This window comes from Sorex araneus, chromosome 1 (assembly GCF_027595985.1).
Source record: "Sorex araneus isolate mSorAra2 chromosome 1, mSorAra2.pri, whole genome shotgun sequence".
Lineage (NCBI taxonomy): Eukaryota > Metazoa > Chordata > Mammalia > Eulipotyphla > Soricidae > Sorex > Sorex araneus.
Genome location: NC_073302.1, coordinates 90,844,224 through 90,961,516, shown reverse-complemented (window position 1 = coordinate 90,961,516; position 117,293 = coordinate 90,844,224). Strand labels below are relative to the sequence as shown.

Genomic DNA, 117,293 nt, shown 5'->3' with positions numbered 1-117,293 from the left:
GACAAGATAGACAACATAAAAGAATTACCATAACACGTTTAGGATAATATTATCTTCATAATAATCAAAAAAAATCTATCTGACACCTAAATCAATCAAACCTCATCTTTTTAATGTTTGGGCTTGGGGCCATGCCCAGTGGTGCTCAGGGCTCCCTCCTGGCAGTGTGCTCAGGCCTCACCCCGGGTGGCCTCAGGAGACTGTATGTTGGTGCTAGAGATGGAACCCAGGTCAGCTGTGTGCAAGGCAAGCATCCGACCTTCTGTACAATCTCCAGCACCAAATTTCATCTTTTAACAAGAAGAAAGATGAATGCATGTAGAGTTGGGGGTAGTTCACTGCTAAGAACTTAGAATGAGTTATCTTCATGTTTAAACAGAAAAAAAATACATGACAGAAATTCTCTTTAAGGAATAAATCCTCTCTTATTAATATATCCCATACCATAGTCATAACTAAATATATGTACACATGATTAAAGTTTGGCTTTAGTTAATTGTACTTTATGCCAAATTAAACCCCAGTGCTATGTACTTTACATGCTAATAAATTGGCTTACATAAAAGTTATTTGGGGCAAGACTTGACCTAGACAAAATTTTTTATCTATTGCAGCACTTTAACATATATATACTCCAGCCTCCAGCCTTCCCTTTTAAATAAAGTAGTAACTTCAATTCTTGTTTCAATAACTTCCTTTTCAAAAGTGAATTGATTATATGGCTTTAATTTGTTTAATTTGGGGGGTCATACCCAGATGTGCTCAGACTTACTCCTGGGTACCTGTGCTTTTACCAGGGATCACTTCTGGCCCTCTCAGGAACCATGTGGAGGACCAGGGAATCATACCCAGGTGGGCCACGTGCAAGGCAAGTGCTTCATCTGCTATACTGCTTCTCTGACCCCTGTTGTTTTCTAATTTTATTTCGTCACTCCAGTTCCTCTAGTGCTTTTCTGACCCACATTCAGTGATCGTTTACGACCTATCATACGAAGTTGAAGTCCGTCAACAGCATAGAATGTTCCTAAGTTAGTCACAGGAAGTCTTTTCAATCCTGGCTCCCCCCTTATCACCCCGCAAAAAGTCACTCTTCCCTTGGACCTCAGTGAGTTTTTCATACTGCTTTGTATAATCTGTTAGAATATCTAATCCTCCAGCTGAGCCTGAGCACAGATGTCGCCGCTTCTAGCCCTGAATCTGATGCAGTAAATCGATTTATTGCAATATTTATTGCAATATTGATTTATTGCAATAGATCAATAAAACATAGGTGATTGCTATTCACCCAGTGAGTGTGTACTAAGGGAGGCTCAGCAAACTTTGATGCAGAACTAGATAATAAATATTTGTGGGGGCTGAAGAGATAGTACAGTGGATAGGTTGCTTACCTTGTACGTGGCTGATAGGTTCAAACCCTGGCTCTCTATATGGTCCCCTGACCACTGCCAGAGGTGATCCCTGAGCGCAGAGCCAGGAGCAATCCTTGAGCACTGTGATAGTGGCTAAAAAACCAAAACAATAAAAATTAAAAATTAATAAATTGTGGGGGCATCGCAAGTCATAAAGTCTATCATGCTACTAGCTGCATCATGGCATGAAAGCAACCTCACAGAACATATAAAAGAACAGGAATGACAGGTTCCCATTGAATTTTATTTTAAAACATAAATAGGGGCTGGAGCAATAGCACAGCGGGTAGGGCGTTTGCCTTGCACGCGGTCGACCCGGGTTCGATTCCCAGCATCCCATATGGTCCCCTGGGCACCGCCAGGAGTAATTCCTGAGTGCAGAGCCAGGAGTAACCCCTGTGCATCGCCGGGTGTGACCCAAAAAGCAAAAAAATAAAATAAAATAAAATAAAAAAATAAAAATAAAACATAAATAATTGGTAGGATTTGGCCAATTGGACATAGTATTTTTGCTGACTCTTTTTATAGGCAAATACAAGTTGAGAGTAAACATTTTATATTATCATAAATACCTTTTCCCCTCCCCGCGCTGAGCAGAGTGCTGGCAGCCAAAAACCTCCAGAACCCAGCCACAGCCATGCTCAAGGCCCCTCTCCACACATTCGGATGAGCCTCACACATGAAGGAACTGGCAGAAGGACCCAGGTGTGTGGGACCCGGGGCTGAGATCTCCAAGCCTGTTTGGATCAGGACTGGGCCTTTTCCACCCAGATCCCCCATTTTCCAGTAGCTAGGCGGTCACACCCAGAAACTGTGTAATCCCATCAATAGCCAACATCCAGAGACTATAAAAACCAAGCTCCTGGACATCTTATAGCCTAGTTCTTCCTCTTGGAGAACCTGGCAAGCTGCCGAGAGTTTCCTGCCCACCTGGGAGAGCCTGGCAAGCTCCCTGTGGCGTATTCATATGCCAAAACCAGTAACAATGCTGGGTCTCATTCCCCTAACTCTGAAAGAGCCTCCAATGCAGCACTGTTGGGAAGGACGAGTAAAGAGAGACTTCTAAAACCTCAGGGCTAGGACAAATGGAGATGTTACTGAGACCACTCGAGAAAATTGATGATGAATGAGATGATGATGATGATGATGATGACCTTTTTCCTGTACCATCTTAAGGCCCTGTGGGTCTCAAATATTATCCTTACTTCTTTCTTAACATATTAGGTAGTTGGTAATTTCTCAGCATCTGGGCCAGTTGGCTCTTGTCCTATCATAAAGAGTGGAAGTAGATGGAGTCAGAAACAGGAAACTTTCCTGGGGCTGGAGTGATAGCACAGCGGGTAGGGCGTTTGTCTTGCATGGGGCAGACCCAGGTTTGAATCCCAGCATCCCATATGGTCCCCTGAGCACCGTCAGCGGTAATTCCTGAGTGCATGAGCCAGGAGTGACCCCTGTGCATCACTGGGTGTGACCCAAAAGGCAAAAAAAAAAAAAAAAGAAAAGAAACAGGAAACTTCCCTCCATATCTGAGAATCTGAAAGCTTACCCCAAATTTTATAGATTCAATAGTCAACCAAAAAGATCTAGGAAGAGACCATAATCAATTCTTTTGAGTATCACCTGTCCAGCTAAATTCAAAGTATAAAACTTCAAGCTAAAATTGTGGCTCAGGGTGTGCCAGAATTTTATCATTCACCTAAAATATCTCGAAAAATCAACACTTTGGGAAAAAGTGTTATGTTTCTTTCCCTCTCTTCATGCTTTCATTTGTGGAAAGAGGACCTGGCCAAGTGAAATACTGTGAGTTCCTCCACTACCTTCATCTGATTGGTACGTTTGGGGAGGATAGACTGGGCATGATCAACTCAACTCTTGATCTTATTTCTTTTTCATGCTCTCTTTTTTATTAGGTCGAGAGAACAGATGCCCAGGAGGAAAATATCATGTAGAGACTCCCAGGTTACAAAAGCATAGCATTTGCTAAATCTTCCTGTGTCCATACAAAAGGACATTGCTCTGAATAAGCTATGCAAAGGACTCAAGGAGAAGAGAAAAACAATATATACAAGTCAAGAGAACACAAAGAAAGAAGTTACTAATAAGCACAGAGGAATGGAACACTGTGAAGAGAGTAACCAAATAGACCTAAACTACCTGAGGGACAGATAGACAAGTTATTCTACAATGTGGGCTCCTGTAAAAAGAGTCTTAAGAAAGCTAAATAGATTCCTGTGGTCTGTCCTGGGCCAATTCCTCACAATATATACATACATCTATATGTAGGATAACACTGGTTTGTCCTTTCTGCCTTGCCCCTGGGAACTTAGGTTTATTGGGTTACTCCCATCACAGTGCTCCCATTCCTCTGTGTTTATTTGTAACTTCTTTCTTTGTGCTCTGTTGACTTGTAAATATTGCCTTTCTTTTCTCCTTGAGTCCTTTGCATAGTTAATTCGGAGCAATGTCCTTTCTGTGTGGGCACAAGAAGATAGTTTATGCTATGCTTTTGTAACATGGGAGTTAATTGACTCCAAATGATATTTCCTCCTGGACATCTGTTCTCTCAACTAAGCCTCAGCTGCCCTTACTTCCTAGTATCCCAAAAGCAGGGTCCCAACGAGGGACTGGAAGAATTTAGGGCAAACGGTGAGTTATGTGCTACCCTGGCATCGAGATCAGCCTGACCAAAGTGCCTAATGCTTAACTATAAGTTAAGAGCTTGGTCATGGACAAATGCTGTCATGATCCCAAAAGTAATAATTAGATTTGGACCCTGCTAGGGTTAGGAATGATTAATCTGGCCTGAGCACTGTAGTCTGAGTCTGTGGCGAGATGTTCCCAGGAGAGCTGCCCTAAAAGTCTCAATGTATCTCTTACTGTATCCTTACAAAAATAAATAATATTAAGAAGTAGAACTAAGATGTTAATCAAGGGCTGGAGTGATAGTACAGCGGGTAGGGCATTTGCCTTGCATGCAGCCGACCCGGGTTCGATTCCCAGGATCCCATATGGTCCCCTGAGCACCGCCAGGAGTAATTCCTTAGTGCAGAGCCAGGAATAACCCCTGTGCATCGCCAGGTGTGACCCAAAAGGAAAAAAAAAAGATGTTAATCAAGATGTTAATTAAGTTATTGGATTGAGGAGAAGAGGAACACCCAACACCCCTAGACACCCCTAGTTGTGTTTCCGCCCTTGATGGGCAGTCAGGAAGGGCTTTCTTATGTTGATTTTGCTACAGGACTGGGTGTAGCCTGGGCCCAGAGTGCTGGGGGTTAGAGAGATAAAAGAGTTGGAGAGAGAGAGAGACAGCAGGGCAGCAAGATGGAGCATGGAGAGATGAGCAGGAGAGACAGGAGGAGACAGGAATGAGGGGCAGTGTGAGGCTAGAATGGGAGCTCAGAGAGACTGGAACAGGCGAGTGGGGAGAATGGAATAAACGGCAACTGACCAATCAACTGGCTTGACCCTCGTTTCCTCCTCCGTCTGCCCCATGGCCTGGGCCGCCCATGGTGGGGGAGTGGTCCAGGACCACCCAATCCGGGCTTCGAGGGGGAGAGCTGTTGGGTGCTCCCATGGCCGCCCTGGAGATTACACACACATTATATATATAAATATGTGTTTCCAGTAGCTAAACAGTCATACCCAGAAACTGCCCCTGGCACTGTGTAATCCCATCAACGGCCAACATCCAGAGAATATAAAACCAAGCTCCCTGAAGAGAGAGATGCAGAGTCTCTTGCCCTCGTGCCTGGCTGTCTTCACTGGGGCCCCTTCAAGGGGGTGGGTTGAGTCTCCCTCCCCGCCCTGAGCAGAGCCCCCCCTCACCCGAAGATATCCGGAACCCAGCCACAGCCATGCTCAAGGCCCCTCTCCACACGTTCGGACGAGTCTCACACATGAAGGAACCAGCAGAGGAACCCAGGTGTGTAGGACCCGGGGCTGAGATCTCCAAGCCTGCTTGGATCGGGACTGGGCCTCTCCCGCCCAGATCCCCCATTTTCCAGTAGCTAGGCGGTCACACCTAGGGACTGCCTCCCCCCCCCCCCCTTGCCGGGCCCGTGTAATCCCATCAAAGGCCAACATCCAGAGACTATAAAACCAAGCTCCCGGAAACCAAGCTCCCTCTGGGAGAACCTGGCAAGCTACCGAGAGTTTCCTGCCCACATGGGAGAGCCTCGCAAACTCCCCGTGTCGTATTTTTATGCCAAAACCAATAACAATGCTGGGTCTCATTCCCCTGACCCTGAAAGAGCCTCCAATGTGGCACTACTGGGAAGAACGAGTAAAGAGAGGCTTCTAAAATCTCAGTGCTGGACGAATGGAGATGTTCCTGGGCCCGCTCGAGAAAATCGACGATCAACGGGATTATGATGATGATGATGATATATTAAAAAAAAAAAAAAGCCTGATCCATGCTTTTGGCTTACTCCTTCTGGCTGAGGGCCATCCCTGGTCCTTCCTCGTGTGATCCTGCACTGTGCTGGGACTGTGAGTAACAAGCTGCTCGCGAGTGGCAGTCTTCTGATCTGGTGGCCTCATCACAAATACCTGAGTAACCGCAAAAGCAACATTTTTAAAGAGTTGCTATTCTCTCAGAAGTCCCAAGGGAAATCTCCCAGAGGATGCAGAGTGAGACTTTGTATCAGGGTCACTGACTGCATTTTCCTTTATTTCCTGTCATCTTTTCCGGTGGTGCTGGGGGCTGAGCCCCAAGCCTCATATATCTGAGGTTGTACTCTTACCAGTTAGCCACACCCACCATTCCTGCCTTATTTCTATCAATGGGCGTTGTTGAGTGGGGAGGTCTGGGGGCCACACTGGCAGGGCTCAGGGCTTACCCCTGGCTCTGCGATCAGGGGTCACTCCTGGCAGTGTTCAGGAGATCCTGTGCCAGGGATTGAGCCAGGACTGACTGTGCCGGGCAAGCACTGTAAACACTGTACCAAGTCGCTAATCCCCATCCTTTCTTTTTAAAGCAGGAAGAGGGGAGCAGAATTATTCAAACTAGCCCAACCCTGATTAGCAACTGTGCTCTGCTGTGAAGGAAGGCTGTGGTCAAAACCATCAGTTAAGAGGTCAAGGAAGGCACAAGACAGGGAATAAAGTTATCTGAACAAGACTGGGTGGGATGTAGTATAAGGGATGGTAGTCTGAGTAAGAGGTTGTTGGACTAAAAATAGTAGGATTCACTGGGCCTGAACGATAGTACAGCGGGTAGGGTGTTAGCCTTGCACATGGCTGATTTGATCCCCAGCATCCTATATTGTTTATCCAGAGTGCAGAGCCAGGAGTAACCCCAAAGCATTGCCGGTGAGACCAAAAACCAAAAAAATACATAACAGAATTTGGGGTCTATTTCCATGAACAAACTGAAGAGAATCGGAGGGATCTGAGGATATGGCTGGCTTCATCATCATGTGGTGGCCAAGATCTTTGTAATTCAGATTCCCTACTAAGATGAAAAATAATGGTAGCAGTCTAGTAGGTTGCGAATGTGTGCCTTTCGTAAGAGGCTGCGCTGGTGTGTTTGTGAAAAAGATACAGAAAGCAGGAGAAAGACATTCTCAGCCAATTACGCTTGTTTTCTAGTTTCAGGTTTTGAAGTTCAGCATCTTCGACCATTACAGTGAGTGAGGGTGAGGCAGCAAGAGTCAGCATGGGCATCTGGGTAAGAGATGTCATATGCACCTTACAAACATTTGTGGACTATCTGTAGAGAGAGTATGTTTGAGCCCCAGGCAGGGGTTAGCAACAGAATGTGATGGAAGCCATTGTAAATCATTCTGCTGCCAAGGAATAGCAACTAGCTCTAGCTTTTATTTAATTATGTAAATTTTTTTCTTTTGGTACTAGGCCAGGAATTGAGTCCAGGCCCTGCACAGATCTATTTTCTAGCCCAAACTACCTCTGGTTTTAACCAGGAAGAACAAGAAAGTCAACATGAAAATTCACAAGGAAAATAGTGAAAATTAATAAATTTTGCTCATTCCTAGGTTTGAAATAGAAGAAATTTTAAAAAAACCAAATAAACAAAACAAAACTCAGGATTTCCTGATTGTGGAGATATCTACCTGAACTTACACTGACCTCAAATTTGTCTTAATTTACAATGTATCATGGAGTGAAAGAGGAAGTTTAGCTAAATTGGAAAAAAAGGGTTGTTTTCTTTGGGGGTTCTCACTCAGCAGTGCTCAGGGATTACTCCTGGCTCTGTGCTCAGGTTTAATTTCTGGTGGGGCTTGAAGGATCATAAGTGGTGCAGGAAAACCTTTATCAAACTCAGATAAACCACATGCAGGGCAAGTGCCTTACCTGCTGTATTCTCTCACCCCTGTTGTTGTTTTCTAATTTTATTTTATTTTATTTTATTTTTATTTTTTTTGTTGTTTTTGGGTCACACCCGGTGATGCACAGGGGTTACTCCTGGCTCTTCACTCAGGAATTACCCCTGGCGGTGCTCAGGGGACCATATGGGATGCTGGGATTAGAACCCCGGTCGGCCGCGTGCAAGGCAAACACCCTACCCGCTGTGCTATCACTCCAGCCCCTGTTTTCTAATTTTATTTAGTCACTATTTAAAGTAAGTTTCTGGCCATACAGAGTTCCAACACTGCTACTGCCACCGAGTGTCAGTGTCACTCCATCAAGTTCCCTTCCCACACAGTACCCTCATCAAATTTGGTTCTGTAAACTGATTCTCAGGATATGTTGCCATTAGACATTTGTTATTTGCTTTTTATTTTTTTATGGTCAACATATTAGAAAGATCATAAGACATTTGTTTTCTTTCTTTTTTTTAAATGTAGGAATACTGTTTTTTATTCAGCCATTGATTATGTTGATTGAATGGGGCATGAACTCCATATTACATTTTTTCACTAAAAGAAAGTTTGAATGGAATATCCATGAGATAGACATTTACAAAGCTGCTCATAGATGGGCTTCAGTCACAAAATGATCCATCACCCATCCCTCCACCAGTGTCATTTCCCACCACCAACGTCCCCTGTTTCCCCACCACCAACCCCCAACACTCCACCCCCACCTCAGCTTCCCTCTATGGGAGGCACTTTCCTTCTTGCTCTCTCTCTCCTTTTCCTTTTGTGCATTATGGTTTGCAATACAGGTGCCAAGAGGCCGTGGTGTTTGTTCAGGACATTCAGTATTTCTATTGGGACAGTAAGGCTGGAGTAGCTTTTCAGTTGGGTGGCCGCTTACAGGTGTGGATGTGACTGCTGAGGCTTCTGTAAATACAGGGAAGTGGTGGAGATAGCCCATCCCGACCCCGAGAAAGCCTGGAGATTTCAGTCACAAAACCCACATACCCGGATTTTCAGCAGATTGTATCTTGGGGAGGTCCGTCCTGAGACGGTGGAGTCAGGCTGGGGGGATGGTGGCGATTTTAGATTGTGGAAGCAAGTGGCCATCGGGGCTCTCTTGGGCAGGCTTCAGGCCAACCTGCCTTCCTCCGGTTTACCCCACTCTGTTTGGCCATGCGCGGGTCTGAGCTTAACTGCAGTTTTTGATCTTTTTTGAGATTTATTTATGGGTTTCTGAAACAAGGACGGCAGTAGAGCTTACGTGGTAGCGCTGGAAACGATAGTGTCTTGGGGCAGGGGAGGTGGTGTAAAGTGCTGCAGTGCGTTGTTTTTCGTGTGGAGGGCCCATGTTCAATAGTTCAATACCCAGTACAGCATGATTTCCTCATACTGTGTGCATAGCCCTGGTAGCCCCCATACTTTGGGTCCAAGGGCACTGCACCAGACTCAAATACTGAAACTTCAGACCTGAATATCCAAGCCAGGATTCATGAGGAGTGGTCTTTGGGTTCAGGAGATAACCCTCAAAAATAATATTTTGTAATAATGTTTAGCGAGCATTAAGTGAGATCATATGTTTGCATAAGTACATACATCTTACAATGAAGTCATAAGCAGTCTATGATCAATGTTTTTATTATTGTATGTATTTTTCATAAATCTAACTTACCTTTTAAGTACTTCAGACAAATTGCTATTTAATCATGGAGTTCAGTAACCCTTATATGCTCCATCCTATGATTATTGAACCAGAGTACTTAAGTGCAGTAGAGACTAAAACTAAAGAACTCTAAGCAGTACTGTCATCAATCTCTAATGTTTTTGTGCCACTTTCTGCATCGTCTCTCATTTGTAAAATAGAGGAAGAGAGAGAGGAGAGAGACAGAGAGAAAGAGAGAGAGAGAGAGAGAGAGAGAGAGAGAGAGAGAGAGAGAGAGAGAGAGAGAGAGAGAGAGAGAGAGAGAGAGAACAAAAACAGAATAGCAAAATAAACAAGAGATAATCCCTGAAATAACTTCCCTGGGAGTTTCTGCTAGGGCTGCCTGAAAAGAGAAAGAGTAACAACTCAATGGGGGTAAGTTCAAACAATGTGTTGAACTTGGACTCTTGGATTGAGAAACTACAGATTCCATGTATTTTGCTGCTAATCTCCTCCGATGTCAACTTCCTGTGATATAACGAGCTTGTGTGCTCCAAAGTTAAAAGACTAATCCAGCTCACTCTTGGATTTTGAACTATGATGCCTCTTCATAGTATATACATTGGTGGCCAAGAGCTATGAGCATATAATTAATTCCAAGGTAAATGCAACGACAAGAACACACCAGGTCACAGAGTTGGTTGTCTATCTCATGACAGAGTAAGCAAGGTGATCAGGAGGCCATGTACTTGTCACGGTCAGGATGATTTGGGCTCCAAACCAGTTTTTAAGAAGTGCTGCTACTTTGCCTTGGCAAGTTACTTTACTCTCTAAAGCCTCATCAATATGAAGGTTAAGACAAATGAAATCACTGACAAAATATGCTTTCAAAACATTTTAAAACATGAATATCATAAAAATATAAAGTGACCATGTGTTTAAGACATTTAACATGCTATTGACAAGATGGTGAGGTGAGTTTGATTCAAAGAATATTGGCAATAAAAATTCATTTACTGTAACTGAAAATAGATTTGGCTAAGACAGCTAATGTAGACACACACACAAAAAGGTTAATAACTCAACTTTTATGATTATTTAAAATTTCTTTTTTTTGATTTTTGTTTTTGGGTCACACCCAGCAGTGTTCAAAGGTTACTCCTGGCTGTGCACTCAGGAATCACTCCTGGCAGTGCTTGGGGAACCACATACAATGCTGGGGATTGAACCTGGTCGGTGCATGCAAGGCTGATGCCCTACCTGCTGTGCTATCACTCTGTCTCTATGGTGTGGTTGGTGTGGTTTTCTTGTTCGTTTGTTTGTTTTACCAGATAAATTGCTTGCATCTCTTGTGGAAAATCCAATTTTCCACAAGAATAACTTTGTCAGTAGTTGTTCTCAGCCTGGGGTCACGTTGTCGTCCAGGGCACGGCTTCTCAGCATTTCCTCCTGACCATGTCTCCTTCCTGCACCCTCCCCCCCAACCTGCCCCTAATTCCCTGCCATGTGCCCCTCATGTAGAGATTTTCCCCCTGGGAGTTGCTGAGGGGAGCCTGATTGAGAACTGCTGCTCTCAAGTACAGCATTAGTGAATAAGGTGACAGTAGTGAATAAGGTCATTTTCTATTGTCACAGATGAAGGGTCCAACGAGATGCTGTTGGCATCTAGGAAAGTGGGGGTGAGGGTGGGGTGAAGCCAGAGTCCTTCATGCATGGGACAGCACCTCCTCTCCACCAGAGCAATCATCAGACTCCAGTGCCAGTGGTGCTGCGGTGAAGAGACCCAGGCCTTCAGTTTCCACACATTCCCACCTGCCTGAACAGCAAGGCAAATACCACTGTATCACTGTCATCCCATTGTTCATCGATTCACTAGAGCGAGTGCCAGTAACGTCTCCATTCATCCCAGCCCTGAGATTTTAGCAGACTCTCCTTACTTGTCTTTCCCAACGATTGGAGGCTTCTTTCAAGGACAGGGGAACGAGACCTGTTGTTGTTACTGTTTTTGGCATATCAAATATGCCACAGGGAGCTTGCCAGACTCTACCATGCGGGTGGGATACTCTTGGTAGCTTGCTAGGCTCTCCAAGAGGCATATATATTTATTTCCTTCTATGAAGCAGCTGCGTGGTCCAGGAATATGTTCACTCATGTGTGAGGCTCAGCCTGAGCGAGTGGAAAGCGGCCTTGAACGTGGCAACAGTTGGCTTGTGGAGGTCGGCTGCTGGGGCTGGGTCCCTTGGGGTGGGGAGGGCTCTCACCCGACCCCCTCTAGGTTGCCCTGAGTGAAAACAACCTGGTGCAGAGTCCAGTCGCATGGTTATGGGGACCTCATTTTTCAAGGCATAGGTTAGCTATGCATTGCCTACATCATCAGGAAAGGACCAATCTCTTCTGCTTTGGAAAATACATATTTGTGCATAGGTATATGTTTATTATAGAAATAAACTAGGAACAAAGGATTGGCTACTAAGAAGTACCAAGAATGATGAAAAAAGAGACAGATACAGAAATAGTCACTTTTCCTAGGGCTGAGATGAAACAGCCAGGAAAAGATGTAGTTTTTCTATCCACTCTCTACTAAGGAGTCACATTTTGTTGAAGAAGGCACAGCTAAAGGCCAGAGAGACTGGACAACAGATAGGACATTTGCCTGGCACACAGCTGTCCCGGGTTTTATTCCTGGTATCCCATATGGTCCCCTGAGCACCGCCAGAGTAATTCCTGAGTGCAGAGCTGGGAGTAAGTCCTGACACTGCTGAGCGTGGCCCCACTCTGCTGCCTCTCCGCCCAAAAGGGCACAGCCAAGGCTCCCGAATAGCAGAGAAGCGGTTATGGTGCCATGCCTGCCAACTTTGCTGGCAACCCATTCTCTAAGAATTTATGGAAAAAAGCAGACCGTAGGGAGGCACTCTGTAACAGTTAACGTCCAGAGGAGACAAAATTCGAAGTTCTTTTCAAATCATTTTCTCTTTTATGCCCTCAATTAACCAAACTGGCAAAAAAAAAATAATTAAAGAACTAGGTTTATTTCACAGATGAGGTGAGAAGGGGAATTTGCAGCTAAGAGTGAATTATCTCAAATAGTTTTCAAGGGTGAGGTCAGAGAAATAGTAGAGTGGATAAGGTGCTTGCCTTCAGCATGGCCGATCGGGTTCCATGCCTGGCACCCCATATTGTCCTCTAAGCACCAGAGGAAGCCTTGAGCATCACCAGATGTGCCCCAACTCCCCCCCTCCCCAAAATAAGGGGAAAAAAAGAAAAGAAAAGGAAACCTAAAACTGAAGAAAGTGTCAGAAAGCCTGCCAGTGTGGTGACAGCTGGTTCTTTTCATACATTTCTGGGTTAGAGAGATGGTACAGTAGGGAAAGAATTTTCCTTGCCTGCAGCTGACCCAGGTTCAATCCTCAGCACCTCATCTCATCCCCGAGCACTGCTAGGAGTAATCCCTGGGTGCAGAGCCAGAAGTAACCCTTAAGTGTCACCAGGTATGTCCCCAAACCAAAAAAAATAATAAATTAAAAAATAAATTATTGTTCAAGGCAAATATGTATTATGTTTAGGGGTTAATAAGACATAAATTCAGGCCTGGAGTACCCAAATAATAGGCAGTGTGAACTGCTGTATTTAAAAGCTCTTTGTCCTTTATAGAGAAGTATATCTGAAAGTGTGGTCCCTACATCAGCAATGATCAATTTCACGATGGAACTTCTTAGAAATGCAGATTTTGGGAGCCAGAATGATAGTACAAGGAAAAAGGTGTTTGCCTTGCATGCAGCTGACCTGGGTCTGATTCTCTGTATCCCACATGGTCTCCCAAGCCCTGCCAGCAATGACCCCTGAGTGCAGAGACCAGAGTAAGCTCTGTGAGTATTACTGGGTGTGGTCCCCCCAAAAAATTTAAATGAAGATTCTCGGGTTTATACCAAACGTACTGAATTAGAAACTCTGGAGTCAGGGACCTGCCACCTGTGTGTTAGCAGTCTCCAGTTAATACCAAGATAATCTCTTGATTCATACCAAGGCTTGAGAACCACTGCTATGATAAGAAATTCTAGGAACTAGAATTTGCTATGCAAGTTTAAAGGAAACAGTCAAATAAAGGGATATTTTGCTGTTCGTTTTAATCAGTTTTTAATTTTGAAGAAGACAATCTAATTTATTTAAATTATTTAAAATCTATTATTTAAATAATTTATAGTATTGTAAATGCTTTATTATTATTGTTATTGTTACTTGTTATTGTTATTGTTATTGTTACTGTTCCTGAAGTGAGCAGATACCATTGGGCTACACTAGCACGTGACAGGGGCAAATGGAGACGTTACTGATGCCCCCTCAAGCAAATTAGAGATCAACGGGATGATAAGTGATACAAGTGATTGTTACTGGTGCCTGATTGAGCAAATCGATGAGCAACGGGATGACAGTGACAGTGATTGTTATTATTTTGGTCTTGGGGCCATACCAGGCTTGCTCAGGGCTTACTCCTGGCTTTACACTCAGGGCTTACTCCTGGCAGGGCTCAGAAACTCTATGCTCTGTCAGAGTTGGTTGCCTGTACTGTCTCTCCAGCCTGTTTATGCTTTAGGCAAACAAATTTGCTCACTGCCACTACACCAAAGTCCCCCAAAGCTTTCACTAATGTCCTCAGGTTTTTATTAATTTGCCTTATCCTCCCCGCACAGAGTCCAAGAGTTTGCTCTCCTGGTACACTGTGTCTTCCTTTTCTTTCATTTTTTTGGCTTTTTTGATCACACCTGGTGATGTCTAGGGATCAATCCTGGCTCTGCACTCAGGGATCAATCCTGGCAGTGCTTGGGAGACCATCTGGGATGCTGGGGATCAACGTGGGTCCAGCCGCGTGCAAGGAAACGGCCCTCCCCACTGTACTATTGCTCCGGCTCTTTTTCCCTTTGGTTTTTCATGTTCTGCATAAGAGTGAGATCATCTGCCATTTGTTCTACCTCACTTGTTATGCTTAATGTGACACCCTCTAGTTCCATCCGAGTTGTAGCAAAAGATAAGATTCTACTTTAGGGCTGAGTGATGTGGCACTGTGATCATGCACATCTCTGTCCGTTCCTCTGTCACTGGGCATTTGGGTTATTTCAAGGTCTTGGCTACTGTCTACAGCCAGCAGGGAACCTATTACCGATAGCTCAGAGTTGACATTGATGATGCGTTTCTGAATTCATGAGCATGACTGCATTGTAAATTGCTCTCTGGTGTAAAATTTGATATTTTCAAATAGGTCCACACCCAGGGTCTCAGTGTACATGGGGAAGCCCTAGGGTTAGGCACACCCTGTAGTACTCAGCGGCTCTGGTGTGCCAGAGATCAGCCACAGGTTCTTATACATACCAGATTTGCGCTCCACTCTCCTTTTGGAGGGGGCCACACTTAGAGTTACTCCTGGCTCCGTGATAGAGGATCACTCTGGCCAGGGCGTGGAGGACCATCTGTGGTGCGGGGAATTGAGGCCAGTTGGGTTGTGTCCCTACCACTGTACTATCACTCTGACCTGTGCTCCACCCCTTGGAGCTATGTCTCCAACCCCAGAAATTCTGTTTTTGACCGTCTTATCCAAGTCACGTGATGAGGCTCTCAAAGCTGTAGGTGCAATTAAAGTCTATTTCTGTCTAGGCACAAAACCGATTAAGTCCTCACTCTTCCTTCCCCTACCCTGCTTGTTCCTAGCTCTCCACTCTAGATAGTGTTGAAAGGCCAGACAGAGCCACAAACCCAAGGTCAGTACAGCCTGTGGCACGGAGCTGACATGAGCTCATCTCTGCTTCTTGGCCTGTGGGTAACCTCATGAGTTGGCTTGCCTCCTCGGCTAAACTCCAAAAGCTTTATTTTTCCCTGACACAGCTTTTGCCTTTCCAAGGTCCTCACTTGGCTTTCTTTAAAGAAGGGAGGGAAAAATGATGTATTTTAGCAGATAAATTTTCTGTCATTCATTACTTAAAAATTTTAAAATATGGCTGGAGAGACAGCATAGGGGAGTAAGGCACTTGCTTTGCATGCTGTGAACCTGACTTTGAAGTCTGGCACCATATATGGCCCCCAAAGTTCTGGTAGCAGAGCACCCTGAGTGTGTCTGGGTGTGGTCCCCCAAACAGGAAGCAAAATTTAAATGTGTGTGTGTGTGTGTGTGTGTGTGTGTGTGTGTGTGTGTGTGTGTGTGGGTGCGTGCACATGTGCGTGTCTGTGTGATGTAAGACTTGTGGGTTGGCCCTGCTTCCACCCCTAATAAATTACATGGACCCGGGAGGGTTACCAGCTCTGGCTGAAATTTCCATACTAAAATATAGAAGCAGCTGGCACTGCTCCAACATTTCACAATCTCAGGGATTATCACAAGCAGATTCTTGAAAAAGTAAATCCTCAGGCTTGAATCTCATCCTTTGGTGTAACAGTCTGTGCGTGAGGTTCTCTTTTAAACTCCTCTTCTATGCTTAATTTTAAGCTCAATAAAGTCTTGCATCAAATTTACCCTAAAGGGGTTGGTAACTTATGCACAGAAAGTGAAGGGTTGAGCAAACTTGCCTCCTTGCTCCCTTTTTGATAGATAAGACTTAGGTTTTTGTTTTCGTGTTTTTTTTTTTTTCTTTTTAGGTCACATCTGGCAATTCTCAGGGGTCACTCCTGGCTCTGCACTCAGGAATTATTCCTGGCCGTGCTCGAGGGACCACATGGGACACCAGGTAATTGAACCCAGGTTGGCCGTGTGTAAGGCAAAAACCCTGTCCACTGTACTATGGCTCCAGCCCCTTGACCCATGTCTTTCTAACTAGATATAATATACCATTAACTGTGTTGGTGAGAGCAACTAAAATGTAAAACTGCACAAACAGAAATAAAACATTGGTATTCTTTGTTTGTTTTGGGGTCACATCTGGTGACGCTAAGAGGTTACTCCTAGCTCTGCACTCAGGAATTAATCCTGGTGGTGCTCACGGAACCATATGGGATACTGGGAATTGAACCCTGGTCAGTCACTTGCAAAACAAGTGCCCTACCTGCTATACTATCTCCCCAGCCCACCACTGGTATTCTTATTTCAATTCCTGGTTTATTAATCACTGATACTATTAAGCAAAAATATATTTATTTTTACCCAAAATGCTTTGAAGCTTTCACTGAACATTTGCTGTTTTTGTGTGTGTGTGTGTTGTTTTATGTTGCATTTTGTTTTTTCTTCCAGTTTAGAGTCTTTATTTTCACAGCTGAAACTAGGAGAAAAGTGTAATGCTTTTTCAATCAGCAGGGACACACCTCTCTGTGGGGAGAAGAAGAAAAGAAGGTATTTCAGAAATTTTATACTACTTTTTTTGATAACACCAATGACAGCAATCCATTCAGATTGCTGTATTTGTAAAATCATGGTCAGCAGAATGTAACAAAACTTTGTGGTTGACCCTTCAATTACTTACTGCTTACCTTTTTCTTTGCTAGGAGAGTCTTCTTTATTTTTGCTTTTTTGGGTTACACCTGGGGATGCCCAGGGGTTACTTCTAACTCTGCACTTACTCCTGGCTGTGCTTGGGGGACTATATGGGATGTTGGGGATTGAACCCGGGTCAGCGGCATGAAAGGCAAATGCCCACTTGCTCTGGTCCCGTCTTCATTTTGATCCTGTGGCAACATGTAGCCAATGAATCATAAGCAATTCTCATTTCTTTGCAGTGAGAGGTGATCTTGTGAGCCAGTTTTGACCCCGGAGACACAGAGGGAGTCAATCTGAGACTTTTTTCTAAGGGAAGTGGGTACTGGGGACACACCGGGTAATTAAGGCTTACTCCTGGCTCTCTCTTGGAATCACTCCTAGCAGTGACTCAGGGCTGGTGGGGAGAGGGTGGCACATGTGGTACCAGTGATCGAACCTGAGCTGGCTGTATACAAGGCTAGTGCCCTACCCACTGTACTCGCTCTCTCTGGATCCACTCTTAGGTGATTTTGGAAGGATGTGCCAAAGTTTTGTTTTATTTTATTTTGGGGCCACACCTGGTAATGCTCAGGGGTTACTCTTGGCTCTGCACTTGAGGATCACTCCTGGCAGTGCTCAGGGAACCACGTGGGGTGCCAGGGATCAAACTCAGGTCAACTGTGTGCAAGGCAAATGCCCCACCCCCTGTCCTATTGCTCTGGCTCCACATACCTGTTTATCTCTCTCTACCCATCTTCTTGTTTTTGTTTTTTTTTTTTTTTTGCTTTTTGGGTCACACCCGGCGATGCTCAGGGGTTACTCTTGGCTCTGCACTCAGGAATTATCCCTTGCAGTGCTCGGGGGACCATATGGGATGCTGGGATTCGAACCTGGGTCGGCCACATGTAAGGCAAATGCCCTACCTGCTGTACTATTGCTCCAGCCCCACTACCCTTCTTCTTGCCTGAGAACTGGCACTGTTGCCTTCCTGGATCATCTGGAGACAGAGGGGTCCATACACCAAGAATGAGAGACTCTGGCTTTTTTGTTGCTCTTTTGAGTAACCACTCACTAGTAAATACAGGACTGCCTATTCAATTTGAATTTCAGGAAATCAGAGACTGTAACAAGTATAATATTGAAGCTGAGCAAACTAAAAGGTTATCTCTTCTCTGACACTCAAATTTAACCGAGTGTTCTCTACTTTTGATTTTTCCTCCTAAACTATTAACTAGTGCAGCGAGTAGGGCGTTCACCTTGCATGCGGCCGACCCGGGTTCGATTTCTCTGCCCCTCTCAGAGAGCCTGGCAAACTACAGAAAGTATCCCGCCCGCACAGCAGAGCCTGGCAAGCTCTCCGTGGCATATTCGATACGCCAAAAACAGTAACAAGTCTCACAATGGAGACGTTACTGGTGCCTGCTCGAGCAAATCGATGAGCAACAGGATGACAGTGATGACAATGATGAAACTATTAACTATGGGTAAGCTATGGCTTGCCTCTGAGTTTCCTGTGATACAAAAAAAACAACCAACTAAACAAAATCAGAACTCCCCAGTGAGTTTAAGCTACTATAGATCAAATAACACATACTTAGATATACATCATTGATACACACATAGTCATTTCATTACTGCTATTGTAATTCCTAAAAATACGTAGCATTTTGTGTCTATGTTTGTTGTGTGTGGAACAATTAGCTGCAACATTTTTGTCATTAATCACGGGGGTAGGTGCGGCCTTCATGGAGCCTGCATGCTGGTCAGAGAGACAGCTACAGAAGGGACCGTTCTGTAAGGGGCAACGCAAGTAGAATTGTGGTCAGAGCTCTAGAGAAAAATAGGGAAGCATTAGGATCGCTTCAGGGAATGTCCTCCTGAAGTGGCACTTTAGAGGATTTTTTTTTTTTTTTTTTTTTTTGCTTTTTGGGCACACCCAGCGATGCACAGGGGTTACTCCTGGCTCTGCACTCAGGAATTACCCCTGGTAGTGCTCAGGGGACCATATGGTATGCTGGGAATAGAACCCGGGTCGGCCGCATGCAAGGCAAACGCCCTCCCCGCTGTGCTATTGCTCCAGTCCCCTTTAGAGGAATTTTAGTAGGGATCCTAAAGACAGAAACTTCAGGGAATGTCAGAGAAATTTTAGAAGGAAGAGTAGGAGTCCAAAGGCTGGCTGGGAGAACGTTGTGGAAATTTTCTCTGATCGCTGAGCGGGCAAGGTTTGCAATGTTTGGGGAGAGAGGTTCCCAATGACCGGACACAGCCGGGCTCAGCAGAGTGATAGGAAACAGAGATCGAGGGCCTGAGAGAGAAGACAGTGGACAGGGCACTTGCCTTGCATGTTGCGACCTGGGTTCGATCCCCAGCACCACCCCCCATGGTTCCCTGAGCCCCACCAGGAGTGAGAGCAGGAGCTGATGTCAGCCCTTCCTGGTGGTGGTCGTAAACAAACCAAAACATAATCAAAATTATAAGAAAATAATCAAAATAAAAAAAATAGGCATTCAGAAGTTTAAGATGCCCTAAAGTAGCGTGGGGAGCACCGTAGGGATTACGTTAAGGATTTCAAACTTTATCTTGACTCACTACTACCCACAAACAAAGTATGCTGATAATGCAGCCTTCAAAGAGGACGGCCTCCAACACCTCTCTTCAAAAGAGGAAGTAAGGTCTTTAACCGGCTTGATTAAAGCCATTGAGCTAATAAACAGATGACCTATAATTTGAGCTCAGCCTTTTGTGTGTAGTATGTCTGTGAGCGGCAACAACACCCTTAATCATCAGAGTGTAAGGTAATTACAAACTGAAATCATGAGAGCTGATCAAATGAGTTTACAGAGGACATTTAAAGTTAAGGTAACAATATAGTTTATATTTGTTAGGATTAAGAGAGTTGTGAGGAATATTTTTTTTCTGTTTTTTTTTTTTTTTTGGGGGGGGGTGACATTCTGCAGTGCCCAGGGCACTGGCTCCTGGCTCTGTGCTCAGGGATCATTAGTGCTGATGCTCAGTGGAACATTTGCAGTGTCAGGGAGTGGTTCAGGGTTGGCTCATGCAAGGAAGGGGGGTTAATCTCTGTGCTATTTCTTTGACCCTGGATTTTTTTTTTACATCCAAAAATTAATTGTGGTGCATTTGAAAACTCTGGTAATAACATTACTTTCTGAAGATAGGTGTTGGTATAAAATGATGATTCACGATTTTTTTAAATTAAAAATAGGAAATTAAGAGGGCTGGAGAGATAGTACAGTGGGTAGGGTGTTTGCTTTGCAAGAGACTAACCTAGGTTGGATCCCTGGCATCCCATGTGGTCCCCCAAGCACTACCATGAGTAATTCGTAAGCGCAGAGCCAGGAGTAGAGAACTGAAAGAGTTTCACAAAGTGAGTAGCTGCAGTAGAATTCATATTTCGGAGTGTTATCTCTAATTCAGGGAGAGAAATATTGTTGCCATAAATATTTTCTTTTGTATCAAGGGAGTCTAACTGAATGCTTTAATTTTGGTTTAGAAATTCAACAGTAGGGGCCAGAGCGATAGCACAGCGGGTAGGGCTTTTGCCTTGCACGCGGCCGACCCGGGTTCGATCCCCGGCATCCCATATGGTCCTCCAAGCACTGCCAGGAGTAATTCCTGAGTGCAAAGCCAGGAGTGATCCCTGAGCATCGCTGGGTGTGACCCAAAAAGCAAAAAAAAAAAAAAAAAAAAAAAGAAATTCAACAGTAGATTTACCATATGCCTATTTCGTAGTTCATATTGGAGCACAATTTTGTTTTTTAATTTTTTAAAAAATTATTTGGGCCACACCTACCAATGCTCAGGTGTTACTCCTGGTTCCACACTCAGGAATTACTCTTGGTGGTCCTCGGAGACCACATGGGATGCTAGAGATGGAATCCTGGTCAGTCGAGTGTAAGGTAAATGCTCTCTATTGTACTATCTCTTTGGCCCCTGGAGAAACACAGTTTTGAGTGTAGTATTTGTTCTTTTTCTTTTTTCTCTTTTTGGGTCACACCCAGAGATGCTCAGGGGTTACTCCTGACTGCATTCAGGAATCACTCCTGGTGGTGGTCGGGGGACCATATGGAATGCTGGGAATCGAACCTGGGCGTGCAAAGCAAATGCCTTCTGGCCCAGCATTTATTTTTTGAAGGATACAAAATGTAAAAATATTTACATTATTCTTCTTTTTTTTTTCCTTTTTGGATCCCACCTGGCAATGCACAGGGGCTACTCCTGGCTCTGCACTCAGGAATTATTCCTGGTGGTGCTCAGGGGACCATATGGGATGCTGGGAATTGAACCAGGGTCAGCCATGTGCAAGGCAAATGCACTCCTCTCTGTGCTACCACTCCAGTCCAAAACATTTATATTCTTTAACTAATTTTAAACTAAATTTAACAAATTTTAAACTAATTTTAAACTAAGTTTAACAAATTTTACTTTTGAAAAAAAATTTTTTCTTTTTGGGTCACACCTGGCGATGCACGGAGGTTACTCCTGGCTCTGCACTCAGGAATCACTCCTGGCGGTACTCAGGGGACCATATGGGATGCTGTGAATTGAACCCGGGTCGGCTGCGTGCAAGGCAAATGCCCTACCCGCTGTTCTATTGCTCCAGCCCCTGAAAAAAAAATTTTTTTTTTGCTTTTTTTTTTTTGAGTCACACCTGGCGGTGCACAGGGGTTACTCCTGGCTCTGCACTCAGGAATTACCCCTGGCGGTGCTCAGGGGACCATATAGGATGCTGGGAATCAAACCCGGGTTGGCCGCGTGCAAGGCAAACGCCCTACCTGCTGTGCTATCGCTCCAGCCCCCTGAAAAAAATTTTAATATAATTCAAAAAGAGAAAAAGAGCAATATGTACTGACACTTTTAGTGTTATTTGTCAAGGTGAAAAACTAGTACCAAGTGATCACTTTACTTGTGGTCCCATTGCTCATCAATTTGCTCGAGCTGGCACAGTAACGTCTCCATTTGTCCCTGTAGTATGCTAGTGTAGTCCAATAGTGTCTGCTCACTCCAGGAACATGAAGAGCATCACAACCTCTCCTTACTCGTCCTTCTCAATGCTGCCATATTGGGGGCTCTTTCAGGTTCAGGGGAATGAGGACCATCGTTGTTACTGTTTTTGGCATATTGAGTACGCCATGGGTAGCTTGCCAGGCTCTGCAGTGCAGGCAGGATACCCTCAGTAGCTTGCTGGGCTCTCTGAGAGGGACGAAGGCTTTTAGGGCAGCCTCTAATTGTCCTTACAGGTGCTCCCAGTCTACCAACTGCAAGTGATATAAATTTTGCCCCCTCCAAGAGGGCCCCGGTGAAGACAGCCTGGCATGAGGGCAGGAGGTTCTGTGTCACTCTCTTCCGGGAGCTTTGTTTTATAGTCTCTGGATTTGGCCATTTATGAGATTACATGGTGCAGTTTGTGGGTGTGACTGCCAAGCTACTGGAAAATGGGGGATCTGGGTGTAGAAGGCCCAGTCCTGATCTGAGCAAGCTTGGGGATCTCAGCCCCGGGTCCTGCACACTTGGGTTCCTCTGCCAGTTGCTTCATGCATGAGGCTCGTCTGAACGTGTGGAGAGGGGCCTTGAGCATGGCTGTGGCTGGGTTCCGGAGGTCTTCAGCTGCTGGGACTCTGCTCAGTCGGGGAGGGAAACTCAATCCATCTCCCTCTGAGGGGCCCTGGGTTAGCCAGCCTGGCACGGGGGCAATTAGTAGTAATTATTACTGAAGTATAATACTATTTTATTAAAACTAGTAATGATACAACAGTGGATAAATGGTTCCATAATCTCTCTTGAATTGGTGTACTATTGAGTATTACATTTAAAATTTAATATAGAAAAATATCAATACTGAGGATGTGGCATCATCTTTCTCATATGCATTGAAATGCCAACAACATGGCCTGATAATTCATTCTTTTACTTGGCCGTTGTGGGGACAGTGTCCGGGGGAAGCACCATGTTTATTCCCTCCTGGAAGCCTCTGCTTTCGCACTTGAGCCACAGCACTGGCTGGATAAAGCCAACTTTATCCAATGTCTCAAATCTTGCTTCTTAAACTGTGGATCACAGCCCTGTGTTGTAACTGAATGTGGGCACTACGAAAATACTGGCAACAGTAAAAGGTTTCTGGACCTGCAATGACCAAGAATAGAAACAAACGTGTAATGAACCAAGGGTGTTTTAGACAGTGCTAGCCTACATTGCATTTTTTTGGGTGAAAGGAATTATGAGTGGAAAAGTCTAAGAAATGCTGATCTAGGGCTGGAGTGATAGTACAGTGGGTAGGGTGTTTGCTTTGCACGCGGCCCACCTAGATTCAATCCCCAGACTCCCTAATGGTACCCCCAGCATTGTGGGAGTAATTCCAGAATGTAGAGCCAGGAGTGACCCCTGAGCTGACCCAAAAAAGAAAAAAAAAAAGAAATGCTGATCTAGTACACAAGAAAAATAGCCTTAGATAAGGCATACATGAGGTTCAGGGATGATAAAGCAGCCCTGTAAATGAGAGGCTCTGGGTTTGATCTGCATGATTGCATAAATGAAATAAATAAATGTGTCATGTTCCAGGGCCCGAGAAATAACTCAATGAGCTGGAAAGCATGCTTCAAATTCAAGGACACCTGGGTTCTAGCTCTGGTACCACATGGCCCCTCAAGCACGCACTGAGTTGACAGTAGTCCACAAGCATCTCTGGACGTGACCCAAAAGCCAAAACAAAAAGGCATAGTTGAGTAGTTCCTTACTGACCTCTGGAAAATAGGGAAGATGAGGGTGTCACACAGGTACTTCTGATGGGCTTCAGAGCCCATTAAAAGCTGCCATCAATTCTTCTTCTTTTTCTTTTTTTTTTTGCCTTTTGGGTCACACCCAGCGATGCTCGGAGGTTACTCCTGGTTCTGCACTCAGTAATTACTCCTGGCAGTGCTTGGGGGACCATATGGGATGCTGGGAATTGAACCTGAGTCGGCAGCATGCAAGGCAAACGCCCTACTCGCTGTGCTATCGCTCCAGCCCAGCCGGCAATTCTTGGGATTTCTACCAGATGGCAAAATTGGTATTTGATATGGGATTAACCCATACAAAACTGTGTGTGTGACATAACCCCTTAATCTTTGTCAGCACAGGCCACTGTCAAGAGAACGTAGAGGTAAATGTGTCCAGCAGCTGAAACGCTCCTGGAAATTCTCACTAAACCCAGGAAATGAACCAGTAACACTTGGAAAATGGTTTTGGCTTGCGTGCCATCATTCATGAAAGTTGAACTCTCTAGATTATTTTTCTGTTTTTGGGCCATACTGGCAGTACTAGGGGTTTCTCATGGCTCTGTTCTCAGGGGACCACATAGGTGCCGGGCATTGAACCTGGGTTGGCTGCATGCAAGGCAAATGCCCTACCCACTGTACTTCCCTTACCCCATTTGATTTTTTACTCTCTGTCTCCGTTCACGCTGGTGCCCCGAGTTCACTGTGGGAAGCCTGCCTCTCACCAGCTAAGCAGATGGCAGGTGTGGGTAGGGATATCTGTGGATAATTATAAATTACTGGAAGCCATATTCAAATGGTTCTGGAAATTCTTCAAATGATTCATAGGGACATAAAGGGCCGATTCTGAAATCTGGAGTAGTGGAGGACAAACAGGCTACCCTGCTGGTCTCGGTCTATTTGTCAGATAGGAACTTTCTGAGAATAAGGGAAATCTAATTCTGAGATGATCACATTTGGGCAGTGGAGCGCTTCTCACTAAAACTATATGACATTCTTCATCGTTGGAGCGACTCCCATTTTTGAGCCAACGAATGGCTGTTTTGCTATGTTGGTTATGACAAATCTTTGATTTTAAAATGCTCACTTTGAGCTCTGCATTGTTGTTTTGTCTTTTTCTTCCAGCATCCATTATTCTTCTGGTTTGTATCTCCTGTCCTGATCTTTCTACCTTGGGAGAATTTCTACCCTTAAATTAGGTCCCAGGAGAGGTCCTCAATGGCAGGGTGAGAACAATCCGAGTCCTAGCCACGCAGGCAGAGCACGCCAGCTGTGGACAACGTAGATTGGGCTTGAAAAACGTCACGGGATCTTGGAACACACGAATTCTTCCATGAGACTTTTCAGCTCGCCAAAGGTGGAGAACTCTTTTTTCTTTTTTGGTGGGGAATAGTATTTTTGACTCCACTTGGTGGTGCTCAGAGCTTATTCCTGGCTCTGTGCTCAGAGATCACCACTTTGTGCTCAGGGAACCATGTGACGCTGAGGATTGAATCAGGGTCAGCCACATTCCAGACGAGTGCCTGAACCTCTGATCTATCTGCCTTAACCTCTGTACTCTCTCCCCAGCCCAAACACTTCTTTTCAAAACATGTTTAAAAATAAATGATTGTGTGAGCCCCTTTCCTTCTCCAGGGCTGCTGGGCTGGGAGGTGCTGACATGTCTGTCGTGGGGAGAGCTTGGCTTTATAACAAACCCAAAGCAGAATATGGCACGGAGACAGAGGCAAGTGGACCCTCTTAAGCTCCTGCGTCCACTGGAGCTGGACATCTCTGACACGGGCGTGCTTGCCTTCTGCCTGGCCAGATTTAGGAGGATTCCCTTTACATGCAAAATATGTCACTCAATATGAAAACCTTAAAAAACACACGATCACTCCGCCAAGATGCGACCCGCTCTGCGGCTGATCAACCATGATCCGGAGGCCAGCTAGACTACTTTTGGTATCAGCAGCTGCTTGCAGAGATGTCTCTAGACTGTGAACTAAGCCATAGCCCCATGCTGCCTCAGGAAGGGAAATGATGCAATTTCTAACATAAATCTCCCGGACTTATTTACTAAAATATTAAAATACAGAAATCCCAACCCACGCAGCCACGATAGTGGCCTCGAGACTTCATATCTCTTCATTCTCAGCAATGGAAAACTAATTATAAAATGCTTCCTTTTCAGCAGGGCAGTTTTTTGGGGAGAAACTCCAACAACAATAGTGAATTTTGTGTTGAAATATGGAATGTAATCAAGGTAAAGAGAAAGTGAAGTGAAATTTATCAGCTACACAGGCGGGGGTGGGAGGTATACTGGGGTTTTTGGTGGTGGAATATGTGCACTGGTGAAGGGATGGGTGTTCGAGCATTGTATAACTGAGACATAAGCCTGAAAGCTTTGTAACTTTCCACAGGGTGATTCAATTAAAAAAATAAATAAATAAAAACACAATCAATAATTTTAAAAATAGTGTTTATTTTGGAAGTATTTGCAAAACATAAATACAAAAACTTCTTTAAGAGGGTTAGAGGAGAAAGAGGAAATGTATTAGACATATTATAACAAGGTCACCAGCATTTTAATTTTACTTTCCCAAACATTAACTTCAGTTCTACTGAAATAGCAGCTATCAGCTAAAAATTTTATTTTATTTTTAGCTAAAATGTTAAAATAACATAAATATCATTATGAGATGTAACAAAGGGTTAATATTTTAACCTTAAAATACCCTTAAAGTACCAATATAACAAAATAATCTATGCCTCAAGCTTATCAAAGCCTCTGATTTGGAATTATTTCCAAGGAGGTGAATGAACAGAAACAATCACTTCTATATGAGCACTCTTGTATGCTACTCTTGACTATGTAATGAACTAGTTTCTTGGTTGTTCCTTCACCAATCAATTCGACAGGGCCGTGGAACAGTTTTGCTTTGACAGTTCCTGCGTGAGATCTTCATACACTTGTGTAAAGAGGTCTTCTTCAGATTTCATTCCATCCAGGTAAACTGAGGAGAAAAGAAAGCAGGCTACAGTGTGAGCAAACTTTTTGCTAGATGTTTACTCTGGCACTCTCATCATTTGAGAATATTAAGCACTGTAGCACTGTCATCCCGTTGCTCATCAATTTGTTCAAGCAAGCACCAGTAACGTCTCCACTGAGAGACTTGTTGTTACTGTTTTTGGAATATCGATTACGCCACGGGTAACTTGCCAGGCTCTGCCATGAGGGCAGGATACTCTCGGTAGCTTGCCGGGCTCTCCGAGAGGGATGGAGGAATCAAACTTGGGTTGGCTGCATGCAAGGCAATGCCCTACCCTCTGTGCTATTATTGCTCCAGTCCCAGATGAGAATATTAAGAAGTTTATTTATTTTATAATTTAGGGGGAATAGGGTTGAGCCACAGCCTGTGATACTCAGGGGCTTTTCTTTTTTTTTTTTTTAATTTTTCATTAGAGAATCATTGTGATGTACAGTTACAAACTTATGAACTTTTGTGCTTGTATTTCACTCATACAGTGACCATTTACCCATAGCTCCACCAGTGCCCATTCACCTCCACCAATGATCCCAGTATCCCTCTCACCACCCCCACCCCATCCCCACCACCCCACCTGCCTCTGTGGCAGGGCATTCCCTTTGTTCTCTCTTCTTTATGGTGTTATAATTTGCAATAGAGGTATTGAGTGACCTTCATGTTCGGTCTATAGTCTACTTTCAGCACGCATCTTCCAACCCGAGTGGGACCTCCCAACATCCTCTACTTGGTGTTCACTTCTGTATCTCAGTTGCCTTTTCTCCTAGCATGTGAGGTAAGTTTCCAAGCTGTGGGGAAGACCTTCAGGGGCTTTTCTTGATTCTGTACTCAGGAATCACTCCTGATGGTGCTCAGAACACTGCACGCAGTGCCTGGGCTCAAACTTGAACTGGCTGCATGTAAGGAAAGCACCTTCCCTTCTGTACTATCTCTCCTACTCCAAGGATATTAATATATTTAACCAAAGAGCCTAGACTAAGGGAAGCTGGGGGGCAGGGAGCCGCTGGGTATGGCTCACGAGAGGCCCAGTGACAAGAGCAGAAAGTTTCAGCAAGGGACACACTTGACAGGGCCACTGATTCCAGACTCAGGAAGCAAGTACTGAACAGAGAACAGCAGAGGGACAAGACTGGGCCACTGCCCGCTGGAGGTGAGCAAGTGGTGAGGGACAGGACAATGACACCGATATCTGGACTGGGCCTCAGGAGGGACCTTGCTCCTGGGTAGGAGGAGAGGCCTGGGCATACCTGGGTCCATCTGCTTAAAACACGCAATACGTTTCTTAAGCATCTGAGGTTCGTATGCGAATCTTTCATCCAAATTCTCAAGAACCCAGGGGCTCAGGGGTACATGCACTTTCCCACTGACACTCTTCTCTACTACAGATACTTGCAGCTGCTTTCAGGCGTTCTTCTCTTTCCTCTCTGGCTTTTGGTGTGTCGTACCACCTTTGGGGATCCCCCGCCTGCCCAGCAGACACTCCTTTGTTCAGTTACACCCATGCAAGTGTGGTAGAGAAGTGGCTTCCCAGGCGGGTAGGCAGTGCAGAGTGAGGGAGTACTGGCATGTGTTTGACCTGGGCTCGATTCCTGGTACCTCACTGTCCCCTGCGTACTGCCCCGTCCCTGCTGGGTGTGGCCCAGAGGTCCCCAACACCGGCAGCGGGACCTCCTGTGGTCCTTGCACTGACCAGCTGCTCTTGTTGGCTAGGAACAGCCAGACAGCACTGCTTGCAAGTCCCTCCACACCCTCCCCGGTGTGGCCAACTCGAGGAGGCCTTCCCTCACCTCTGGGACCCAGGACGTTCCTGTCGCAGGACTTAATGCACCGGAACACACAGCCAGTGTTGCACATGCACTAACTGGTACTGGAACGGGGCTTTCATAAAATTAGGGCTGTTTTTCAATTTATGTCCTTTGTTGTCACCAGGGTGATAAAATACTTGTTGAATGAATGGCGTCTACAGATTGACAGGCGTTGGCAGAAGGCTTGTAGTGGGGAGAGAAGGGGAGAGGAAAAGGGAGTGGGAGAAAGAGGAGGGGGAGAGAAGGAGAGGGAGGAGGGAGAGGGAAGGGAAAGGGAGAGAGAGAGAGACAGAGGGAAGGGAGAGAATGAGAGCAAGAGAGAGAGAGAGGGAGAGGGAGGGGGAGAGGGAGAGAGAGAGGGAAGGGGGGAGAGAGAGAGAGGGAGAGAGAGGGAGAGTGAGGGAGAGAGAGCGAGCGAGCAAGAGTGAGAGAGAGCGCTGAGCCTGGTGTTGAAAATGAGCTTCAATGCAGAATGTTCCGGCTTAAAGAGTCCCCTGGGAATGGCCTTTTTGGGAAATAACAAAACTAAGGAGGAATTGCCCCGCCCTGAAGTAGCCCAAAGCCATGAGGATCACCTCCATTTGAGATGAAATTCCTGAGCTCTTTGGAGGTGGAGAAACCGAGGCACCACCCAGAGGCATAAACCGGCCCCCTGTCCTCCAGGGGAGTGACCCCTCAGACTGGGGTTCCAAGGAGAACCCCAACGTGCTGATAAGCATATTGAAGGACCATCAAGAGTCCAAGGCTTTTTCTGTAAACACCCGGATTAACTTTTTGTTTACTGTTTGATTTTGAGGTCACACCCAGTTGTGTTCAGGGCTCCTCCCGGGGCGTGTATGTGGTACTGAGGCATGAGTCCCAGGGCCCTGCCTCCTGTACTGGCTCTCTGTTATGCATGTGGGAAGCTCTAGACTCAGGCAGTCTGGAGAAACTGTATATAACCTTCTCCCAAAAACATTCTCTACTTTTTCTCCTCCGGAGTGGCCCATGTTCTCTCTTGAACATGCATCTCTCTTTCTCTTCCCTCACATTTCTGTAAGTAAATTACCTTCAATAAAACAATTCCACTTCACTCTTCGAAAAATGAGTCCTTACGGGGGCTGGAGATATAGCACAGCGAGTAAGCGTTTGCCTTGCACGCAGCCGACTGGGTTCGATTCCCAGCATCCCATATGGTCCCCTGAGCACCACCAGGAGTAATTCCTGAATGCAGAGCCAGGAGGAGCCCCTGCGCATCGCCGGGTGTGACCCAAAAAGCCAAAAAAACCTTTAAAAAACCCCAAATAAACAAAAACAAAAATGAGTCCTTCAGGGGCTAGAGGAATAGGACAGCAGGGTAGGGTGTTTGCCTTGCACTCTGGCTGACCCGGGTTTGATTCCTAGACTCTCATATGGTCCTCTGAGCACCTCCAGGAGTAATTCCTGAGTGCATGAGCCAGGTGTGATTGGCGGGTGTGACCCAAAAAGAAAAAAAAAAAAAGAGTCCTTTAATAAGTGAATGTATTTAAAACGCTTCCCAAAGTCCTCTCATTTGTGTAGTGTAGAGTAGTTTTCAACCTCCTTGGAGGTCGGCAGTGCTCAGTGCTAACTCCTCCCCAGCTGCGTGCTCAGACATCACTCCTGGCAGCGATGGGGGGAAGCCATCCTGGCAGATACCAGGAACTGAATCTGGGCTGGCCAGATTTTGAGTGCAAGGCAAGCAGTCTACCTGCTGTCCTATCACCCCGCCCCCATTTTCAACCATTTACAGATGTGGGCAGCACTGGCCTGTGGACCGAGGGGGAACATCCTGCACTGAGGCAGAGGCCGTCAGGAGCTTCCCTGGGAGGAGAAAAGGCACTCACCGATGTCCCAGGGGACGTGCTCCACTTCCTGCCTGTGTTTCAGGTACATGGGCCAGACGTGGCCGTCAAAGTACCCCGGGGGATCTGGAGGCTCATAGACACGGGTGCTGTTGGGACAGATGGGGATTGTCTGTTGCCGGGAACCACATTGATGTAAAGTGACACAATGATGGTGAGGGTCACAAGAGCACCCAGAGACTGAATCCAGACTGAATCCAGACAGGACTGAATCTACACACACATTAGGACTCAGAATGGCAAGTCAGAGATTACAACATGGATTTAGTTCTCTGGCCTAAGAAGGGACTTTGTTAAGTACATATTTAGAATTCATAATTAATAATGGATAAAATAATTAAGGGCAGGGTCAAGGCTGTGGCTCAGTGGCAGAAAATATGCTTGGCATGTGCCAGATTCAATATCTGGCACCACAAAAAAAAAAAAAAAACCAAAAACCACAACCTCTAAACAAACAATAGAAACAATTAAGGACAAGTATCAATGGAAACCATGATGGAAATACTGGTACATTAGCTTGTTTTAAATTAACTGGTATTGTAGCTGCTGCCAGAATACAGAACCACCATCTAAAAACTCACATGCAACATGGTGATCGCTTCATTTGAAGACTGAGGGAGAAAATAAAAGCCATAAACCTCATATGAAGGTCTCAGAAAAGTCATCTATGATACCCATGAACGACCATTTATGGAAAACGGTTCTGCTCCTTGTGTGAAACACTCGTGCTTCCCTTGTTTCAAAAATGACGCTTGCTGTCTGATACCGTGCTTCCCTTGTTTGTCCTAAATTTTGTTTTCTGAATTTCTACCCACAAGGTTGATTTCCAAACATACCTCCTCCTCCTCTTACATTCTTCATACGGGATGCTCAGGAAATAGCTTCTGTTCCAAATTCTGTCCAGGGGCCTAGAGTAAGAGAATATTTAGTTTACAATTCCTTCTCCCTTCATTCACGCGTTCATTCATTATTAGAGTGAGGTTTCTTACTTGTAATTAAAGAGAAGGAAGCCTTCGATGATTAAAATAGGAATGTCCTCAGTGCTGGCCCAGTCCGCTACTGGGGATTGCCTGGGGCTCTCCATCCAGCAGGAAATGGCTGACATCATTTTTTCCATGTTAAGGGCTTCAAGCACTTTAAACAAACATACAAACATATGAGATCAATATAGCAAGGAATTTTGTGGCTCAGACTTCTAATCAAGAGAGTCTCTTGCCCGAACGCCTGGCTGTCTTCCCCGGGGCCCCTCGGAGGGCATGGGCTCCTTTCGGGGCTGGAGCAGTAATACTGCGGGTAGGGCGTTTGCCTTGCACGAGGCTGACCTGGGTTCGATTCCCAGCATCCCATATGGTCCCCTAAGCACCGCCAGAAGTGATTCCTGAGTGCATGAGCCAGGAGTAACCACTGTGCATCGCCGGGTGTGACCCAAAAACCAAAAAAAAAAAAACACAAAAAACAAAACCCAAAACCCTCTCATCGGGCCAAAGAGATAGTGTAGCAGGCAGGGTGTTTCCCTTGCATGTAGAAACCCAAGTTCGATCCCTGGCATCCCACATGGTACCCCCATGCACTACCAGGAGTAATTCCTGAGTTTAGAGCCAGGAGTAACCCCGGAGTATCGCCGGGTGTGTAACCCCTGAGTATTGCCCCAAAAAGCAAAAAAAAAAAAAACATTCTTTCATTCTTTTAACTTAAAGTAATTTTCTCATTATTGTTTTCTATTTTATTTATTTATTTATATTTTATTTTTTTTGGTTTTTGGGTCACACCTGACGATGCACAGGGGTTATTCCTGGCTCTGCATTCACGAATTACCCCTGGCGGTGCTCAGGGGACCATTTGGTATGCTGGCAATCGAACCCGGGTCGGCCGCATGCAAGGCAAACGCCCTACCCGCTGTGCTATCACTATAGCCTCACTATTTTATTTTTTAAAATCATCATTTCTCTAAAAATTATTTTTCTGGCTTTGTTTTTTTTTGGAAGGGTGGGGGGAGTGGGCCCCCTGAAGGTGCTCAGGGACGGGGCAGGACACAACTACTACTTCTCAGCCCAGCGGGCGGTAGGTTCAGTGTAAAGACCGGAGGATGGGTGCTGCTGGGCACTGCAGTGCTTCGCCACCCGGCTGTGCTGAGGCCCTCCAGGTCTGTACCCGGAGATGCTTGGGGGACAATGTGCTGCCGGGGAACCCAATGAATATGGGGCACAGCAGGCATGCGCTCTAACCACAGAACTCTCTGAGGTCTTGGCCTCAACACTCTCCGTCACATCCTCCACGCCCCACTCCAGAATGGTGCACACCAGGCAGTGCCAGGGATCAGACCCAGGAACTCATACATGCAAGGCACATGGTTTTACCGCTAGGCCACATCCTGCCCATCCTTTGACATATAAGTCCCTGTCTTTTCAGCCATTGTTGGGGGGTGAACTCTTTTTTTTAAATTTTTTTTAAATTTTATTGTATCACCATGTGGAAAGTTACAAAGTTCTCAGGCTTATGTCTCATTTATACAATGCTCAAACACCTGTCCTTTCACCAGTGCACATATTCCACCACCAAAAACCCCCAGTATACCTCCCACCCCCCACCCCCGCCTGCATAACGGATAAATTTCACTTCATTTTCTCTTTACCTTGATTACATTCCATATTTCAACACAAAACTCACTAGGGGGGTGGACTCTTGAGCAGGGCGAGGCCAGCAGGGCTAACTCTGGCAGAGCTGGGGGGGACGAGAAATTACACCCAGGGCCTCCACATGCCATGCAACTGCATCAGTCCTTTGAGACATTACCCAGCTAGCAACTGCTTTTTAAATATTTCACTTATTTATGAATTGAATAGACATATATATATATATATATATATATATATATATATATTCTGGTGGCTATCACAAAGATTTCAAAATTACCTTGACACACCTTAAATATTTTGCATTTACCTAATAAGTTCAGATTTTTCCTAAAGACCAATTCTGTGAGATACTTGTACATATTAATGAATCTTTTTAAATTTCCATTTTCTTTCTTTTTTTTGTTGTGGTTTTGGTTTTGGTTTTTTGTTCCATACATGTAGCGGTAGATGACGGACAACAGACAGATTGGGCGAGAGTTGTCGATGTCGTGGATGTCTCCCTTCTTGTACAACAGAACGGTCCTGCTGGTTTTCCACTGAGATGAAACCTTGTATTCAGACAGGTAGTGTGTGAAGAGTCGGGCCAGTGTATTGATGAGTACTGGTGGCAGATTCTTCAGGTGTTCGGGTCTGACCTTGTCTGGACCAGGTGCTGTATGCGTCTTTACCAACGAAATGGCGTGTTGGATTTTGGAAGGGAGGATGCTGGGAACGACATATCCATCCTGCGGAATTTGGTATGCTGTTTGTTGTCTACAAGTTATTCACTCGAGTCATCCTGAATAGAATAGGCAGAACACTAGACAAAGGACAACCATGTGAGCAAGCAGGGTTCTGAAGGGGATTCAGCATGATTGACCATATCCACACAGTGACCAAACTCATTGAAGTTTCTCGAGAGTTCAAGATGCCGCTCTGTCTAATGTTCATCGACTTAAAGAAGGCCTTCGATTCTGTTGAGACTGAAGCAGTCATCGAAGGCCTAGCCAAACAGGGCATTCAAACTCAGTATATCAAGATCCTCCGAAAGCTGTACTGTGGATTCACCACCAGGATCTCACCATTCTACAAGGAAGTGATCACTGATGTAAATAGAGGGGTGTGGCAGGGTGATACCATTTCACTGAAACTCTTCAGTGCCATCCTCGAGAACATCATGTGATGAATGGAATGGGAAGGAATGGGAGTGAAGATAGACGGTCGGCAATTACACCACCTCCACTTCGCTGATGACATCGTTCTCATAACGCCAAACATTAGCCAAGCAGCACAAATGCTGGCCGACTTCGACCTCGAGTGTGGAAAGGTCGGGTTGCAGCTGAATCTCAACAAGACGATGCTCATGAAAAATGAACTAGTCCCTGAAGCTCCATTTGCTCTCAATGGAACGAACATCTCTGAATGCAGCAGCTATGTGAACCTGGGTCGAGAAATCAACACGAAGAATGACTTGGCGCCAGAACTGCGCAGGAGGAAGAGAGCAGTGTGGAATGCTTTCAAGAGTGTTGAAGAAGTGATTAAGAGGATGAAGAACCTCCGACTCTGGGCACATCTTTTTGATTCCACCGTTCTTCCTGCACTAACGTACACCTCAGAGACCTGGGCCCTACGCAAACAGGATGAAAATGCTATTCGGATATTCCAAAGAGGAATCGAAAGAGCTCTGCTTGGAGTATCACATCTTACTCAAGTGCGAGAAGGAATCTGGAGTTTTGACCTCCATCGATGGTCAAGAATCAGGGATGCTGTCTCGTTTGCCAAGGAATCAAAAATCAGATGGGCTGGACATGTAATGCGATTCAGAGATGACCGCTGGACTAGAGCTGTTACTGACTGGATTCCATGGGACATCAGAAGACCATGTGGCTGCCCACCAACTAGATGGTCAGATTTCTTTGTCAAATCCCTGAATGAATAATTTGAGGCTCTTCCTGTTCCTGGAGCAAGCAGATATCATGGGCTGCACTAGCACGCAACAGGGACAAATGGTGATGTTATTGGTGCCCGCTTGAGAAAATTGAAGATCAATGGGACGACAAGTGATACAAGTGAAGTGATACATGTAGCAGTCAGAGCTTACTCCTGGCCCCCTACTCAGGGGCCATTCCTGACTCGGGGTGTGGGCTGCTGGGCATAGAACCCTAGCTAGCCCTGTGCAATGCAAGTCCTCTCCCACTGTATCATCTTTCCACACTGTTCTCATGAATCTTTCAAAGTCATTTTGCTCTTTATCTCAATCTCATTTCCAGGCAAGTTTTTTGTTTTTTATTGAGTTGGTGTCATCATTAGATAACTGTTATTGCTTAAAAATTAATTTACTAGTATAGGGGAAAATAATTTATAGTTCTTTGACTGCATTTGAGATTTACTTTTTATAGTATTTAATCGAATTGTATTTAATATGCACTGGGAGCTATGTAATATTTAATCATCTTTTCTAGATATCTATGAAAGGCTTTGACAGTTTTCAGTTAGAATATCAATGTTTTTCTTAGTGGTTTGAAAAACTTGTTTAAATTAGGAATGATTCTTTGTCAACTGTTGAACTTTTTCTTTTTTGTTTACTTCTTATTTTGTAATAATCTTACTTGCTGTCCAAAGTAAAAAGGGAACTAAAGAAAGAAATCCTGGCTTCATCTCAAGTTGCTAGAACATGGTATCCCTTCTAAGAAGATTTTCTCTCTTTAAACTATTAAGTGTCTTAAGAACAAAGTGATTACATAACTTTTTTCTCTACGGTAAAAAATAAAGAATATGTTTTCAGCTCTTGAAGAGGGTTTTCTCTGCTGATAGTTTGCAAAAGTTCTCAATGATCATCTTAATCATGAAAGTTGATAAGACTGTTAAACATAGTTTTGCATGATATCCTCTGCAGGAAAAGAAATGTTTTTCTGATGAATTTTTATTCATTTAGCTTCAGAGCAGTACTAGGTTGGGCAAAAGACTGAGGTAAATTCATTTAAAAATATTCACCAGTCTTTTTCTTTTTGAGCCACAGTAAAGAGTTAAAAACAAAACCCAACCTGCAGCCCTGTACTTACTTTGGGAAGGAAAGTTCTAGGAAAGTTTCAGGGAAAGGTTGGAGGAAGGAGCCTAGCTGATCATTCCCAGGCAGACAAGTAATATATCATTCGCAAGCCCATCTTGAAGAAAAATCTGCATCATTCCAATATTCTCCATTTTAAGTGTAAAACTAGGAAGAATACCTATTGAAATAACTGAAGACAAGTCATAAATGTTTATAAAAACAGGTTTAAAGTGTATTTAATTCATTTTTAGGCTCTCCATAGCTAGCCAGATTATTTTAGGTTTGAAAAAGAGAATGAACATGAGCAAGTAAGTTACAAACACATCTACTTACCATCGTACTGCAGAAATCCATTTTTATCTTTTTCTATCTCAGACTCTGGCTAGAAAAGTAATAAAGTGTCCATCAAAACTCTGCAGTACAGAAATAATATAATTATATAACTGATTAATATGTGATGGGCAGGAGATATACATCAGGTAAGGCGTCTGCTTTGCGTACCTTTGACCTGGGGGGTTTGTTCCCTAACACGGCATGTGGTCCCCCGAGTCCCGCTAGGAATGATCCCTAAGCACAAAGCCAGGAGTAGGCCCTGAGCACTGCTGGGTGTGGACCAAAACCAAAAACAAACATATGAAAAATGTCTAATCCTGGCTTTGGGCGATCAAGCGAATACCAAGATCAGCACCAATTAGTAGTGCCACCTAGTGGACACACCACACTACTGCACCGGGCCTATCTTCACTGCCCAAAAAGACTTTTTGGATATAATTCCAATAGATTTGCTGCTACAACTTTTTTTTTTTTTTTTTTAAAGATTGTTTTTGTTTTGGGGCCACACACAGTGATGCTCCTCAGGGGTTACTCCTGGCTCTGGACTCAGGAATTACTCCTGGCAGTGCTCAGGGGACCATATGGGATGCTGGGGACTGAATCTGGGTCCGTGGGGTGAAAGGCAAGTGCCCTCCCCGCTGGTCTATGGCTCTATCCCCTCCACTAGAACCTTTTTGTGTGTGAAACACACTGTCAAAGAAGCTTTACAGGTACCTTAAAGAAATCATCTTGAGATATGACACTGCAGTTTGGCAGGCGCTTCTGCAAATTCTTAGCCAGTGTCGTCTTTCCGCCATTTGTCACTCTACAGTGTAGAGGGGAAAAAGGGAAAGAAATTATTTAGAAAATATGACAATATGTATACAAAAACCCCCATAAGTCATTTAAAAAATGACCTTACAAACATATAAAACATGGATGGTCTTTAAAGCGTAGTTTAGAGCTACTCCCCCCCTGCGGGTCCCGCCACGGGTCTAGGGAGATTGCTTGATCGCGGGGTGGGACAGGGCGCTGCACAGGTGTGCTGGCAGGACCAGGCCCAGATACGATACTGCAAACAAAAGCCTTTTTATTTTTATTTTTCTTGTCTACGGTGGAACATTTACCGGTTTCTTAAGCATCACAGAGAATACAAGCTACACATTTTAGGGCTGTCCTGAAAGTTGACACGTGAATGACATGGTTTGGGCACGCGAACTCACTTATATGTGAATTTTTTCCTGCCTCCTCCCCCAGCACCCTGCACCTCGCACAGCCCATCTCCATCCCCCAGCCGGCACTCTGCTCTCGTGTCTTTAGCCCGGAGCTGAGGAGCTGCCAGAGATGTGTGAACGGACGGGGTCTTGGTGGACTCGAATGGGAAAGTGACATCTTCATTTCCCTGCATTCTAACACATTTCACTTCCCTTGAATTATACGGGTAGTGAACAGTAGTGGTGCTAAAAATGCCCATGGCAGGAAGAGACAGTTCAAAGGTCTAAGCACATGTGTGAGGCTCGGGGTCTACTCCCCAGCACCACTTGGTCCCCGAATGCTGGGAATGACTCCTGAGCACAGAGCGCCCCCGAGCATCACTGGGCGTGCCCCAAAACCAGAAAAGGAAAGTATAAAAATAGTACCCATGGCTTCATCATTAATAGAAGTCACAGAGATTTTCATATCAAGTTGCCACTGGGGGCAGATATTGTGAACAGATATGCCAGATGGTATTAGTTAAAATTTAGGGCAGTTTTTAGATCACCATCAGGACATTGCTATTTAGTAGCAACAACAACAAAAACTCATAATTCCATAATTTGTTTCTAGTACGCATGTTCATGTGTGTGTGTGTGTGTGTGTGTGTGTGTGTGTGTGTGTGTGTGTGTGTGTGTGTGTGTGTGTGTGGGCCACTCCTGAGCTGACTCTTGACTCTCTGACTCTCTGATCAGGGATCACTCATGGAAGTTCCCAGGGAAACATACTTGATGCTAGGGCTAGAGCCTGGTTGTGGCAAGCCAAGTCCCCTGCCTCCTGTACTATCTCTCCAGCCCATTTCTAATGTATTTTAGAAAAATGCCGCACTATATCCCAGCACTTCATGGTCCCCTGAGCATGGCAGTGGGCCCAGAGCCCCAGGTGAGGTCAAACCATCCTCTACCCCCCTCCCCCGCAATTCTGTGCAGGGCTGGGAGACAGTACAAGGGCTGGAGACTCCCAAATCACATTCCATCTGCTGTATTTCCCTGTACCCCCTGCCCCCAGCATCACTGGGTCTCATCCTGGTGACCCTATGCACTGCCCATCTGGCATACTGTAAAGTCCGAGTGGCATTGTATCCTCGGAGCCTGGCATTCAGCCCTCCGCGGTCTGGTTGACCAAGGGTAGCCAGGAGGAGGTCAAAATAATTTAAGTGTAATTGGCTTTACATTTGTTCCTGTATTTTACTTTGTACATCTGAAACTGTTTAGCTGCGATGTCAAGACATTACTATACCAACAGATAATTCACAGAACACGAAGCACCTTCTGCACAATGACCGAGCCTGTGCTACTCCCACGTGAGATGAGCTATAAGGCTTATAGTCGAGAAAAGGAAGAAAAGAACTAATATTCATCAAAACTGGCTTACTTGATACAGTTCCGTTATTGACTAAATACCTTATACTGACAAAGCAGAAAGGATTTGGTTCACAAGAGCTCTTGTTTATCCTTTGATAACGGGGAGAGTGAGTGAGTGTTACCTTGAGAAAATGGTTTTCCCCTGGGCCTTATATATATATATATATACATATATATATATATATATATATATGTAACACCATAGACTGCTAAAAGAACCTGATGGTTATGAATCCTTTCCCCTAACAAAACAAATATGCAGCAAATTCCAAGGAAGGCCATGGATTCTTCCTGAAACCTTCCGAACAATCACTCTGCCTTAAATAATTCCTTCCTGGCAGCCCAGGGACAGGCCCTCGGTGCCCCCAGCCCGAGATGCCAGAAAGGCAGCAGAGAGAGGCGGCGGCAGCTCTGGAAACACCATGTCGTGGTGCCTGGAAGAAGTTCTCGGGAGCTGCGTGTAAGCCGTGGGGGCAGTGCCAGGAGCAGGCCAGCAGGTCTGCCGGGCGAGGGCGTGATGGCGCCACCATAGTGCTGGGAGGAGGCGAGTGGAGCTCAGAAAGCAGAGAGTGCGGGGCCCAGGCACCCACCCGCCCCAGCTCCATCCCTGGGGGTGGGCGGGGGCTCCTGAGCATCACTGGGGTGGCACTGGGGGTCCCCAGCAGGCAGTACCTGTTGTTCAATCTTGCTGGGAATGGCTGGGCCCTGGGCTGCCTGAGCACTGCGTGGAGCCCCCAAGTCTCCCCCCCCCCGCCCCCTCCAATAATACCAACAGAGAGTGGGGGCAGCCTGGGGGTGTGCTTCAGTGGTAGAGAGCTGGTCCCTGCATCTTCTCGTTGTTGTTTGTTCGCTTTGTTCTGTTCTGGGGCCACACCTGGTGACCCTGTACTCAGGGATCCATCCCACAGGAGATGCCGGGGATCAAACCCGGGTTTGCCGCCTGTAAGGCCAGCTTGCTACCCTCCGTACTCTTCATTGTGGCCCTTTGACTCGAGTCTTAATCCTGAGTTCAAGCCTCAGGACTGTAAAACCACAATCAACCAGCCAATGAAAACAAAAGCAGAAAAGGACAGTGCTTACAGCACTTGCCTTGCACACGGTGACCCGGGTTCATCTCTAGCATCTTGTGGGCTTGCCCAAGGCCCATCAGAAGTAATTCCCGAGGACAGAACCAGGAGTGACCCCTGAGTATCACTGGACGTGACCCAAAAACTAAAAAACAAAAACAAACAAAAAAAAGGAGCCAACTCTTGGGTGAACCCAGATGCAGAAAGATGAGGAGGAGAGATGCAGCAAAACAAATCTTTGGAGACAAAACTGCACTCTGGGCTCAAACCTTCCCGAAGCCTGTCTAGCCCTTAAGCCAAGACATTTCTTCTCTTGTTTACCAGTGGCCTCCACAGGCAAGGGCATTCAGATTTCACTCTAGATAACTTAGAATCAGACAGTAAGAATGAACTTTGATTAGATAATTACAAAACAAAGACTAAACATGCAGTCTATGTAAAAAAGGCTAGAACTAGAAGTGAGAACTTGGGACGGAGCGCCTGTGGAAAGGAAGGTGATCGGACGAGCACTGCAGAGGAACGTGGGTCTTTGGTTCTCAGTCCACAGGAGCGAGAAAAGGCACTCTGGACATTTGGCTCACTCAATGTCACTTCTGATTACAACAGTAATGTAGCACTGTAGCACTGTCGTCCTGTTGTTCATCGACCCACTCGAGCGGGAACCAGTAACGTCTCCATTGAGAGACTTGTTGTTATTGTTTCTGGCATACTGAATATGCCATGGGGAGCTTGCCAGGCTCTGCCATGCGGGTGGGATACTCTCGGTAACTTGCCGGGCTCTCCGAGAGGGATGGAGGAATCAAACCTGGGTTGGCTGCATGCAAGGCAAACACCCTACCCGCTGTGCTATCACTCCAGTTCACAGTAGTGTAATATAACAATATTTCTTCCAAATTACCAACTCCTAATCCTGTCTTCAAGAGAGGTTACTATCTTTTTTTAGGTTTTGGGGTCAACCCCTGCTGTGCTCAGGGCTTATTCTTGGCTCTACACTCCGAGATCACTCCTGGCAGGGCTCTGGGGACCATGTGTGTTCCAGGGATCAAGCCTGGGTCAGCTGCATGCAAGGTAAGTGCCCCTCCCATTGTACTATTGTTTCGGCCCCCAAATTTTATAGTTTTATTAAAAAAAATTTTTTTTTTTTTGGCAACACCCAGCAATGCTCATGGGTCACTCCTGGCTCTGCACTCAGGAATTATTCCTGGCAGGGCTCAGGGGACCATACAGGATGCTGGGATTTGAACCTGGTTGTTGCGTGCAAGGCAGGCCCCTGTCTGCTGCGCTGTCGCTTTGGCCCCGAAGGTTTATTAACTGTAGCACATGTATCACACACACTGGGAGTGACTCAGAGTAACGAGGAATGTGCAGGAAAGCCCATGCTGCCTTTGGGGAGCTGTCCATGGCTTATTTTCCGGTGCAGCTCTGGCCTGGGGCAGAGGGACTGGAGCAACGCCACCTGCCGAGAACAGCGCGGGGGATGGGCCTCCTGTTTAAAGCTGGGCATACCCCGAACGCAAGGATGAATTTTCTCTGCCCTGCTCAAGGTGCGGCCATCTGGGTGGAGAGTGAGACATCACCATGAGCCAAAGCAGCGTCCGAGAACCGCTGGCCTCTGGGGTCAGCCCCAGGATGACGGGAGTAGAGCAGGAAAATTATCTCCTGCCTCCTGTTTCAGCTCCGGGCCATCCCCGCCGCCTGCTGGCACTCAGGGAGCGACACTCCTGCTCTCCAGGACTCGGGGGCCTTTCTCCCGGCTTCTCTATCCCACCCCCCTTATACTCATAAGAGACCTTCTTTTTTTTTTTTTTTTTTTTTTGCTTTTTGGGTCACACCCGGCGATGCACAGGGGTTACTCCTGGTTCATGCACTCAGGAATTACCCCAGGCAGTGCTCGGGGGACCATATGGAATGCTGGGAATTGAACCTGGGTCAGCTGCGTGCAAGGCAAATGCCCTACCCGCTGTGCTATCGCTCCAGCCCCGAGTGACCTTCTTGAAAATCTAAACCAGTAGCAAAATTACTCACCCCCCAATTCCAATGACAAAGGTTTTCATAATTAGCTTTGAAAATCACGTCTTCCTAAAATTTAAGAAAAAAAAAAAGAAAAGAAAATGAATGCTTATCATTAAGATGTCTCAGGGTCAAAGACTCAGCCTGAGCTTCACAGGGTCAGCTGAGGGAGGGTGATGACCGAGACATCTGTGGCTTCCCGGCCCTGGGTGACCCCCTTCCCGCCTCCCGGGGGCACCCACACAGCCCACCCTGCAGAGGGCCCCAGGACAGCTGGCCCTGCTGACAACACATAGGATGGCGTTTTCCATTTGTCTATTTTTTGGGGCTTGGGGCACACCCGGCACTGCTCAGGGCTTACTCCTGGATCAGTGCTGAGAAATCACTCCCGGTGGTGCTCAAGGGACCACATGGGGTCGGGGGATGGAATGCAGTCTGGCTGTGTGCAAAGCAAGTGCCCTGCGGGCTGTATTATTGCACCGGCCCTTTATTTGATTCCTTAGTGAAGCCGTAAGGATTTCAGAAGTGCAGTGAGTAATTCAGTTTTCTGAAGAGGGCTTACAGGCCTCAAAGGTTTGGGAACCTCTGATATGCCTACTTCTGGTCACACTCTACTGCCAAGTGCTGGCATGCTCAGGTGTAGCCAAAATCCAGGAACTGAGAGGCCTCCTGTGGTCCTGATCCTGGAGGTTTGTTTTCATGAGGGGGAGGATCCCTGGGCCTCAACACAATGAGGTTTCAAGCTCCCCCGAGTTGGCAGCGTGACTGATCCCCTGAGCTGACCCAGCAACCTGCAGGGCCTCTGCCTCTCTCCCCTCTTTTGCAACGGGGGAAAGGTGGCCCATTTCCTTACCAAGCCTGGTCTAGGGAGAAGATAGAAAAACGATTCTGGAACTGGTCCAAGCAGTACATGTGTGAGATTTGTGGACCAAAAGGCAAAACCAAAGTTATCATGCAGGTGTTTAGATCACTGTCACTGTCATCCCGTTGCTCATCAATTTGCTTGAGCAGGCACCAGTAACATCTCCATTGTGAGACTTGTTGTTACTGTTTTTGGCATATCGAATACACCATAGGGAGCTTGCCAGGCTCTGCCGTGTGGGTGGGATATTCTCGGTAGCTTGCTGGGCTCTCCGAGAGGGATGGAGGAATCGAACCCAGGTCGGCAGCGTGCCCTACCCACTGTGCTATTGCTCCAGCCCTAAGTGTTTAGATAACAAGAGATAAACCAGATTATTTTTGGTGGTGCTCGGGATTGAACCAAGATTCTCATAATGCACTACCATTCCCACTCCTTCCACCTATTTTTTTTTTTCCCAGGGGTCATATCTGTCGATGCTCTGGGGTTACTCCTGGCTCAGTATTCAGGAATTACTCCTGGCAGTAGTTGGGGGACCACATGGGAATGGCATGCCGGGGATCAAACCTGGTGTGAATGGCAAGTGCCAAAAAAAAAAAAAAACCCAAGAAAGGAAAAGAAAGGCAAGTGCCTTACCTGCTGTATTATTTCTCTGACCCCACCCCCTCCACTCTTTTTAAAAAATGAAAGTGAAAACAATAATAATTCAGTCCAGTCTTACTTTTCGGGAATGCATGAGTGTTAAGGATAGGAACAGACTTTCTTATTTAATTGGGATTAGCATGTCCCTTCCTAGACTTCAAAGGCAATGTTGCCATTCACGCAACTGGCTGCCGATATCCTGGTGAAGAGTCACAGAGTGACCACAGGCCCTGGTCTCGTGTGGAGGGCCTGGACGGCTGCTTCACACTACAAACTCCACCCCAGGGAATCTTAGAATACAGCTCTACGGTGGCTGCCCATGACCGATAATGTTCTTTATTCCTTCAAGAAGGTCGGTTCGGGTGGGAGCAACAGCACAGCAGGTACGGCGCTTGCTCTGCACGCAGCTCGCCCGGGTTCAGCTCCTCGTCCCCTGAGCTGCAAGTCCCAAAAACAAAACAAGCAAGCCTGGGTGAGACAAGAACCCAGCACTGACATCAAGAGAATCGGGCAGGGGGTGCCGCTGAAGCACACGCCTTGTTCAGTCCCTGGTACCGCGTGCCCTCCCCTCGCACCGCTGGGTATGGCCCCCACAAGCCCCACAAAATTAGTAATAGTGACAAAAGTCTTGTGTTGGGGCCACACCCACTGGTACTCAGGACTCACTCCTGGCTCTGTGCTCAGAGAATCATTTCTGCTGGATAGCCGGGGTTCAAACCCAGGTTGGCCATGAGCAAGGCAAGCGCCCTACCCACCATTCTATCACTCCAACACGTTTGAGGTTTTGTTTTGTTCTGGGGTCACACCCAGCAGTTCTGGGGACTAATTCCTGGCTCTGCATTCTGGGGTCACTCCTAGTGTGCTCTGGTGATTCATACGGGTGCCCGGGATTGAACCTGGGTCAGACGGGAGATCATCTTTCTGGCCCCATGCCACTACTCTTGCCCTTATCCTTAATGGTATCTTTCCTGCTATTTTGGTAATAAATGTCCTTTCTCCTGTAAAATGATGTGGGCAGTAGGTAGCCTCCGTGGGGGTGGAGCTCCCAGGAACTTGGGCATTTGCATGTGCTCCTTGCTGTTTTTTTGTCAGGAAGACTGTCAGCACATAGATTCTTAGAGTTAGCTGAGCCCGAAGCTCGCTAAGACCAGCCCTTCATTTTGCTGAAGAAGCAAGTGGCCCAATGGCGAAACTTGGCCAAGCCCAGCTAGTAAACTGACAAGCCACAGAGGAAACCTGGCCAAGTGAGCAACGAACCTGTTTCCACTCTGTATTTCTCCCAAAAAAGTTTTAAAAAAAGGTTGCACATCTGCTGAACTAATTATAAGGCATGTATAACTGATGCCATTTTCTAAAAATTGCTGGGTTACGGGCACACGTTAGCTCTGCAGGCAGGAGGGCAACGGATTCTGGTCTTCCCCCCTTCTTGCCACACCTGAGAAAACTCCAGGACCACCTAGCATGCAAAGAAGTGAGTGTCGTGATGGCATCAGAAATAGGCTTTGTGGGAGATGTTTAATTTTTTCAGTGGAAACTAGCAATTCAGAAGCCAGAAGTAAGGAGGAGTCAAGAGCTTTCCTATGGGGCTGGAGTGACAGTACAGCAGTTAAGGCACTTGCCTTGCACAGAGGACCGGAGTGGGGTCCTCAGCACCCCACATGTGCCTCTGAGCCCAGCCAGAAGTGACCCCTGAGCTCAGAGCCAGGGGGAAGCCCTAAGCAATGACAAGTATGTGCCTTCCCTCCAGCCCCCCTCCCCCACCCAAACACTGGTTTGTTAGTTTTCACCCCTACTTGCAAAAGGCCAGGCAGGATCTGGGGTCTAACTATGTGGTAGAGCGTGTGCCTCCTATGGAGTAGGATTTGGCTAGACCCCCTCTCCTACTCCCCATCCCTGAAAAAGTGAAGGAAAGAAAATTCTGGCAATTTGATGGGAATTTTCACAGACAAATCAACTTTTCATCAAAACAGAAAGCCTCCATTCCGTATTAGCGAGAAGGCAGCCTACTAGAGGCAGTGCTCACCTCCCGCCTGGCACAGGGCATGAGCAGGTGATAATGCTCTGGATTAATGAGGAATTGAGATGCAACCAGAGAGGCGGCTGGGCACAGAACCCTGCAGGCCTTTTACTTCACAGTGCCTCACGCGCAGGACGATTCTCAGTGGACTTCAGAGTGAGAGCGGGCAGGGTCCACCAGGCTGTTTTTCACTGTCTGGTGGCCTTCTTGGAAACAATTTCTAAATTAGATGAAAACCTTTTATAACCAAGTGTGCCAGGCTGCAAACGGACCTGAGTAGCAGTTTCATGAGCCCAACAGAAACTCATCAGCTAAGTGTGAACCACTGATGTCTGCAGAGATGGTTCCTTGGGCCCTTCCAGCTACCGGTCCAGGCTCCGGTCACGTGGGATCTTGACCACCCCCAAGCCCAGGGGCTGTTATAGAGTCTCTGCTCCCAGCAAGAGCAAAGCTCTCCTTCACAGCAGAGATTCTCGCACACGAGGAGAAGCCAGTGAGCCAGCCAGGGGCGTAAGGTGGCTAGAAGATGACCTCAGAGCGTGCTCCGGGCCTGTCCAGTAGTGCAGGGAGTGAACCTGTGGTCTTGACGTGCTCCAGCCCTCTGGGTCACCCCCCCATCCAGATGAGCACTTTTAGTATTTTTTTAAAAAGGCATCAATATATGTTGTTGAGGGTTTCCCATAATCCATCCTTTTATTATTATTCCATCCTTTCCATAATCTATAATTTCCATAATCTATCCTTTTATTATTATTCCAAATCTCATTACTACATGGTGTATATTTCGGATTGATATTGTGATGTTTTTAATTCCTTAGTTTGGAGGCCGCACCTGCGGTGCTCAGGACTTGCTCCTGGCTCTGCGCCCGGGATCACTCCCTGCGGGGCTGGACAACAGCAGACGGCGCTGGGGACCGAACCCGGTCGGCGCGTGCAAAACCTTTAAATGAGTTTCCAGGGCTTCTTGCGCCTTAGTTTTATGCAATGGATATTTCTGATTGGCAGGACTTAGGAAATCTTTTCCTGCCACTGTTTAAACTTTGGTAATCAAAGACCTGAGCAGAGAGCCGGCAACTCCCCGTGGACAGGCTCAATCATTAACGGAAACTTGGAACCAGCCTTGGTAGAAATTCGGAACCATCATTCTATGAGGGTTTTTTTTTTCCCCTCTTCTCAATTTTCTTTCTCCAAACGTGCAACCGGCTTCTAAGCTGCCCGGTGCGACGTCACGTTTGCACCCCGTGCGCCCCTGGGAGCGTCCCACCCCCCCTCCCTTCCGGGGCTCCCCGCCAGGGGCCTCCGGCGTCTGGGACAGTGGCTGGGCCACCGGGCAGCGCCCAGGACATGCCGGCGGGCTGTGCTCTAACCAAGCAGCCCGGAGCTCGCCACTTGCCGCCCGCTCGCCTCGCTTCCTCCACCCCTTCAGAGCCTTACGGGCCGGGCGGTGCAACACTGCGCGTCCTGTGCTCCGCCGGGACCCCCCTTAGCGAAGACCTCCCCCCTTAGCAGAGACTCCGGGAGGGCTTCCCGCGGGCCACGTGTCAGCCCGTTCTCCAGGGTCAACAGTCCCGGGGGTCTGCCTGCCGGCGCCAGGCTTGGGCTGCAGCCTGGGAATGTTCTGGTTTTTTTTTTATTTGTTACTTTTTGGGTCACACCCGAGGATGCACAGGGGTCACTTCTGGCTCTGCACTCAGGAATTACGCCTGGTGGTGCTCGGGGAGGGCGGGGGACACACCATGGGGTGCTGGGAATCGAACCTGGGTTAACCGCGTGCAAGGCAAACGCCCTCCCCACTGTGATAGCCTCGTCCTGGGAATGTTCTGGAAGCGCTGGGGGCCGAGCCCAGCGGCGCAGCGGGGTCACACAGGTACTCACCGGGCGCCACTAGCCGGACTCCTTCGCGGCCCAGCGGCGGGCGCGCGCCTGTCACAGTCCGTGGCGGCCCGGCCGCTGCCGCGCGCCTCTCCGGGGCCGGTCACCGGCTGCATGGGCCGCGGCCGGGGCGGGGCTTCGGGCGGGCACGCGCACGCGCTCCCGCGGCCGAGCCCGGCCGGCCCCTTCCCATCCGCGGAGCGCGTCTCCGGCGCCCCCTGGCGGCTTCCCGCGCGCCCCCGCCTCTGCCCCGTGTGCGCCCCGCCGCCGCCTCAGTCCCCCCACGCGCGCCCCCGCCGACACAGCCGCGCGCGCGCTCCCCTCTCTGCCGCCGCCGCCGCCCCCCTGCGCACGTCCCTGTCCCCTCCGCCCCGCGCGGCCCCGCCGAGCTCCCGCGGGGGCCAATCAGCGGCGGGCGGGCGGCGGCCACTTCCTGGTGGGCGGGGCGGCGGGCCGGAGTCGGGCTCCGCAGCGCAGGCAGGGGCGCGCCGGGCCGGGAGCGCGCAGCGAGTCGGGAGCGCCGGAGCGTCGCGGGCCCTTCGTGCGTGGGAGCCGCCGCCCGGGACGCGACATGTCGAAGCCGCCGCCCAAGCCGGTGAAGCCAGGTGAGGGTCCCCGCCCGCGCCCGGCCGCGGCGTCCCGGAGGCGGGGCCCGGGAGCTGCATTTTCGGGATCTTTCCGCTTTTGATTCCGGGAGTCGCCCTCGGCCCCCGGGCTGGCTCCCGGCGCTGTTTCTGCGAGTTTCGGCGCGGGAGAGGGACGCGGACGCGACCCGACAGGCCCGGAGCGACCCCCGCCGCTCCCCCTGCTCCCTGTGTCCGGCCGGGTCCCTGTCCCCAGGCCGCCCGCGGGACGGGGAGTGCGCGGCCGGGGTCTGGGGTCCGGCGGGGACTGGACCCGCCCCGGCCCGGAGCGGCCCCCTCCCGACGCGCCCGAACTGCCCGCGCAGGAGTCCTGGGGTGTGTGACGGGCAGCGCGAGCTCGTGTTAAAGGGACTGGTGCGATTCGGCACGGAACTTTCGTATTCATTCGCGTGTTAATGTTTTGGGTAGAGTTGGGGGTGGGGGGTGGGGCCCCCCCGACGGCGCCCCGGACTCTCGCCCGGCCGTGCGCCAGGGACCGCCGGTGCCCGGGACGGACCCGGGTGGGCCGCAGGAGGGGCAGCTCACCGCTGAGCATCCTCCGGCCCCTCGCGCGCAGTTGGATGGGCAGGAGCTGGGAGACAGGTAAATTGGCAGATCAACCTCAGTACACGCTTCTGCCCCGCCCCGCCCCGCGTAAACTCCACGCGGTATTTTATTGCTACCAAGCGCCCAAGCAACCTGTTGCGGGGGTGGACAGGGATAGTTTGTCCAGGCTTTGGCCTGGAGCTCTTCCCTTGTTCTGTGGGTTTCTGCCTTAGCCCGGCGTGTCCAGCATCTTGTTTGAACACACGCAGAGTCTGGTCAGGGTGTGAACCGGTCTCTGAGACCTGGGCTCCGTTCCGAGCAAGTTGGGGTGTGGCTGCTGGAATGGGGTTTTGCCCCTTGCCAGAGAAGAACTTGCACTGTAAATGGGTGTCTGGGGCGTTCTGAGCTGGGGTCTGTTGGGCCTCTAGTGTCCAACACAGCTGGGCTGGTCTTTGACAGTTAACACAAGCCTATGAACGTTATTTCAGAAAGCAGCTCTGGGGCTTGTCATCTGCAGCGGGGGGGGGGGGGGGGGGGGGAGGGGGCGGGCTGGGCTGGCAGATTGGGGCTGTACCCCTGGCACCATTTGTTGGGGCGGGAAGGGGTGCGTTGGTCACACCAGCTGTGCCCAGGGCCCACTCCTTGCTGTGCTGTAGGGGTCTGGAGTGCCCAGGATTGAATCTGTGTCAGCCAGACGCAAGGCAGCACCCTACCTGCTGCACGATCCCTCTGACCACCCTCCCCCCCCCCCCCCCCCCCACCAACCCGGTTTGTTTGAGAGATACCAGAGCGCTCCTTTTCTGGAGCAAATTCTGCAGTGCTTGGGGACCCATACAGGGTACCAAGGGTCGAATCTGGTCTGGCTGCTTGCCAGGCAAATGCCCTACCTGCTGTACTATCATTCCGGCCACTCTTTTATTTATTTATTTTGTAGCAGCACAGTCACCAACATGTTACAAATTTTTTTTTTCTTCATCATCATGTTCTTTTTAATTAATTTTTTTTAATTATATTTTGTGTGTGTGGTGTCTGGCATCAAACCCAAGACCTTTTCTCTACCTCTGGGCCACATCTTGACCCCTACATTGAAAATTTCAATAAAGTGTTTGTGTGAAAGAAGGGGAAGTTGTGCTTTGGGTAGATGCACTATGGGTAGAAGTGGCAGAGGCTCGGGGCAGTCTTTAGCAGGTCACTGCTGTGTCACTGATGTGTTGCTGACGCGTCAGCTCTGCTCTGGAAACCACCTCTTTCCATCCGCCCTTGACTTCAGTGTTAATGAAGGCCAGAGCGAGAGTACTGGGGTTAAGGCACTTCCTTGCATGCTGCCAACCTCAGTCTGGCACCACCCGTGGTCTCCCAGCACCACCTGGTGTGATCCTGTGACACAGAGCCACGACCAGCCCTTGGGTACTGCCTGCTCTGGTTCCTCCCCCATTCTGTGTCTCCGTCCTCTCCCCTCCCACCACACACAATGTGACTTCTTGCAGTAAGCTTTCCTGATATGTCCCTGGAAAAGAGGGGGAAACCTCCTTTGCCCTCTTAGATTCTGTATTTTGGTCTTGTGAATTAAGCTGCTGGCAACAGATTAACAGATAGAAAAGATGTAACCGCTAATTGAGATGTTTTAATTTCTTGTTTATATCGAATGATTCTATAGAAAAGATGTGAGTATCTAGGACAATGGTTAGATGTGGAGAGGAAACATTTAGTTTGAGAGTTGGATAGAAAGAGAGAGTCAGATTGGATGCCCTTCGGTGGGTGAAGTGAAGATTGTCTATCACGATCCTTAATAGAGTAGGGAAAAAAAAACAAAATTCTCTGTTAAGAGAACTTAAGGAGATTGGGGAAATTGTCAGGTATCATTAGAGAAACAGTCTTGGTTTCTTTGAACAACTGCCTGGTCTTGTGTTTATTTAGACTGTTTTTAGTGCACTTCTACATTGTTTTCACTCTTTATTATAATAAAAAGTGCTGGGGCTTGTGGACATTAAATCCAAAAAGGAAAGTCCTGGCAGTAAAACAGTTGTATGGAGAATATGGGCATTGCCTGTATGGTAGGTGCATCCAAAATGTTCTCCAGAGAGATTGTACCAGTTTGCCTTCCTGCCGAATAAATGTGGAAACACGCCTTAAGCAGAAAAACCGCGGCATGTGTTAGCAGAGAGTGTCAGTGTGATAGTATCAGACTGTCCCGAAGGCAGCAGGCCGGGGGCTTCTGCAGTCTGAGCACTGGCCACAGGAGAGTAGGAGTTTGCGGGTCAGAGGGGCAAATGGCCACTAAACTGGGCTGAAGTGAATGAATGGGCGTGTCCCATCTGTGTGTGCTTGCTGCAGGGGAACCTGGTGTATGCGCCTGGAGCTGTGAGCCCGCGGGGTTCACTCTGTGTCAGAGAACGTCGTCTGCGTGAGGCAGCAGTTGGTGAGAACGGGCACCTGTGCCACCCCGGAGGGAGAACCGTCACGTGTCAGCAAGGCTCAGCTGAGTTGTGTGATTGAGGGTGTGGCATGAGTTTCCGAGAGACACAGCTTGAGGGAAGGGGAGGGAGCCTCATTATTTTATCTTATTTTACTTTTTGCTTTTTGGGGTGACATCCAGTGATGCTCAGGGGTTGCTCCTGACTCTGCACTCAGGAATTATTCCCGGCAGTGCTCGGGAATGTGGGATGCTGTGGGATGAATGTGGGATGCTGTAGATTGAACCTGGGCTGCTGTGTGTGAGGCAAACACCCTCCCTACTGTGCTGTCACTCCAGCCCCGGGAGCCGCGTTATTGCCAAACATTTTTACTTTATGTGAGGGCAGGTTGTAGGCTTTTTTTCCCCCCTTTTCTTTTAACAAGTCACAAGGCAACTTCTGCTACTAATGAGTCAGAGTTGGGGAAGAATTTTGTATCTGTGCATTTGGTTAGGGTGGGATTTTTTTAAATATTAAAAAAAAATTATTTTTGTTTTTTGTGTAGGGCTTATCCCAGCCATGCTCAGGGCTTACTCCCGGCTGCTCCCTAGGGACTGTGTGTTGGGGTTGAACCCGTGTCTGCTGGGTGCAAGGCAGACGCTTTCCTCACTGTGCTATCTCTGGCCCCAGGTGGGGTTATCTTTTTCTTTCCTCTTCCTCCTTCCTGCCCTTCCTTTTTCCCCCTTAAACTATGTGGTTTACAGAGTTGCGCATAATGCACTTCGTCCAGGGCTTCTAGGGTTCCAACACAGGCCGGCCACCAGAGCGACCTCCTCGCCCCGTTTCCCAGCCCTCCCCGAAGCCCGCCCCCTTAGCAGGCACATAGTCATTTATTTAATGTTGCTTGTTACAACTAAATTATCAGAAGTGCTTCAGTAAAAGTCAGTCTGTGAAAATTGTTCTCTTACCACTGTGTCCTAAGCCCTTGTCTGCTGTTTAACGCAGTGGGACTCTTCAGATGCTTGTTTTGATTAATGTTGGTCAGTGCTTCAGCTGCCTGCTCTCGGGACCGGAGAACACACTCAGACTGAGTCTTCCCCATCTGGTGCTCTGATGCCTGGGCACGTGGACTGTTATTTGAATTTAAAGGAAGAAAGACTCCAGAGACCTGCAGGATGACGGCTGCAGGCCCCTTACAGGAAGGGTCTGAGGGCTGCCTGAGAGAGTGGCTGACACCCGTACCTGTCAGGGTCTTGACTGGCTTCTGAGAGTATTTACTTCAGCTCATCAAGGAGGACTTGCACAAGATAAGGAAATGACTTCTACCTGAAGAAAATTCTAGAAAGACTGTATTTCCTAGGAACCACCTAATCAAGTCACTGCTGAGGAGCTGTTGCTTCTACATCCCAGCTCCCTGAGGACAACTGAGGGCAGCTTGGCCGAGAGAAGAATGATTTTGGTGTGTGTGCAATGGCCAAGTGGCTCAGACTGCAGAGGATTTAGAAAATTCCAGAGTTTCACATTTCCTTGCTTGAAAACCACGTACTTACATCTATGTCAGAAATGCTGTTGCCCCAGGTTGGCGGGGTTTGCTGGCTTCTCTGGGTTGTGTTTGCTCTGAGTCAGCGCAGGTTTGTCAAAGGTGATCGGACATCGCCAGGACAGTCCCTTGCCGGTTTCACCGCAGCAGGAGCCACTCCTTCCCGAGCTAGTTTTCACGCGATATGGCAAAAACTGAGAGTTTTCTACCTTGCTTTTCTGTTGGGTGGTATTCTCTTCGACTCCTCCGGACCGAGGTTCTAAATAATCAGCCAAGCTGTTCACTGTAACCCAGGCCCATGAGACGCCGGGAAGTGCTGTTGGTTTAGGGCGGCCACCACTTCCTCTTTCGGAGACTCTGACACGGCCCTATCGAAAGCCTATCTTTAGACCCCTGTCTAAAGCCTCTCTCTTTTAAACTTGTTTTATTTTTGCTTTCTGGGCCATACCCAGTGGTGTCCAGGGGTTTGCACTCAGGAATCACTCCTGGTGATGCTTGGGAGACCATCTGGGGTACCGGGGGGTGGAACTCGAGAGGGTGGAGTGCAAGGCACGTGTCCTCCCCGCTGTCCTGTTGCTCCAGCCCTGCCTTCCCCTTCTTGAAGACCAGTTCTCTAGCTAAGTGCCAGTGCTCAGTGACCCCTGGAACCTGACCCTGGCTTGATAGGAGCTCTGACCTCCATCGTGCTCTCCTGCCCGGTTCTTGCTAAGGACTGAGTTGTTGAGGCCTTGACTTCTGTGCTGGGACTCTTGTTGGCTGGCACCCGGTGTTACTGCTTCATAACTGTTGTCTGAAGCTTTACCAACACTTCTGTCTGTCACCCTTGCCATTGGCTACCCCCCCACCCCCGGCACATTCTGACCTGGACACTCACCCCTGTGTCCCTTGGATTATTTATTTATTTATTTATTCATTCATTCATTCATTCATTCAGCCGCCAGGGCTGGCTCTGTTGGGGCAGAGAGGGGACCTCACCCCTCCATTGCCCCAAAGGAGACAGCCTGGCCTGGGGTCTGGCATATCTGTGGTGTTCCTTGGATCTCTGCTAACAGTACCAGTACCGTTTTGATGATGTGCCTCTTAACGACGGTTCTGGGCCTGCCTGCTCGGCGTGGATTCCCCACAGGCTCCTCATGTTCTCCCCATCTAGCCTTCGGCACTGCGGGTGGCAAAGCAAGCTATTTGAACCCTGACAACAACGTCTAAAGGGACCGAGACCCACACACCCATAGAGAGTCTTAGGCTGTTCTCTCCTTTCCTTCACTGACATCCTTCACTGACATCTACTGGGAACTTAATTTCTTCTAGAAATTCTATATGAATGTGAACATAGACTCACTGTTTTCTATCTTTGTGACGAACAGATTCATCTGTGTTGATTCGTGGAGAGATGCCAGCAGCTGAGTTATCCCAGGAAGGCCTGGCTGTGACCAGGCCAAGATCTCTGGACCTTGGTGGGATGGGGGCAGATTGAGTCCCAGCCCTGCCAAAGGCCCTGCGCTCACCCACTCACGTCTGGCTCTCTCCACTGCCAGAGGAATGGCCCAGCTTTATAACTGACCTTGCAGGGCCAGAGGGACAAGTGGTGCCTCTGTGGCTGTGCAGTGCTTCCAGACTTCACAGAGCTGACAGCCCAGGAGAAATGGGAAAATAAGGTGAGAAATTAATCTGATTTCCACCGAGCTCAGTGAGTGAACACAGTAACACAAGGCCCAACTGGTTTGGTCGTAGACACAACTGAACAACTCAGTAAATACTCAGGCCATGACTCTACAATGCCATTACGAGGTATATGTTGTCATAAACAGTAATTAAGATCAGTGCTTGTGAAGGGAGCAGGATTGGGCCAGAGGGTGGGTAATCTGGGACATTGGTGGAGGGAAGGGCACATTGGTGGTTGGACTGGTGTTGGAATATGGAGTACCTGAAACAACTGTATTGTGAACAACTTTGTAAATCATGGTATTTAGATATATAGATTTTTTTTTTTAGAGAGAGAAAAGTTTTAAAACTTTAAAAAAAAATTTATTTATTGAATCACCATGAGAACAGTTACAAAGTTTTCAGGATCTGAGTCTCAGTCATACAGTGATTTCAACACCCATCCCTTCACCAGTGCACATGTTCCACCACCAAGAACCCCAGTATCCGCCCCCCTACTCCTCCCTTCCTGTGTGGCAAGTGATTTTCACTTTACTCTCTCTATACTTTGATTATATTCAATTTTTGACAGAAAAACTACTATTATTATTTGGAGTTTTCCCCCAACAATCAGACCTATCGAAATGGCATCATATGTTTTCTTTTGCTGATAACAAAGAGCATATGATGTTGCACGGCTGTAAAAGCGGCCGTCCAGTTTTGGGATTCTGGTATTTTAGTAATTAAGTCCAGAGGTATTTCTGCCAGCAGCCGCTGTGGTCCTAGATTGGTTTATGTGCCTCTGGGATCATGGCTGTTCAGGAGCGGAGGAACTGTTTGTGGGCTGCCACTCGGGGTCCCATTTGGTCAGGGAGCAGGGCCGGTTCCGCCCCCCCCCCCCTCAAGATTTCCGACTCGTCCCATTACTGCAAGCTCCTACCTCTCTGTCCAATTGGCTCTGAAAGGTGGCGGTCACCATGCTGCTGCAAAGGGGAAAAGGCCGAGGGATAAAAACCCTTCCCCTCCCGGGGCTGCACTGTAGCTTAGTTCACAGTCCAGGAGCATTTCTGCCAGCAGCCGCTGCGTTCCAAGGTTGGTTTCTGTGCCTCTGGGATCATGGTGGCTCAGGGGTTGGGGAGCCATTCCTGAGTGGCTTTTTGTATATCAGGAAAGGTTTGGAGAGGTATCCCAGTCCCACATACCGGAGCTGTGTTAGTAGAAGCTCAGTGTCACCGGGACTCCATCTGGAGAAGGCGGCACAAGATTCTTAAAAGGAATTCCGTTTTTCACCTTTCCATGGTAGAACTTTAGACTGGCTAATAGGATGATGCGATAAGGCCAAACTGTCATTGGGAGGAGGGTAGAATATAAGAGTAGAAGATTGACATGAGCTTTGCGATGAAGTTCTGACCCTAAATGTCCTATTAGCTGGCCAGGTTTCTTTGACAATGAAGACTCCAGACCTCCTCAGCCTCGGTTTCTTCATTCGATTTTTTTTTTTTTTGGCATTTTGGGTCACACCCGGTGATGCACAGGGGTTACTCCTGGCTTTGCACTCAGGAATTACTCCTGGCAGTGCTTACGGGAACATTTGGGATGCTGGGAATTGAACCCGGGCCAGCTGCATTCGAGGCAAATGCCCTACCCACTTTGCTATCGCTCCAGTCCCTCTTCATTTGATTTTAATTCTGATGCTAACTTGCATTCATAGTTTTTGATTGACTTTTCACATAATTTCCCAGATTTTTATAGAATTTCATTTTGTGCATCTTACAGAGTCTGTGATTTTTTTTTTTTCCCACACCCAGCTATGCTCAGGGCTTTCTCCTGGCTCTGTATTCAGGGATGAATCCTGGTGGTGTGGGGGATCATATGGGGTAGCAGGGATCAGTGCCAGGCCGGCCGCTTGCAGGGCACATGCCCTATACAAGGGCTCCGAGCCTGGGCGTTTTTTGATATTTGCTCTGTTTCCCTACTTCTTCCCATGCTCGGTGCCATGTGAATGTCGACATATGAAGGAATTCAATACTTTAAGAGATTAAAGCCCAGGTTTTTGTGACAGAAGAAAGAGCGAGGTGAGGGCTGGAAGGGGACTTGGCAGTTTGCTCTTCAAGCTGTGTTCTGCCGTGAGCACACCTCCTTCGCTTATCTCTTACAAGCTCATTTCTCTCTTGAACTCGTCCTCCTTCTCTTCTCCCCATCACGTCTGTCTAAGCGAAGAAGACAGAGCCTCTTCGTGATTCTTACCTGATTACTTATTATATAAATCTAATTTTAACTCCAACACTAACTCCACTTATCTGAATCTTAGGATATATGCTTCGATAGCTTTTAGGGATATCATTCAGAATCTTCTTTTTTCTCTTCTCGCCTCTCTCTCTTGTTTGCGGAGGGGGGTTTCTGCTTGGGAGAGCAGCTCGCAGTGGTCATCAGCCGCTGCCGGCCATGCGCAGGGCACGTGCCTTGACCCCTTGGACTGTCTCTCTGCCCTCCCTGGATAGGAGTAAGCCGTGGATTTAGGTTCAATCTTTTTTTTTTTTTTGCTTTTTTTTGGGTCACACCCAGCGATGCTCAGGGGTTACTCCTGGCTCTGCACTCAGAAATTACTCCTGGCGGTGCTTGGGGGACCATATGGGTTGCCGGGGATTGAACCCGGGTCGGCCGCGTGCAAGGCAAACACCCTACCCGCTGTGCTATCGCTCCGGCCCTTAGGTTCAATCTTTGCTTGATAGTAATTCTCATATTTCATTGCTGGAAGGAAGAAAGAGCATTTTTAATTTTCCTTCCAAGACTGGGTTATTAGTCCACTCATTATTTTTATAGGTTTCTGCCAGAAAATAAAACAAAACAAGTTAAAAAAACCTGACTTTTTTTTTTTTAAATGATATTTAGGGCCAGGGAAATAGTACAATGGGTAAGGCGCTTTCCTTGCACGCTGCCAGCTATGGTTTGCTGCCTAGACTGCACAGTTGATCCCCGAAGCTCTCGGGAGTAATCCCTGCTGAATCAGGGTTATGAGTAAGCTCTGAGCACAGCTGCGTATGTGGGGCTCAAAATCCAAAATAGTAAAGTAAGATAAAAGAGAATATGTATATCCTTATAGTGATTCTGATATAATACAGTACTTAAAAGAAAAAGTAGTTTCGATGGGAGTACATTTTCTTGCTACAAACGCATAGCACACAAAATCATTTTTTTTTTTTTTTGCTTTTTTGGGTCACACCCAGCGATGCACAGGGGTTCCTCCTGGCTCTGCACTCAGGAATTACCCCTGGCGGTGCTCGGGGGGACCATATGGGATGCTGGGAATCGAACCTGGGTCGGTCGAGTGCAAGGCAAACGCCCTACCCGCTGTGCTATTGCTCCAGCCCCAGCACACAAAATCTTTTCATGGGTAAAACCGCATTAGTGTGGGGCAGGAGGATAGTACAGTGGGCAGGGTGTTTGCCTTGCGTGCAGCTGTCCGGGTTCGATCTCTGGCATCTCATGTGATCCCCAGAGCACCACCAGGAGTAATTCCTGAGTGCAGCCCTTGAGCATCACCAGGTGTGACTCAAGCCAAAAAAAAAAAAAAATTGCGTCAGTGCTCTTGAGTATTAATTTTCTACTAGTATGTTTAAAACCAGAGGCGAAAAATTACAGCTAGTCAGGATTGGTGCCAGAGAAGGAGGTTACTTTACAGCTGGGTACTGAAAGAAGGCAAATTCCTAGTAATTATTATGAAAGCCTGCAATTAGATGGCCAGTCTGTATCTGTGAAAAACTGCTGCCCGAGAAAACACCTAGTTTTCCCTCTTTTGTGCCTGTGGGCAAAGAGATTATTATCTTCATTGCCAATCTGTCACATAATAAACAGCAAATTGTTTTGCAGACTTGGGGCTTGGGGGGCATATTGGGGGGTTCCCGAAACTGGAAAGGCAGATTCCAGCTGTCTTGTTCTTTGCCGTCACTGACCCTGGTCCTGTGTTCTGTTTTTTTTTTTTTTCTTTTTGGGTCACACCTGGTGATGCTGAGGGGTTACTCCTGGCTCTGCACTCAGGAATTACCCCTGGCCATGCTCAGGGGACCATATGGGATGCTGGGATTTGAACCCGGGTCGGCCGAGTGCAAGGCAAACGCCCTACCCGCTGTGCTATCTCTCCAGCCCTGGTCCTGTGTTCAGAGAGCAAAGATGTTCTGTATGTCCATAAGTGAAGATTTTTTTTTTAAAAAAGGAAAGTTTCTGAGCAGCTTGCAAGCCAGGGGGCGGGGATTGGGGCTTGTGTTTTGGCCGAGTGGGAGGGAGAGAGTGGTGAGCCCCAGCTCCAGAGAAGGGGTATTCCAAAAGCATGGACCTGTGCTTACCTCATCTTAACTTTCAGTCAGAACAATGACAGCCTTCCGTTTGGGGTGGCCTTGTTATTTTATCCTAAAAGGTGTTTTCAGGGAACCCTTCTCGCCGTAGCTGACCTGGCTTGAGAAAACACCAGAACCTTCTTAATTTTACTTTTTTAATTGAGTCCTACAAAGTTCCAGTTACTCACGATTCTGTAAGTTTCAGGCTCATGGTGTCCCAACATCCGTCTCCTCACTAGTGACCCCCCCACCCTCCCTAGTTTCCCTCCGCCACCCAGTCTGGCACTTTCCCCTCCCTCCTCTCACAGTGTCCCTTCCCCTGACCTGTCCCCCTTTCCCCAGTGACCAGCTTCCCACTGAGGACCGGTTCTCATGTTCTTTGTTTCCATTGCCCTTGGCCATTTGTCATTCCATGCTGTCCCCCCCTTTAATCCCATGTATGAAGAAAATTGTTCTGTGTCTCGCGCTCTTTTTCTTACTTCACTCATCACTGTTTTCTCACGTTTTCTAGCTTCATTCTTCACTCATGGATGTTCTCCAGATCCACCCACATAGCAATAAATTGCGTGACTTAATCCTTTCTTACACCTGAGTAGTATTCCACTCTGTACATATACCATAGGTTCTTCGCCACATCCAGGACATTTTTTTTTTCTTCTGAGGTAAAAGAATTTTATTTGGGGCTTTTAGGAAGAGGAAGGGAGAGAAAGTGAGAGAGAGAGAGTGCTCTCAGGAGAGAATGTGCGCTTCTCCAAAGGAAGAGAGAGCCGTTGGCACGCCCCAGCGTTACCCAGGAACGCATGGATGTCCACACCTCAGAGGGAAGAGGTGGGCGGCACATGGGCTTGGGTCTATCAGCACAGGGGCTTAGGCAGCCTATGTGCCCAGGACATTTCTTTAGGTTTCAGTCCCCCTGACCTTTCCTGGCACTCAAATACATTTCTTCAGATTTCTCTCTAGTCTTTCCAGAAAAAATCTTGGCTATTAAGGAACTCGCGATCAGCCTTCCGCCCCCAACTCTGACTGCCCTGACATTCCCGCGCCTTCCAGGACTCATCTTGGAGCGAGGGGCCATCTGTGGCGTGTCCAGCTCCAAGGCGCGGGGTCAGGTGCCTTTTTACAGGACCATCAGAGAGGGCTTATGGTAGGTGTGACTGTCCTGTGGATTTACATGGGAGATCTTGGAGTCCATTCTTTATTTTTTTTTAATTTTTAAATTTTATTTATATATTTAAAAAAATTTTTTTATTGAGTCACCATGTGGAAAGTTACAAAGTTTTCAGGTTTAAGTCTCAGTTATACAATGCTCGAACACCCATCCCTTCACCAGTGCACATATTCCACCACCAAGAATCACAGTATAGCTCCAACCCACATCCCCACACCCCTTAGCCCCCCCCCTTAGCCCCCTCACCTGTGTAACTAATAAATTTCACTTTACTTTCACTTTGATTGCATTCAATATTTCAACAAAACTCACTATTATTGTTTGGAGAGTCTCTCCCCTAAAGTCGGACCTGCTGAAAAGGAAGCATTAGATAATTTGTTTTCTATTGCTGAGAATGAAGAGGTATGAGGTCGAGTGACCACACTTAGCGGCCTCACAGTTTTGGGTTTCTGTATTTTAGTATTTTAGTAACTAAGTCCAGAGAGATATCTGCCAGAAGTTGCATCATTGCCAACTTGTACTTCTCAGTTACATTATATTCCACATATGAGTGCAATCTTTCTATGTCTGTCTCTTTCTTTCTGACTCATTTCACTCAACATGATACTTTCCATGTTGATCCATTTATATGCAAATTTCATGACTTCATGTTTTCTGACGGCTACATAGTATTCCATTGTCTGGATGTACCAGAGTTTCTTTAACCAGTCATCTGTTTTGGGGCACTCTGTTTTTTTCCAGATTCTGGCTATTGTAAACAGTGCTGCAATGAACATAGAAATACAGATGCCATCTCTACTATACCTTTTTGCCTCTCCAGGATATATTCCCAGGAGTGGTATTGCTGGGTCAAATGGAAGCTCAATTTCTAATTTTTTGAGAATCGTCCATATTGTTTTCCAAAAGGGCTGAAGCAGTCGGCATTACCACCAGCAGTGAAGAAGAGTCCCTTTCTCCCCACATCCACGCCGACACCGGTTGTTTTTGTTTTTTGGGTTGTGGACCAGTCTCTGTGGTGTGAGATGATATTTCATGGTTGTTTTGATCTGCATCTCCCTGATGATTAATGATGTTGAACATTTTCTCATGTGCCTCTAAGCCATTCGGATTTCTTCTTTGAGAAAGTTTCTGTTCATTTCATCACCCCATTTTTTGATCGGGTTGGCAGTTTTCTTCTTGTGGAGTTCAACTAGTGCATTGTATATCCTTGTTATCAACCCTTTATCGGATGGGTACTGCATAAATATCCTTTCCCATTCTATAGATTGTCTTTGTACTTTGGTCACTGTTTCTCTTGAGGTGCAGAAGCTTCTTAGTTTGAGATAGTCCCATTTATTTATCTTTGTTTTCACTTGCTTGGCCAGTGGCGTGTCAGCTTTGAAGATATTGTTGGCTTCAATGTCGTGGAGGGTTTTGCTGACCTTGTCTTCAATGTACCTTAGGGATTCTGGTCTGATGTTGAGGTCTTTAATCCATTTTGATCTGACTTTTGTACATGGTGATAGGTGGAGGTCTAAGCCCATTTTTTTGCATGTAGCTGTCCAGTTTTGCCAGCACAATTTGTTAAACATGCTTTCTTTGCTCCATTTCACATTTCTTGCTCCTTTATCAAAGATTAGATGGTCATATATTTGGGGGGATGTGTCAGAGTATTCAACCCTCTTCCATTGGTCTGCCGCTCTGCCTTTGTTCCAGACCAAGCTGTTTTAATGACTGCCGCTTTGTAGTAGAGTTGGAAGTTGGGGAGGTTGATTCCTCCCATTTTCTTTTTCCCAAGAATTGCTTTCGCTATTCGTGGGGGCTTATTGTTCCATATGAATTTCAGGAGCGCTTGCTCCATTTCTTTGAAGGACTTGTATAATGAAAACTACAAAACGCTACTTCAGGAAATAAAAGAAGACACGAGGAAATGGAAAAATATCCTCTGCTCATGGATTGGAAGAATTAATATTGTCAAAATGTCAATTCTCCTCAAAGCATTGTACAAATTCAATGCGATCCCTATAGGGATATCCATCCTTTATTTGAAGGGGCACTACTGTGTGACTTGAAAGGATGCAGAAAAACAGTTCCCGTGTAAAGGCTGTTGTCGTGAATACGTGAATATCTTGCTAGTTTCCTATGAAATGACCTCTTACACTCATTTTCCTGTTTTCATTTTTTTTTTTTTGGCATGTGCTCTATATGAAAATTTGAATCCTTTTGTTTTCTTTTTTATTTTATTTTTATTTCTTTTTGGGTCACACCTAGCGATGCACAGGGGTTACTCCTGGCTCTGCACTCAGGCATTAGTCCTGGCAGTGCTTAGGGGGCCATATGGGATGCTGGGAATCGAACCCGGGTCAGCCGTGTGGAAGGCAAACGCCCTACCCGCTGTGCTATTGCTCCAGCCGCAGAATCCTTGTTTTCTGACTTGAAGTGGGGAGCTTTGACTTTTCCAAGTGATGTGCAGAACCTTTGTTCTCTAATTAGGTTTTTCCTCTTGTGTTGGATAATTTCACACCCATCAGGAGAGCTGGTTTTGTTACAGGAGAGTTCCAGTTTTACCTGGAAACAGTTGAGTATCTTCAGCTACAGGTTTACTCATCATTCTCAGTGCCATCACTCAGGCTCATTCTCGGAGAGATTCTCTTTCAGACAGAGTATGCGGTTCTGGTATAAAGGAGACGTTTGAGTCATCGTTTGTCCTCTGGCATGTCTCTTGGCCTTGCCACCAAATTCAGAAGCGCAGACTGGCAGAGGTTTGCAGACTTTTTCTGTAAAGGGCCCAGGAGGAAGAATGCAGGTTCCTGCGGGTCCCAGAGAGTCTCGGCCGTGTGAATGCACAGGCCCCCACAGGCGTACGCGGTGTCCAGCTCCATTGGCATTTCCAATGGACTCTGGAATTTGGATTTCAGGTCATTTTTATGTATTGAAAAATATTCTCATTATTTTTTGGCCCCCCATTTCCTGCTGCAACTATTTAAGAGCCACTCTAAGCTCCTGGGCTGTACAAAGACAGGCATTGCTGACTTGGGCCAGGGATTTCCTTGTTGGGTGGGGGAGGAGGCATGTCCATCAGTGCTCAGAAGCTATTCAGTGCTTGGGGATCCTTCCTGGTAGTGCTGGAGGACCGTCAGGTGCGAGGCTCAAGCCTGCACCTACTGCATTGCAGAGCAATGTTGCAAAGCCTGCACTCCTGCCCATTGAGCTACCTTTCTGGCCCTCTCATCTGTGCTTTGCTGAAAGGGCATGGCCGCTTTAATTGAAATACCGAGTGTGGGGATAGAGTTTCCTTTTATGACTCCCTGCCTCCCTCCTCCCCCCGCCCCCTTTTCCACAAACTTGACTTTCAAAGCAGTCTTGGTGTAAACTGTCTTTAGGGGCCTTAACTCCTTTCTCTAATGTTTAGCCAGTCAAGGCAGTTGGCAATAAACTCGTCATTTCAACATCTGAACTCTGCTCTTTGGGCCTTTTATGTTATATCACAGGGAAGAAATGAAAATAACCAAAGGCTTGACTCCTCAAGATGTGGAAGCAGCCAAATTTACTGAAAGGCACTAAGAAGTATAAGCAAAGGGGAAATGAGTAAGCAAGGCGCGCTGTTAATAAACAGAGCCCTCTTGTCTTCGAACACACTGCCCGCTGTTTCTAGTGAATCAGCCATTCCTGCAGCTGAGTGAAGACACGCTTCAGATTCTTTAGGTCAAAAATATATATTTTTTTAATTGGTTAAGGAAGGCAAACAGAGAAGAGGCGGTGTTGACACAGCGGTGGAAAATACAACCTTCCTAATCTCAATGACTTCTATCCTGCAAACGTACAAATAGAATGCATGTTCTTGCGGTTCCTAATTCAAGGGTCAGTGTGGGAGGGAAGTAACTTAGGTTCTTTCCTTTTTTTGGCCACACCCAGCTGTGCTCAGGGCTCACTCCAGGCTCAGTGTTCAGGGACCCTCCTCATAAGCTTGGGGGACCATCTGGGGTGCCTGGTTTCAAACTCTGGGTGGTCTTGTGCATGGCAAACACACTACCTTCTGTACTATTACCCCAGCCCCCAGAAACATTTTTTTTTTTTAATTGTAGGATTACTGCTATTTATTCAGCCATTGATTAAGCTGACAAAAGCTTAGTCTTCACAGGGGAAGACCTTGGGCACTGCAGTGATTACAGTGATTTTCTTTGCAAGGGTTAAACTTCTGTGGTTTAATTTCAAGAGCGGTGGGTGGAAGTCTGTGGCATGACAGGAATAGAGGTCTTCTAGAATCCTGTTCTGTGGTAATCACCTTGTTTGTGGTCGAGGGAATGTACAAAGCCCAGGGGAATCCATTTTGGTTCCAGAGAGGGCAGCTGTTTCCTTCGGCCCGAGCCTGGAAATGATGGCCTTGGCTTCTGGCTGCTGTCATGGCCTCTCCTGTTTGGTTTTTCAGCAGAAAACATCCGGTTTCATCATGCAGCTTTAGTAGAATAAGTTACCTACTACAAGTAATATCAAGACATTCACTTACTCTGAGACTATTCAGAGGTGGTAATGTGTTTTTTCAGGCCCACAGGTAAGGCATTCATAATTAATGCTCACTTAAATTAAGAATTAATTAAGAATTGGGGCTGGAGCGTTAGCACAGCGGGTAGGGCATTTGCCTTGCATGTGGCTGACCCGGGTTCGATTCCTCCGTTCCTCTCGGAGAGCCCGGCAAGCTACCAAGAGTATCTTGCCCACACGGCAGAGCCTGGCAAGCTACTCGTGGCATATTCGATATGCCAAAAACAGTAACAACAAGTCTCACAATGGAGACGGTTACTGGTGCCCACTTGAGCAAATCGATGAGCAACGGGATGACAGTGACAGTGATTAAATTAAGAATTAATATACCTTGCATTCTCTTAGACAAGCTTGAAACAAATTCTTAATTTTTTGTGCTTCTCCCTTGTCCAAAGAATTTTTTTCTTTTTGAAAGCTCTTACATGGATTCAGACCATCTCTTTTGGGTGGGAAGTGGTAAATATTTTTATATTCTTATTCAGATTTGAAATAAAGTCGTGGGAAGGGCTGATAGCAACCCCTTAATTTGACCAGACAGTCTAAAGGTGTGACATTCAAACGTGGGTGGCGCTTAGCGGCCAGTCTCAGTCGTGCTCAGGGGATCATGGAGTAGAATTTGGGTTTCCAGTGTGCAGAAAGCAAGTTTTCTGGCCCCTTAAACTCTCACCCAGGCTCTCAGACTTCATTCTGATCTGAATCTTTGTATGTGGAAATTTTCAAAGCTTACATTTTTAATATTTTAATTGTTAATTTTTATATTTTATTATTGGAGAAATCTGTACACTTCCAAACTTGATATGCAATGAAATTGATTCTGTTTCATGGGACAGGTATATTGCTCAAGTATAGAGCACTTGCTTTGTGTTTGTAGGGCTCTGGGTTTGATCGCTGGCACACCCCATGCCCCAAAAATGATACTTATTTTGGTATACAGTTCTGTGAAATTTAACACATTGATTCTTACAACTTGCAGCACACAGTGCAATTATAGCACATTTCTCATCTTACTCTAGATTCTCAGCAACCACTATTTTGTTCTTGGTTACTCTAATTTACTTTTTAAAAATTGTTGAAGTTGTATATACCAAATGTTGGTATCATTTTATTGCATGGGTGGACCTCATTTTATTTACCCATATAGTTTACACGTTTGGTGATTATGAGTAGGGCTGCTATAAATCTTACGGGTTTATGGGACAGAGAGATGGTAGGTACAAGGATTAAGGCACTTGCCTTGCATGTAGCTGACCCTGGTTCAACTCCCTGCACTGCATATGGTCCTCTGAATCTGAATATACCTCTTTTAGGGGAAAGTCCTATAAGTGGGATATCAGGGTCATGTGACCTTATGAGTTGAACTTTGGTTCAGAGTAGGCAAACTGTTAGCAGTAAGCGTTCCATTGGCAGTGCATACAGATAATTGCCAGCATTTACCCGTTAGCACATAATATTGTTGATCTCAAGGAGATCAACCTGAGGCTGCAGATGTCCCAGGTGCTGCTCGGAGATGCAGGCAGGTGCATGTTTGTCAGTGTGCAGATTGGTACATCATTCGGTAGATTGGGAACACTTGTAAAGGCGATTAAAGGCCACCCCAAAAGCCTCTGTCCCTCTCAGAGAGCCCGGCAAGCTACTGAGAGTATCCTGCTCGCACAGCAGAGCGTGGCAAGCTACCCGTGCCATACTCTATATGCCAAAAACAGTAATAAACGATGATCCTCATCCCCCTGACCCTGAAATAACCCCCAATATGCCATTGGACTACATTAGCACATGACAGGGACGAATGGAGATGTTACTGGTGCCTGCTTGAGTAAATCGATGAACAAGGGGATGGCAGTGGTACAGTGATACAGTGATTATTGGAGAGTAAATTAGTTTTGATAGTGGGGCCGTGCATATTATATGTCCAATATGTAGGACATAAATAGTAAAAGTTATAGGTATAGATTGAGAGTTAATATTGGAAGAGTCCATCGCTAAATGATTATTTTGTAAATGACAGTCTCCTTTGTGGGATTGCCTTCACTGAAATTGCACCATCAGCTTTAAGCCAATCTTTAATACCAAGAAGATGAAGAGGAGGTAAATCTTGACTTGAGTCATTTTCTGTTAGGGTGGAAAAAAAATATACTAAATTGACAACAGTATTACCCCAGGCAACAGCTGTACACCCGAAACAGAGCAGACACCAAGATGACCTTCTTTTTCCACAGCCTCATCTTAAAGACCATTCGTTTAGCTTTGCGAAAGTCTTCTTGATTTGTAGTTGATAATGCCAAGGAATTGTGGGTTTTGCCATTTTATTTAACTGTCGTATAGGACCCAAAATGGGACCAGAATTTTTAATCATAAAATTACAATCTTAGTTTATTTTTTGAATAGAATTTCAGATTTAGTTTTGTGTCCCAGATGTCTATAAAATCTTGGACCCCAAAGTTTGTTTGACTTCGGCAGATAATTAAATGCTTTTAGTTTTTGGCCATGCCAAAATGTGTTGTTGGTACATTTCTTCTATTTTGTGTGTGGGGTTGGGCTCCCAGACTGTGCTCTGGTGGCCCGGGGGCCCTACCCCACAATTCTCCACCAACTGGGCCTGCAGTTCAATGCCAGGAATTACACCCCCCAACCCCCAGCTGTTCCAGCATTGCTGGGGCCCTTGAGAACCGCACCTGGTGTGCTTAGGGACCCCCGGGACTGCCGCCTGCTGTGCTAAGTGAGCACATAGTTCTGTGGACTCTAACTGCAGTGGGCTGCAAGCAAAGCCTGTGCCTTATGCCCTGTGCCATCTCTCCAGCCCCTCAGTTTCTAATGTAGACATCCAGTCTGAATCCATCTGTTCAGGCTGATGAAGATTTCACCCAACCGTAATTACTTTTTATCATGTACAGTATATTTTTAGTCTTTCCTGTTCATTTGGTAGTTGTAAAAAACTACTAATTAGTTTCACAGTCTACCAATAGGCCATGAACTACAGTTAAAACCATGAGACCCACAGTACTCTGAGATTAGTGACACCATCAGGAAGAGATTATTTTTCTTTTTTGGTTTTTGCGCCACACCCTGTAGTGCTCAGGGTTTACTCCTGGCTCTAGGCTCAGGAGTCATTCCTGGCAGTACTTTTGGGACCATATAGGGTCGAACCCAGGCCAGCCTTTACCTGCTGTACTATTTCTCTGACCTCAGGAGTGATCATTTTTGTATACAGTATTTTAGTTCTGCAGAAGATTAATGAGGATTTTAGTGACGATCTTTTCTAGAATGTACTGAAATATACAATTCCAAAGGTCTGTTAATACAAAAATAAACAAATGCTACTGCCAAATATTTTTATAGTAATTATAACCACTGGTAGGTGTATCCACTGGTAGTACCAAAGAATTCCCATTGTTCTATTTCCTTCTTAACACTGATGTCAGTATTTTTAGTTTCAAAGATTAGATAGGGTGTTCAGCAGATAGCCTAGCCATTCTTAATGAAGTCTGCCTGAAATACCCCTTGCTTCACGACGTTCGCCAAGCAGCGTGAACGTGGAATGATCGATTTGTTTCAGATCACTAGGATCTGCAGGTTTTGTTTGTTTGAGGTAGTTTGACAGATGACTAGGGACTCGGCCCTCGTGGTGCAGAGCTGGTTGCCTGAACAGGGGAGGGTGTGCCTGGTGTGGTGAGGAGCCAGCATGGTGAGAAACCAGCAGGGGCCTGTGCTGCCACAGGGACCTGCTTATCGTGCTTAGTCAGGGGAGAACCTGGCCGAAACCCTCAGTATCACTCACATGCTAGGTCTTGCAGGAGACTCACATGAAACATCAGTCAAAAGATCGGGCCATTTTCCAGTTCTTAATTCAGGGCACATTCCGGGGTGTTTTTAGGGTAACTCATCTTCTCAAATCCACATTTCCTTTTCTTTTTGGGTGACACCCAGCGATGCTCAGGGGTCACTCCTGGCTCTGCACTCAGGAGTTATCCCTGGTGGTGCTCAGGGGACCATATGGGATGCTGGGAATCGAACCTGGGTCGGCCGCGTGCAATGCAAACGCCCTACCCGCTATGCGATTGCTCCAGCCCCTCAAATCCACTTTCTTTCTACGCTCAAAGAACATTGCTTGCAGTTTGATTAAATAGGACATAAAAGTGATCAGTACATTGCTGTTATTCTCTTGAGCAATTCCAGGAATACAGTCATGAAAGTCACCTACTTTTCTTTTCTTTTTTTTTTTTCCAGTCCATTTCTTCTCATTTTTCCCTGGCTCCCTTTTTTGGGAAGGAGCCAGCAGTGCTGAGAAGCTTCCTGTGGGTTCTCCACTAATCAGGTTGTCGGTGAGTTCAGGGTCTAAGGATGCAGTGCCATGTGGGTCCTGTGGTGCCTTGTTTTACCTGGATCATCCCAAAGGTGCTAGGGGGCTTCCAGGGGAGTGCCTGGTGATGCTGGAATGGTACCCATTTGGGGTTTGGGTGGAAGTGGAGTCTGCCACCTGCAAGGTATATCCCCTGGTGCCTTTATTATCTCTCCCCATAGCTTTTGAGGATGGACTGAAGGCTGAGAACTTTTGTAGTGTATTAATTAAAAGTTATCCACCAGAGGCTAACATCCCAACATTAACTGAAAACTGTGTTTGTGAAGGTGTTTTCTGCAACTTGCCACAGAATGTTTCCTTGTATAATAGCCTGAGAATTTGCCTCATGATCTATGTACAGTTTAAGTCAAACCACGAAGGAACCTTCTGTTTTCTTTGCACTGTGAACAGTTTATACTTAGGAGAAGCACAGAGATAGAGGGTCAAGGGTGGAGACATTCTTGAAGTGATTTTCAGGTTCTTTAACTTATATTGACTTATCTAAACCCAGTTAAGTTGATAATGGATCTTGATTCCAAAATTAGCAATGTCACACCGCAGCCACTGTCTCAAAGGGACATGAGGGTTCTGTTATTATTGATCTTGGTCACCAGTGCCCCACTTCCTTGTGTAACTTCTCTTTGGAAAGTCTGAAGTAATCAAGATAACTATCTCCCCCCTCAGAGAGACAATCAGCTCAGCAAAAAATATTTCTCCTGGCGGCGCCTCCTTCCGTTCGGTGTTTCCTTTCTCAGGGTGTGGGCGAAAAATAAGCTCCAAATAGAAAGTATTCAGTTTTGCTTCTCAACCTGTTAGCCACTAATGCAAAGTGGAATGAGAATTCAGATCACAAACAGGAGTTTTGTGAAACTTCTAATGGGAGCTTCACAAACACTAACGGGATCTGAGTTTCTCCTATATTTGGGCCATTAGAAGAACGAGACTCTTCTTCCATGCAAAGTATTTTTGCTTTTCTTCACGGATTATTAAAATAGTACATGATGAGTTTTGTTGAAATATTGTATGCAATCAAAGTGAAAGTAAAGTGAAATTTATTAGTTACACAGGCCGGGGGGGGGGGCTTAGGGTGGGGGGACTAGGGGCGTGGGGGGGTTTGGGGTGTGAGGGGGCAGGGTGGAGCTATACTGGGATTCTTGGTGGTGGAATATGAGCACTGGTGAAGGGATGGGTATTCAAGCATTGTATAACTGAGATTTAAACCTGAAAACTGTAACTTTCCACATGGTGACTCAATAAAAAATTTAAAAAAAATAGTACATGCTCAGTGTAAGGAGTATAAGTACACGTAAAGTTGAATGTAAAGATTCCCCCATGCTGGTGCTCTCATTATAGAGGGTGTGTGTGTGTGTGTGTGTGTGTGTGTGTGTGTGTGTGTGTGTGTGTGTGTGTGTGGTCGGTCAGAGTTAACATGATACAACTTTCCCATCATCTTTTGCTGTAGGATTTCCTCTTCACTTAAGTTGCTTACCCTGTTCTCTTATGGGGGATTTAATGGAATCAGCTTTGTCCCACAGGTACTTTTTTCCCCCCATGGTGTATTCTTCTTCTTCTTTTTTTTTTTTTTTTTGCTTTTTGCTTTTTGGGTCACACCTGGCTCTGCACTCAGGAATTATTCCTGGCGGTGCTCAGGGAATGCTGGGAATCGAACCCGAGTTGGCCGCATGCAAGGCAAACGCCCTATCCGCTGTGCTATCGCTCTAGCCCCCACGACGTATTCTTTTAGAAACTAAAATTTTAAGTCGTTGCTTTAAGAATATGAAGCTATGGGCAGTTATCACATGAAGGATCTCTTTGTGTTAACACACGGACACAGGCGAGTATCACCAGTGGATGTCCCACTGGACAGACTGTACCAGCAGAAATGGTTTTTGTTTATACATTTATGCTTTAGTTCGGCGCCATCCCACAGAGCAGAATACTATTAATGAAGCCACCAGATGGTGAGAACAAATCACAGGTCCAGCAGGCGTCTACCTGTTAAGCACTCAACTTTTTATTTTTAAACTCTGAGTTAGGCTTGAAGGACAGATGCTAAGTACAAATAAGTACAAATAATTATTCAACTCCTGTTGTTCAAGAGAAGGAAGCAAAATCATTTCCTAGAGGGGCATGTTTATTCATGCTTTCAGTGAACAGATATATTCAGATTACTTCCAATGGTGGAAAAAGGCACTTAAATTTCTCACATGGAATTTTCTCAGGGAATTCAAAAAAATTTGGCATTATATAATATATTAACAGAAGAAGATACTAGTTTTAGAACATACCTAGAAATGAATGAATCACATGTTGTGTTTTTCTTTTGCTTTAGGGCAAGTTAAGGTGTTCAGAGCTCTGTACACATTTGAACCCAGAACTGTAAGTACTCAGTTTTAACTTTCATTACTTTGATTTTTATTTATTTTTTTGTTTGGGGACCAAACCTGGCCTTGCTTAGGTGCTTGTGATTGAACCTGGGCCCCCTGCATGAAAAGCATGTGCTATAACCCTCTACCTATTTTTCTAGCTACTTATCTCTTAAATGGACATAAAGATATGGCTGGCGGTGACTCAGAGATAAAGTACTTTCCTTGCATGTGTGAGGGCCTTGCATTCCATTCCCAGAAACACACACACACACACACACACACACACACACACACGATGATCCCCCTGACAGTTCTCTACCCCAAACGATCTGCCTTTCCTTAGCAAGACATATGTGGTCACAGCCATACCCCCAGGACTCAAGCACAATTCAGGAAAGATACTGCTTTCCTGAGTTCATTGCAACATATTCACAGCAGCTTAAATCTGGAAACAACCCAAGTGTTCAAGAGCAGATGACAGGATGAAGAAATTATGGTACATTTGCACAATGGAATATTACTTGGCTGTAAGAAATGGTGAAATCATGCAATTTGTTACTATGTTCTTGGACCCAGAGAGTGTCATGCTGAGTGGATTTGGTCAGAGGGAGCGAGGCCAACACAGGACGATCTGTCACATATTTGGGTGTGTAAAGAAGCAGTAGAGGAAAATAGGTGCCTAAAGGAAACAGAAATGAAGAACAGGAGAGCCGGTCTTCAGGAGGAAACGAGCCACGGGGTTGGGGAGGTCGCGTGGGGGTGGAGGGGACAGGGAAGAGAACTCTGTGACAGCGGTGGAGGAAGTGGTCACTCGGGTGGAGGGCAGGGTGCTGAAACGGGCGAAGTGTTAGCATGAAGCCGTACTGGTACCGTAAACCACAGTGCCTGAAATGGAAGTTTAGACGAGCGCATAGCATGGAGGTTGGCTGGAGGGGGAGGGAGTCTGGGGACATTGGTGGGAGGCCGTGGACACCGGGGAAGGGATTGGTGTTGGAGTGTTGTATGCCTGAACCCACGTCATGAGAAACTATAGTTCATGGTGACTAAAAATAAAAGAGGGAAGAGAATAGTATCACAGATGTCTGTGTCTTTCCGCCGTAGAGCTGAGGTGTAAGAGCCGAGCCTCTTGAGTCATACTCAGGGCCCGCTTGTCTCAGGCTGTCCAGCTCATCTCGTCCTGCTTCTGCTCGCACGGTGCAGTATTTGCTTGAACATCACCAGGTGACTTCTATAAAACTCACGGGCCTTAGTCATCTTCCTCAGACCTCAGTCACCCGCCTTGATCTCCCCCTAAGACTTCTCCCTCCAGCTCTATCAGAGCGGCACCCTCTCCCTACCACCTGAAGCACCCAGGCAGTGAGTTGTGTAGCAATTTCCATTGTGATTGGTTCAGTCTCCTCATCAAACCCACGTTCACCCATGGATGAGTGGGCAGCAGTTATTTGCCAGACACTGATCCCGGTGTTGGGGTAGTGCAGTGACAACAAAACAGGGCGAATGCCCTTGAAAATTCCATCTTCTTGGGAAAAGACAGACAGACAGACGTCGCACTCAGGGCCTGCGAAGTGCTCAGAAGGGAAGTATGGAGGCTGTAAGCAGACAGGGGAATCGGGATCCATTCGGCTTCTTTAGTGTGACTCTGGAAAGTTAGGAAAACACCTGATCTCATCTCTCATCTGTGAGCAAGCTAAAAGTAAGGTCGTAGAATTTTAGAGAATTAAAGGAGATAAACCGTTTCACGGTCCTGTTGCTATTTGTTACTGCTAGATGGAATAGTGGCGGCTATATTCATAGACTTTAACAAATATATGTATATATATATATATATTTTTTTTTTTTTCTCTTTTTTCCTCCAGCTTTTGGGGCCATGTCGCAGGGCATTCCGGGTCCGGTGTTTTGTTCGTGTTCCGCCTCGGGGTTGGGCAGCAGCAGCGTCCAGCTCTGGGCTCTGTGCACAGCAGAACCCAGCACAGCTGCATTCCTGCCTGTTCCCGCCAACCGTGTCTTACGTCTTGCTTAAGGGCAGGGTCCTGACACCACCCAGTTCTGGTTGTTTTCTTACTTCATGTCTAACCCTAAATCTAGTAAGATGTGGTGCAGAGAGCTGGATGGACCGGACAGGCCAGTGGGTGGTCCGTGTTGATGGGGAGAAGAGCATCTGTGTGTGCTCCATGTGTGACTCCTCTCTCTCTCTTCCCTTTTCTCCCTCCCTCTTCCCTCCTTCCCCTCCCTCCTCCCTTCCCCTTCCTCCTCCCTCTGCTTTCCTTCCCCTTCCTCCTCCCTTCCTCCCCCTCCTTCCTGCCCTTCTCCCTTCTCCCCTTCCTTCCTTCTTTGTCTTTGGGCTCTCCGTGGCAGTGCTCCGGGCTTTGAGTTCAGGGATCACTCCTGGTGGCTCGGCAAACCACATGGGTTCCTGGGGAATCATCCCCTGGCTGGCTGCTCGCTGTCAGATGTCCTACCCGCTGTGCTCCTGCTCTGGTCTGGGTGACTGATCTCTACGCCAGCCACAGGGCCTACACCGTGGTGTTGTGTTTGCAGGGCTGCTCTCATGGTGCGTGCAGGGGGGAGGACCCTAGAATATGATTCTCTGTCTCTGGAGTAGGAGCCCAACCCCAGCACTGACTGGTCTCTGAGTCTCGGCTGGTTGTGAAGTGGAGATTCTGCCCGCCACAGCCCTGCCTGTTGGGTTGCCGTTAGGGTCACGCACAGGAGTCAAGTGTGTTTTGCACATCTAAGGAGTCACTTTTGTTGCACAGCATTACGTGGAGGCGGGGAATAATGCTGGACTCCGCCTCTCGGCCCGGTTGTGATCCCATGACAGCCAGTAATGACTGTGTAGGGCCACTCCATGTGAGAGAGAGCACAGATGGGGGAAGCAACCCCAGAATTGGACTGTTGTGGTGCAAGTCTGGGTGGACCTGCTGTGACCACATTTCTCATTTCCAGTGTGAGGATAAGAATACCTCTGGGCTGGGCCAAGCGGTAGCACAGTGGGTCGCATGTTTGCCTTGCGTGCAGCAGACCTGGGTTCAATCTCTGCCATCTCATATGACCCTCCGAACCCGCGAGAAATAATTCCTTTGTGCAAAGACAGGAGAGACCCCTGATGGCGGCCACCAAACGGAACAACAAAGAGTGGCGCCCAGGACTAGAGCGCTTGCCTTGAAGACATGACCATTGTCCATCCTGCCCGACACTTGCCCTGTACATGTGGTTTGATCCCGAGCAGCGGGCAAGGTATCCCAAGTGGTGCCAGGAGTGGCCCCCCAAGCACTGCTAGATACAGCCCATCCCCCATAAATAAATAATAAGATCGATGGAGAATATGATTTATGTTTTTTTTTAATTAGAGGGCTTCAGATGGCTATGTTTGAAAATTTTCAAAAGTATATTTGTAATTTTTCTATAATTTTTCATAAATTATATACTTGTATGAGCCAACAGAATTAATGGCTTGGGAATGGTATGTTTCCAAGAGTATATGGAATGGTAAAGAGATTATCTGTTAAGTTTGTGCCAGTAGTGTACTTATTCTGATTATCTGGTGGCTCTTCAAGGAGAGAGGAAAGGAGGCTTGTGGTTAAAACCAGTGATCAGGTCAGAATAGAGAATTACTTACTTGATTGTGTCACTATTTCCCCATTTCTGTTCCATTGGTAAAATGCCAGGAATTTATTTATTTATTTATTTTTAAAAATTTATTTTTTATTTTATGCTTTTTTAATTTAATTGAGACGTCGTGAGAACAGTTACAGGGCTTTCAGGATCATGTCTCAGTCATATAATGATCAAACTCCCATCCCTTCACCAGTGCACACGATCCACCACCAAGAACCCCAGAGACCCTCCCTCCCTCTCCCCCTCTGCCTGTGTGGCAGATGATTTTTCAATTAACTCTCTCATTGCTATGATAGCATTCAATTTTTGACCAAAAACTCACTATCATTATTTGGAGGTTTCCCCCCAACAGTCAGACCTGTCAGAATAGCATCATTAGTTCGTATGTTTTCTATTGTTTTTTTGTTTTGTTTTGTTTTGTTTTAAATTTTTATTTTATTAAATCACCATGTGGAAGATTACAATGCTTTCAGACTTAGGTGTCAGTTATACAATGCTGAAACAACCATCCCTTCACCAGTGCCCATATACCGCCACCAAAAAAAAAAAAACCCACACAGTACACCTCCCATCCCGCACCCCCACCCCCTGCCTTGTAACTGATAAGTTTCATTTTATTTTCTGTTTACTTTGGTTACATTCAATATTTCAACACAAACCTCACCATTATTATTAGGAGCACCCCACTAGAGTCAGACCTACTGTGAAGACAAATGAGGTTGCGTGGCCGCAGTAGCAGCCGCACGGTTTTGAATTTCTGTACTTTAACAACTAAGTCCAGGGAGATTTCTTCAAGATATTGGATCATTGCAGGCTTCAAAACCCAATCTGTGGTCGTCATAATATGGCGGACACCGCGCCCTTCATCCCCGGAGAGAAAGAGGCGAGAGAGAGAAATACCTTTCCTCTCCTGGGCGGGCACGGGGCCGAGGCTTAGTTCTCAGGCTGGAGACATTCTGCGAGGAGTTGCCCATGCCGAAAGAGGTTTTGCTGGGTCTGGATTCATGCTTGTGCAGCTGCGGAGCTCTATTGTTGATAATAGCATATGATGTTGCACGGTTGTGAAATTGGCTGCCTAGTTTTGGGATTCTGGTATTAAGTCCAGAGGTATTTCTGCCAGCAGCCGCTGCGTTCTGAGATTGGTTTGTGTGCCTCTGGGATCATGGCTGTTCAGGAGCGGGGGAGCTGTTCGTGGGAGGCTGCTGGGGTCTCATTTGCGGAGGAGGCAGGGTCGGTTCTGCACCCCCGCCCCCCCCCCCCCATTGCAAGATTCCCCATGCGTCCCATCATTGCAAGCTCCTACCTCTCTGTCCAATTGACACTAAACTGTGGTGGTCGCCATGCTGCCGAGAGGGGAAAAGGATGAGGACAAAAAACCTTTCCCTCCCGGGGATGCACGGACCGTAGTTTAGTTCAAAGTCCACAAGTGGAGCTGCCAGCAGCCTCTGGGTTTCTGTGCCTCTGGTATAATGGCTGCTCAGGGGTGGTGGAGCTGTTCCTGAGCGTTTCCTTTGCATATCAGGAAAGGTCGCTCGGCCGCGCAGTTTGGAGAGATATCTCAGTCCACATACCGGAGCCGTGTTAGTAGAAGCTCAGTGTCGCCGGGACTCCATCTGGAGAAGGTGGGGACTCTGCACCTTCTCCGTCAAATGCCAGGAATTTAAAAGGAGATTCTCATTGAACAGTTTACATTAGGGGTCCTGCTAGTGGCTATTTAGTGCAGACTGTGAATATTGGTAAAGCCATGACATTTTAAAATCCTGAAATTACCTTGTCCATGCCGCCACTCAGTTTGAAGAATCAGGTAGACCTTTTTCTTGTCTAGGTTAAGAATAATTTTCCTAATTTGGGGGCGGGCAGGAAGATGTGTTCTGGGTGACGTGTGTCTGGAAGGATTGATTGAAAAGACAGAACCAAAACTGCCCAGTCTCCTTTCTCAGAAACAGACTAAATGTTTTAATTGTAATGGTATTTTATTTATTAAATTGAATGTTTTTAATTGAATCACTGTCGAGATAGTTACAAAGCTTTCATGATTGAGTTTCAATCATACAATGGTCGAACACCCATCCCTCCACCAGTGCCCATTCTCCACCACCAATGTCCCAGTATCCCCCGCCATCCCCACCCCTTCCCACCACCTGCCTCTGTGGCAGACAATTTCCTTCTTACTCTCTCTCTCCTTTTGGGCATTATGGTTTGTAGTACAAATACTGAGAGGCCTTCATGTTTGGTCCTTTATCTACTTTCATTGCACATCTCCTGTCCTGAGCGATCCCTCCAACCATCATTGACTTAGTGATCCCTTCTCCATCCCAGCTGCCTTCACCCCCAGCTCATGAGGCAGGCTTCTAACTGTGGAGCAGTTTTCCTGTCCCTTGTCTCTACTGTCCTTGGGTGTTAGTCTCATATTGTTATTTTCATATTCCACAAATGAGCGCAGTCCTTCTATGTCTGTCCCTCTCTTTCTGACTCATTTCACTTAGCATGGTACTCTCCATGTCCATTCACTTATAAGCACAGTTCATGACCTCATCTTTTTTTTTTTTTTTGCTTTTTGGGTCACACCCGGCAATGCACAGGGGTTATTCCTGGCTCTGCACTCAGGAATTACCCCTGGAGGTGCTCAGGGGGCCATATGGGATGCTGGGAATCGAACCCGCATGCAAGGCAAACGCCCTACCAGCTGTGCTCCAGCCTGACCTCATCTTTTCTAACAGCTGCATAGAATTCTATGGTATAGATGTACCAAAGTTTCTTTAACTGGTCATCTGTTCTTGTACACTCAGGTTGTTTTCAGATTTTGGCTCTTGTAAACAGTGCTGCAATGAACATATAGGTACAGATGTCATTTCTGTTGTGCTTTTTTGCATGGATATATTCTCAGAGTTGGTATTGCTGGATCATATGAAAGCTCAATTTTTAATTTTTTGAGGAATGCTTATATTGTTTTTTCAGAAAGTCTGAACCACTCGGCATTCCCACCAACAATGAAAGAGAGTCTCTTTCTTCCCACATCCACACCAACACTGGTTGTTCTTCTTTTTGATGTGTGCCCATCTCTGTGGTGTGAGGTATCTCATTGTTGTTTTGATTTTCAGCTCCCTGATGATTAGCAATGAAGAGCATTTTTTCATATGCCTTTTGGCCATTTGTATTTCTTTTTTTATTTTTATTTTTTTAAATTTTTAATTTTTTTATTGAATCACCATGTGGAAAATTACAATGCTTTCAGGTTTAAGTCTCAGTTATACAATGCTGAAACAACCAGTGCCCATATCCCACCACCAAAAAAAAAAAAAAAACACAGTACACCTCCCATCCTGCCCACCCGCGCCCTTCCCCTCGCCTTGTAACTGATAAATTTCACTTTACTTTCTATTTACTTTGGTTACATTCAATATTTCAACACAAACCTCACTATTATTGTTAGGAGTACCCCACTAGTCAGACCTGTTGTGAAGAGATATGAGGTCTCTTCACGTGTGGCCGTGCGGTTTTAGATTGCTGTACTTTAGCAGCTAGGTTCAGGGAGATTTCTTCCAGATATTGGATCATTGCAAGCTTGTAAACCCCATCTGTGGTCCTCATAATATGGCGGTCACCACGCCCTTCACCCCCAGCAAGGAAGAGGTGAGAGAGAGAAATACCTTTCCCCTCCTGGGCAGGCATGGGGCCTCGGCTTAGTTCTCAGTCTGGAGACATTCTGCGAGGAGCTGCCCATGCCGAAAAATTTAGCTGGCGTCTGGAGTCACGCTTGTGCTGCTGCAGAGAGGCCACACACATGTGCGGCCCCCGGGATCACATCTTGGCGGCAGCTGTATTTCTTTTTCTTTTTTTTTGCTTTCTGGGTCACATCCGGCGATGCACAGGGGTTACTCCTGGCTCTGCACTCAGAAATTACTCCTGGCGGTGTTCAGGGGACCATATGGGATGCTGGGTTTAAGTTTGAACCCGGGTCGGCTGCATGCAAGGCAAATGCCCTACCCGCTGTGCTATTACTCCAGCCCCCCTGTATTTCTTTTTTTAAGGAAGTTTCTGTTCATTTTTTTCTCCCTATTTTTTTAAATGAGATTGGTTTTTTTTTTCTTGTACAGTTCTACTAGTGTTGTTTATATCTGGATATTAACCCCTTATCTGATGGGTATTGGGCAAATAATTTTTCCCATTCTGTGGGCTCTCTCTGTATTTTGGTCACTGTTTCCTTTGAGGTGCAGAAGCTTCTTAGTTTAGTGTAGTCCCATTTGTTTATGTTTGTTTCCACTTATTTAGTATTTCATCCTTAAAGATACCTTAGCTTCAGTGTCGTAGAGAGTGCTGCCTCCATTTTCTTCATGTACCTTATGGATTCAGGTCTGATATTGAGGTCTTTCATCCACTTTGATCTGACTTTTGTGCCTGGCCATTAGACAGAGGTCTGAGTTTATTTTTTTGCATGTGGCTGTCCAGTTTTCTTAACCTGACTGAAATTGACCCCCTCTTGGTGCCTTAGTCGCAGTATAACTCTGACCTAATGGCTTGTGGTGGACCCCAGTGTGGAACAGTAGCCATTACCAAAGCAGTTTCAGAGCCACTGTACTTACAAACATTTTCCGAAGCATGCACTTTACCAGACCACAAGGGACAAGAATTACTTAAGTCTTGAAATCTTTTAAGGGACAAGAATTACTTAAAAGACTCCAAGAGTTTTAACTATTTAGGGCTTTATTGCCAGTTTTTAATTGGTGGGAAACCCACACACTATGGAATTAACCCTTCTGGTGTGAGCAGCTCCATTCTTGATGTTGTGAGACCACTGCCTTAAAAAGTTCCAAAACCTTTTCATCTGCCTCAGACAGAACCCTGTGCCCACTGAACTCTATTCCTCTGGGCTTTATCGTGGTTTTTTGTTTTTTTGTTTTTGTGAAAAGTCTAATCGCAGGTCTTTGTGTGTATTTCATGTTCCAGCACTTCCCAAAATGTGCATTTTTGTCTCCAGAGACCTTATTAAATGTGGGTGTTGAGGCAGATTTGCTACTTGCAGGTTTAGAAGGAGGCCTGGGTTTTAGGGAAAGATCACCCCTTCTCCAGCACAAATGTGATGAGAGCAAGATTTATTGTAAGAGACACACAGTGCGTGAGGTTCGCTCTTGGAGTGAGAATGGCACAGAATAAAAACCCAGGATGGCTCTGGAGTCAGGAAGATCTGTTAGTCCCTTTGCTTTGGGGGCACACCTAGTGGCGTGAGGCTCCCCCTCTAATCAGACTCCGAGCTGTGGCTTGCACCCAGACCACCACATGTGTCTGGCCTGCTGCACTCTTTCTCTGACCCCTGTATGATCTTTCTATGGCACTGCCTCTTTGAAAGCTCTAGGAAACACAGTCATTCTAGAAAAATGCTGTGCTTTTACATATCTTCTGTTTTCTTTACTTTTTTTTTTTATGTGTCTTTGTTCTCCACTCCCCTACTGTGTAAAGGAGACATAGTAAAGTTGTGTTAAAAATTGGCAGCAAAGGGGCTGGAGTGATAGCACAGCGGGTAGGGCGTTTGCCTTGCACGTGGCTGACCCGGATTTGATTCCCAGCATCCCATATGGTCCCCTGAGCACTGCCAGGGATAATTCCCGAGTGCAGAGCCAGGAGTAACCCCTGTGCATCGCTGGGTGTGACCCAAAAAAAGCAAAAAAAAAAAAAATTGGCAGCAAAGGCTAATCTTATTATTATAGGGATGTCCACTATATCCTGCTTGGATGCCATGGGGTGATTTACTTTTTTCTAGAGAGTGATCCACTTTGCAGCAGGGACAAAGCTCATTAATTACAGGGCTGTCTTGTAAAATGTGTGTCAGAGTGTATCCCCACAAGTCCAGTCTATATCACTACTGCACACTTAGTTAATAGAATTTTGTCTTGGGACCACCACCGTTTGATTCATTTAAGTAAAAAACAACTACTGTAAAGGAATTTTTTTACTAATCACTTTCTGTGTTCATCACTCATTGATACTAATACTGGTTGTAGATTATTAGAACATTTTAGAGATGATTACAAATTTTTTTTAAAGAGCTCTTTATGTCTTTTAAAATAAATGCACAATTGGACTGTTTTAAAATGTATGCCACACATCTCTGAATTTGTGTAGGTTGGGCTATATATGTAAATCTAATTTATATAAGCCAAAGCACAAATGCAACAGATGTTTTAGGAAGTGGCCTTTCTAAAAAACAGCCACTTTTTAATATTATGAATTATTATTTGCTCACCTTTATGTTGAAATACATACTGCATCTAAATAGTTATGCATTTTAGTTGTGTAAAGTGTGATATAGCTTTGATACTCAAGGGAAACAGTTATGACAACAGAGGTGATTTTTGAGGTTCTGAGTATAGTAATTGCTCAGCTCTGCAGCTGATGGAGGAAATAAATGGAACATGAACAGCTAAAATTATTTGACTAGCATAATTTTTGTGGGATAGTAATGAGCCAGAAATAGCAAAGCTTTTTTTTTTTTTTTTTTGGTGCCAGTGGTGGAAGCCCCGGGCCTCTTCTAGACTTCTGAGCTACAGTCCCCAGTTTCACATCCTCTGTTTCAGAAATGATTTTTCCAATCATGATTATGAAAACAATGCATGCCTATGGTAGAGAATTTAGAAATTTTTGTACACATATTTCATGCGCAATTGTGATCTTATCCTATGTGAAATTCTGTGCCCTGCCTACATTCTTTTCACTCAGTGTGATTAAGCATTTCCCAATATATGACACGCACTCTTAGTAGATATTTTCCTATTTACTTGTAAAATCATGCTGGTGCTAGTATGTAATGATGGGGGAAAGATGTTTGGTTTAAGTATTAGGCTTTATTAGAAGAATTTATAGGACATTTCAATGTATAGGCCAGAAAATAAATTGACTGTAGTCAGCTAACCCCTTGGAACTACTTATATTTCTGGGCTGAGTTACTGCTTTGTAGCTTTTAGCTCTTTCACTTATTTATAGTATTAACTGTTCTCCTATATGAAATGTTCGTTCTCTCTGAATAAGCAGAAAGCAGATATTGATAAGAAAGCCCTTAAAGACCAGACTAATCATTTAAGAATGTGCTAAGCTTAATAGCTATTTTAAGGGTTTTAATTCTAGACATGTATTCTTTTATGGAAAAATATATGTCATTTTTAAAAATTTCTGTAAGGAAGAGACTATGGTAGTATCATACTTTGATAGAAAAACATCTTGTATGTTTTCATTTTGGAAGAATAGAAGATGTTTGGGGAATTTTTGTTATATGTGTCATTTTTGTAACTTCCACATTGGGAAAAATTCAGCCTTTTATGCATGTGCAAATAAGAGATATTTTATATGGTTTTACACATATTTAAGCATATGGTTGGGGCGGGAGAGATAACACAGTGGGAAAGGCCCTTACAGTGCCCGAAGCTGGCCCTGAGTCCGCCCCAGGCGTTGCTTGTGCTCACTCAAGCCCCAGCAGGGGTGAGCCTGGAGTACTGAGCAAGCAGGAGAATCCCTGAACCAGCACGTATCGCCCCAAAGTCCAAAACAAACCAACAAACAAAATAAAACCTACGTAGTTTATAATATTTGGGAATTTGGAATTTAGAGTTTAGATAATTATTATCATAACTACTGTATAATTTTTCATTTAAAAAATCACATGAAATCAAACTTTTGTTTTCTTTCAGCCAGATGAGCTATACTTCGAAGAAGGTGATATTATCTACATCACTGACATGGTAAGCCCAGCTGATGTTTTGTGATGATGTTTAATGCCACATGTAAATGAGATTACTTTGGGCAACTTTATGTTGTATGTTAGTCAAATGTGTATCTGTAGAGAAACATGTGCCCAGTTCTGTTCATTTCAGTACTATTTGTGGTAATGTAAGTTTGGAAATAGTCCTTCTGTATTGAAGAATAGTTGAGAGGCCAGAATGGTTGCACAGCGGGTAGGCTGCTTGCTTTGTATGACGCTGACCTAGACTCAATCCCTGGCATCCCGTGTGGTGCCCTGAGCACTGTTAGGACTAATTAATTCCTGAGTGTGGAAGCCCTGAGTATTATCAAAAAACGGAAAGAAAATATAATCAGTTGAATAAATTTTGATCTATCCATGAGTAGAGTATTTTACAGCTTAGAAAAGAATAAAAACTTATTGCCTTATTACTGCCTTATTAATGCCTTGTTACTGAGTAAGTGAAAAAAAAGCTGAATAGTTTGCCATGACTTCATTAAGAAAGGGTGGAAGGATATCTGTTATCTCTTTTCATCAATCAGAAAAACAGGGTCAAAGGAGGAGTCAGAGGGAAACAAATCTAAATATAGTTTCTTCTATGGTGGAAAAGGGAGATAAGCAGAAGATCAACTTTTAATTAGTGACACTTTATTTTATCTTACTTTAGAATCATATGAACTCTGACACCTTATTTTATCTTAGTTTGGAGTCATCTAAACTACGTAGTTTTAAGGCTAAATTAAATGCCAAAAGTGGTTTCTTTTTAGCATGGCGAATTGAATGAATTTGATTGTATCCAGGGTCTTTGGCATAACCACATAGAGCACAGCTGTCCAGAGTGACCCTGCAGCCGAGTTGCACCAACATCTCTAACAGAGTAAAATAGACAAAAAGAAGATTGTTTTTGATCACGGTCTGTTTGGAGGAGTGTTGGTACTATTATTTCGAGAAGTATTGTATGTATTTTAGAGTTAAAAATAAAACGTGTGGGCCAGAGAAATATTAGAGCAGGTTGGGCGCTTGCCTTGTACACGGTGGATCCAGGTTCTCCCAGCATCCCATGTGGCCCCCAGTACCACCAGGAGTAATTCCTGAGCACAGAGCCAGGACTAACTAGCACTTGAGCCTTGTAGGGTGTGGCCCAAGGTCCAGGGTGGGGGAAAGTACCGTGGGCTGGAGAGATTGAAATATGAAAGGATTGAAATACATTTGCTATATTTAAACCCACCATTTCTCAATGATACTTATAATCTAGTACCATCAGTCACCCTGAGAGAATGTAAGAAAGCCAACTTTGTTGTTGTTGTTTTGTTTTTTGGGTCACACCCAGTGATGCACAGGAGTTACTCCTGGTTCTGCACTCAGGAATTACTCCTGGCAGTGCTCAGGGGACCATATGGGATGCTGGGAATCAAACCCGGGTCGGCCACGTGCAAGGCAAATGCCCTACCCCCTGTGCTATCGCTCCAGCCCTGAAAGCCAACTTTTTATTGAAGAAAATATTCTGGCTTTTTTTTTTTTCTGCTTTTTGGGCCATACCCAGTGATGCACAGGGGTCACTCCTGGCTCATGCACTCATGAATTACCCCTGGTGGTGCTCAGGGGACCATATGGGATGCTTGGAATTGAAGCCGGGTCAACCGCGTGCAAGGCAAACCTCTCGCCCCCCGCTTTGCTATCACTCCAGCCCAATATTCTGGTTATTTAAGTGAAGAGGGAATAATGGAATTAGGATGTCACCACAACAGAAGAGACCAGTAGATATTACTTGTCTCAGTGGAATAAATCAATTCTTTCTATGAAGTAGACTTGTAAAGAAACTCAGTGTGGATTTAATTCAGCCTCTAGAACTAAGGGCCAATTTATCTGCAATAATGGGGAACAGAGGAGGCATTCAGTGATAACTCAGGAATGGAATAGGCAAATCCTACTTTGCAACTCTACAGAACTCTACAGAACAGTGGCTTCTCCATCCAGTTTATTATGGAGGGATGAATAAAAAAGACCAGAGAGGGAAGTTGACAACTGTATCTTTTGTTTATTTTCTTTCCCTTTTATTTGCGAATAGCTTTTGAGGGGTGGGGTGAAGGGCCACACCCAGTGTTGCTCAGGATTACTCCTGGCTCTGCACTCAGGAATACTCCTGGCAGTGCCCTGGGGACCATATGGGTAGCTAGAGATTGAACCCGGGTTGGCTTCATGCAAGGCAAGTGCCCTGCACCTGAGCTGTCTCTCCAGCCCCCTAGCAATTGTATATTTGGTCCTTATTTGGATTTCCAGATTGTGAGGCAACTGGAAAAATGTGACTGTTAACTTCAGTATTATTGACAGTGAGGGGCTGTTGGTTTAAAGGAGCAGTAATGGTATTATAATTGGCCTTGGAAAAAGGATATTTTTCTGCCATACATAATGAAGTATTTATGGATGAAATAATTATGTCTGGAGTTTATTCTAAAATAATCTGAAGAAAATGGAAGTTGAATGATGGTATATATGGAACAGTTTTGGATGAGAGTAAATGATTTGTGAAGTTGGACATTAGGTTTGTGTAGGTTTGTTATACTTGTTCTAATTTTTATAGATTTGAATTTTTAAAATTAGACATATCCCCATGGGACCGAAAAGACAGCACAGGGGATAAGAGTCTTGCACTGTATGTAGCTGATTGAAGCTTCATTCCCAACACTGAATCTGATATCCCAAGCACAGGAAGTAAATGACCCCCGAACACAGAGCAGGAGCGAGCCCTGAGCACTGCAGGGAGTATCCCTCCACCCTGCCCCCCCCCAAAAGCTATTCACAAGTCAAGGGGAAAGAAGGAGACCTTTAGAAAAAGAAGAAACAAGAACAGTTTGATGCTTAAGAGAGATTAGGTTCTAGACCAGTTTCCTGTAGTAGTCTGAGCCAGTGTAACTTTTTTGTTTTGTTTTCTATTATCTACGATTTGTTTGATTGTTGAGGCTCCATGATGGGAAATATTTACTACGAGGCAGGTGTGTGTGTGAGTGATTGTCACGACACGGTAAGGGGAATGGCCATCTAGAACTAGGCTGTGAAGAAGCTTTATCAGCATGACCACCAGACAAGTGGACATTTTATTAAGCAGGTATATTCCATGAGCCAAAAAGTTTTAAAGTGAGTGAATAGAGCCTGAATTCGACACCCCTTAATTAAGTTATTCTTTCATCAGAGTGACACCAACTGGTGGAAAGGCACCTCTAAAGGCCGAACTGGATTAATCCCCAGCAACTATGGTAAGCAGGATTTGGTGACTGTTTCTGCCTTTGACACTTTCATGTGTTTGCTTCCTGAGGCCTTTCCACTTCCTGCTGTGCATGAGAAGTCATCAGCATCATTGGCATTCTAGGACATGCTCTACTTCACCAGCCTCCTGTTCAATAAATGGTCATTTAATGATTTTGTGGCTCTTAAACTTGACTCCTTAGCATAAAATATGCCTCATACCACTCTTGAAAGACCTCCTACCAAGATCTGTAAGGAAGTACTTTACAGTTTCACTTCATACAACTCAGATCTTTTTTTTTTTTTTTCTGTTAAATTCTCATGAATGACTTCTTAGGCTAGCTCTTTCTTTTGTGACCAAGTCATTTTGCCTAGTTGATGCACTTTTGAGGCACTGGTGTTTATTCGCTGCCTAGGAAAGCTTGGGGAATGTTAGCAGTGAGATGCAGCTTGTGTTGTTAAGAGAGACAGGAAACAGCCATGTACAGGAGAACGGAATTGGTCAACAGGGTCTGTGGGTGTAGATCTGTTTTCTGTTACTTCCTAGTGACAAAGGACCCCAGTGAAGGCACTTAAGTGTTACCACTGAACTCAGTTTCCCCGTATGAGGGAAAACTCTTATTTCCCCACAACTGGAGGGATTGTTTTAAGTCATTTCTGTTTCCTTTCAACTTGAGCATTGAACGAGTCCTTAGGGCAGCCGGGCATCAGGCTCCCATTCGAGCAGTGGATGCAGAGTTAGAGAATTTTGCAGAGGGCACTTCAAAGCTTCTGGAGGAGAGGAGTGAAAAGATGGGTTCCATAGGCGCCCTGAAGGTTGGGGCTCAGCTATTCTGTAAAGGTCATACCATCTGGAATAAAAAACAAAACCCTCAGACACTTACATTCTGCTGACCTTTGAAATTCCAAGTGTTCTTCGACCATGCACTCCATCGCCAGCTGTGATGAAAGTCCAGGGTGTGGAATAGTCCTCTCAGGTCCCCAGCAGCTCAGCAGGGGTCCCGTCAAAGCAGAAGGGGTAGGTCTGAAGTCGCTCCCGACTCCTAACTCTGGACCTGCTGTGAGCAAGCCTTCCCTAGAGCTTGGAGTGCTCGTTCCCCTTTCTCAAGTCAGGGAGTAAGTCTTGGGGGCTGGAGTGATAGCACAGTGGGGAGGGCGGTTGCTTTGCATGCGGCTGACCCGGGTTCGATCCCCAGCATCCCATATGGTCCTCTGAGCACTACCAGGGGTAATTCCTGAGTACAGAGCCAGGAGTAACCCCTGTGCATTGTCGGGTGTGACCCAAAAAGCCAAAAAAAAAAAAAAACCACCCCAAAACAGGGAGGAAAGTCTTTTTTTTTTTTTTTTTCCATTTTGGATCACACCCAGCAATGCTCAGGGGTTACTCCTGGCTCTGCTCTCAGGAATTACTCCTGGCAGAGCTCGGGGACCATATGGGATGTCAGGGATTGAACCTGTGTTGGCTGCGTGCAAGGCAAACGGTGTCCCCACTGTACTATTGCTCTAGCCCCAGGAAAATCATTTTCCTACTCTACTCCCTTTATGCTCACACCTGGGGAAATCATCCTTCTCACCTACATTTACTGGAAGGCTATTCTAGAATGTCACCCTGAGCATCACGTGCTTTCTTTCGCCCTGCTGTCTCTGGAACTGCTTATTACATACCTGACTCTGGTGCTGTGCAGACTATGAATCCGGTTTGTTTTTGTTTCTGCATCTAGTTAATGAATGTGTGTGGGTTTGTTGTTTTTTTTTTCTAGTTAATTGCTATGTTACTGCCTTATTGTTTAGCTTGTTCTCATCTAACATAGAGCTCAACTTCTTTTAAAGCAGGAAACAATCAGTTTGATTTTCTTTTACTTTTCTTTTACTTTATGTTTTTAATCCACAATAAGTTGGGGAAACTACATTGTTGGAGACCATCTGGGTGAATTTTTGTTCAAAATCATTTGGATGAATGAATCAGCAGTTGATGTGAGTCCCTTGGGTAATGTATAACATTGGGTTTGTGCTTTTTCTTTCCAATCTAGTGGCTGAACAGGCAGAATCTATTGACAATCCACTGCATGAAGCTGCAAAAAGAGGTTGGTGTGGCTTTGGGGGGCGTGGTGGGGGGAGATTGTGAGATGCATGTAAAAAGCACAGGTTTTAATGATTCAGGTTGATGAGTTTTGACAAGTGACTACAGCCATGTAGTCCTGAATCCCCAGATCAAGATCTCAAACTTCTCACACCCTAAAGAGTTTCTTTCCCATTGAAATTCTTGCAGATAATCTGTTCCGACTGCTCTCTCCTCAAGAGATAACCAGGGTTTTAATGTTAAAATTGTAGCCAGCCAACAGGGCCGTGTACTTAGTCTAAACCGGGGTTCTGTGGCGAGTGTAAGTCTGTGCCGTGGCTCCAGAGCTCAGAGGCAGCCCGAGGAGAGAGGTTTGCAGGAGATCTCCACAGGGATATGGTGAAACAGCACATGAAGTGTGTTTGAGGGCAGCGGCCGTGGAGGCCACAGTTGTTCTCTGGGAGGCAGACGCATTGGTTTCTCCTTGGTGGTCAGCTTTGAGGGGTTGCTGTCCTGCCCTCGTGTGGCTGCGGCTGGGGCAGAAGGCGGAGGCAGCGATGGAAAAGAGTCTGGGTGAGGGCGGGGGGTGGTGGGGAGGAAAAATCGCCTTCTACCTGGCGATTGACTTTTCTCAGCTGGGTCTGAGTCCTTCCCTCAAGCTCTGCGCTGTTTGGTGGTATCTCGAGATCCGTGGCTTCCCTGAGCTTTCTCTGCTGGGAGCTCTCTCTCATCCTACTTCAGATCTTTCTGAAATCTGAAATTGGTGCAAAAGGAAACTGCTCCTTTAGGGTCGTGCATCAGTAGAACTACCAAATTGATACTAAAAATTCTCTAGATTCTTAGGACATGAGCCAGCGGATATAAATAGTTATACCTTTGCACGTAAGGTTAAAAACTTTAAATAGGTTATTCAGCGGATTCTGGCAAGAATAGAAAACACATTTAATTTTATTTATTTATTTCCTTTTTGAATCACTGTGAGATCCATTTGCTGGTACTCCTCCCTCTCCTCTTCCCTCCCCTGGCCCCCTCCCCCGGCCCAGGTTCTAGAATTTTACAAGGGAAAAAACCTTTTTTTTCCAGATTAAAAAGGCTTCATGTAAACCCATTTAGACCATTTTTTCCATTAACTTACCATGAAAAATTGATGGTAATGTTTTCCACTAATAAATAGGGAGCCAGAATGTACCACAGTGAATGCGTTGCCGGTCAGGCCTTATTTTTAGATCTACTGATTAGATCCATGGACATTTATGGAGAATAAATCTGACCTAAATGTAAAGCAAAAACCAAAAATGCTTTTTTTTTTTCTTTTTGGGTCACACCTGACGATGCACAGGGGTTACTCCTGGCTCTGCACTCAGGAATTACTCCTGGCGGTGCTCAGGGGACCATATGGGATTCTGGGAATCGAACCTGGGTCAGCCGCGTGCAAGGCAAACGCCCTACCCGCTGTGCTATCGCTCTAGCCCCCCCAAAATGCTTTTTGTGTGTTTTCACAACTGTCAAATTCTTCTTCCCCCAGGCAATTTGAGCTGGTTGAGAGAGTGTTTGGACAACCGAGTTGGGGTCAACGGCTTAGACAAAGCTGGGAGCACGGCCCTGTACTGGGCTAGTCACGGGGGTCACAAAGGTATTCCATTCTGCTGTGATCATAATACCTGTGCTGCTGAAAATGTGCTTTGCTTAAGCAACCAGAATTGTTATTAAAATAGAAACAGAAACAGGTATTCTTTCAGATCCTTTAGAACATCAGCCAGTAGCCATGTCCCCGTGGGCTTGCTTCCCTATGCTTTATGTCACTCACTGAAAGAATAGAAGTTTCCTTTCCTCTCTGTGTTTGGAAAGGCGACAGGAAACAATAGTAAAATCAAAGCAAATCACTATTTGATCTTCAGAGGAAAGGAGCAGACATGATTGCTGTAGATTAGCCTTTCCCCAAGGTCTCTGTTGCAGTCAACTCTGATGGAAAATTGAGCTTCGAAATGTGTTTGAGCCTAATTTTCACTTGAGCCTCCCTGCCCTTTCTCTGCTCACCTGTATCATACACAAAGACACCCCTGACGTTGATGAAAAAGAAAGAATTCCACAAATTAAGTAGCATAGCCTGAGGATAATGTATGATGGTCTCCCCAAATAAGCCTATCTTAATTTCGCTGTGATATGTTATCTAAGATAGCTCAGATGCATTGCATGAATATTAAATGTTGTTGTGAATATAAAAATATTCATAGATGTTATATAAAAATACAAAAGCTATATTATTTGGAAAAATATTTCTAATTCTACTTAGTCTGTCTTTTAAAATATGCCTAGGCGTAGCAGACCTTTCTTTTCATTCTGAAAACAATAGCTCCTCTGTTTGAATTTCAGATATAGTGGAAGTGCTGTTGACTCAACCAAACATTGAATTGAACCAGCAGGTAAGCTTGCTTGAACAGAAGTCGTTTAATACCTTTGCCTTGTTATCTTTGTACATCTGATGGGCATGTAAAATCTTAGTGTCTTGTATGATATTTACCCATCTTTACCCAAGCTTGGAGACCATATGGGGTGCCAGGGATCAAATCCAGGTCAAGAACTTTTTTTAAACATAGAGTGCCCTGTTTAGGCTGGGCGCACCCAGGATAATCTCTTTTTTGATGAACTCAATATCAAGCTGATTAGAGACTTAACTAATTATACTTTATGATAGTCACTGGTCCCATCCGCAGTCAAGGGGAGGAAATTACATAGGGCATGAACTGGGAAGTGGGGCCTGGCCTGCCAAGGGTCTCAGGACTGTTACAGGGTTGTCTTGCCGTAAGCTCCTTTAAGTTGTTTGTGTTGCTGTTTTGTTTTGGGGTCATAGCCAACAGTGCTCAGGGGCTACTCCTGGCTCTGCACTCAGGAATCACTCCTGACGGGCTTAGGGATGGGATGAATGGGGATCAAACCTGGGTTGGCTTTATGCAAGGCAAGTGCCGTCCACGGTCCTGTCATTCCAGTCCAGTTACCCACCTTTATTTGTTTTAGTTTTGGGGTCACACCTGGTGAAGCTCCTGGCTCTGCACTCAGGAATCATTCCTGGTAGTGCTCATGGGACCATATGGGATACCAGGGATCGAACCCCTGTTGGCAGTATGCAAGGCAGGGACCCTACATGCTGTACTGTCTCTCCAGCCCCCTGTTATAGGCAGTTTAGAAGTGTGGATTTTATCCAGATGTGAGCGGAAGGACTTTTCTTTTTCACATGTGGGGTTGTTCAGCCTCACCAGAGCTCTGCGGGGAACACGCCGGACTCGACACAGCAGGCCGTCTGCCGAGCAGGGCCTGCCCACTTCACGTGGAGGTTTTCACCAAGCTGCTTCTTTCAGTTCCTTCCTGGCCTTCTTGCTTTCCCCCCTTGTGCCTTCATGTCCCAGGAGCCTGTAAGCTGGTTAATCTCTCCTTGTCTGCCTCTCTGATTTGTTTGTTTGGGGGCCACCTGTAGTGCTCAGAGGCCATTTAAAATTTTATAAGAAAAAAAAATTTAGCTGCCATGAATCACAGTTTTTCATGATTGGGTTTCAAACATGCAGTGTTCTAGCACAAAGCCCTTCGCCAGCGCCCGCTTCCTGCTTCTGTGACAAGCACTTTTCTTGGTTGCCGTGTTCGTTTGGGAGCACTTTGGTGATGCTCAGGGGCTGTTCCTGGCTCTGTGCTCAGGGATCACGCCTGGTGATGCTTGGGGGACCATATGGGATGCTGAGGACTGAACCCAGGTCAGATGTGTGCAAGGTGAACACCGTGCCTGCTGGACTTTATCTCCGCTCCCCACACTTTGTTTTCAAATGTTGGGCACTCTGGTTTAAAGTTCTGTTACCGATAGTTTCCCACACAGACTTCACCTCCTTCCGGCCCCCCTCCCAGGTGACCACTTCCCTCCACCACTGTTGCAGTGTTCCCATCCCTGTCCTGCCGTGCCCACCCCCAGCCCCCCAAATGGCAAGTTTTCTACTGAGGATGAGGATGTTATTCCCTTTTGTTTCTTTACATCCCGCAAATGAGAGATGCTCAAGGGCTGCTCCCAGCAGTGCTCATGGCAACATGTGGTGCTGGTGATTGAGCCCAGGTGCCGAGTACTGGACATGACCTCAGCCTGTTGGGCTGTCTTCCTGGCCCCTCTGATATTCTACTTTTTTTTTTTTTTTGGCTTTTTGGGTCACATCTGGCAATGCTCAGGGGTAACACTTGGCTCTGCACTCAGGAATTACCCCTGGCGGTGCTTGGGGGGCCTTATGGTATGCTGGGCATCAGCAAACACTCTACCCGCTGTGCTATTGCTCCAGCCCCCACTGATGAATTTCTTGACAGGGCAATTATACGTGACTGGGTCACTGGATAGCAAGGGAGGAGGAATGCGATCTCCAGTTCTGATGCTCTGATCGCTCCTCTCTGCACTTTCCCCTGGTCCCTGCCTCTCCCCTCTTTCCACAGTGCTGCCCCAGCGCCCAGACCTCTCGGGTTCCCGCTGCCTGCTCGGCTGCCGGGGAGCACATTTGCTCCTCTCCCTCTGCAGACGTCTGATTGCTACTTGTGCTTGGCCGTGTCACTTTCTGTCCCTGGGACTTGCCTCTTATCCCTGGAGCCTCTTTTCATCTGTGGAATTTTATAACTATTTTCATTTTAGATTTATGTAAAACACATTTTGTTTTACGTGTGTATCAGTCCACATTTAAAAGAAAACTCTCTTCTTTTTATCACTGTAGAATAAGTTGGGAGACACAGCTTTGCATGCAGCTGCTTGGAAGGGTTATGCGGATATTGTCCAGTTGCTTCTGGAAAAAGGTAGAGTATGCCGAGCTTATAGGGTCTTTGCTGATCCTGAAAAATCGCCACGTCTAATTATGCCATAATAAGTGTTAGAAGAATAATAGGGTCCCCATTTTAGCCCTGGAAGTTTTAGCTTCTACTGTATTTATATCAGAGGTTCTGTTGGGGTTGGTTGGTTGGCTGGTTTTGTGGGAGTCGGGGTAGTGGTCTATACCCATCTGTACTTAGGGCTTATTCCTGGCTCCGTGCAGGGGTGACTCCTCGTGGTGTTCAGGTCGCCATCCGCAGACCGTGTACTGAACTCGAATCTGCTGTGTGCAGGCGCACACCCTATCGCTGTGCTTTCTCCTCAGCACCTATAGAGTCGTTATCATAACATGAAATTATTTAATTCATATGTCTGAGTTTGGGGTTCGAAATGGAACCTTGGTAAACTTAAAACGACAGACCTTTTTTTAAAGAACTTCACCATTTATCTCTGCAGCAGCTTCGCCGGATGGTTTTCTCTACGAGTGCAGAATTATCACAGACACAGCAATAAGTTCCCGGTTAAAGGTGTCAAGTGTATTATTACTATTTTGTGAAAGGTTTTTGGTTGTTGCTTTGTTTTGAAAAAGCTTACTGCCTAGCTCCAATAGTTCTCTACTTTTTTGCCAAAAGTGATTAGTTTTAGTGGAAGGAAGCCAGGCTGCTGCTAGATAATATTCAAAAAGATTCATTTCACTCACTTTACTTGTCGTGGGGTAGGTGCCAGAACAGACTTAAGGAACAATGAGAAGAAGCTGGCTCTGGAAATGGCGACCAGCGCGGCCTGTGCGTCTCTCCTGAAGAAGAAGCAGGGAGCAGGTAACTGGCTTCAGTTCTCTGCCTCTGGTGCCATCAGGGTGAATATGTGGGGAAATGATTTCTTTGTTGATTTCTGTAGGTCAATCCTGAGTTTAGATTTTTGTGTTGTTGGTCTGCCTCGGAACCCCAATATAGCAGAATACCCTCCTTTGGGTTTGTTTTGTTCTGGGCCGCACTTCGTGGTGCTTAGGGCTTACTCTGATTCTGCACTCAGGGATCACTTTTGGTGGGTTCAGTGGACTCTGGGGTGCTGGGAATCGAACCTGGGTCAGCTACATGCAAAGCAAATGTCCTACCTGCTGTACTATCACTCCAGCCCCAGAATACCCCCTTGAAAACAAATTTGAGGGGACAACTCCTATTTTAATTGTTAAGTCACATAATTATTTAATTGATTTTTTTCCTTGCGGTGAAGTGCTAGTCACCTTGTGACTCTGTTTCCTCTGTTCAGATCTGTTTTAGGACTAGTCATCTTTAAAGGATTTTAAATAAAGTGAGTGAGAGTCTCACCATTATGTTTTATTTACGTTTTAAAAGTGGGAAACACTGTCATCAGAATTATTCTAGACATTTTTTACATTTTGTTTTGTTTTGTTTTTTTTTTTGTTTTTTGGGTCACACCTGGCGGTGCACAGGGGTTACTCCTGGCTCTGCACTCAGGAATCACTCCCTGGCGGTGCTCAGGGGACCATATGGGATGCTGGGAATCGAACCCGGGTCGGCCGCGTGCAAGGCAAACGCCCTACCCGCTGTGCTATCGCTCTAGCCCCATTTTTTACATTTTGTTACCGAGTCATATCACTGTGAGTGACTCTCTCTCCCTCTCTCTCTCTCTCTCTCTCTCTCTCTCTCTCTCTCTGGATTTTACTTTTATGTTTTTCTATGTGGCTGATTTTAAAAAATTAATTATTTTAAAAATTTAATCATTGTGAGATACACAGCTGTTCCTGATTGGGTTTTAGTCATGCAATGTTCCAATACCCACCCTTTCACCCATGTGCATTTTCCCAGCACCAAGTCACCAATGTCCCCAGTTTCCCTCCCGTACCCCCCTCACGCCTCTGTTGCAGGCACTTTCTCTCTCTCTCTCTCTCTCTCTCTCTTTCTCTCTGTGTTTGTCTGTGTGTCCCCACCATATGAAAAGGTTACTCAGTTCTTCAGATTGATCATTTCTAACTATTATTGTCATACTGGGCCCTTCTCCCAACTGTGGACCACTCCTCCCGGCCCCTGTTTTTCCTGGCCTTGGATATTAGTCTCATACAATATCTTTTTACTATCCCAAAGATCAGTGCAGTTATTCTGTATCTGTCCCTCTCCTTCTAACTCATTTCACTCTTTAAGTGCCTGGTTTTTAAAGGTAAAATTTCAGTGGTCCTTCTTAAGGATAAGACATTGATTGATGTCGCAGAGAGTGGACTTGTGAAAAAGGACAGTTTGTGTTAAAAAGTGTAAAATACTCAGGATCACTGTATGGAGGCTGCCTGTTTATTGGCCTTCTAGTATGTACCTATTGAATGTGTCCCCCAAGATTTATTCTGTGGTGATCATTCCTGGGAGAAATCCTGGGGAAATCTGCTACACAGACCTCTCTCTTGTATTGCACTTAATACACTAATGTGTTTAACAGTCACTTTGAAGACTAGGCGGATAATGACACACATTTCCATTACCTTTGTTTTGAACAGAACTCTCAGTTTTCACGTTTTTTTTTTTATTGCTGTTCTTTCCACACCTTAGTTTGCTGTGGGTCTAGAGGTTAGACTGATTCTTGTTGGTGAGGAAATAGCTTTTGAGAAATGCCCATTATGGAGGCAGAGCACATTTGTTTCCATTTTAACTGGAGGCTATTATCATTTTCAGAATTCTCATAACTTAGGTAATGAGATCTGATATCCATTTTTAGTGTTCAAATTGAGTTTTCTTTTATTTGTAAGCACTCGGGAACCTTATTTCTCTCCTAGGCATCCTGTCATTTAAAGTATTTTTTAAAGGCAATGTCTCCGGCTCCATATCTGGTTCCTAGTAAGAGAAACGAAAGATTTGTCAGTGCCCTGATTTCCTGCTGCGTTCTATCAAAGATGGCATGTCATTCCTACCCTTCACGGCTCTAGGGAGCTTGCCAGAACTAATCCATTCAAGTGTCAGCAAAATTCAAATATAGATTCTTGCCACAAGAATCTCTTACTCCTTTTATCTTTTATTACCAATATATTTTTCTTCCACATTTTTCTTTATGTTTAGCTCTATTGTTATGCTCAGCCAGCAGCTTGGGACTCCTGAATGGGCTAAACCATGAATGTGCACTGTGAGAGCACGCCTGTCTGGGAAGGCATTCCTCACGCATGCCTCCCTGTGGGTGCTGACTCATGAGTGACAAGTGCCAGTTGAATGCTGTGCCCTAGCTACGGTTTGGCTGGGAAGACATCAGTGCAGCCAGTGGGAGACACTTGCACTTGAGACACTTCTACTGTTGCCTTGGTTGGCTCAGGAAGTGGCACTGTGGCCTAACTTCTTGCTCTGCCACTGATTTCCTGTTGCTGTAGGGGGTCCTCCCAAAATTCTGACCCAGGACTGAGGTTTTGTAAGAGTTAGAGGCTGTGAACCTCAGGTATATTCTGAGCTTGATGGTGTCAGACAAGGAACATATTACACGTGGTGGCAATAGGCAGGGAAAATACTAGCTCCAGTCGGTTTTATGCAGAAGTTTCCACATGAGCAGCTGAAGAAGGGGAAGGCAGTTGGCCAACACTTCTTCCTTGTTCCTCTTCAGCTTTCTGCAATCTTGGTAGAATGACAGTGGAGGTAACGGCCCCTTTTCTGATGTTCACTCTTAAGTGTCTTTAATCTGCTTTCAAATTTGTACTGGTTGCGTTATGGATCCCATAAGTAGGTAATCTTAGGGCCTGAGCCAAGAAGTGAACTCTTGTATTTGTTATAACTTTTTTTTTGTTTGTTTTGTTTTCAGGGCCACACCTGACAGTGTTCAGGGGTCACTTCTAGCCTTTTTTTGGGAGACCATCTGGGGTGCTGGGATCAAATCTGGATCAGCTGCTTGCAAGGCAAACACTACCCACTATACTGCACCTCTGGCAATCTTGTTACACATTTTATACATTTTCATGTTATATTTTTCGTGATTTTTTCCTTCTTGTTTCATTTCCTCAGTCATCCAATTTAAAAAAAAGTTCACTTTCTTAGCCAGATAGTATCCCTGGTACCACCCTTGCCTTGCATTCAGCTGACCTGGTTTGATCCCCAGAATCCCATATGGTCCCTCAGGCACCACTAGGAGTAACCCCTGAGCACCACGAGATTGACCCGCCCCGCTTCCCCCCCCACCGCTCGTAGCAAAAAAGCCACTTCTTTGCCAGAGATCACGTAGACTAGGTTATTCTTTACACCCAGCAGCCGCCAGGGCCCTCTGTGTCTTGGAACTGATATATAAATGTAATCAAACAGTACGTTTGTTTTCTGACATCTTTCACTCTGATGCCCTGAAATCCATCCATCTTTTGTGTCGATCCCTCTGCCACTTGCTCACTGCTGGCCTTGGCCCTCGCTGTGGCTCTTGTGACTCTGGGCCTGAGCGAGGCAGAGCAGTGGCAGTAGAGTAGGAGGTGTGGGCAATGCTGCTCCTCATAGGGACGGTCCGTGTGCGCCTTGCCCCCAGGACTGTGACCAGGAGACAGCGGGTCCCTGGCTCTGGGCCACTGGGATGTTGCCAGAGAAGTTACAACCCAGACAGTCTAGAAGAGGAAGGAAGGGGATACATTGACTTTGCCCGTTTCTGCCTGTTGTCTTACATGTAGAGAGAGTGGGCCATGGCAAGTCATCTTGCTTCTAGAAATAAAGAGGTTAAAATAAAAAGCAGAAGAAAGCGTTGAAGGACAAAGACCATCTTAGATGCCCAGAACAGAGGACTGTGATGGCAAAGTAGAGGGGAGAGAACTTTCCTCTTTGTCTTTTGTTTCAACGGGGGGCCAAGAGCAGAGGAGCTGAGGCACATACCTTCCATACGGCCACCCCCTGCTTTGCTCAAGGCTCCACGTGTGGTTCCCTTGGCCCCTCCAGGGGTGATCCCTGAGCACTGCTGACTGTGGCCTAAACACAGAAACGAACACAATATTGTTGTCATTGATTGGATTCTCGCTTTATGGCATGACAGTGGTTCTGGATCTGTCTTGTGTATTTTCTCTACCAGACTAGGATTAATTCATGTCTTCAGTGAGCTTTGGGGTATAGTAGGTAGAGACCATGATTTTGCTGTGATAGCTTATATTTATTGACTTCTAACAGTACTTGCATTTGAACCTTCTTTGGAAAATGATACCAATTTTAACCTGTAGCAGTAGGAATTTGGCCACCCAGTTGAATAGTTGAACAAGGAAAGCACAGACGTCTTCCTTCTTTACCTCTGCAGGGCTGATTTCTCTCACAGTGGGGTCCAGCTCTCTCAATTTTTAAAAAAATTTTTCAGTTTCATTCTTTTGCTTCTATGATTTATCAGTGTTTCTAAAATAAAACTGAAGCTTCTATAACTTCATTCTCTTTCTTTGCCTTTTCCCCCCTTATTAGTTCTCTTTCTGTCCAGTGACCTTGCGTACAGGTAAGGCCACCAGTGTCGTGTGCACTTGTCATGGGGTGAGGAAGCTGGAAGCCAAGTGCCAGGATGTCTGGTGTGTCTGTGTCGCTCTTGGTGTGTATGATGGCATCGCTGTGTGTAGCTCTGTGTATTCACTGGTCTGCACGTCTAAGACGCATGCAGACATGTGCATTTGTTTGATTTCCTGGCAGTAGACACTCAGTAGCAAAGGTGAGAAAGCTCAAATCAAAAAAAATCCTCAGGCAAAGTACAGTGCTTAGGTCAGGGGGAAGAATCTAATTTGCTCATTTGTTGGGAGAATCAAAAGGGAAAACGGAATTCAGGCCACTTGTAATTTCTCTATTTTGCTTTCTCCTCCTTTTTTTGAAGATGCAGTTCGAACATTAAGCAATGCAGAGGACTATCTTGATGATGAAGACTCTGATTAATTCCCTGCCAGAGCATGGAGATCTCAAACTTCTGTTGCTTTTGCCTTTCCAAACCTTGCCTTTGCCAGAAGAAAAGAGTGTTGGTAAATTAAAAAAAAAAGTATTCTATATTAGTGTGGCAGGATTTCCCTGTGTTCGGTTGGAACCTGTAAATTCACTGTTTATAGTTCCTACTTTCAGTTTATGTTAATTGCTGGTCACCCGTAGATCATGGTTACTTTGCAAACCACAGTCCATTTTTGTTCTCCAGTGTAGGACTATAAGAGATTTATGTCTATTTATCAAGCTAAAGAAATTTAAGGTTTTTCTTTAAAAAGTGGGTATGGATTTATAGTTAAAATTCTTTACCTCAAATGAGATATTTTGAGTGGACTTTTTTTTCCAATGAGAAATGCTTATTGTAATAATGAATCAGAAGAATTAACACAAAATTGTCAGCTGTCTTGACAAAAATAAACATTTGAAGAGATGGTCTCTTGTCTGCTTTTGCTTATTCATTGTTATCACCCTTTGCTAATAAAGATTTTTGTTATTTGTGTATTGTTAAAGACAGTTTTATTCGTTAACTATATTTTACATTTATTAGCACTGAAGAATCAGAATAGCCAAACTTAGGCTTAGCTGTCTATATCTGCTAGATAAAACTATTGAGAAGATAGCCTTTCTAATAAAATAGAGAACTTTAATAGTGATGAACTCTCAGTTTTGACTCCAAGGTGAAAGAAACCTGCAACTTGTTAGAATGTGCTTAAGGTTTGGAAGGTTGAAAAAAAATATATGGTTCAGGAGATAGCCCAAGGCAGTGAAGCCCCCCAGCACTGCCAGCAGCCCCTCAGTCACCTTGAAAACTAGAATCTCCAGATTTGTTCTCCCCGCCTTTCCTCCACAAAGGGTTAAAAATTGGAGTTCCTGGGCCAGAGACAATTCTATAGGCTGAACTCACACTGCCATGCGCTGGAGACTGATTGGATCCTGGCACTGCATGGTCCCCTAAGCAATGCTGGGTGTGACCCTCAAACGTGTATATATATAAAACATTCTAATAACAAATGTCATATAACACACACGCATATATATATATGTATATATATATGTATATATATATTTCCCCCTACTCCTGGAAGATGCCATCATTTTCTAAAATGGAATAAGTAGGCAAGTGGTATCATGAAATAATTTTTTGCTCCAGTTTTTTCTGTGGTAATGTTTGCTTTCTAGCTCAAAAAGACTTGAATTCTTGCAGGAAGCTTCTGTGGTATGGTAGTGACGCTTCATTTGGAGATTCTGACTTTGAGTCACTACACCCCTAGTACTAAGAATGCTGTGGCCTTTGGCCGTGGTCTAGACTCCAGACTTTAGGCCAGAAGTATTGTAAGAAATTTCAGTACTAATTTCAGAAAATACCTTTTAGTGGAGAGAAGGAAATGTTTTGAAGATGAAGTGGTTTAGCTCAGGAAATGAATAACTGCTTTATTAGGAGTTTTTTTTTTCTCTGTGTGACCCTAGTTTTTCTTTCAGTGGGTGCTGAGAGAAAGGGACTCTCAGCACCCACTGAAAGAACATTTTAGCAGAAAGTAAGTTCCTAAAACGACATTTAGGACATTTACTTTTAGTAGAAAGTAAGTACTAAAATGACATTTTAGTAGAAAATAAGTGATATTAAAGGATGAAGACAAAATCTGAAGCCAATAGAGAGGGGTTTTGTTTTCAAAAGAAATGTTATTTAACTTAGGTTAGAATATTTATAATCTTCATAAATATATAATGAAGATAGAAAATCTAAAATTAGGTTAGTGCTGCGGAGAGAGAACTCAGAATGTTGAGTGCCTGTAGCACGTGGTTCCCTGAATATCACAGAGAAGCTGCCCCATGTGAGAATCGGGGTGACTCCTGAGCACCACTGGGTGTGACCCAGGCACCTTTCCCCAGAAGTTACAGTTGATCCTGAATGATGTGGGGAATAGGGGCTTTGTACAGAGAACTTTTGAGAACTGCTGTTAAATGCTATTAACCAAAAAGTTTACCTAAATTTAGTTATTTGACACATATTTGCCTCTTACATATTCTATAAACCGCATTCTTCCAATAAAGTAGGCTAGAAGAAAAACAGTGCCTTTGGCTTTTTTTTTCTCCTAGGGTTTGGGCCATACCCAGCTGTGCTAAGGACTTACTTCTGGCTCTGTGCTCAGGGTACTACTCCTTCTCACAGTGCTCAGGGGACCATATGGGATGCTGGAGATCAAATTTGGGTCAGCTGCATGCAACACAAATGCCCTACCCATTGTACTATCACTTCAGCTGCAAGGAAAGATGATACTTTTAAGAATATAAGAAGAAAAATGAGGGGCTGGAGCGATAGCACAGCGGGTAGGGCGTTTGCCTTGCACGCGGCCGACCTGGGTTCGATCCCCAGCATCCCATATGGTCCCCTGAGCACCGCCAGGAGTAACTCCTGAGTGCAAAGCCAGGAGTAACCCCTGTGCATCGCCGGGTGAGACCCAAAAAGCAAAAAAAAAAAAAAGAAAAAAGAAAAATGAATTCACAGTCCTCTACTGTATTTCATAGTTTTTCATAAACCATTTCCATAAATTTATATCATCTGTTTATAAGAAAATGCATGTAGAATTGAATCCTCTAATTGAACCAACTATATCTCTTCTCACACAAATGAAATGATTGGTTCTTTTATTATTCTTTTGTTTTTTGCTTTGGAGGCCAGATCCAGCATGTTCAGAGGCTTCTCCTGGCTCTGTGCTCAGGAATCACTCCAGGTGGCATTTTCCAGGGGCCCACGCTAGTGCCAGGGATTAGATGGGTTGGCTACATGCCAGGTAAGCACGTGATCCCTTTGCTATCTCTCCAGGCCTTGGGTTTGTTCTTTTAAATGGCATTTATGTCTCAACCTAAAGCTTCTGGAAAACTAATTTTTGTTCTTGTATTCTTTGAACCTGCCCTAATTAGATAGATGTCAACTAAGTACTATTTTTTTAAAATAGATATTGTAGTCTGTATGAACATAAGTAATTTATAAGGAAATACTCTGGGCTTCATATATATTTAAGAAATATATTTGAGAATAATAGGACTTCACATTGATCGCTCCTAACATTATTATACCTCGATGAGACATAGAGAAAGTTGGTCAACTTGTTGAAAATGGAACATAAACTCTGGTCCATGCCTGAAATATTGGTGAAATGGGCAGCATATTTAGTGGCGGTTGAAACTTTTGAGAAAATTCTTTCTTAGATTTTTTCAGAGATTGTAAAAAATTACAGAGACTGTAAAAAATTACAAAGACGTGTGCACGAAAGGGGGAGATGAGATGTGTTTTGTGTTCTGTTCTTATTTGAGGGCTCTCGGGGTGGTTCTTGCTCACGCTGCTTGTGTTCAGTGCTCTTGAGCCGCTGTGTATGGACCAGATCGGGATGGCTTCTCCTTGTGCTCTGCTTCTGTGTGTGCTGCTGTGCTCTCTTCTGTCTGTCTCTCTATTTCTCTCTCTGTCTCTGTAGTCTCTCCTCTGGTCTCTTCCGACCTTTCTCTATCTCTGCTTCTGTGTCTTCTCTCTCTGCTTCTGTGTCTTCTCCTTGCTGTGTCTTCTTCTGTCTGTGCCCTGTTGCCTCTTCTTCTGTCTCTGCTGTCTCCTTTCTGTCTCTGCTGTCTCTGTCTCTTTCCCCACAGTCTTAGTTTATAAAGCAATCACATACGGTGGTGACACAAAGATGGGTTGACATTAACAAATCAACAAAGAGGGGTAAGACCACTCCTCCAGGAGATTAACAAAAATCTCATCTAAAGAGATTACTCCAGATTACTAGGAGATCCACTCAAGGGTGGGGTCCAAACAAGGGTGTGTCAGGGTGTGTCCCTTTCTTCCTTCTCAGCTAGTAATCCACTTAAACAGTTGTAGTAAATCTACTTCAAATATTTCTAGCAATGTCATTCTGTATGAGCACAGTAAGAGATATATCAGACTTAAAGTTTGGTTCTTCCTGAGGACTTTCACTATATATTCCAGACCACAGTCCTCAGGCCAGGTTAGTCTTTCTAACCCCAGCAGGGTCCTAGTCTAGTCGTTACTTTTGGGTCATGACAGCATTTGTCTATGACCATGCTTAAAGCTTATAGTTGAGTATTGTGGCACTTTGGCCTGGACCATTTCGATGCCAGGGTAGCTCACAGCTTGCTTGGGTCCATTCTGTCCCTCGTCGGGACCCTGCTTTTGGGGTGCTAGGAACTAAGGGCAACTGAGTTGAGAAAGCAGATGCCCAGGAGTAAATATTATTGGAGTCAGTCAGCTCCCAGGTAACAAAGCATAATATTTACTGTCTTCCTGTGTCCATACAAAAAGGACATTGCTCTAAGGTAAACTAAGTTCCCTGCGGCAAGGCTGAAAGGAAAAACCCCATGTTATCCTACAGTTTCATGCTGAACTCAGCAATAAAATCTGTTCTAGGAACTTGCCACCTCTCTCTCTGCAGACCTTTGGTTGTCTTCTGCTGGTTTTGCTGAAACTTGAGCTCTGTGGCAGCCAATGTGGCCTGGATGCCTTGTCAGCTTTTCTAGAAAGTCCTTTATACAGGAAAAGCCTTGGAGCCTTTTGGGTCGTGATGCTTGTGCAGTTCTAGGCCCAGTAGCACCATGTGAAGGGCCAGTTTTAAGTTTCCCACTTGAGTTCCCCTGGGGTCTGGTCTGCTGTGAGTTTCGTGTTGTTGGGCAGACTTGGTGCCAGTTTCTGTGTGTGTTTGTTCCAACCCCACACTGCCTGCTGTGCTCAGTAGGCACCTGGGAAGTGGTGAGCAAAAGGATGATTACCTTTTTTTTCTTTCTGGTTTCCTTTAATCTTAGAAAACAAGTGAGACATTATTCTGCAAATAGTTCTCAGCTAATGTTTAGTCGAGAAAAAGGCAATCTTTCTATTTGTTCTCTTCATAAATTTTCTTGTAGGGAATTGCTGGTAACTGGCACTTCTTGCTGTGAGCACTGTTTTTCTTGTTTTTCTTAGTCATTTTCCGCCCCCCGATAGCCTTCTAGATTTATTTCCATCACATCATTTATTTCCATCAGATCACCAGCATTTCCCTGCTAATTTTGATGTGGGGTTTGTCTTTTGATTTTCCTGTTGTAAGTATGTATGGGACAGTAATGCACAGGCCACACATTTTGCATCCAAATTCTGATGCATCTGATGACTAAAAGGTGAGGTCTCAATTGATTGCAAAAAATTCCTCTCTCCGTATTTTAACTGAAAGTATAGCTTTGGCAAAGTTTTTCTTAAGTGAAGGGGAAAATGGCTAACCACAAATTCATGGTTAGCTTCGGCTCATTTCTTAATAGTAACCTCCCCATCAGCCCCTCCTTTAAATGACATAAACTTAAAAAAACAAAGCTACCATTTATTAAAGGCCTACTCTGCCTGTTCCTATGCTATGCTTTTTCATAGACATGATCTCATTTGATCATTAACGCTCCCCTCTGAGGCAGAGAAGCTGAGGTTTGAATCGTGTCACTAGCTCAAGGTCACTGCTGAAAGGTGACCGAGCAGGAGAGTGGACTCCAGTCTCCCAGACTTCTCACAGGGTGGAAACGGTCTTTGAAATGAGAGATTCCTTTCTTCAGTGCTCTTGTTCAGCTGTAAGTGGTGTGTGTCTTGAGTACAGATGGAGAGATGAACCTGTTCACGGATCCGAGTAAAAGTTCACCCTAGGGATTGGAGTGATAGCACAGCGGGTAGGGCATTTGTCTTGCACACAGCCGACCCAGGTTCAATTCCCAGCATCCCATATGGTTCCCTGAGCACCTCCAGGGGTAATTCCTGAGTACATGAGCCTGGAGTAACCCCTGTGCATCTCCAGGTGTGACCCCCCCAAAAAAAAGTTCACCCTAGTCCCACTCTTGCAGAGATCACAGGGGACCATGCAAGCCATAGGGCACATATGAAGGGAATTTTGGGGTGTGAACCCCAAGTTCGCTTTATTCACAGCTACAGAAGTTGCCACACACATGGTCCATTAACTTGTGCCCAGCTATTTCTCTGACCTGTTGGGGGTGGAGTGAAAGTCCCCCGAGCTGGTCAGGAAAGAGGAGGGGAGAGATCTCAGGGCAAGAAAGTCCCGTCAGCTATGGAGCTTCCTCAAACGTCCCCTTCCATCCCGTTACCCTCTCTTTTGGACCACGCCTAGCAATGCTCAGGGCTTACTCCTGTCTCTGCTCTTAGCTCCTGCCTGGTGGAGCTTGAGGGACCCGAGGAGCTGCAGGGGATCACACCCAGGCCAGCTGCATGCACGGCAAAGACCCGACCCTGTATACTATCACTTCAGCCCCACCTCAGACATCTTCTCATCAAGGCTGGCCCAGTGCAGCCGACTCCACTCTTGGCTGGCGTGCCAGACGGTGTCCGTGAAAGTCTGATCCTGCTCCCACTAGAGAGCCAATTGAATGAGAGCCATGGTCAGGACATGGGGATGGACACATCTGACTTACTGCCTTTTCTGGCACGATGCTGGCATGTTCGGAGACAGTACTTTTGTTCTCAAAACTATCTTGCCTGTGTGGTCACAAATAAGATTTTTCTATAGGGGAAAAATAGGGTATGAAGGGTGGTTACAGACCACTGGGCATCAGTGTCCAGCACAGTGTCATTCGCTAACTCCATCTTAATTACAAATGTCAACAAAGGTTAGTCTTTTGGGGGAAGATAAACTGAGGACAAGGTATCCTGATCTTTCGACTTTGGAGCAAAGGCAGAAGTCCCTGTCTAATATTGATCTTCGGCCCTGGTTTCAGATTGTAGGATTGGAGGTTGCAAAAAGGAAGAGGGGAAATCAGAAGAGCACAAACCAATTTTATTCAGACTTTCACTGTCACTGTCATCCCATTGCTCATCGATTTGTTCGAGTGGGAACCAGTAACATCTCTAATTGTGAGACTTATTGTTACTGTTTTTGGCATATCAGACACGCCCCGGGGAGCTTGCCAGGCTCTGCTGTGCAGGCGTGACACTCTCAATAGCTTGCCAGGCTTTCCGAGAGGGGCAGAGGAATCGAACACGGGTTGGCTGTGTGAAAGGCGAACGCCCTACCACTGTGCTATCGCTCCAGCCCCATTCAGACTTTAAATTATATAATCACACTGTAGAATGGATTCTTGATGCCATATGAACAGTCCACTCCTAATTAATGGCTGGGAGATTCTGTCTGTAAAATCCCCACCAAATAGTTCGCCAGACTCCAATTCACTTCCTGTCAGGTGGAAGGGCATTGCATTCTTTTCGGATAGCATCTGCTTTTTTTGAACAGTGTTAGGAGTAAGGAGCTGACTCAGTAACACAGCAGGTAGGGCATTTGCCTCGTGTGTGGCAGGCCATGGTGCAATCTCCAGAAATGATCCCTTCATGCAGTCAGAGAGCAAGCCTGAGCACCACTGGGTGTGACCAAACGAAGACCACAAAAGAGTAAAAAAAAAAGTTTTTATTGACCAATGTCTTATGTTTCTATGACCTCTAAACACTAATTCAACTAATTTTTTTTTTTTTCTTTTTGGGTCACACCCGGTGGTGCTCAGGGGTTACTCCTCCTGGCTCTGCACTCAGGAATTACTCCTGGTAGTGCTTGGGGGACCATATGGGATGCTGGGAATCGAACCCGGGTCGGCTGCATGCAAGGCAAACACTCTACCTGCTGTACTATCGCTCTAGCGCCCTCAACTAATAAATTTTGTTCTCTAAATCTTGTGTATTTTCTTCAAAATGGGGAGTAAAACATACCTTCATAGATCATCCTGGTCTCTCTGAATACCCGTTTTTTCCTCGGAGCACTTTGAGCACTATTTAGTTGTGTTTCATCTACACTAGAGAATGTGCAAGGACTGAGGAAAGAATTCTAATTCACTGTATACTTCTGCCTGATGATCATTGCAAGAACTATTGAACATCTGTTAACTATCATTAGCACCTATGGTGATATGATTTCTGGAGGGGCCTTGAAAAATATCTTCTGAAACCATATATTACATAAAAATGCTTTAGATCCTACCAGGAAATCAAGGAGCATATTGTCTTTCTATTCCTATGCTGATTTTAGTAAATTGAAGCCAGTGTGCCCTAGATCTCTCCAGTAATTACTCAAAGATTGTAACACCTCTGAGTATGCTGTTGGTTATTACGCTCAACACTTTACATATGTTGTTGATTCAAGATGATTATAAAGTCTTTGCTGCTTTGTTGCATTGTGTAATTCTCACCTTTAACCTAGGATTCAAATATGACATACTTTTTTTGTTTTGTTTTTTGGGCCACATCTCGCTGTCAGGGCTCACTCCTGGCTCCACATTCAAACATTACTCCTGGTAGGGCTCGTGGGATCATATGAGATTCTGGAGATCGAATCCGGGCCGGCCACATGCAAGGCAAGCGCTCTACTGGCTCCATTACTGCTCCCGGCCCAAGTATGGCATACTTTGTGGCATACTTTGCCACAATGCAGTAGAAATCGAAACCTAGCCCAAGATCACTAGTGGACAAGGCAACTGTCTTTGCCCCAAGCCTGAAGATGACGATTTGTGCTCCGTTTCTTCTTTCCCCACAAATGCTGATGAAAACTATCTTCCTCTTTTTGTCCTTTCCCATCACCCTAACTTTGAATTTATAGAGGAGATGGAGCATGCCTGAGGGTCCAGCCAGGAGGAATTTTTGTTGTTCCTTTTGGGGCCCAGTCATCTGCCATCTTCCCTTTCATTCTCTCCCTACTCCAGGTGTCCTTGTATTTTAACTGTGCATACAAGATGGTTACCTTGAGAACACATGTCCACCACCTCCCAACTTGCCAGTCAGCTTATGGACAATAAAGTTCTTAATTGACCCTTTATTGTGTCTTTAATAAGACTGGCCCCTGGCCACAGTGGATGCGGGCCCTCAGGTTTACATAGTGACTCCCTGAAACTTAGGGTCATGTTTAAGAAGTGCCTTTTGGGGCTGGAGCGATGGCATGTGGGGAAGGCTCTGACTTGCATGCAGCTCACACGGGTTCTACTCCTGGCATCCTGTGTGGTCCCCTGCCCACCAGGTGTGATCCCTGAGTGCAGAGCCCAGAGTCAACCCTGAGCATTTCTGTGTAGCCAAACCAACCAACAAGCAAATACCTTCCACCAGCCCGTTCAGGCCCAGTTGTCACAGGGCCCCACTGGCCCGGAGGAGAGGCCCTCCAAGGTCAGGCTCTAACAGCTTCCTGGAGATGAGCCCTTCAGCCTCAGCTGAACTGACAGATACTTTCTAGAACAGAGATGAACATGCAGGTAACCCTTACTTAATGCCTGACCTAACCAAATAAATATTGCTGTTTTAATTCATTAGGTTTGGATTTGTTTATATAGCAACAGATAGATAATATTTATTGACTTAATTCTTACAAAAACTCTAAGGGGGAAGTACTATTATTTATTCTACTTAACTGCTAATGAAATTGACCCAGAGGTACTAAATAATTTCCCAGGACCTGACAACCAGGCCAGGGAATTGAAGCCAGGTCTGTCGCCAGACTCCTGTTCTATTTTGGTTGTGTGGCAGTAGGTTGGGCCACACCTGGAGGTACTCAGGGTCTATTTCTTGTTCTCTGTTCGATGGTGCCGGGATGTGTGTGCCAGGGATAGAATCAGGGTTGTGTCAAATGAAAGGCAAGCACCTTAACCTTTGCTCCTCTGCTGTATTTCTCTGCCTTCCCCTGCCCCCGCCTGTTTTGTCTTTTGTTTTTGACCACACCAGTGATGCTCAGGGTTACTCCTGACTCAGTGCTTGGGGGTCAGTCCTGAGGAAACTGGGGGTCATGTGATACCCCCGAGACTGAACCCAGGCGTTCTGTCTGCAAGGCATACTTTTCAGCCTGTTCAGCTGTCTTCCTACCCACAAAGCCCTCTTTCAACCTTCAAACTAAATTTTTTCTTTTTGGGTCACACCCTACGATGCACAGGGGTTACTCCTGGCTCATGCACTCAGGAATTACTCCTGGTGGTGCTCGGGGGACCATATGGGATGCTGGGAATCGAACCTGGGTTGGCCGCGTGCAAGGCAAACGCCCTACCCGCTGTGCTATCTCTCCAGCCCCAAACTAAATTTTAATGTCATCTCACTGCTTTGATTTAAATTAATGTGAAAAAAAATTGTGTTGAGAATATGGACCTATTACTACTAGGTGTTTTGGATGCGAAAGTTCCTCTTTTTAAATTTCAAGGTCATGTTGATTCATAAGCAGATAAGGAGTTTCAGAATCGCCCAGGAAGTAAGCATTGTGTCTCTTCATTGGTATACTTGACACATGCATATTTACTCTCGAGTCAGATTACCGATCTCTGAGGTAAGAGTTAAGACTTTCTGGGTATTGAGAACTGAAATAAAAGCCACACTTTGCACAACTATACCATAACTTGTAAAATAGTTAAACTGTTCAAAACCAAGACAAACAAAGCAAGCTAACTACTTACCACTTTCACACCAGCCTTTGAAGACTCCCACATTCAAGGTAAGTTGTAGCATAGATCTAATAGTGACTGCATGAGCATTTGTATCTTTCAGAGACAACACAGCCCCTCTCCCCGCACATTATTTTGCTCTAAAACCACCCAATGAGTAAGTCCTAAGCCTTCAAACTCTCTAAATTCCCTTCCCCAACATCCCAGTTAGAGATACATCATGGTTGTGGGAATCTAATTTTTTGGTTTGTTTTGGGGCCACATCTGGTGGTAATTACTTACTTACTTACTCCTGGCTCTTTTCTTAGGGGTCACTCCTGGGAGAGCTCAGGGACCATGTAGGGTTCCTGGGTGAACCCATGACAGCAGCATGCAAGGCAAATGCCTGACCTGCTGTACTTGCTCTAGCGCCCTGTGGGAATCTGATTTAACTAATCTTTTAAAAGTCACACATATGTTTTAGTGGTTTTTAGTGAGTCGACTTTAATTGGAAGAAAAAACTATGACTAAACCTAGCATAGGTGACAGATGATAAGAATTAGACAGCACAACAGTAAAGATTTTAGTTAGGGCAGACCTCACAGAATACCCTGGAGTGTGGACCTTAAGCGATAGAAATGCATTTCCCACATAGCTTTGAAGGCTCAAAATCTAAGGTGTGGGAGGTATGTCCTGAGTTCTTTCTCCTTGGATCTGTTGTTCTGTCAATAACCCCCTCTGTAAAGGGCAAAAGTGAGGCTGGATGAGGGCCCATTCCAGTGTTCTCCTGGTAACTTAGTCACCCTTATCAGGATCCCCGTCCATAATACACACAGTGAGGTTCTGGAGCTGTGAGTTTCCACACATGAATTGTGGGACTGGGGGTGCAATTCATTCCCAAAAGGAATGCATACATTTGGGACTCTTTAAATTTTATTTATTTATTTAAAAAACTTTAAACATGGTTTACAAAGTTGCTCATAATACAGTTAGGGGCTTCCAGTGTTGCTATGATGGTCCACCATGGAGTGGCCTTTCCTCCCCATCTTCTTCATTCTCACGATAGCCCCTCAAGCTCACCCCCCTTAACAAGCACACAGTGACTTATTTTATATTATTTGTTACAACTAAATCATTAATAGAATTATCAAAAATACTTCAGTAAAAGAAAATTTGTGAAAAGTGTTCTGTCTCACCGTAGTGTCCTTGTCTGACTTTGAGCAGTTGTTGCTAGTTCAGCCTTCATTGTTTTTTCTTTTTTGTTTTTCTCCTGCTTTTTGGATTACACCTGGCAATGCACAGGGGTTACTCCTGGCTCATGCACTCAGGAATTACTCCTGGCAGTGCTCAGGGAACCCTATGGGATGCTGGGAATCGAACCTGGGTTGGCTGTGTGCAAGGCAAATGCCGTATCCACTGTCACTCCAGCCCTGAGCCTTCATTGTTATTCTTTTTGTTTGTTGAATTTAGTCTGCTTCAATATTTTCCATCTACTCTAGTGTGTTCCTACTGGAATGTCAGGATTGTGGGATTTGGAGGTGTCACATGGCTGCATATGTGGCCGTGGAGCCCAGAATTTAGGATGCCTGGAACTGGGCCAGGAGTTGACGAGGGATGGCTGTGGCCTCTGCGGCCTCCAGAAGTTCAGGGGATGGAGGGAGGATGCCCACCCCCACCCCAAGAAGACCTCTGAAAATTGAAAAAAAGAGAAGCCTGAAAACTGGTGTGTATTTGAATTTTCTCCATTTGGTGTTTCTGCAAAGATTATTCATGACAAAATAGGATTGAGCTATAGGTGTGGCATCTGCTGTGGATTGTTGGTGCAGCAGCCAGAACTTGGCCAGCCCCCTCCTGAGGACACCTCAGAGTTTTCAGTCAGGCAACTGGTACTTGAAGTGGGTCGGCTTACATCTCCTCAGATCCAGTTGTGGATCTGGAGGGCGGGTTGGGGCTCTTTCAGGCGAGCATGCTGGGATGGATTTAAGAGTCTTTTCCTACTTCATTCTCTACTCTCATCATTTAGGTTAACGTAGACTAAACCTGGATTATGCCTCCCTCCATGCAAGGATTGTCAACACACAGGAGCAAATTCAGGCTTCCTGAGCGGAATTCCATGATGTGTGTCTTCTCTGACTCACCTGATGGGAAACCTCCAGGACAAAACACATAGTTCCTCTTGTCTCCTGTGCACCTCTCACAGGGAGTGAAGCTTGTGAGATGCGAGTGGAAGCAGGTGCCCTTAGTACAGAGGGGACAAGAGCAATCTCATTTGTTCAAATAGAACAAGCAGCTTGCAGTGTTATTTATCAAAATTTGTCATCGGGGAACTTTAATAACTTGTCACAATGAGAGATGGCCTCATCCTTTTTCTTGTTATTTTTCAGAAGGTCCACACTGGGCAGGCTGAGCTGGGGATGAACCTCAGAATTCACTGCTGAGACACAGGCCAGAGCACTTGAGCCAGAGCCCAAACTCACCTGGTCCTGTAGTTACCTCGTGGACTGGCTCCAGAAACAGTCCCACCTACTGTGGGAAGGGGCGTGCTCTACCCACACTGCCCGGAAGCTTGTGTTTCTTCAGGTTCAAAGATGCTCTCATTTCTTCCTGTTCTTCTCCCTAATGTCTTTTTCCCTAAGATCCTTGTCTTGTGAGTATCAACACAGTTCTGGGAGAACCTTTTACCAAACAGCAAACTCATTCCCGACATAAATCTTACATCAACTTAGCCCATGCATCCTGCCAAAGTTATCCTTTCTTTGGTATTGATGCCACCTTTCTCATTATTCAAATCTCTAAAGAATATGTGAATCTATAATATTGATTTGCATATTATTTCAATGCAATTTGGGGAGAAAAGAGGGAAATGTTAGCTTTCTTGAAGTAACTGCTAAGTTTAAAAAGGAAAAATCTAACTAACATTACATTATAGGTAAATAAATTTTCCATATTAATAGCCAATGATTCATTTTCATCCACAGATTTTTGGATAGAGATATAAAATCTACCCATTTAAAGCATAATTAAGTTTATGAAATTATTCTTCTGTACAAAAAAATCTTGCTTTCTAGATCTGCAGTTACTCTAATAAACTTGGAATAATTTGCATAAATTTCCTAGTGAAATAAAATGTACATAAAATATTAAATAGCATACCTACAATATGGGAAAAAGTTGTACAACCAAATGCACACTTTTCTAGATAAATCACATAAACATCTACTGATGTAGATACTTGATTAGTGGGCAAGGACAACCAGATATTTCAAACCCTCATTTCCTACATTGGCCAGTAGGGGACACAATTGCCATGGTAAAATTTAGACTTTCTAAAAATTATATAGAGAATTCATTTATTATTTGCAAGATTAATTCTATAAATCTATTTACATAGTGTTATATCTGATATTTCATCTAACAGAGGTAGCTTTATTTAGGAAAAGTGGCTCTTCTGTTAAGATAGAAATTTAGTTTTTGGTGTGGACATGGCTCTAAGGGGACAAGTGAAGGAAGACTGACAAAGTTCATTTTCAGAATCCGTGAGTGTGAGGGAAAGGAATGTCCTTGTAGGTGTATTTAAGTGAGTGGTCCCTAAATCTATAGACCCGTGTTCTCGGAAGAGGACCATCTCTGCACAGAGAATGTCATAGGAAGATGGAAGTTGAGATCTGATGTAGTTACTGTATAGTGCCGAGAAAATTAATTTCTGGATTTTATTTGTTTGTTTAGGTTTTGAGCCACACCTGGAAATGCTCAGGGGTTACTCCTGGTGGTGCTCGGGGGACCATATAGATTGCTGGGGATTGAACCTGGGCCAGCTACGTGCAAGGCAAACACCCTACCCACTGTACTATCACTCCAGGCCCAGTTTCTGTTTTAGGCTATGTGAAAGGGGGAAAAAATGACAACACATTCCTCAATCAAGTTACTACGAACAACTTTATGCTGTGGAGTGAAGGAACCAAAGAGAAATGGACAGATCCTCATCTTTTCTCTGGGCTGTTGGAATCACCGGGGCAGGTTGGTTGAACTACAGCAGTCAGGAAATCAGAAGGCCAAATGTTCCCAATTTGACAAAGTGGGGAAAATATTGAGAATCAGAACAGGCATCAAGCTCTAGGGGAAAGGTAATATTTGCACAGGAACAGCTTCCTAGGAAACTTAAGTATAAGAATGTTCGTCCAGAACCTCACTCAAGAGCAGACTGGCAGAAAAACCCAGGTACATGGATACCTGTGACTGAAATCTCCAAGCCCACTTGTATTGGGACTGGGCCTCCTGCCCCCAGGTCCCCAGTAGCTTGGCAGTCCACCCACAGACTGCCCACGGCACCCTGTAATCTCATTAACGGCCAAGACCCAGAGACTATAAACTAAAGCTCCTGGAAGAGAGCGCGGCAGAATTTCCTGGAGTGTGCGGCCGCATTTGCAGCCATGCAACTTCTTACTCAGTATCTCACTTACTTATCAAAAGTAGCACACATTTGTTTGGTTTTAACATACTTGCTTGTATTCTCTTATATTCGGGCTTAACTGGCTCCAGAGTGAAATACAACAACCTTCACACACTTCCCTCTTATTGTGGTGGGAAGGTGCTCAGCGGTGGGATTGGTGTTTGAATATTATCTGTAATGAACTATTGTGAACTACTTTTATGAAAATAAAAAATAAATTTGAATAATCATCCATGGGCTGGAGCAATGGGAGGGTGCTTGCTTTGTACCCGGGTTTGATCACCAGCACCCCATAGCCAGCACAGAACACAGAGTCAGGAGTAAGCTCTGAGCACCACGGGGTGTCCACTCCCCACTCACCCCAAAAGAATTGTTCATCCATAGTATTACTTATAGCATTGAAGATTGAAAAAAACTACTTGTAGCAAATGAGAATTGTTTAAATAAATTATGATATATTTATGTTATAGAATTTATGGGGCTATAAAATATTGTTGTAGAATTGTACGTATTGGTAGAGAATGATGTTTTCTTATGTAGATTTACTTTCTATAGTGATGGCTTATTTCTTGATTGTCATAATGACAATATATTAAAATACCATTGGAAAGTGGCATAGCTAGCTGTTTTAAAGGGCATTATTTTCACTCAACAATAAATATGTTATAAGAAACATTGTTTTAGGCTAATGAATACTGACCAATTTTGTGACCACAGAGCCTAATCAAATAATGCAACCTGAAACTTCGTATTTTGCACCACACTTGGTGAAGAAGAGTGGTATATAGGATTTCACTGCATGTGGTGTATAGGATAATAGACGAGGGAATGCTATGTATTTTTTTAAAATTTATTTATTTTTAATTAGTGAATCACCGTGAGGTATAGTTACAGATTTATACATTTTTGTCCTCATGTTTCCCTCATACAAAGTTCGAGAACCCATCCCTTCACCAGTGCCCATTCTCCACCACCAATAAACCCAGCATCCCTCCTACCCTCCCCAATCCCATCTCCCCCCACCCCACCCTGCCACTGCGGCAGGAGATTTCCTTTTGTTCTCTCTCTCTAATTAGGTGTTGTGGTTCTAAATAGAGGTGTTGAGTGGCCACTGTGTTCAGTCTCTAGTCTACATTCAGCCCGCATCACCCTTCCCCCACATGACCTCTGACCGCATTATACTTGGTGATCCCTTCTCTGAGTTGCCCTCTCCCCAGAATGTGAGGCCAGCCTCCAAACCATGGAGTTAACCTCCTGGTACTTATTTCTACTATTCTTCTATTCTTGGGTGTTAGTCTCCTACTCTGTTATTCTGTATTCCACATATGAGTGCAATCTTTCTATGTCTGTCTTTCTCTTTCTAACTCATTTCACTTAGCATGATACTTTCCATACCGATCCACTTATATGCAAAATTCATGACCTCCTTTTTTCTAACAGCTGCATAGTATTCCATTGTATAAATGTACCAGAGTTTCTTCAACCAGTCATCTGTTCTAGGGCACTCGGTTTTTTTCCAGATTCCGGCTATTGTAAACAGTGCTGCAATGAGCATATAAGTGCAGATGTCATTTCGACTATACTTTTTTGCTTCTCTGGGATATATTCCCAGCAGTGGTATTGCTGGGTCAAATGGGAGCTCAATACCTAATTTTTTGAGAATCGTCCATATTGTTTTCCAAAAGGGCTGAACTAGCCGGCATTCCCACCAGCAGTGTAGAAGGGTCCCTTTCTCCCCACATCCTCTCCAACAGTGGTTGCTTTGTTCTTTTGGATGTGTGCTGGTCTCTGTGGTGTGAGGTGGTATCTCATGGCTGTTTTGATCTGCATCTCCCTGATGATTAGCGATGTAGATCACTTTTTCATCTGCCTTTTGGCCATTTGTATCTCTTCCTTGGGAAAGTTTCTGTTCATTTCTTCGCCCCCTTTTCTGATGGGGTTGGATGTTTTCTTCTTGTAGAGTTCAATCAGTGTGCTTTATATACCATTGATACCAACCCCTTATCTGATGGGTATTGTGTAAATATCCTTTCCCATTCTGTGGATAGTCTTTGTATTCTGGTCACTGTATCTTTTGCGGTGCAGAAGCTTTTTAGTTTAATGTAGTCCCATTTGTTCTCTGTTTCTACTAGATTGCTTAGTTCCGTGTCGTCTTTGAAGATACCTTTATCTTCAATATCGTGGAGGGTTTTGCCGACCTTGTCTTCAATGAACCTTATGGTTTGTGGTCTAATGTTGAGGTCTTTAATCCATTTTGATCTGACTTTTGTGCATGGTTTCAGGTCGAGGTCTAAGCCCATTCTTTTGTATGTGGTTGTCCAGTTGTGCCAGCACCATTTGTTAAAGAGGCTTTCCTTGCTCCACTTCAGGGAATGCTATGTATTAAAGGAGAGATAATTTGGTCATCCTTGAGCCCAGAATACAGGAAGGAGAAGGATGAAGAAGAAAAGAAATAGAGGAGAGAATTAAGAAAAGGCAGATAGGATGTAATAGAAGCAGAGGGCAGGGACCTTGGACCAGAGCTGCTGTTGAGGTGTGGTAGATCTATGTAACTGAGCCACAAGCCAACGACACTGAAAGCATGAGAGCCAAGCTACTACATCCAACTTAAAAAAAAAAAAGTGCCTTGCTGGGGGAAAAGGCAGCTCAAATAGAGAAGGGAACACCAAGTAAAGGGGCTCTGGAGGATCCGCTCAGGATGGGAGATGCGGGCTGAAAGCAGACTATAGACGGAACACGATGGCCACTCAATACCTCAATTGCAAACTACAACACCCAAAAGGAGAGAGAGCAACAGGGAATGCCCTGCCACAGAGGCAGGGTGGGGATGGTGGGGGTTGGGGTGGGTGGTGGGTGGAAGGGATACTGGGATCACTGGTGGTGGAGAATGGGCACTGGTGGAAGGATGGGTACTCGATCATTGTATGACTGAAACACAAGCACGGAAGTTTGTAAGTTTACAACTGTACCACATGGTGTTTCACTAATAAAAAAAAGTGCCTTTAAGGAGGCGGACTCAGGGGTGGGGTCGGGGGTGAGGATGGAAGAGAACCAGGTGGTGGAGGGAAGTGGACACTGGTGGTGGATTGGTGCTTGGCCGTTGTAGTCCTGAAACTCAACTTTGAATGACTTTGTAAATCACAGTGCTTTAATTAAAAAATTTGAGAAAAGGATAGAGATACAGATGGCATTTTCTGAAGCCAAGAAAAGGCTGTGAAGCGAAGGTAGCCGGAGCAATCATGGCACAAATCAAGAACACGTGGAAGCGAGAGGGCCACCTGCTCCGTGGAGCTCTGAGAAGCACAGACACCCACTATCTGAATAGACAGCAGGGGACCCGACCCTGCAGAACCCCGAGACTCAGAACACACCGCACTGTGTGCACCTGTGAGAGAGGCCAGAGGACGTTTCCACAGGAGTGAGGTGGTCACCCACCAACCGAGTCATCAAGGAACCCCCACAGGCCCTGCCTGTTCTCGCCTCCCCACCCACCTGCCGCCTACCTTCTGTCGCTGGCTTCCTAGATGGAACCTAGCTCTGTGTCTGGGAGTTGCCGGAATGCAGGAATCCAAGGCACTCACCCACCCCGTAAACAGAGTAAGTGGTGGCTTTGGAGGGACCCAGTCACATCCCTTGGCGCCTGCAGGCTCCTCAGCTCTGGGATCTTCCAGCAACTGTTGGGGTATGACAGCTAGTGGGGGCTGTGCCTCTCAGGACTAGTCAACACCACTCAAAACCAGACACACATCAATGACAAAATTCCATTGAGGTCCACAGGTCTCCGGGCCCTGAGGCCTCTGAGATGCACACAGGAGAGAATGTGATAGCCAGAGTCTGCAGGGGTGGCAGGGGAGGGTATCACTGCGGAATGGGCAAGAGTCTAATCCAAAATCCTGGATGTGGATGGTGAAAGATTCATGCAGCTGTGTCACTGCAATTAATGTGACAGAAACATCTGCTTAAATGGCCTGGGACATAGTTCAGGTACTGGAGTGTACGCAATTTTTAAAACATTTCATTTTTCTTTATGTTTCTGTTTTGAGTTTCATGTTTAATTTTTATGTTTCTATCAATTAATTGTCTTTCTTTTTATGCATTTTATTTTCAGTATATTCATTCTGGGCTGGAGCAATAGCACAGTGGGAAGGGCGTTTGCCATGCACATGGACCAACCCGGGTTTGATTCTTCCATCCCTCTCGGAGAGCCCGGCAAGCTACTGAGGGTATCCTGTCCACATGGCAGAGCCTGGCAAGCTCCCCGTGGTGTATCTGATATGCCAAAAAC

At 45.6% G+C, this 117,293-nt stretch overlaps 2 protein-coding genes across 3 annotated transcripts; one reads left to right on the top strand and one right to left on the bottom strand.

The window, feature by feature from the left end:
- Positions 1-26,014: 26,014 nt before the first annotated feature.
- NMRK1 (nicotinamide riboside kinase 1) lies at positions 26,015-47,585 on the bottom strand. Of its 2 annotated transcripts, XM_055145971.1 has the most exons (8): positions 47,328-47,461; positions 41,950-42,003; positions 36,975-37,065; positions 36,261-36,309; positions 31,253-31,397; positions 31,100-31,171; positions 30,246-30,352; positions 26,015-26,566 (listed from the first exon to the last, which is right to left on the bottom strand). In XM_055145971.1, exons 2-8 carry the CDS (start codon positions 41,976-41,978, stop codon positions 26,460-26,462), a joined length of 600 nt encoding a protein of 199 aa, XP_055001946.1. In that variant the 5' UTR covers positions 41,979-42,003; positions 47,328-47,461; the 3' UTR covers positions 26,015-26,459. The 2 variants fall into 2 exon arrangements, with proteins under 2 accessions (XP_055001946.1, XP_055001936.1); XM_055145961.1 differs by lacking the exon at positions 41,950-42,003 and having other exon boundaries at positions 47,328-47,585.
- Positions 47,586-47,754: 169 nt separating this feature from the next.
- On the top strand, positions 47,755-98,592 carry OSTF1 (osteoclast stimulating factor 1). The gene is made up of 10 exons (XM_004612960.3): positions 47,755-47,929; positions 70,759-70,805; positions 82,093-82,143; positions 85,333-85,396; positions 87,416-87,469; positions 88,970-89,077; positions 89,818-89,867; positions 92,175-92,253; positions 92,986-93,084; positions 98,060-98,592. The coding sequence occupies exons 1-10, from the start codon at positions 47,896-47,898 to the stop codon at positions 98,116-98,118; spliced, it is 645 nt and encodes a 214-aa protein (XP_004613017.2). The 5' UTR covers positions 47,755-47,895; the 3' UTR covers positions 98,119-98,592.
- Positions 98,593-117,293: the final 18,701 nt, after the last annotated feature.

Excerpts from the sequence above, each read along its gene's own strand:
- NMRK1 (XM_055145961.1), bottom strand. The coding sequence starts at position 47,440 with ATGCAGCCGGTGACCGGCCCCGGAGAGGCGCGCGGCAGCGGCCGGGCC. Across the intron at positions 31,172-31,252 it reads TTCCTTCTCTTTAATTACAA|GCCCCTGGACAGAATTTGGA; the intron begins GTAAGAAACCTC and ends CTCTTACTCTAG. Across the intron at positions 26,567-30,245 it reads GCACGTCCCCTGGGACATCG|TTTACCTGGATGGAATGAAA; the intron begins GTGAGTGCCTTT and ends TTTTCTCCTCAG.
- OSTF1 (XM_004612960.3), top strand. The coding sequence starts at position 47,896 with ATGTCGAAGCCGCCGCCCAAGCCGGTGAAGCCAG. Across the intron at positions 70,806-82,092 it reads ACACATTTGAACCCAGAACT|CCAGATGAGCTATACTTCGA; the intron begins GTAAGTACTCAG and ends GTTTTCTTTCAG. Across the intron at positions 85,397-87,415 it reads ATTAATCCCCAGCAACTATG|TGGCTGAACAGGCAGAATCT; the intron begins GTAAGCAGGATT and ends TTTCCAATCTAG.